This window comes from Rhinoderma darwinii, chromosome 1 (genome assembly GCF_050947455.1).
Source record: "Rhinoderma darwinii isolate aRhiDar2 chromosome 1, aRhiDar2.hap1, whole genome shotgun sequence".
Taxonomy (NCBI): domain Eukaryota; kingdom Metazoa; phylum Chordata; class Amphibia; order Anura; family Rhinodermatidae; genus Rhinoderma; species Rhinoderma darwinii.
The window spans coordinates 421,435,318-421,566,135 of NC_134687.1; the positions used below are offsets into that span (position 1 = coordinate 421,435,318).

A 130,818-nucleotide genomic window follows, 5' to 3' on the forward strand; every position below is an offset into this window, starting at 1 on the left:
GGGAAAGACAGTCAATTACCGGAGTCCTATAGACCGATATCCTTGCTGACGTCGGATGTTAAGATCTTGGCGAAGGTTCTAGCGCTGCGGCTAAATAAGGTGGTTCAGCAGGTGGTGCATGAAGACCAGTCGGGGGTCATGCCTTCCAAATCGACGGCTGTCAACCTCAGGCGGTTGTTTTTTAATCTTCAGGCGACACCGGACATTCGTGGGGGAAGGGCTGTGCTAACACTAGACGCCGCGAAAGCGTTCGATTGTGTAGAATGGGGGTACTTATGGCGGGTAATAGAAAAGATGGGATTCGGCCCTAATTTCGTGAAATGGGTATAGTTGCTGTACGTGGCCCCTACAGCTCGCATACGGGTGAATGGTGCATTGTCCGAAAAGTTTTCGCTGGCCAGGGGTACGCGCCAGGGGTGCCCACTGTCACCATTGCTGTTTGCTTTGGCGGTGGAACCACTGGCGTGTCTCATAAGACAGGAGGAGCGCATACGGGGCCTGCAATAAGGGGAAATGGAGGAAAAAATCTCGTTATATGCAGATGATATTTTAATATATATGGCAGACACTGAGAACACTCTGGAGGTAGTAATGGACACAATCACAAGGTTTGGGGTGTTTTCGGGATTAAATATTAACTGGACCAAGTCTGCTCTTATGCCACTTGACCCGGTTAATGTTGTGGACACTGGAGTGGGATCCTGGGTTCCGATAGTCTCTGAATTTACGTACCTAGGGGTTAAGGTGACGGCCAGGGTCCAAGACTATATGTCCTTGAATGTTTTACCACTGCTGCTCAAGGTTAAACATAAGGTGGACGCCTGGAACAGGCTCCCGCTCTCTGCTCTGGGGAGGACCAATCTAATCAAAATGATCCTTATGCCTCAAGTTTTGTATATTCTTCATAATTCCCCAGTATGGATACCTAAACATTGGTTCAGACGAATGCATAATCTCTTTCGGGATCTGGTCTGGAAAAAAAGGGGTTCCGAGGATAAAATTGGAGAAACTGCAATTGCCTAAAGATGAAGGGGGGGTTGCACTGCCAAACGCCTGGATATATTTCTTGGCCGCTCAGAGCCAACAGTTTAAAGGGTGGGAGGACACAGAGACATGGGGATCTAGCGCACGCTTATTGTCATACATGGGGGGGAGCACTCAACCCGCTAGAGGGCCTGGAAGTGCATACCTTTAAGAGACTGGCGAGTGCTAAACCTACATTGCTCCTGATACATAAAGTCTGGTGGCAATGCAAACAGATCTTGGGAGTGGGAATGTGTACCAAATATACTCCCTTATGGCACAATCCGGTCCTGTGGGAATTGTACGAATTAGAGGGCATGCAAAAATGGGAGCTGGCAGGGGTTGGGCGATTACAGCACTTGTATGATGATAACGTGCTGAGATCATTTCAGCAGCTGAAAGACCTATTTCAACTGGAGCACAGTATGTGTTATCAATATTTGCAGATCCGTCATGCCCTATAGGCGCAGGTGGTGGACCTGACGGTCTGTGCTCTGGGGGTCCTAGAATATGTGGGACGGGCAGACACGACCAAAGGCCTGATCTCGATGGCAGGATACAGGAGCTTGTTGTCCAAACACCTGGGGGACCCGAAGGCGATGGTAAAAGTAAAATGGGAACAGGATATTGGTCGATTGACCGAAGAGGAGTGGGTGGAGCTATTAGCGTCCACATGTCACTCAGTCTGGCGCAAAGGAGATCCCAACTCTTCTTGATACATAGTGTACCGCACCCCGTGGGTATTAAAACAGATGGGTATTAGAGCGGATGCTAAATGTCCTAGGTGCACGGAGAAGGCGGACAGATACCATATGTTTTGGGCATGTGAGGCCCTGAGGACCCTATGGGGGGGGAAATATTGGATCTGATAAAGCAGGTGTATGGTCTGGAACTGGCGGCAGACCCTAAAGTTATGTTGTTGCGAGCGGTGGGGGAATTGGAGAGTTGGGTCTGGCAATTGCAAAAAAATTTTATCAGACGAGGAAATGTATTGCTAAACACTGGCTGGATGCGGAGCCACCAGGGATGAGGGAAATTGTAGGAATGTTGAATCATAATATCCTGATGGAGTATAAGATATTTTCAAAAAGAGGCACGGGAAAAAAATTTGATAAACAATGGAGCGGATGGTTGGCTTGTCCTGAGGTGCTGTCACCTGACCTGAGTAGACTACGGGCACGGGTCATCTGAGGAATTGGCGGTGACCGAGGTTGGCGCAAAGGAGGGGTGGAGGGGAAACCTGTTAATAGAACGTATTCCTTTTCGGATTGGTATTGCAAACAATTGGTGGAGATATGGGTGGGGGCATGTTGGGGGTTTTCTCATATGATGTAATTATTGTATATGATGTTGAAATACTTGGAATATGAATGTAATTGTGTTATCTTTTCTGATGTTCGTATCAATAAAATTGGATTGATTTTAAAAAAAATCAGAGGATGTCAGTGAGAGAGGAGCCTGAAAGGATTAGCACAGAGAGACTGGAGAGCTGGATCAGGAGGTCTTCAGTAAAGAAAACCACAACAGGAGAGAAGTGCTCTTCCTCATGAACTCATGCCCTTCCTCATGATCTAGACCAGGGGTCTCAAACTCGCATATAGAAAAAATGGGAAGTTGACGGGCCGCATTACTTTCAAATTTGATATAATACAAAATTATTGTTAATCAATTTTTTATTTGAACTACTTTAACACTATATTACTATAATAATAGCGTTGGGTTTTAAATTTGAGATATTTCTCCACGTGCTTATTTCAACAATCCAGTTTTCCAGTTTAAGTGTCGCTAAACACAGTCCGGCGTCTCAGTTAGCAGCGTTTGGCAGACACACATCAAGATTGGGCAGCCCCTTTTTAGATAGTGCCGCAGTGCCCGCGGTGGATGCTGCCACAGAGTCCTCTGTAAATGCTGCCACAGTGCCCTCTGTAGATAATGCAATACACCCCTAGATAATGCCAGTGTCTTCTGTACATGCTGCCACAGTGACGTCAGGGGCTTGCCAAGAGCTAGAGTCCCGGAGCAGAGCCGCTTCTAGCATTCTGCCTGGGAATGCAGCTCTGGACAGAGATGTCAGGGGCAACCCCAGAGCTGGAATCCCAGGCAGAGCGCTAGTAGGCTCTTCCTGGGACTCCAGCTGTGCTCCTGACATCACTGGGACTCCTGCTCTGGGGAAGCCCCTGACATCATTGTTAATGTATGGACAGCGATGTCAGAGGCTTCCCCAGAGTCCCGGAGCAGAGCCTGTACTAGCACTCTGCACGGGACTCCGGCTCTGGGAAAGCCCCAGACATCGTGTGTCCAAACATGGACAGCAATGTCAGGGAATTCCAGAGTCTCGGAACAGAGCCTATACTAGCGGCTCTGTGTCCCGCAGAGGACAGCCCCAGGGGCCGCATGCTTGAGACCCCTGATCTAGATGGTCATGGTGAATTGCTGACTGATAGCAGAGCTAGAGGGGGATTGGTATTAACCTCCTATAAGGATAGCAGTGCATTGGGACGTTCCAGACCTATTATTGCCGTTCACTGGAGTCTTAAAACCATGTCCCTGTGGCGAACGGAAAAGTGACTATTTATTGTTGAAGGTAATATCCTGTATGAAGTGATTACTGTGAAAGAACCAAGAGACTGGGTCAGAAAGTCAATGCCTAAGTACAGTTGTTAAGTGACCGTTTGCTCTCCGAAACAAGAAGTCTTGTTGTATTGTTTGTGATCAAAGTAAAGCATGATCATAAGACCGGTTGTAGTATCCGTTATTCAATCAAGAACCCCCTACACATGTAGCCACTTACACAGACCCAGTTAGTCCCATGGCGCTATACAGAACACAGAGCAGCTGTATTTCTAACAGTAAATATACATTTTTATAAAATCTAATCTGACAGTTGAAGCAAAAAGACATTTTTAACAAAAAATAATCACTTTCAAAAGGTGTACATAATATTTTTTTTCTATATCAGTTTATAAACGTAAAAGTTGCACTGTGTTTGGTTGCTATGGGCAACAAAGCCAGTTATTGTATTATATGTTTTTGATAAATGAGGCCCTATACGTTCAATATGTAATCTGACTATTAGTTTATGTAAGATAGACATAGCGGAACTGAAGTCAGTGCAGAGCTGAGAAAAAAGATTGTAGGGAATGGAGTAATTAAAAAAATAAAATCTAGCTTGTAAAGATGGGTAACCAACAAAGTTAATCTCTTATTTTTACAGGCTTAGTTAGATCTCCGACAATGGCAGGATATGGCGTATTAAAAGTCCACGTAGTCTGTAAATACGTCTCTGATAGAAGCAAGTTATAAAAAGGTGCTTCCGAGGTGGTATATGGTCCCGCCCCGACCATCTCAGATGTATCCATCATCTGATTCCCCCTGCTTTCGACAACATTGTTGAGAAGGCAGATTATTTTATAAAATGGTGGGACTGTCCTACAGTAGCTAAGTTTTCACCATCTCACTCTCGGACACACTGGATGCACTACCTAAATGGACACTAGCTTTTCATAAAACTTGTGATAACCAAAAAAGTATACCTAGTAGCTAGCAACTTTGCAATTTACTTTCTTCCCAAAAAAAACAAAAGGATTTTTTGGACTACTCACTGTAAAATCCTTTTCTTATCCAGTTTATTGGGGACACATGCCGTGGGTATATGCTGTTGCCACTAGGAGGCTTGACATTACGATTATAAAAGTGACTCCTCCTACAGGCTATACCCTGCTGACAGACAGAGCTATTGAGTCTGTCTGCAAGCATTAGGAAAAGCAGATACAAGGTAAGATATGCATGTCAAGCACGAGAGTGGGATCCCTCAAACTGACAACTCAAAATGAAAAAAAACCTTGAAACAAATGGGTGGGAGCTGTGTCTTTTTCGTTAAATTGGTGGACACCGTCCGTGGCATGTGAAGGTATGCACCTGGTAGAACTTAACAAAAGGTGTGCAGAGAAGACCACATGGCTGCCTTGCACAATTTAAAGGCAGAGGCCTGATGTCGCACAGTCCAGGAAGCCCCAACCGATCTGGTACAGTGGGCCGTGACTCAAACAAAGGAACCGCTCTCCGTACGCGATAAGCCTCGACCAATCATTAGAATTCAAAAGACCAATGGTGGCCTTAGAGGCCGCCAAACCCTTGCTGGGACAGTCAGGGAGGATGAAGAGGGAGTCGGACCACCATTGGGAAGAAGTGATAGAATAATAAATCTGCTCGGCCCGGACAACATCCAGGTTGTGGAGGGGACGCTCCCTCGGATGACAGGAAGAAGGCCTAAAGAACTGCAAGACCATACCCTCATTCATGTGGAAGGCCAAAACCACTTTAGGCAAAACATAAGTCATCATGTCGAGCACCACCTTTTCTAGGTCAAGTCAGAAACGGAAAAACGACGAGAGACGTAAACTTAGAGGCCCTCTGGATGGAGGTCACCGAAACCAAAATGAAACACCTTCCAGGACAAATAATGGAGTCGATTGCCAGACATCGAAGACAAAATTCCCACGATGGAATCAGAGGACGATAAAAAGGGAACCAGATGAGCCATCCCCTGCTAAAAAGTTTTAATGTGAGCTTTAAACGCCGAGTGACCAATCCAGGGTCACCAGAATTGCAGGAATCCCCTCCACCTTGAGCTGTCGGAGGAGCAGATGGAGAGGCAAGATTTACAGGAGACAGAAGTCCGACCAGGACACCACGAGCTCGGGAGATGAAGCAGGGAACCCGGTGATTGAATCTGGAGGCCATCAAGTCCACGTCCAGACAACCACACCTGAGACATCTGGTCGAAGAGATCTTGGTGAAGAGACCACACTCCAGGATCCACAGTTTCGTGACTGAGTAAATCTTCGACCCAATTGTCGGAATGTGAACCTCTGTGAGCCGGAACATGAGCTTCCGCCCAGACCAGGAATCTGGAAGCCATGGTCATCACTGTGGTGAGGTGTGTGAAGTCTTGGTTATTTAGATAAGCCATGGCCGTGGCATTGTCCGTCTGAACCCTCAACTGGTGTCCGAACAGAGTCAGAGTCTAGTGCAGGAGAAGCAGAAAGATGGCTCTCAACTCCAGACTGTTGATGGGAAAGGAATAATCAGATGAAGACCAAAGCCCCTGAGCTGTGAGATTCCGACAGGGGTCCCCTATCCCTTGAGGCTGGCATCTGTGGAGAGGATCAGTCGGTTCCACGGAAGGTCGGAGCACCCCAGGGAACGGCCGGAGAAGTGATCCACAACCAAAGCGAGCGACAAACCGAGAGGGGAAGGAGGAATTTGATGCAGTAATTGCAAGGATATGTCTCGCAGGTTAAGGATTGCCCGCTGTAGAGTACGCATGTAAAACTGCGCAAATGAAATAATCTCGATAGAGGCCATCATGGTCCCGAGCACCCACACGCAGAGTGAAGTCAACACAGCCATCTGTAGGTAACTAATTCCGTGCTAAAGAATAACATAAGACACCCCCCGGGTGTGAAAGAGTGCCATCACAACAGAGAGAACCTTCTTGAACACTCAAGGGACCGTAGCCAGGCCAAAGTGGAGGTCCACAAATTGGTAACGATAAGACAGTACTACGAAACTCAGGCAGCGTTGGTGGGAAGTGCAGATAGGGATGTGAAGATATGCGTCCTAGATGTCCAAAAAAGAAAGAAATTTCCCCTGTTCCATGAAAGCAATGACAGATCGGAGAGTTTCCATCTGAAAATGATGGACCAGAACATGCGCGTTGAGGCACTTGATATTCAGTATGGGCCAAACCGCCTTTTTTTCAGGACTACAAGAATGTTGGAATAAACCCTTGGAACCTTTAGTTCAATGGCACCGGAATGATGACCCACTGAAGAAGCAGAGTGTCAATTGCTTGAAAAACAATTTGCTGCCCTGCATGGGGACTGTGGAACAGCAGACAAAGAAGCGCTCTGGAGGGTGGCTGGCAAATTCTATTTTGTATTCCAAAAAATGTACCACCTCCTGGACCCAGGCATCCGAAATGTGAGAGAGCCAGACGTCCTTAAAAGGGAAGAAGTGGCCTCGCCGGTTCCAACCTTGCAGGTGGAGGTCGGGGGCGCCAGGAGAGCCGGGTCTTGAAGGAAGGCTTAGCCTTCTGATCCTGGTGAGTCTGCGGCCGGGTGTTAGAGAAACCAGGAAAGGAGCAATGACATTTTTGGCTGGGTTAATGCGCTTAGGCCTATTCTGAGGAAGATGGGTCCTTTCACAACCTGTGGCTTCTGAGATAATCTCATCCAACCTAGGCCCAAAGAGACAATACCCTGAAAAGGGTAGAGCAGTCAGGGAGCGATTGGAGGCTGAATCAGGAGACCAAGCCTTGAGCCAGGTGGTCTTGCGAATAGCAATAGAGGAAGCGGAAGCCCTCACCACCTCAAGAGCAGCTTCACAGATATATTTGGACGCATTGGAGATCAGGTGAGGTAGATCAACTCATGCCTCTTGAGGACTCGTGAGCAGGCCAGGACTGATTTTGTGAGCCCATTCAGTGATGTATCTGCTAACCCACACCGATGCAAAAATTGGGCAAAGGGCATAGCCCGAGGCCTCTAAGGTAGTTCTAGCAAGAGTCCACGCAGAAAAGGTTCTAGCCTTCGATAGGCGAGAAACTGGTTGATCTGCTGCTGGAGTCTGCACCCACGCGGAAGTGCTTTATTGAAAGGGGTAGAAAACATCAAGACGGCTAGAATGGGAAAACTACTTGTCTGGGTGCTTCCATTCCTTAAAGACAATACCCTCTAGTTCCGAGCGGGCTGGAAAAAAAGCAACAGACCATTGGGGCTGAAGGAAAGAAATGGAGTCAGTGGAAGGTGCAGAATCGGTGACCAGAATTGTGTCACAGACAGCTCTAATTAGCACCTCCACCAAGGTGGAAAGAGGGGTAGAACCCCTACCAACTGAAGCCGAATCAGATAATTCACCACCAGACAAAACCCCTCTAGGAGAGGAGGCACCAGACCTGACTTCAGGGCCAGAAACACACTGCCCACATGGGGGAGGTGAAACAGAAGGAGGACAGGGAAAATGAAAACAAGCAAAAAGCTCTAGTTTGCGTGCGTGGTCTACCACAGGCGGAAGACATGGATCGGTAGTCCATAGGAGGACGGGAAGAACAAGAGTCCTGGGGGGGCAAGCAGACATGCCACCTAAGATGGACTGAGTAATGTTTGCCAGGTTATCAACTGTCCGGAAAAGGGAGTTAGCCCATTCCAGATCCACACCTATCCCACCAGTGGTGAGCAACACTGGGGGGGCGGCAGGGGTGCAGATGTCGGCATGCCTTTGGCATAATAATCTTTTTGCCTTTGGCGATATTGATGTGTTTTTGGATGTCGGCATGCATTATATACAAAAGTAGACTGAGCACAAGGAAATACAGTATTGCACTTAGAGCAGGCATAATAAATGGCAAAAAGTTAGTCTGGCATGAGAATTCCCGTTTAGGGCCAGACATGGCAGTAGAGAATGTTACTTAACTTCACACTGAAGTAGTGAAAAGGAATATGATCACTCAAACTGCGTAGCAAGCAATACTCCTAAATTAGGGTCTAATGGCTCATTCACCTAGCGCTGCTAGAGAAGTGTAACTGACTGAAAATTAGCAGTGTGAGAAAGGAGTATGTTTCCTTAGGAAAACTGACTCAGCACCTGTAGGCTAGGGCACTAGTAGGTGAATAGTGAAGCAAAGGCTGATCGTACCTGCTTTCAAGCTGTCAGAAGTCTTCCTCAGGAAAGAAGCAGCAGCTCTGTTCAGGAGGTCCTGTGTCCCAGCAGCGTCCACCTAAATTGAGGCTAGCAGAGGGGAATGCTGAAGCCCCGTCTGCAGGGCTCCGCAAGTCGCCGCTGGCCGTCATGTGAGGAGACCAGCCAATCAGGAAAGAAACAGGATTCCACATATAAAAAATGGAAAAAAGGCACGCTATTGGTGCACATTACAGTGAGGTCCTGCCCCCACATGTGCAGTGAAGCGCATACAGTAAAAAATAGCATTAACTGCCTAAAGTATTCAGGTAGCATAGGAAGACTAGGGAAAAATACCCAGGGAATAGGCTGGTCCAACAGACCGCTGCAGTGCACAAGCGGCGGTCCATTTGTGGGGTGGGATTTTTTTGTTTAGTAAGTACTCCAACAGATGTACTGACCAGCAGGCGCTCTAGGCGCTCTAGGCCCACTTCTTCATATGCAGGATGGACAACAGTGCCTAAGCATATGACATTGTGTGCCCGCCGAAAGGGGAATACAGGTGACCCTACTTCTTGATGATGAAAAGAATAAAATAAAAAATTATTGCTATCAGAAGTGTCTGCCTCCTACGACACTAAGCTAAGACAGAATAGCTCAGTGTTTTTGGACAGGGTATATCCCGTAGGAGTCACTTTTATTTCATAGTGTCAAGCCTCCTAGTGGCAACAGCATATATCCACGGTCTGTGTCCCCGAATGTAACGAACAAGAAACGCAAAAACCTCAAATAAACATACTTACCAAAAGTGTGAGTGCACAAAAAATATTTTTTTTTTTTTAACTAGAAAAGCTTTCTTACTTCTAGGAATCATGGACGATGAGCCTGTACCACCGATCACCTCCTGCCCTGTGTTTGTCAATAGAGGATATGTGGGTGTGCGGATCTTATCTTTTGCTTTGTGCTTATAAATTATCAAAAACATTGGACAATTACTTCAGAGGTTTTGCCTTGATCTGGATCAACACTAAATTTGTATACAAATTATAAAATGTCAAATTTTTTTTAGTCAACCTTACAAACTATGTAACCATATTACAACATTTATTACAAAGTTACAATTTATACAACGCAAACAAGAAGTTGGTCAAATGCTAATCCGGGCTCCGCTAACAGAGTGGGACCTTGTAAAGCCACAATACTCCATGAGTCACAAGGTCAGGTGAGAATTCTGTTGGACAAGCCAGTTGATTGTTTCCAAGAGATGGGGCATCTGGTAATGCTGAGCAATATTCCGGAAGGCATCTACTTGCTCTATGAGAGCCTGAAATTGAGAGATATAGTCAAGTCATCATGACGTATTCATAAGATTCGGTCAACTTTATTATACACTTGTAAGTATGTACCTTCACTGAAATAGTTAGGCTGAAGTCTCCTGCACAGTTGCAGTACACTGGCATGTTTGCTTCTTTCACACCCTTACACTTCAAGCACATCTGGAAATAAGACAAAATATAGGGACAACAAAAATAAATTACACAAATACTTGGTCATCTTATTACTTTAGTTGTTTGCTGTTGCAAGTCTCACCAAATCCTGAAGCATAAAAGCCATCATCTTCTTTTGCAGTGCTTCCACTAATGACATTTCTATGCTGTCAGTTTCATACTCAGCGTGGCAGTTTGAACAAACCCACTGTGGCAGCACAGACCCATCCTATAATGGTGATAAATGGTAAATAAGATAAAATACCTATAAATTATAAAAGGTATTTAAGTAAGGTGCAGATATATCAGAAGACAAACCTGACTGAGAGAAGGGTCCTTGCACAAGTCCAGGTCTCGGCAGAAATTACAGCTTCTGCAAATTATTTCAGGAAGTATATAGGAGCGACATGGATCCCGAAACTGTGCATCTTCTGAGAACTCCCCAACATCAATAAGGCGTAAAAGATCTCTCTTTAATTTGTTAACCTGGTTTGTTATGTTTGAATCCAGAGAGAGAACCTAAAAAAACAAAAATATAGTGAAGTCATTGAAAAATAACAAAAAAATAACAAAACAAAAACCACACACACCCAACAAATTCTTTTACATAAACATTGTTCCCATTTAACCATGCCAAATCTATAATACCAAGTACTTTCAAACCGTAAAAGGGGTTGCCTGGTATAGAAAACCTATTTTCAAAAACATTTTTACACTGAAATAGTGTGCTGCTCAGAGGCAGCTGAGGGCTGGGGGCGTCCCTGCTCTGCCGGGTTAGATCGATATTAGTATCGATCTCACCCGTTTAACCCCTCAGATGCGGTGCACAATAGCGTGCACCGCATCGGAGTGGTTTTGGAGAGAGGGAGCTCCCTCTCTCTCCCACCGACACCCGGCGATACGATTGCCGAGTGTCTGTGTCTCCAATGGCAGCCGGGGGCCTAATAAAGGCCCCCAGGTCTGCCTGGAGCGAATGCCTGCTAGATCATGCCGGAGGCATGACCTAGCAGATGCCTGTCCGTGTTAAACAGACAGGCAGTAATACACTGCAATACAAAAGTATTGCAGTGTATTATAAATGCGATCGCAGAATCGCATATTATAGTCCCCTAATGGGACTAGTAAAAAAGTGGAAAAAAAGTTGAATAAAGTTAATTTAAAAAAAAAATGTGAAAAAAAATGAAAAACCCAGCTTTTCCCCTTACAAAATGCTTTACTATTAAAAAAACAAAATAAAGTAAAAAAGTTACACATATTTGGTATCGCCGCGTCCGTAACGACCCCGACTATAAATCTATTACATTATTTAACCCGCACGGTGAACGCCGTAAAAAATGTAATAAAAAACGATGGAAAAATTGCTGTTTTCTGTGAATACGGACTTTAAAAAAATGTGACAAAAAGTGATCAAAAAGTCGCATCTACTCCAAAATGGTACCAATAAAAACTACAAGTTTCCCGCAAAAAAAAAGCCCTCCTACAATTGCATCGGCGAAAAAATAAAAACGTTACGGCTCCTCAAATATGGAGAGACAAAAACAAATAATGTTGAAAAAAAAAGCGTTTTTACTGTGTAAAAGTAGTAAAACATACAAAATCTATACAAATTTGGTATCGTTGCAATCGTAACAACCCGCTGAATAAAGTTATTGTGTTATTTATATCACACGGTAAACGGCGTAGATTTAAGACGCGAAAAAGAGTGGCAAAATTTCAGGTTTTTTTCTATTTCCCCCCAAATAAAAGTTAATCAATAAATAATATGTCCCCCAAAATGGTGCTATTAAAAAATACAACTTGTCCCGCAAAAAACAAGACCTTATACAGCTATGTCGACGCAAAAATAAAAAGGTTATAGCTCTTGGAATGAGACGATGGAAAAACTTAAAAAATGGCTTGGTCATTAAGGTTTAAAATAGGCTTGTCATTAAGGGGTTAAGCGGATGTTTACTGAATAATTATAGAAAGCAGAAGACGTCGATTTTTGAACTGCATTGCATCATTTACAGCTGTGGCACTAGATGTGCTACTCGCATCTCTTCATGATTCAATCTTAAAAGGGTTTGTCTAGTTGGAACTACCCCTTTAACCTCTTCCCAACATTTGTCGAAAGTATACGTCATGGAAAGCAAGTGCTTCGCGCAAAATGTCGTATACTTACGACAAATGGATGGCACGGTGCCATTATCCCAGGATGTCATCTGTATCTTACAGCTAACATCCTGCTGTAATGGCGGGGACCGAAGTTAGCTTCGATCCCCGCCAATAACCCCTTAAATGCAGGGAACAAAAGCGATCGCTGCATTTAAGGTGTTTGCAGCTCATTGGTACCCCAGCAATGAAATCGCCGGGGTGTCGGTGGCTGCAATGGCTACCAGAGGCCTAATAGTGGCCTCCCGGTCTGCCTAGTACGTAAAACTTCCAGCGCCTGCCCGGAGGCGGGGCCTAAAAGGCTTCCGTAGCCATAGTCAAGGCGGCGCTGGCTCAGGAGATGAGCCGGCGTCATCAGCGGTGGATGTCAGCTGTATGTTACAGCTGACATCCACCTGTAACGGCAGGAACCGGAGCCAGCTCTGATCCCTGCTATTAACCTTTTAGCTGCAGCAATCGAAAGCGATCGCTGCATCTTTGTGGTTGTCAGCAGATCGGCCTTCAATCAAAGCGCTGCAGACTGCTACTATGGCAACAGTAGACCTAACAATGGCCTCCTGCTCTGCGATTACAGAAGCAGATTAGGCCCCGTCCAGAGGAGAAGCCTAATTGGCTTGCGGTCATTAAATGACTGACTGATCTAATACATTGCATTACATAGGTAGTGCCATGTATTAGAAAAAAAAATCTGACTGTTGGACCTTCTAGTCCCCTTGTGGGACTAAAGAAAAGTGTAAAAAAAGTTGTAAAAAAATAAAAGTTTCAAGTAATAAAATATAACACAATCGCACTTTTCCCCTTATCAAGTCCTTTATTATGGAGTGATCAAAAAGTTGCATATACCCCAAAATGGTACCAATAACTACAGCTCGTCCCATAAAAAAAACAGCCCTCATACCACTGTGTCTATGAAAAAATTAAATTAGTTAAGGCTCCAATAAGTCAGGAAATAAAAATATGCGGTTGTGCAGGCCCGAGGGGAACATCTTCTGTTTCAAGAAGCGATTTATCGAGGCCCTAAAATTAGGGAACCAGAAAAGGAAGGGGAGGGCCCAAACATAACTGCTGGAAACAAGGGTGCCCACATTATACCAGGACAACACTTCGCAGCAAAATTCCCCAAACTGCAAAGGTGCTGAGTGTGGACCAAACAGGGGATAAGAAAGGATGCCATATATCAGTGCGACACCGGCCTGTGCAGAAATTCATTACGCTGTGAAGTAATCCTATCTATGGATTATTTTATTGTTTGCAACATCGAGTGCACGCTAATTTCTGCAAAACACCTGCGGGTTAAGATGCTCACTACACCCCTAGGTGAATACCTTGAGGGGGTGAAGTTTCCAAAATGGGGTCACTTCTGGGGGGTTTCCACTGTTTTGGTCCCACAGGGGCTTTGCAAATGCTAGATAGAGACCAGAAACCAATCCAGCAAAACCTGCACTCCAAAAGCGAAATGGCGCTCCTTCCCTTCTGAGCCCTACCGTGTGCCCAAAAAGCAGTTTATGACCACATATGGGGTATTGCCGTACTCGGGAGAACTTGCTTTACAAATTTTGGGGTGCTTTTTCTCATTTATTTTTTGAGAAAATGAAAAATTGAGCTAAAGCTACGTCTTATTGAAGAAAAAGGATTGTTTTTATTTTCACTGCCCAGTTCTAATGAAACCTATGAAACACCTGTGGGGTCAAAATGCTCACTACACCCCTAGATAATTTCCTCAAGATGTGTAGTTTCCAAAATGGGGCTGCTTGTGGGGGGTTTCCGTGGTTTTGACCCCTCAGGGACTTTGCAAATGCGACATGGCATCCGCAAACCATTCCTGCTGAATTTGAGCTCCAAAAGCCAAATGGCGCTCTTTCCCTTCTAAGCCCTGCCGTGTGTCCAAACAGCCGTTTATGACCACATGTGGGGTATTGTATTACTCGGGAGAAGTTGCTTTACAAATTTTGCAGTGCATTTTCTCCTTTAGTAACAAAAATTTATTATGAGCACCTATCATACCACCAGATATAAACTATCAGTAATCAAAGATCCAAAAATATATCTGATGCACAAATAATATCAAATAGACAGCAAAAATAACAAATATAAATCTTTATTATCCCAATAGGGAAAACATTACCCACAAAGTACAAACGTTTAAAACACAAAAAATTAAAAACACCCCGGATAGGAAATGTCCACCGTATCCCATACAAATAGCCATACAATGTTGTAATATTGAGAAATGTATATTCCTAGTAAAGTTCCACCTGAAGATCAGATATCTAGAATGATCAACTAGGTAGGTATATATACTTCACATAACCCATATGTGGGAATGCAGGATAAAATTCTGTATCTAAATAGGCTAATTATTTAGCCCAACGCGCGTTTTGCTTCCTTCGTCAGGAGGTGAAATATGTAGCATATTTCACCTCCTGACGAAGAAAGCGAAACGCGCGTCGAGGTGTTCCTCGGATCAGGTGTTTTTTCATCATGTCCACCCCAGGTAAATAATTAGCCTATTTAGATACAGAATTTTAAACGTTTGTACTTTGTGGGTAATGTTTTCCCTATTGGGATAATAAAGATTTATATTTGTTATTTTTGCTGTCTATTTGATATTATTTGTGCATCAGATATATTTTTGGATCTTTTCTTTTTCTCCTTTAGTCCTTAAGGAAATTAGAAAAAATTAGCTAAACCTACATTTTCTTTGAAAGAATGTAGATTTTCATTTTCACAGCCTACTTTCAATAATTTCTGCAATAAACCTGATAATTTCCTTGAGGGGTGTAGTTTCCCAAATGTGGTCACTTTTGGGGGATTTCCACTGTTTTGGCACCGAAAGAGCCCTTCAAACTGGACATGGTGCCTAAAATATATTCTAATAAATAGGAGGCCCAAAATCCACTAGGTACTTCTTTGCTCCTGAGGCCTGTGCTTCAGTCCATAAGCACACTAGGGCCACATGTGGGATATTTCTAAAAACTGCAGAATCTGGGCAATAAATATGGAGTTGCATTTCTCTGGTAAAACCTGTGTTACAAACCTATGTGCCAAAACAGTGGAAATCCCCCAAAAGAAAAATGAATTTCTGCCCAAAAATAATTTAAAAAATTAAAATGTGTAAATTTCACCTCTACTTTGCTTTAATTCCTGTGAAACGTCTAAAGGGTTAAAGAGAACCTTTCACCTCCGCATACATGTAATGGGGAGGGCTGCACAAACCCTGGGGCACTTAAAAAAAAAATAAAAAATATTCTACCTCACTCCGTTATTTAGATATCGGCGCCGTTATATTTGGCGCCCGATATTTAAATAACCCCCTGAACCTTCAACGGAGCGTGTACTGGCAAGGGGGCGTGTTACTATGGCTGTGACACTGACATGCTGCACATGTATGGGGAGGAGTGACTTTTTAAACTGGGGTGACTTATTGGGGGTTTCTAATATAGAAGGCCCTAAAAGCCACTTCACAACTGAAATGGTCCCTAAAAAAAAAGAGCCTTTTGAATTATTCTTGAAAATTTGAGAAATTGCTGCTAAAGTTTTAAGCCCTGTAACGTCCTATAAAAATAAAAGGATGTTCAAAAAACTATGCCAAAGTAGACATATGGGGGATGTTAATTAGCAACAATGTTGTGTGGTATAACTGCCTAACTCACAAGCAGATACATTTAAATTTCAAAAATTTAATTTCGTGCATCCAGTGTGGCACGAGAAAACAATCTCAGCATCGCTTGGATAGGTGAAAGCATTCCAAAGTTATTACCACATAAAGTCAAACATGTCAGATTTGAAACACGAGGCTCCGTCAGGAAGGTCAAAAGTGGCCAAAGCGGGAAGGGGTTAAGGGAAACAGAGAAGAAATTCATGAAGTGTCAATAGGAGGGAAAAAAAACAAAAACAAAAAGTTATCAAGAGAGATCCTTGGTGTTGCCTCCTGCATTTTACAGGGGAAACCGGCTGCAGGGTACTCATTGAGACATTAAAGATGTAGAGTTATTAACTATCAAACAGGCTGTTTACTACAGAGCATGAAAGCACATTCTTACTATAATAAGAGGCAAGACCAAGGATCTCTCAAGCACTTTTTGGTTTTGGTTTTTTTCCTCCTATTTATGGACACTGAGATTTACCTACATGAGCAAAGTAAACCGTCGTTAATTACGTTTACATGTACGTTTGTGAGCAAATGCATGCACCCAAAAACACGATAGGAAGGAGAGTAAACAATAACAGAACTACGGCTACTAGAAAACCATGCTCGGGCACTCCAGGACTTCTGCCCACGTCACAATCACAGTCCATATATGGACAGTGACGTCGGCAACAGTACTGGAGTCCCAGAGAATAGCATCAGCTGATGCTTTGCTCGGGGACTCCAGTAATGCTGCCGACAGCACTGTCCATATATGGACAGTGACAATAACGTGGGCAGAAGTTGTGGAGTCCCCAGGCAGAGCATCAGTTAGTGCTCTGCTCAGGGACTCCAGCGATAGGAAACTCCTGAATTGACCAAATATGGACGTCGGGAGCAGTGCTGGAGTCCCAAGCAAAGCGCTAGCTGATGCTCTGCTCGGGACTCAAGCAATAGGCAATGTGACAGCCCCTTGCGGTCACGTTCACGAAATGCACATGAAGAGCTCAGTCACGTGGGGCCGCGTCGGAGCGTCATCATTATTAGAAAAGCTCCAGCACTTCCTGAATAATTCATGAGATTTGAACTGTACCATTTAGTACAGATTATTTAATTAAAGTACATTAGTAAGTTACTTAGTGTCACATAAATATATTATTGCAATGCAATTTTTGCTCCCCGGATAACCCCTTAAACAGCAAATGTACATAATGGAAAAGGCATGATTTCTTGAGAAAAATATAATTGTTTTGCTCTATATCCAAACAGTTCAAATATAAAAGACACCTAATACAATACAAAAAAAAAACCCAGATAAACTAGCCTATAACTGATCACCAACACAATCGCACCTGACAAACGTATTTGATGAACTCCAAGGCCGGATTGTTGAGGGGTAGATGGGAACCAGGTAAAATGGGGAACATTTCAGATGGCTCTGTAACATGGCGTGCTCCAGTCACTTTTTTCTGTATCTTCTGTGTGATTGTGAAGAAGTTTTGTGTAAGCTCATTTGCTACATAATCCTGAGAAAAGGTGATGAGTCCTAGAGGAAGGAACAGAAATATAGACCAAAATAAGTCTCTCCTAAATTTTTTGCGAGAATTTTATGTTGAACCTACATACAGATGTAGCCGTCTTTATCTTGACTTTTAACACATTAAATACACACAGTGGCAAGATCCTTTATCTGGACTTTTTCATTGACTTTTCATTGCTTTTGGTGGGATATCACGCTGCAGCAAGTTATCAGTCAAGATAAGGAAGGCTGCATCCGTATATAATTTCTCCTTCTGTTATTAGTATTACTGGACACAATGCAGAAAAAAAAAAAAAAAAAAAAAAGATTAGGCCTCATTCAGACGAGCGTATTTAACGTCCGTGTGCTTTCCGTTGAAAGAGATCGCACACTGCCCAATGCAATTCAATTAGACTCTATTCACACGACGGGGTCTGAGAGTCGGCCGTTTTGGTCAGCTTTTCTCTGCCATTTTGCGAGTGTCCATTTTTAACGGCCGATTTTGACCTATTTTGCATCAGTTTTTCTCCTTGTCCGTTTTAAATACAGATTCATTTCAATGGTCAATCTGGTGCCCCACACAGCCCCCTGTAGATGGTGCCCTACACAGCCCCCTTGTACGTAGCCCGCCCCCCTTGGATGGCACCCCACTTTCCTGTATATCCCGCCAATGTAGGGGACCGCTGAAGGAGAAGTCTCTGACTTCTGTCCATATATGGACAGTGAAGCCAGGGACTTCTGGAGTGGAATCTCCGATCACAGCTTCGGCAACACTGTTGCCAGGGATTAGGGATTGCGCACCTACAGGGAGCAAAAAGATCTCCTCCTCCTCCTCACATGCACTTGGCACTATGAGAAGAGAGCGAGCACGCGGCAGAAAGCACGGCCGCCACTCGGATCACGTCCAAGTGACAGCCGTGCTTTACACGGCCCCATAGACTTCTATGGGAGCCGTACGGCCAAGGGAGAACATTCCAAAATCGGGCAAGTTCCAATTTTTGACGGCCCGGTTTAGGGAGCCGTCAAAAAAAACACGGCCGACTTTCCCTGTCATGTGAATGGGGCCTTCGGCTGTTCGCCCTTGTTTCATGCATCAGTTGCTAAAGAAATACAAAGGAGGAAAAAAAAAAAAAAAAAGTTAAACCAGGAAGTGCTTGCAGAGGAGAAAAAAAAAAAAAGAAAAAGGGATGCCACACAGAAACCACACTGACAATCATATGCATGAAAAACGGCCCGTTCTTGCAGATGCAAGTGTGAGTAAGGCGTTAGGGCATGTTCATATCACCGTTCGCTTTCCGTCTGAGGTTTCCGTCGGGTGAACCCCGCAACGGAAAGTGAAACCACAGCTTCCGTTTCAGTCACCATTGATATCAATGGTGGCGGAAACATCGCTAATGGTTTCCGTTCGTCACCATTCCGGCAGGTTTCCGTTTTAACGACGGGATCAATAGCGGAGTCGACTGCGGGGTTCACCCGACGGAAACCTCAGACGGAACCCCGGAACGGAAAGCGAACGCTGATTTGAACAGGCCCTTATAGTGTACAGATTATATCAAGATCATCATTTACCCACACAATCTTCAGGCTGTCATTACTTAGTCTGAACAATAGGTATCAATTATATGGTTGCCATCTAACCTCACATGTAGCCACTTATTCATGTTCACCTAAAAACAACAACCTCAATTATGTATTAACATGATTCTATTAAACTAGAACGTATCTGCATTTATTAAACAAAAAGTCTGTATATTCTTCAACAACGTTATTAAATGCACACGCTCCTAATGTAATTTTCTACTTTCTGACAAGCTGGAATTTGGGATTCACGAGATTAGATCTCAGATTTGTTTCTTACCAGGCATTGCCCCCGCTTCACCCACTGTCTCTTGTGATACTTGGCTGCTCTGCCTTCGTTTTATTGGGGTGCTGCCAGGAGCATTACGTCTCAACTCTTCTCGCATACTATGATAAACAGCCACAATGTATGCTGTAGGACGAGAATTATATGAAGTAAATGGAAAATGTCAAGTAGGATACAACATATCACATATGAGTGTCCCCAGATTTTAACACTTACCAGACACAATCATCAAGAAATAGCTCTGACATGATGCTGCCTGGGGTAAATACTGAACTATGTTCCAATTGTTCTCCAAGCTTTCCTCCACCTGATCTTCTGGCTTTTCACTGTCTGAGAGAGCACCTGTGTCATCTTCATCATCATCATCTTCACTTCCAGCCCCTTCACTGTCCTCAGATTTCTTCTTCTTACCACTCTGTCAAAAGAGAAGCCATATTCTTTATCGTGCACAACACAGCAATCAAGGAAGGAATACTTTGTTCTAAGTTCATGGAAACATACCTCTCCATAGTGCACACTAGACGGAAGTTTTCCCTTGATCCCTCCATAGTTTGCAGGGTCCATCCAGAGCAAAAATTCCCAACAGCGTGAAAAGGAGATCGTGAGAGAGTGAAATATCTCCTTGGTGTGAATACTACAAGAAGACATTATTGGAATGACTTCACCAGTATGCTGGACACAAACATGTTCAAGACAGAAGGCAGGTACCTACCTCTGGGTAATGTATTCCACATAAGCAATGGCATCTTCCACTCGCCGCTTCTTAGTGCAGAGGATGATGCGATTAAAGTTAGCATACACAACAGAGGAGCCAAGCCGTTTAAATTCAGCTACCAATCTATTAGAGAATAGAAAAGCATAATGTGATCTACCAATACATGTACTTCTTTAAAAGGGGAAAATATTCGGTCATACGTATTCTACATAGTAGAGTAGGCCAGAGTGAAATGTCTTGTGGTATAAAGAGAAATGCGCATGGTCAAAAATCAGAATGTGAGCAGTTTTGCAATGTTTTATAATTTCTACAAAACTACTGTAGTTTCTTCCTTTAAAAAATTCCTTACATTTTAGTGGTGTAAAATACAGGAAAATATAAATGTAAAATCAGGTAAATCTAATAATTAAATGTCTAATGAAATGGAAAGACTAAGAGAAAGAAACTGCTGAACAGATCCACAATACAACCAACAAAACTATATACAAAACACACATTACCAACTATTGGTAATAGGGGACAATACATCTAGCCACGCAAACACTCGCAACAGAATAAACCATCTTTTATATTTATAATTCATGTAAATTCTTATATACTATAACGTTCATGACACCAAACAAAATCCTAATAAGAAAAAAACCCAAAAAAAGACAATAGTCTCATGTACCATAAACCAACATTTTCAACACAAAGTTAATATAGAACCTTATTTTACGCACTGTAGAAACAACTTTTTCATCATATTGTGGAGGGTTCGATGGAGGGCAGGGTCATAGAGCAATGAGGACGGGCTTCGTAGCCATCGGTAGAAGTGCATAACTTGGTTATCTGCATAGACATTGTGGTACTGAGTAATTTCCTTCACCCAGCCTACCACCATACTCTTCAAAATCCTAAGAGTAGAGATAAAATCATGTGTCATACACAAATGACTGTAGATCTAAGTTTCAATTGACACTCATATTCTGCTTTCAATTCCTTGTGCATATTTATTTTTTATAGTAGGTTGTTCCCATTGTATCGATATAATAAATCAACTACATATTAAATACCGTACCTGAAGGTGTTAGAGCAAAGGGCAGTCTCATCATAACTGGCCACAGCACTGGCTTGATTCCCAGTAACCATGTCCTCGAGGGATGCTTGCTGTAGAACATCAAAACTGATGCCAATGCTACCAGCCCCTTCCAGGTCATTAATATGGTGCGATTGCAGGATACTGTTTACAGCCAGACTCTGAAGATCAAGCTCTACACACACTGCGGAAAACAAAAACAAAACATTTGTTAAAGGGGTTTGTCCAGTTTGGGAGCTATTTTTTTTTTATACTGATGACGTATCCACAGGATAGGTCATCAATATACGATCGGTGGGGGTCCAACAGCCACACCCCGCACCCACCAGCTGCTCCAGCTGCCTGAAGCTATGAAGGGTTTGGTGCCAGAAACAGAAGACTCCAACCACTGTATGGCTGTCATGCTGCAGCTCTGCTCCTATTCAAGAGAATAGGAGCAGAGCTGCAGTAACACAGGACGGCCACTATACAGCGGTAGGAGCCTTCTGCTTCCAGCACTGACCCCTGCATAGCTTCCAGAGGCAACCGGAACAGCAGATCGGCCTGAGGTCCAGGTGTCTAACCCCCTATAATCATATACTGATGACCTATCCTGTGGCTAGGTCATCAGTAAAAAAGAAGAAACAAATCCCCCAAACTGGACAACCCCTTTAAGTTTGATCACTTATTTCCAACAAATGCAATGACACACTAGCTTACAGACACATGAAAGTTTACATACATAAATCATTTTTGAATAACTTGCGTATTAGAATGAAGTGTCAACAAGTTAGAAAATTCACTAAAACCCAGACATTTGACTGTAGTTACCTGGCATTAGACAGTAGACACAAATTTCTGTTAAAGTAGTAACCATTGTAGACATTATATAGTGAACAGAGTTTTAAACACAAATATCTAAAACCCTGATGACAAGCAATTTTAGAGGGGTATTCCCATCTTCTACAGTAATGGCATATCGCTAGGATATGACGCCAGCTGCAATACTCGGCACAGCCGGAAGCACATCTGTGCATTTCTTAATGGGGAAAGAAAAAAAAAAAAGCTTTGCCATTTCAGATGGTTGCATAGCAGTTTAACTGCAATGCACATGCAACCGACTATTTACAGTGCATGGTCCTTAACAGGTTAATATGCATTGGTTACTTGCTATCTAGCAGTCATAAGAGTGAGAATTTACCAGTATTGTAACAACCAGGATTATTGATTTCCACAGATGCCCTCTCATCAAACTCCATAACTAATCGGTTATCATCTGCTTCTTTGCCTCCGAGGTCAGGCCGGGAGCTTGGAGAAAGCCAGAGGAGGTGATTATGTCGTCGAAGATGCCTTGAGAAGAACAGGTCTGACCCAAATGTGGATACATCATCTGGCAGGTTCCCCACAGGAAGGTGGTAATATCTTTGTTAAAAAAACAAACCACAAGAGATATAAATAGCCAAGCACAACCTTAACATGGAGAAATAATGCCATGAATTACCAGAATTAAACAACTTAAAGCAAAGGCGTCAGTTTTTCTGGGATTTGCCAAGACATTGAAACGGTCAGCATTAATTGCTAAAGTTTATTGCCAAGCAAAGTAAAAGTTTGCAGTCTGCTGCTAAGGACATAGTGAGTAGCAGTCAAAAAAAAGAATTTAAAAATGGCATGCAGCAAATCTCAACAAATCTGAATACATGCTTTCAATTCCTAATGAGGGGGAAAAAAAATAATTCACTATTCACGTGAAGCTCCAATTTTGAGCCACATTTTTATTAGTAATGCCCTAACAATTTTATTATTGGAATTTCTCGCTTTAAAGCAGCCGCCATCTCATAGTAACTCAATATTCAACTCTCATGATCACAATGTTTGTTGCCGATATAGGTCCAAAAACCACCTTTCAAAACGGAAATTGTACCTTTGATACCTCAAATCTAGAGCAAACAAACCCCTTTTCCAACTTTTGTGTAAAAATCAGAAAAAAATGGATGATGTGTGGTAGGGGCTAGTTAAAGAAACGATCACGGTATTTGCCGGTTATATCCAACTCTGATCTATAAACGGAGTGCATCTTTAATGAATCATGCCGCATAACTTTAAACGCTCAGTGCAGTATTCGATTTACCATTCTGATATAACAAGTTACCTGGCCATGTCGAATGCCTGAGAAAGACAGCTGTCCAAATTAAGATAGTGACGAATCATACGGCGGGCTCCATGGCGCTGCCAGTCCAGGACATTATAACTAATATCATCTGTAACACGTACAGGGACCAGAGGGAATTCTTCTAGAACAGGCATTCCACTTGTTAACCTCTTAGGGGATGAGTTGGACTGCAATGCAATCAGCGTTGGACCACGTCTCTCATCCTACGGAAAACATTGAATGAACTGGCATTATCCTCCAACTAGTTTTTTACCTGCTCAGTCAGCTCTTTTACTTGTATCTAACTTACCTTATAGCTCAGAAGTAGTCTTTGGATTGCCCGATACACTGTTTTTAAATCAGTCTCTGCTCGAACTTCAAAGACGTGTTTCTCAGGGGGCAAAAGCTCCGGGTCAACCCTTTCCTGGATTGCAGTGTGTTCACTTGTATACATACTGCTAAGGTTCGGCATCTGGTTACTGCGAACCTACACGACAGGATCAAAGTGAGGGACGTGATGAACTAAATCTTGAAGACGAAGGTGTTTACAACATACTTAACATAAAATGTTTTAACCTTTAAAAGAATAAATACAAACTTACTGTGTCAACCACAAATACCGCTGACTTTCTCTGTGATGGTATAAACAGACCAAAGAGAGCCTTGTTCCCCTGACAATTGTGGTACAAGTAAATGTGTCTGATACTACCTGTGGAAGAAAAAAACATACAAGAGTCAATTTGGACAGTCTACTGGAACTATAATTACACTGGGTAAAGCAAGAAATGGTTTTCTCAGGATAAATGAAAAAAACAGAAGTGCATTTATAGTACCTGGCTCCAAATAGCTGTACTGGGCTAAAGACTTCATTTCCAAATGGTCCAATTCAAAAGTGTCAGCTTCTCTGCCCGACAAGTGGCGAACCATTTGTTTATTTACCATACATACACAACCAAGCTGGACCACTGACCGCAGCAGAAGAGGGACCTAAGAAAAGGCAGTTTAAAATAGATTTGTATTTATTATTTATAACAAATTGTTGCTTAACTGGTTACCGACACAGGACGAGAATGCTAGTCCTGAGCGGCGAGTACATGGCGCATTAGGACGAGCATTCTCGTCCTGTGTGACAGCCGTCTGTGCGCGTGATTGAGAGCAAGGCAACGGCTGTAATATACAGCCACAGCCCCGATCTGACAGCGGAGAGAAGAGAAACCTTTTCTGTTTGCCGTTAACCCTTTGAATGCCGCGATGAAAGCTGATCGCGGCGTTCAAGGAGAGGGGACTGCACTTTGATCGCGTTACAGAAGATAACGGACGCGATCAAAGCCCATAACTCGTATGGCCAGACAGCCCAGGGTCCATTGAAGGGCCCCAGGTCTGTCTGAACATATTTACTGTTAGGGCATACTGAGGTATGTCCCAACAACTGCCTGTGTACAATCAGTACACAGGCTAATGTACTGGCATATAGATCTATGCCAGTACATTACAGTTACAAAATCAAAATCAAAATGATAAATCCCTTTATGTGGATTAAAAAATGTTAAAGAGGCTCTGTCACCAGATTTTGCAACCCCTATCTGCTATTGCAGCAGATCGGCGCTGCAATGTAGATTACAGTAACGTTTTTATTTTTTAAAAACGAGCATTTTTGGCCAAGTTATGACCATTTTTGTAGTTATGCAAATGAGGCTTGCAAAAGTCCAAGTGGGCGTGTTTAAAAGTAAAAGTACAACTGGGCGTGTATTATGTGCGTACATCGGGGCGTTTTTAATACTTTTTACTAGCTGGGCGTTCTGATGAGAAGTATCATCCACTTCTCTTCAGAACGCCCAGCTTCTGGCAGTGCAGATCTGTGACGTCACTCACAGGTCCTGCATCGTGTCATACGAGCGAGGACACATCGGCACCAGAGGCTACAGTTGATTCTGAAGCAGCATCAGCGTTTGCAGGTAAGTAGCTACATCGACTTACCTGCTAACGCCGATGCTGCTGCAGAATCAACTGAAGCCTCTGGTGCCGATGTGTCCTCGCTCATCTGACACGATGCAGGACCTGTGAGTGACGTCACAGATCTGCACTGCCAGAAGCTGGGCGTTCTGAAGAGAAGTGGATGATACTTCTCATCAGAACGCCCAGTTAGTAAAAGTAGTAAACACGCCCCGATGTACGCACATAATACACGCCCACTTGGACTTTTACTTTTAAAGACACCCACTTGGATTTTTGCAAGCCTCATTTGCATAACTACAAAAATGGTCATAACTTGGCCAAAAATGCTCGTTTTTTAAAAATAAAAACGTTACTGTAATCTACATTGCAGCGCCTATCTGCTGCAATAGCAGATAGGGGTTGCAAAATCTGGTGACAGAGCCTCTTTAAATGAATGTAATAAAAATGAAAAGATAAATAAAAAGAAAATACACAGAAACAATATTTTTTATAATAAATAAACTTTTTAAAATATAATTCCCAAAAGATGAAAGACATATTTGGTATCGCCACTACCGTAACAACCTGTACAACAAATGTATAATATTATTTGATGATGATCGGTGTATGGTGTAAAAAAAAATAAAAAATTAAAACTGCTGCGGAACTGCTTTTTTTCTGCATTTTCGCCAAAATAAAAATGTATAGCAATTAAACGATAATGTATTTGTACCAAAAAATGGTACCTACATAAAGTACAACTCGTCCTGCAAAAAACAAAGTCTCATACAACTACGTCGTACAAAAAATAAAAAAGAGTTATGAGCATCGGGATGCAAAGAGGGAAATATAAAATTGTTCTATCCTCAAGGCCAAAATTGGCCGTGTCCTTAAGGGTTTAAGGTAGTCTCATATTGGGCATATCCACAGGATATACCATAAATGTCAGATAGGTGAGGGTACCTGGAGGTGAGACCCGCACTTAACAGGAGAACAGAAGTCACGTATCCTGTGGACGACGCAAATGCTCAAGGTGGAAACACCTATTTAAAAAGGTACATTTGTATGCCCCTACATAAAATACAAGTGACCTTAGAAGTGGTATTTGTGACTTATTACCTGTGTTTCGTACACTCCCTCGATGTCTGGAGCAGACAGATCCGCATTAATCTCATTTATGTGCTCCTGGTACATGTCCTCTGGTACAGAATATTCATACAAATTAAACACTGGGTTAGAGCGAGGCAAGATTCTATTCACCTGTAGAAATAAGAGTGCATATGGTTTTTTGATAAGCGAAGGCCTTGTAACCGTTAATGCGGTCTCTTAGAACAAATCCACTCATGCAGACTGAAGCAATATTTATAGCATTTTATGCAGTTAATTTACAAGGGGAAAGTGGAAAACTTCTGTGTTCTCGGTTGACCACCACTATTGTTACACACAAAATGGCAGTTGCTGATTGTTCACGAGACAAAAAGTTGTAGACATTTGTGGCCTCAGCAGTATACCGGCAGGCATACATACATTACCAGCTCCAATATTTCAGGTTCCCCTGCGGAATGCATAACCAGCTGTGTCAGGGAGCCCACTAATCTTCTGAAATGAAAAGAAACCGGCACCATTGAACAATACATTTATGACAGCAGAAAAGCACCAACCTTTTTGTACACCACCGCTTCCTCTGTTTTGGCTACTCTTTGGTTGACATAGAAAAGACGAGGAATGTTAAGCTTGATGCAGTGCAAGTCGCTGCCAATCACTGCCCACAGGTGGAAGATACCTGGCTGACTGCTTTCCCCAATCTGAAAAAGTTAGAAGAATGTAATTAAAAGCTTATAGCTCTTGCTGCACAGATCACTTGCAGAAAAAAAAAAGTCAAAGTCTTAACCTGCACAATCTGCCAGGGTAGGTCAAGAATGCTACGAGCTGTTCGACGCAAGAAATTGCCTAACCCAGCTGTTTGGGCTTCACGGACTACACCTCCTGCTCCAGGGACTGCATCTCCATCCTCTAATCGTCGTTTCTTCTGTCGTTCTTTGCGCTGACGTGCCTGTATCTCCCACTTTTTCTTGTGATAACGCAACCAAACGAGTCTCTCTTCCTGTGAACGTTCAATTGAATAGAAATCAGGGGGGAAAAAAAAAACAAAACACTAACTTGGAACCTAACTGCAGCCAGTGATAACGTTATGAAAAACCATTCGATAAAAATGTCACTCACATTTGTGGTGCCCAGTGGAGGTGGTTGACCCAAGACCTCCCTCCAAGACTGTGTAAGTGCTAAATCTTGTGAGACACCTTGACTCTCCACTGCTGTCGTTACACGTTTTCGCTTTGTACTTATAGGAATAGTGGGCTGCAGACGTTTCCCCACTCCAAAGTCCTCAATATCTGCAGTTTGTGAGGAATCTGGCTGCTGCAGTTGTGCGGTAACCTAAAACATAACAATGTCATATGAACTGCAGCAACAGGTTTTTAAATAAAATACTTTTACGGGCTCCAAGCAACAACTTTTTCTTACGACTGATCCTGGCCATTTAACTACTTAGATGCTACTTACTAAGCCGTTGAGGGGGCAGCCCCCTCCGACAGCCTTTCCACCCCCCGACACAAACTAGTGGCGCTAATGGTAGTCATGGCAGCCCAGGGCCTAATGAAGGCCCTAGAGGTCTACCTTCTTTCTGCTCCTGTTAAGCCTTGCCTCTGGCAGGTCTTAACAAGAGCCGATAAAAATGACAATATACTGCAATACATTAGTATTGTAGAGTATTGTACCAGCGATCTAATGCTGGTTCAAATCTGCTAGGGGGGACTACTAAAAAAAAATGCAACAAAAATAGTTAACGTTTATAGTAGTGTACAAAGTATATTAAACAATTAAAAACAAAAAAACAGCTTTTCCTATGTAATGTAAAAAAAGATAGACAAAATTGGTATTGCCCGGTCATAAGTCTTTACAATATAAAACAATAACTAGGGTAAACGCCGGTCAAAGGAATATATATATTTTTTTTTTTAAACACTAGAATCTAAATGTAATAGAAACGAATCACAGTCGTATGTACCAAAAACTGCTACCAATAGAAACTACAGCTCGTACCGCCAAAAATAAGCCACCACACCGCTCAAATCGATGAAAAAAAAACTAGGAAAGTTATGGTTTTCAGAATATGGCAACAAATTTTTTTTAACAAAAATAGTTTGTCAAAGTAGTAAAATATTTAAAAAAAATAATATAATAATTTGGTATCACCGTAATCTTGTTGATCAACAGAATAAAGTTGAGCTGTCGTTTTTATGTTTAAAATCAATTTATTGAAATACAAAAGATGCATATCATAAAGAATCGTAGCAAATCTCATGCCTAATGGCATTGAGTTTTTCGTAGACTAAAATCGTATTCACGTTTTTTTTTACCGCTGTAATTGAAATTAAAGAGGGCCTCCAGTTTTGTGCTATATGGACGTCATAAGGAATTGTTTATAATTGGTTTATAGTCCCTAATAAGCAAATTTCCAGAGCGATCTCTATACATACATTCATCACAGAATTAGCGAATGCAATGATGGCTTTCCAAAAATGATGGACTCTACGACAGGTCCACCACGTGTGCTGATGAGTACCAGTATGATCAGGATTTATGGCACGTATTCTGGTTGGTACCATATATATTCTATGTAAAACTTTGAGAAGTCTCCATCAGAGTGACCTGCAGACTCCCCCCTGCTAGAATTAGCACAAATAAATCTCCATTGATCCCGGTCAAGTTGGTTCCCCAACTCCTTCTCCCACGTAAGAATAAATGGCAATTTGCCTCCAGCAGGCGGACTGGGTGACACTCGTGCGGGTACGTGAATAAGGAAAGTTAGTAATCCCGGTTGATTAGCCCTAGAGGCAAAGGGATTCCATAGGTGATAGCTCAAATTTTTGTTACTTGGAAGTTTATCGGCCCAAAAAGCTGAATACCTGTTGGGTCCAAGTTGTTAATTTTACAGCACAAACAAAGCCGTAAAAACGGAATCCAAAAGAGAAAAAAAAATTTAGTTTTTCCCAATTTCACCCCCAAAAAATTATTTTTCAGTTTCCCAGTACATCACATGGTACCTTAAATATTAGTAAAAGAAACTACAACTCCTCTCGCAAAAAATAAGCACTCACACTACTCCATTGATGGAAAAATAAGAAAGTTATTGCTCTTTCATGGTGGGGAGTGAAAAATAAAAAAAAATAAAACGAAAAATGGCTTGGACTTAAAGGAACAGTGTCATCACAAATTATTTTTTTATATGTTAAAGATGTTAGTGCTTTATTAAAAACGTTTATATTTATTTGTGTGTTTGTGTTTTACTTTTTCTTATTTTTACACTTTTTCTTCCCTATGGGGGCTGCCATTTTTTGTTCCATTTCTGTATGTGTCGATTAACGACACATACAGACATGGAATACGGCAGCCACAGTCCCATAGGGACTGCGAACGGCTCCCGTCCCATTCACTTGTGTGTACGGCGTCTGTGTGGGAACTGCGCATGCGCCGCTCCCACACAGTCCAATTTGAAATTGGCGCCGTCCCGCGCCATTTTCCTGTGGACCGGAAGTCGCGGCCGGACAGTAATATTACTACTTCCGGTCGCGGCTTCCGGACTTGTGCACTTGGACCAGCGGCAGCAGACGGAACGGACGGGCCGGAGGGAGCCGCGGCGGCAGGAGCAGGTAAGAGATTTATATGTATGTTCGTGTTTGTGTACGTTTACTACTGTATGTAAACCTACTACACTGTGTGTTAGCTCAAAAAATGGCGACACACAGTGTAGGAGGTTACACCGTTCAAACCCCTCGTTTATCCCGGCACTAGCCAGGATAAAGGAGGGGGGGGGATGCTGAGAGCTCACTAGAGCGAGGGCTTTTTATCCAATTTTGCAATGCTGCAATTTTGGGAATAGCTCCATCTAGTGACCAGAAATGGGTAATATTATAAATTAGAATTAATTTATAATATTTCCTGACTCGTGAAAAAAATAAAAAAAATTTGAACAATGTTTAATCACCCACACACTAAATGTTTAATTAAAAAAAAACAAAACAGGTTTTTCTGGCAACACATTCCCTTTAAAGGCTACAGTCACACGAAAAATGGCCAGCTGACAGACATTTTCACAACGACGCTGTAAGGGAGTATTCCCAAGTTTTTGTTTTTTTAACGGCCTGTGAATACTGGCTGTCAATAAATAGATCATGTTCTATTTTTGCCCATTTTCACAGCCCTCAGAAGTGAATGGATCAGTTAACTGCCGTTTTTTAGAACACAACGCCTTGTGACGGCCATTAAAATCTGATACCGGCCTCACAAAAAATCTCTCCGCGCACAGCGCTACTTTAAAGAGGCTCTGTCACCACATAAGTGCCCTATCTCCTACATAAGGAGATGGGCGTAATAATGTAGGTGACAGCAGTGCTGTTTATTTAGTATTCACTTCAGTATTGTTAATGTGTTAGTATAAGATCGCACATAAGGATCTAGTAGGATCCCTATGCGCTGAGTAAATTAATGGAGAGGAGTGAATGACGCTGATTGGTCAGCGTCATACACTCCCCTGTACAACGCCCACTTGGTCTAAAGTAAAAATACGCCCAATTGGGCATTAAGCAACTCATTAGCATAAATCTAAAATCGCTAATGAAGTGGTAAAAATAAATTGTTTAAAATAAAAAGCGCTGCTGTCACCTACATTATCGCGCCCATCTCCTTATGTAGGAGATAGGGCACTTATAATGTGGCGACATAGCCTCTTTAAGAGCCGAGCCCAAGAAAGCCCTTGATGTCAGGGCTTTCAGCTATGGTGTCCCCGGACAAAGCTCTGGCCGGGGGCTCCGGTCTAAGGAAAGCCCTTGACGTCACGGTCTATATATGGACAGTGACGTCATGGGCTGCCTTTAGGAGCGGAATTCCCAGCCAGAGCGTTGCCAAGATACCGGCATCTCAAAGCCTCTAGCGTCACTGTCCATATATGTGAGTGTGACGTCAGCGGCTCTCTCCAGAAGGTGAATCCCCAATAGCGCTATCTACAGGGTTGGATGTGTGGCGCTATGGTACCATCGACAGTGGCATTTTCTGGGGGTTGGGACAAAATATGGACATGCCAATTCAAAACGGCCATGAAAAACTGACAGTTATCAGTTTGTGACAATAGCCTAAGGGATTAAAAGACTGTCTGCTCTGGATAACTATTAAAAATCAAGAGCTTCCTATTCACAAACACTTTTTCTACAACTACTTACTATTCATTCTCCAGTCAAAGGCACTCCAGTAAAAATTAACATTTACTGTAACGTGTGGTTCCATGAGAAACAGCGGATCCATACTTTTGTTTTTGTACGGGCCACAAAAGGTTAATACAAAATGAATGTAAAGAACCACATTAGCAGAAATCTCATGACATAAAAGCACGGATGAATCCATGAGTATTCTAGAAACCTTGCTTAAATACCACAACCTGTAATTATCAACAATTAACAACAAAGCTAAAATAGGAATAAAGTAAGAGCACAGCTAGCAATGACTAATTATTAATGAACTAGATCCGGCCACACTGCTGATTATTAGTCAAGCTTTTACCACTTCCAAGTTTGGATTAGTTACACTTTCCATTAAAATATGCACCTTTTCAGTACAGAAGACCGTTTTTTTCTGCTTATTTAATTATTATTAACGGAGATGTAGCCACAATATTGATGCTTATGCAAAGGCATTAGGAAACACTCAAACAAAACAAACAGTGCCACCATCCGGACCTATGAGAAATCTTTCAAGTGTGAGCGGATACACTTCTCATAAAAGTAAATAGGAGTTCCTCAGTTGCTATATAAAGAACAGTTCTAGAACGAATATATTCAGTACCACAAACATAACACTCACTTGTCTCTTTCCTTCACTAGTGAAGAGTTCGTTAATTCTTTTTTGTTTATAGACATCATTTTTCTCAAGCAACTTCTTATGCAGCCAATCTGGGTGCCTTACACGGGGGACAGGATTCTTCACCTAAACACACACGAAATAGGTATACATCATTAGGTAAATCTAAAGACAAGGTTTTATCGTATCATAGTTAGTAAGGCTGAAAAAAAAGACAAAAACATGTCCATCCAGTTCAGCCTATTAAAAGGTTTGCTTTGTAGAAAACATATTTTATATATTCTAGAGAAATTTTTCCATAGCTCAAAAAAAAAATTTTTTGTACGATTAAGTTATTCAAAATCTGTAATATAGTTTGTTTTTCAATTCACTATTTTGAAAATCTGCCTGGAGCATTTTTGTTTACATCAGGGATGAAAAACCTGTACACAGCTAGTCCTGCTCTCAGCTGAGAAGTAGATATGTAGCTAGTCTAGGTAATCATCTGAGAGTTAAATGTTTCCAGGCCGATACATGTTACCTATACTGATACATTGTTACAAAATATTAACCCGTTAGTGACCGGCCCATCATGTTTCTACGTCGGTCACTAACGGGCCTTATTCCGATGCCATAGACTTTTTACGTCGCGGCATCGGAATAAGTAAACAGAGCAGGGAACTGTCAAATCTCCCTGCTCTCAGCTGCTAGAGGCAGCTGAGGGCTGGGAGCGTCCCTGCTCTGCCGTGTGAGATCGATATTAGTATCGCTCTCACACGTTTAACCCCTCAGATGCGGTGCTCAATAGCGAGCACCGCATCTGAGTGGTTTTGGAGGGAGGGAGGGAGCTCCCTCTCTCCCCCACCGATACGATCGCCGAGTGTCTGTGTCTCTAATGGCAGCCGGGGGTCTAATAAAGGCCCCCAGGTCTGCCTGTAATGAATGCCTGCTAGATCATGCCGCAGGCATGACCTAGCAGATGCCTGTCCGTGTTAAACGGCCAGGCAGTAATACACTGTAATACAAAAGTATTGCAGTGTATTATAAATGCGATCGCAGAATCGCATATTATAGTCCCCTAATGGGACTAGTAAAAAAGTGAAAAAAAAGTTTAATAAAGTTAATTTAAAAAAAAATGTGAAAAAAAATGAAAAACCCAGCTTTTCCCCTTACAAACTGCTTTACTATTAAAAAAACAAAATAAAGTTAAAAAGTTACACATATTTGGTATCGCCGCGTCCGTAACGACCCCGACTATAAATCTATTACATTTAACCCGCACGGTGAACGCCGTAAAAAATAAAAAACTATGGAAAAATTGCTGTTTTCTGTGAATACTGACTTTAAAAAAAATGTAATAAAAAGTGATCAAAAAGTCGCATCTACTCCAAAATGGTACCAATAAAAACTACAAGTCGCCCCGCAAAAAAAAAGCCCTCATACAACCGCATCGGCGAAAAAATAAAAAAACGTTACGGCTCTTCAAATATGGAGACACAAAAACAAATAATTTTGAAAAAAAAGCGTTTTTACTGTGTAAAAGTAGTAAAACATACAAAAACTATACAAATTTGGTATCGTTGCAATCGTAACAACCCGCTGAATAAAGTTATTGTGTTATTTATATCACACGGTAAACGGCGTAGATTTAGGACGCAAAAAAAAGAGTGGCGAAATGTCAGATTTTTTTCTATTCCCACCCCAAAAAAAAGTTAATAAAAGTTAATCAATAAATAATATGTACCTAAAAATGGGGCGATTAAAAAATACAACTTGTCCCGCAAAAAACAAGACCTTATACAGCCATGTAGACGCAAAAATAAGAAGGTTATAGCTCTTGGAATGCGACGATTGAAAAACGTAAAAAATAGCTTGGTCATTAAGGTCCGAAATAGGCTTGTCATTAAGGGGTTAACAGAGGTTTGTGCTGCTAATGTAGCTCACAGAGAATCACCACCTTACACTTAGTTCCACCCGGATCTTGGAGTGAATATGTTCAGGACATATTGCACTCTCCTTTTTATACATATTGTATGAGGCCATTTTCATACCTGCTGTAATGCTGCTGGAATTGTAATGATTTTTTGAATTGCACTGCCGAGACGCTCTATGTAGTAATCCCAGTCTAGAATCTGGAGGATTAAAACACAAACGCAATAAATAATTTATCATATAAGTAAATGCCAAAGAATCAAATAGAAGAAAATGACAGGAAGGTAACCAACCGAGCGTATGTCTAAATCGTGTAGAGATGGGGTTTTCAACCACTTTCGTAGATAATGTCTCTTCACTCCCAACTCTGCCTGAAAAATTGCCAGAGGAATAGCTCTGGAATTAAAGAAAAAAAAAAACACAGAATCAGGACCTACAATAAAAAAAAAAATAAAGATCCCAGTGGTATTCTAACATTTATCGGAAAAGCGTACCTCTAGGTTATAAAACAAAAAGGATTATATTGCAGGAGATGGGGCAGCTGCCCGGGGGCCCGAGGCTACCATGCCCGCCCCAAGCACAATGTGTTTTTTCTGCGAATCGCAGCAAAAAAACGCAACTAAACGGCATTGTGTATATCCTGTAAAGGACCTGCACACATAAAAGGTCACATGACCTTATGTCTGCAGTTCTTGTTACGGATTAGAGACCTGCTGGTCACATGACCACAGATCCTATAACAGCAGCAAGAGCAGACCATGAGGTGAGCTGCGAGGTAAGTATAAGGGGGTCTGTATTTAGGTGGCCTGGGGTCTGTTCTGTATTTAGGGGTCTATATTTAGGGTGTCTGGTCTGGGGTCTATTAATTTATGGGGTCTGTATTTAGGGGGACTGGTCTGGGGTCTATTAGTTTAGGGGGTCACGTCTGGTGTCTATTTAGGTGGTCAGGTTCGAGATCTATTTGGGGTGCTTGTTCTGGGGTGTGTATTTATTTAGGGTGCTTGTTCTGGGTCTGTATTTGTTTAGGGGGGTCTGGTCTGGGGACTGCAATAGTTTAGAAGGTTTGGGGTCTGTATGTATTCTAATTTATTAGTCTGAGTAAAAGGGGTTGTCCGGGCACATCGGTAGGTGACCAGTATGAAAAGTCGGTCCGTGCCCAGACTACCTCTAATGCATGGTTTTGGGCCCTGGTGTCTGAATTTTTGTGTTTCTATAGAAGCTGAAAATGGCTGCAGAAGCGAGGACCAAAGATGTCTCATCAGCAGACTTAGTCATACCAGTCTGTGTCAGATGTAGAAGAAAAGAGAACGAATCCTATCGAAGACGACGTCACTTGTGAGTCACTGGATTTATAGAGGATCTGTCCGCTCTCCCGACATGTCTGTTGTAGGAAATCCTTGTATTCCACATAAAGTCTTCGCGTACCCAGGACTAATAGACAAATGTGTGTTACCATCCCCATTGTCAAGTGGATGCGTCCCTACATAGAGCGATACAGTCAGCGATGGTTGGAGACTGTCAGTATGTAGGCAACCCTTTGACAAGAGGAATCTTAACACCCATTTGTCAATGCTCTCGCAGAAATGTGGTGTTAACTAGACACCGCAGAGCGGCAATGGGGAATGGGGGCCTCAAGTTTGTGAAATAGCTTAGGGCCTGTGTTCTACTTAAACCGCCACTGGTTACTCACAGTAAAAATCCTTTTCGGGTCACGTTCATTGATGGGACACAGATGATGACCTTGGGTATAGCTGCTGCCACTAGGATGTAGACATTAAAGGGGTTTTCTGAGATCCTCCCCCTCCCCCAAAGTAAAATACGATCAATGTGCTTTCCCTACTGTAATCAACCGGCTGACACTATAAGTCCACAAAAAAATCTATACTTAGCATTCCTAGCGTTCGTCGCGCGACAACTGCTTACATAGATTTCAGGGCGTGTTTGTTTTCATAGCCAAGAAGCATGCATTAGGCTCCTCCCCCTTGTTTAATGCGTGTAACAGAGAATAACAGGGAGCCGCGAATAAGTGCAAAGTTCCACCACCTGCAAAACCCAGTAGAACAGAAAAACTGCAGATAAGACCACCTAGCGGCCGTACACACCTGTAAAAGGTAAAGCTCTTTATTGAACCACCCACAAATACCCTAAGGATCGAGTAGAGCGGGCTGTGACCTGGAAGGGGGCTCTTTTCCCTTTGATTGGTTTGCCTCACCAATGGCTGACTGAATCCAACTGCCTTAGAGGCCCACAGACCTTGCCTGGAAGCCTCTGGGACCACAAAGATAATCTGATTGGCAGAAAGAAAAACTTTGACAAACTTAAATCCGTAACGTACAGACAATGACAAGATTGTGGAGGGACTTTCCCCTAGGATGGGAAGGCGAGGTAAAAAGCGAGAGGAGGACAATATCCTCAATGTAAAAAGCCTATACCACTTGGGTAGAAAAGGAGGCGACTAGGCAGAGTACCACCTTGTTTTGGCAAATCACCGGGAATGGAGACTTGCCAGATATGGTCGCTTGTTCAGAGAAATGCTCAATGGAGGTGATGGCCACCAGAAAGGCTACCTTCCAAGAAAGGAAGTGAAGGGGGTACTGTCCAGAGGCTCAAAAGGGTAAGACGGAGGAGAATCCAGTAACAAATTAAGCATCCATGGAGACGTGGATTGACAGTAGTAGGGCATAGCATGTGCCTTTGAAGATAAAGATGCAAAGCAGATTTAGCTGCCAAAGGGCGATGGGAGATAACTGATGAAGCTTAAAACGGACACTTGAGGGAGCAAAGGCCCAGGTCCATATCCAGACCTTCCTCAAGAAGGGAAAGTAAATGAGAGAGGGAAATGCCATTGGCTAGAAACAATGTTTTGCACACCAAAAGGAAAAAAGGACTTCACAGTGTTGTGGTAGATTCGGGAGGAAGAAGGTTTTCTGGTGTCAAGCATGGTCTGGATGACCTACTCAGAAAAACCACATGTTCTTAGTAAAGTAGCTTCAACAGCCATGCTGTTAAATGAAGAGCAGCTGAATTTGGGTGGGTGTAGTTCTCCCAGGAGGTAGAGACCCCAGGGAGCGTCGGCCAGTAGAGTGACCAGTCCAGAGAGTGCCAATCTGGAGTGATGAGAACCACTGGGATGCCTTCCACCTGGACTTTCCTGAGAATTCGGGAAAGGAGAGTAGGGAAGATATCGAAACACGAACTGTGTCCAAGGCATGATCAGTGCATCTGTCTCCAGAACTAGTGGATTTTGATCATGGGAGAAACACTGGCAGCCTGTGGTCGAGTCTGGATGCCATGAGGTTCACGTCTGAAAGACCCCATCTGGAGCAAAAATTATTTTTTTTTTTTTTTTAATATCCTAGGATGAAGGACCCACTCTTCTGGGTAAATCCGTTCTCAGCTGACATAATCGGCAATTAAATTGTCCACTCCGAGGATGTGAAATACAAAAAAAAATAGCAGTTGGAACGTATGTTCCTGCCCACCTTAGGATGCGGACAGTCTCTGGCATGGCTGCGAGACCCTGAAGGTTTAAGTAGGCAAAATCCATTGCATGTTCTGTCTGTACTTTTATGGAATGACCCACCAGAAGATGGGACCAGTGTTGGAGGGACAGTAGGATGGGCCAAAGTTCCTGGACATTGATCAGGAGTGAGGACTCCTGTAGTGATGACACACTCTAAACCTCCCCAGCCAAGTAGACTGTCGTCCGTTGTCAGACCAACCACTGGTAGAAAAGAGCAGCCCAGAGTCAGCTTGGGGGAGAGTAGCCAACATGGGAGAGTAGCCAACATGGGAGAGTAGCCAACATGGGAGAGTAGCCAACATGGGAGAGTAGCCAACATGGGAGAGTAGCCAACATTGGAGAGAGCAATGGACTGACAGGCAGGAGAATTGTGCGATCCAGAGAATTTGTGAACATGTTCCAATGGTCCAGCACAGCTCTATGAAGAGAGCAGGTGTAGATAAGGGCGCATTGAATTGCCTCCATGTAGGAGACTATTAGTACTAACACCCTCATGCAATGACAAATTAAGAGTGCGGTTTCTCTCTGATGGGAAAAGGATCCTGGCCTGAAACTATGTCTAGACACATATCCAGAAAAGTTAAGTGCCGAGACAAGGAAAGAGAAGACTTGGGAAAGTTGATTATCCAGCTGAAGCAGGTTAAAAGGTGTCCAGGGTGATCTGAAGGTTTTACAAATTGGCCGTCCTGGATGAGGCCTTTGTCATGGTTCCAGGGTGAATACCTCTGTGGCAGATGTGAGCATGTTGTTCACCTGGAAGCTCGCATTAGAGATCTGGAGGAGCAAAATGCAACACTGAGGGCGATGGACAATCTTGAGCGAAGCAGGCTGCTCACGGAGCATGTAGTTAGTGGGTTAGAACTGGAGGGTGAAGACATGGGTGAGCAGGATCAGGTAAGTAGCTGGGTTAATGTAGTTAGGGGCAGTAGAAAGGGGTCAAAGAAAAGGAAGGCCGATCCGGTTTCTGACATTCCAAGCAAAATTGCCAAGTTGGGTGATGATGCGAGGGTGTCAGTCTCAGAAATGGCAGCCCTAGTGGATACTGATCTCCCTAACAGCCGGGAGAACAGCTCAGCTAGTAGTCGGCGGGATGGTAATGCAGGTAAGCCAAGGCAATTGATAGTCGTAGGGGATTCTATAATCAGGAAGACAGATAGAATAATTTGTCGCCAAGACCACCTCAACCGAATGGTTTGCTGTCTCCCTGGTGCCAGGGTTCGGCATGTGGTGGAACGGGTGGACAAATTGCTGGGAGGGGCTGGTGATGATCCAGCTGTCGTGGTCCATGTCGGTACCAATGACAGAATAAATGGTAGGTGGAGGAGCCTTAAGAATAATTTTAAAGAACTAGGCTACAAGCTGAAGGGAAGGACCTCCAAGGTTGCATTCTCAGGAATACTGCCTGTGCCATGCGCATCACAGGAAAGACAGCGGGAGCTCAGGGAGTTAAATGCATGGCTTAAGTCTTGGTGTAGAGGAGAAGGATTTGGGTTCCTAGAGCACTGGGCTGACTTTTCATTGGGGTACAAACTGTATTCTGCAGATGATTTGCACCTAAACGGAAGGGGGTCCACTGTGCTGGGGGAGAGAATTCTAGCTGGGGTGGTGGAGTATTTAAACTAGGGCTGAGGAGGGAGGTCAATGTAGAAAAAAAAGGGGTAGCCAGTTTAGAGAGGGGTCAGACTATATTGGTGGGGGGAGAAACCGAATGTGGGGAGAGGACTAGACAACAGGATAAGGAGATCCTTTTGTTACAGAACAGCAGTGTAAGTAAAAATGCCCAAATAATGTCAAATCACATTTCTGATAATAAAAGTGAAAAACTGAAAGGCAAGTTAAAGTGTATGTTCACAAATGGCAGAAGTCTAGCAAGCAAAATGGGGGAGCTGGAGGCCTTGGTACTGGAAGAAAATATAGGTATAGTTGGTGTTGCTGAAACATGGCTGGACTCTTCACATGACTGGGCTGTAAATCTACAGGGTTTTACACTGTTTCGGAAAGACAGGACAAATAGGAAAGGGGGTGGTGTATGTCTGTATGTGAGAAATTATATGAAGGCAAGTGTGAAAGAGACAATAGTGGGTGAAGATTGTGAGGAGGTTGAAACCTTGTGGGTGGAATTACAAAGGGAGGTAAACACTGAAAAAATTACTTTTGGTGTAATCTATAGACCCCCCCCCAATATAACTGGGGAGATGGAGGGTCAGCTATATAAACAGATGGAGCAGGCTGCACAGGCGGGTACTGTAGTGATAATGGGAGATTTTAATTTCCGTGATATTAATTGGTGTCATGGTTCGGCTTCAACTGCAAAGGGGAGACATTTCCTCAACCTGTTGCAGGAAAATTTTATGGGCCAGTTTGTGGAAGACCCAACTAGAGGTGAAGCTCTGCTGGATCTGGTCATTTCTAATAATGCAGAGCTTGTTGGGAACGTCAATGTTCGTGAAAACCTCGGTAACAGTGATCACAATATAGTTACATTTTACCTATACTGTAAAAAACAAACGCAGGCTGGGAGGGCAAAAACACTTAATTTTAAGAAAGCCAATTTCCCCAGGATAAAGGCTGCAATTCAGGATATAGACTGGGAAGAACTAATGTCAAATAATGGTACAAATGATAAATGGGAGATTTTCAAATCTACTTTGGGTTATTATAGTGCAAAATTTATTCCTATAGGTAACAAGTATAAATGACTAAAATTAAATCCCACATGGCTTACACCTTCTGTGAAAGGGGCAATACATGACAAAAAAAGGGCATTTAAAAAATACAAATCTGAGGGTACATCTGCAGCCTTTGTAAAATATAAAGAGCTTAATAAAATCTGTAAAAATTTAATAAAATTAGCAAAAATACAAAATGAAAGGCAGGTGGCCAAGGATAGTAAAACAAATCCCCAAAAATTCTTCAAGTATATAAATGCTAAAAAGCCAAGGTCTGAACATGTAGGACCCCTAGATAATGGTAATGGGGAGTTGGTCACAGGGGATCAAGAGAAGGCAGTTACTAAATGGGTTCTTTAGCTCTGTATATACAACAGAAGAAAGAGCAGCCGATGTAGCCGGTGCCAGTGCTGTTAATACATCAGTTGATATAATGAATTGGATGAATGTAGATATGGTCCAAGCTAAATAAAATAAAATAAATGTGCACAAGGCCCCGACGACCAACGACTTATGGATTTTTGGAAGACAGTACAGTACAGGGACCACCGGATGCCGCACTGTCATAAATTCCAACAAGTCCCTATCAATGATGCCCGCATTATGGGCCTCATACCTCATATCAAAAGATAGAGGTGGGGATTTGGTGGTCATGGACACATCACGCTATTTGGCTGAATTAGCTAGACAATTAGCGGATGTAAATGTTTATGAGCCACTTCCCTGTGATCCAAAATTTAGAATCAAAAATATCATTGATACAATATTGGTCAATAAGAGATCTAAAGTGGAGGGGATTCCGAGATATGACCTTCTGAAAAATCGGAAACAATCGCCTTCCCATAGACTAACATTGGTGTCCACATACTCTCATAAGAGCAATGAAATCGCTAACATTATCAAAAAAGAATGGGGGATACTTAGGAGTTCCTTTGGTAAAATCCCGGAATTTGAGGCCCCACCGCGTATGGCTTATCGCAGGACCAAAAATGTAAGAGATTGTCTAGTACATGCAGATGTGGGCTCTATGACTAAGAATCATCAGTCCTTGTTAGCCCCCAAAAAATTTGGTTGTTTTCCCTGTTTAGGATGTAACAATTGCAAGAACATGGTCAAGGGCGAGGTATTTACCCATCCCACTAAAGGTTCTACCTATAAAATTAAACATCATCTCACATGTACATCGGACCATGTAATATATATTATTCAATGTCCTTGCAAATTATTGTATGTAGGTGAAACTACTTTGGATTGCAGAAAACGCATAAATAACCATAAGTCTACTATTCGCACTAAGAAAATTGACCTACCCTTACCTAAACATTTTGTTGAAAAAAAAACATGGGGAGAATGACTTTAAGCTATACATCGTGGACCATGTACCGCGCCATAGACGCGGTGTAGACAGGATCTCCAAATTGAAAAGGTTGGAGTTGGAATGGATTTTTAAACTAGACACCTTATCCCCTAGAGGTCTCAATATAGATTTCAAGATCTTTCCAAGTTTCTCTAGATAACCCAGTCTTATACTCTGATATGAACATCTGCCCGTGGATTTATCATTTTCCCCGTGTTCCTCCCCCTCCTCTGTGTGTTAGGAGACTAAAAAATAGTCTGACCATCTCTCTATTATAACAATATTTTATATGTCATTTACAATATTTAGGTCTGATATGTACTGTCAATGTCTTACAGATTATCTTATATTTTTCTCTTTTTTCTAGATATTACTCTCAAGGTTTGCCTCAAGGATCGGTTGAAGCTATATATATGTACCACTCTTATGTTTGACTATATACATCCTATTTTGAAAAGTTTTTCCATATATGTTTGTCCATGTCTTCCCTCTACAATATCTCTTTGGCGATATGTGAGTCTCTGTATCTATACATTTTGAGTCTTATATTTATTCTAATGTGTTTAAAATCCCCACCTCTATCTTTTGATATGAGGTATGGGGACTAAGGATCTGAGACATAATATCTACCCCTAGTTTTTGTTCACACTACAGAGGTATTACATGCAGCTTATATCGCCATGTATTTGGCCAATTAGATTTGAGAGTGGATAGGATGAACTTGTAATGTATGGAGTGTTATTGCCCTTCTCTAAAATGGCGCCGAGGACCCTTAGTGAGCATTGAGCAGACGCGAACTGACGATATATCCCGTGACTCAGTCGAAACAGACAGGATCTGACGCCATCCATGAGAAACATGTGAGGGTGTATGGCCCTCTCTCAATATGGCGATTTGCGCCTTTGGTGGGCCATGCGCATGCGTTCAATGACGCACCATGCGATGACTCATACCCACAGGTGATAGGATTGCGTAATGCTTAGATCTACGCAGTAAGAGAGTGTACAATGCTATCAGCCGATCCAGCGAGGGTAAGATGTTTTTAACTTTATTTTATACACCTGTTTTCTAACATTGTCACATGTTAGTATACACATGTAGCCCATCTGATTGATTGGCCTTATTATAGTAAATGCACTATTTACACTATATACATATAATGTTTTGAATCTATTTTTCTATGTATGTATCAGCATATTCATAGGGGATCTTATTGATATACAATTATGTATACTTGTCGTATCACTACCACACAATTTTATTATGTATATGTAATTGGCTTTGTGATTTTGTATTGCATATATATGCGTTTTGAGTGTCACATTATTATGCTTGAGAAAGGCTCGTATTGAGCTGAAACGTTGCACCGTGGAATAAAAGGATCTTCACTTTGAAAATTTGGTAGTGCTGTCTCCATTTCTTTTTTGCCTATATAAATAGATTAATGGCACATACAAAAAATATGGTGAAATCCTGTTCCATGTAAAACCCCCTCAAAAAACAAGGGGGCACTCCCTCCGTTTGGAAAAAAAAGGTTCAATCTGCAGAGGCGACAAGCCTTCTTTACTGTGAGAACTGTGAATCTATGGAATAGCCTACCGCAGGAGCTGGTCACAGCAGGGACAGTAGATGGCTTTAAAAAAGGCTTAGATCATTTCCTAGAACAAAAAAATATTCGCTCCTATGTGTAGAAATTTTTACTTCCCTTTTCCCGTCCCTTGGTTGAACTTGATGGACATGTGTCTTTTTTCAGCCGTACTAACTATGTAATGATGCTGTCCAAGTAGGGTATGGCTACAAGACCCAGAAAATGAAGGGCCATCAGCGAGACTTTGAGTTGGCAACAGACCCAAGGGTCTTCACAAAAGTCAAAGGGGAGAGCCACAAGTTGGCAGTGGCTCGATAGATTGCGAAGCAAAGGAACTGTTGGTGAGATTTGTAGATGGGGATGTGCTGGTATGTGCATCCTTTATGACTACAGACAGGAATTACATTGATGCAATGACCAACCTCAAACACTCCACCCAGAAACACCAGACCTTGACGTACCGGCTGAGATGCTTCAGATCTAAGACAGGGCGTACGGTTGCTTCCTTTTGGTAATATAAAGAAGTTTGAATAAAAATCACAGAAGCACTCCTGCAGAGGGATTGGTCCAATTATCCCTGGTAGAGAATAGACTTGATTTCCCAAAAAAAGGTGGAAGCCTTAAAAGAGCAGCTAGGTGGAACTGAGTGAAAATGCAGATCTAGGGGCATAAAAGCAAATTCTATCTTGTATTCTGTGAAGACTACCTCACGTACCCATGTATTCGGCACGTAGCATAACCAAACGTCGTGGAACAGAATGAGTCGCCCTGCAGCTGGGATGACTCGGGTGGGCACCTTTATGCAGTACTGGAATTGTTTGAGGTGGCCTTATGAGTCTGGGGAAAAGGGTGCCAGGAGGCACATGGTTTAAAGGAAGGTTTCTTCCTTTGATCCTGCGAGTTTTACTTCCAAGAAGAAGATTGCGTGCTAGAGAAACATCGAAATGAACGAAATTGAGCCCTGGGGGGCAAAGAAAGCAGACCTGCTTTAGGACTTAAGTCAGATCATCCTCCAAATCACCATAAAGCTGTGGAATGGGATAGTTATCTGGCCACGTCCAGGGAGGCTTTTACAGATATATTTACCTGCATGGGAGATTTGTAGGGCGAACTCTTAGTTGTTCAGGAGGGTCACTGGAAATTAAACCTTGACAGATGTTTTTCCCACAAGAGGAGACAAATATCAGTTGGCTTGAAGGAAGATTTGGCAAAGGATTTGCATTGATAATGAAATGAGGAAGCATCTGTCATGGGAAGGGTGGTATGCCTGGTCAGGCAAGAAACTGGAAGGGGGAGGGGTCTACTGTTGGGGAAAATTACAACTTTTTCAAAGTCATCTAGGAATGGCGTTCATGTGCTTTGGCTTTGTGAAGCACCTATCCAGGAATTCTGAATGAAAGGGGGAAAAACTTAGGAGAATGACAAGGCTGCCGAAAGTAAAACCCCTCGAGCGGAGGTCCGATTACTGAACCTAAACATGCAGAATGTGTCAGAGACCTGGCCCTCAGAGCGATCCTCGTCTTTGGAGGAAATGTCAGAGCACAGCTCCTGGGGTAAAGGGGAAGTGCATGAGGTTTAAGAAACTGAGGTTTGAGGGACCACCTGCCTAGCATGTCAACAATGGATTTGGATGCACTGGAGAGGCATTATACTGACATTGAGTGAGTGCACCCACTCCAGTTCGGGACCTAGTGAGGGTACTATGGGAAACCGTTCACTGGCAAGCCATCTCGGTTCCAGGCAATTAGAGCAGGAGGGGTTCTGATGGCCACAGTGAAATTTACTATTGCAGCGGAAGTAGGCAAAATGGGTAGTTATAGGATGACGATGACGACAATGAGGACTCCCACGGAATTTCCTCCAAATTCCTCCAGCCAATGAGCCCAGTAAAGGCGCGCGGTCGCTGGCTTGGTTGTACACAAAATGTCCCTCCCCAGAAGGCGTGGACAAGCTGAAGCGGGAAAAGGAAGTCCCACCTCTGAACATACGACCCAGCCTCCCTTGAGGCTTGGTACTAGATTTATTGAGCATCCCACCCCCCCCCACCCCCCAAGGCATGAGCGTCAAGGAGAGGTCACAACGGTGGTCGGAGATGGCCAAAAGCAGAGTGAGGGAGAAGGCCCACCGTTAGCCACCCTCTTGTTGGGGTATAAAGGAGATGTCAGCCCTACATTCCCAATCTAAAGGGGAGATAAGAAAAAAAAAAAAAAAAAAAAAAGAAGATGTACCTGCTAAAGGTAAGTCTACCTCCTACAGACAAAAAAGATAAAACAGCTTTAGCTTAGTGTCTGCAGGAGTAGTATAGCTGGTAGGAGGAGCTAACTCTTTACTTATTGTCTGCCTCCTAGTAGCAGCAGTTATACCCAAGGTCATCTGTGTCCTCCAATGACAGACTAGAAATTATTATATTGCAAACTCCTGCACTATAAAAGGTTTTTTTTCTTTTACAACTGGAGGTATGGTTTTAGATTGGAATCCCCATGAACACTAATTGCCTGTAATATTCATAGTACACATCAAAATACATCCAGCACTAAAACTATGATCAGGAAGGGGACAAAACAGGAAGTGGGATTTGCTGGTTACCACGCAATGTTTCAAAGCCTAAAACATTAAAGTATCTGCATTATGAAATGATGTTGAACAACATTTCAAATGATGTGATTAAGGCCCCATGCACATGGCCGTCCCTGTAATTATGGCCCGCGATTGCGGGCACGGCCAGTAAAACGCAAAAGATAGGACATGTTATATCTTTTGCGGTACAGTTCTACGGCACGGACATGTATCCGTGGCGATCCAGAAAAAAAAAAAAAAAGTGTCCACGGCCACTAGAACTGAATGGGTCCGTAATTGCGGACCATATTACGGAGATTTTTTACGGTCGTGTAGATGGGGCCTTAGGAAGGTTTTGCACAACTATTATTTATTTTCAAACATGTATTATGTTACAGACCGCTATAAAGTTATCGTTATCAATAGGTACATATGACAGGCAAGTAAAATAATGTACAGACTAACCGTTACAATTTTGTGAATGAGTATGTTCCCAACACTTTTCAATTACTTTGTCTTTTACTTGCTCTCACCTCTCAGTAACTGGGGACCCCTCAGGTTTGCGAGATATGACATATCGGCAACTAAGTCCAGCATCTTTAACCATCTGATCACCAAGAAACTCAGCTAGACGTTTGGCAGTACTAATAGACGTAGATTTTTGCTCCCCATAATCCTCCAGTCGTCTAGACATGGAACGATTTTCAGAGACCAGTTCAAACAGCTCAGAATCTGGCATGTTGGCAGCCTGAACAAAAAGACAAAACCAGAGAATGTAGAATAAAATATGCAGATATGAAATATATAAAAGATAATATTGAATTCGACAAATTGAGTTATTATCCACGATGCATATCTGATATATAAATACGTACAACCATTTATAAATTTAGCAATTTTCAAGATCTGCGATGTAATATACAACAGTTCAACATACATTTGGTGTGTCCAATCACCTTGCTGTAAAGCACATCCAGCCAATAATCTGCCACTTTGGCTACAGATGCATAGACATCCTCCAATGTACTGCCCTTCAGAAAAGCCTCAAACACAGAGGACTGGAATATTTTGATCAGCTGCAGCTCTCCTCTTCTCTTCACTTCAAAACCCTTAAGCTCAGCAAGCGAGCCATCCTCATTAAATACAGCATACCTAAGGAGGGAAGATCGCAAGCAGGTATTCACTAAACAAACAATGAAAGCACACCTAAAGTTCCTGACAATCTATGTAGAAATATAAAAAAAAAAAAAGAAAAAAGGATGGCCGCATTTTTATAGATGGTTAATAAAAAGTTCCATATGAATATTAAATTGGTGGATAATATTTTAATGAGGCCAGTGCATATGCGACAAAGTTTTCACTTTCTTTTTTTGCTACGATACGTCGGTCATCCTAAAAACACCCGACAAATTGCCCATTACAGCATTTTCTCCGCCGTTGATTTACACAACTATCAGCATAAAAGAATTCGTAAGAATGGGTTCACATATCTACTTTGTCCGACATGCTTTAGCTGGAAACAAATGACAGTTGTGCACCGACTGTCGTTTACAGCAGCAGCACCAATGGGGGTTTTATCCTCCTGAAATTAGGACAGACCGTATCAATAAGGCAAAACATGCACACATTATATATATATATATATATATATATATATATAAATAAATAAAATGATCTTAGCTAGCTAGCCAGAGTGTTTTTTTTTCCTAACATTTTCGTGTGGTTTCTGCCTCCCCATTTGCCAGGCTGATTAGCTTTATATTTTCTGGAAACGCATACATTTTTCAATATTGACTTTATATTTATGTCCCAGGATTTAGTATTTGATTCCTGGGTTCAATTTCCCCATTGAGAACCCATATTTTTTTCCTAGGGGAAAAATATTTTGTTTCTATATTTTTCATATGATGTCTCATCCCTCTCCACTTTTTTTTCTGTCCACAGATGTATAGTCCAAGCTTTGGGGATAGAGGTTCAGGTGTAAGAAATGCATATGCTAATCGCACACATTAAATTTGCAGAGCATGTGACATACCACTGCAAGATGGCAGTAAGTATTTTTTCTTTGCAGATTGCAGGACTAATGATTTTACCGCGTAGAGAACTGGTCCCCAATCAGTGGCTCGGGAGCAGAGGTCTCACTACGTATTTTCCAGCAGAGTAAAAATACTCATCTTAGCATTTGAGAGGAGGATTGTGAGCCGAGGAGTTTTGTGAGTCGAGGAGGATTGTGCAATTTACAGTAATTCAAATATGTAGGGATTCGTAGTGTTAAAAACTCAAAATGTATGCAGGAAAATACTAATACAGTCACAGTTAAAGGGGCTAAAGGTGTTTTTCTATAACCAATATTTATCCACAGAATAGGTGATAGATATATAAATCGGTGGGGGTCCAAGTCACCTCTATTCACATCCAGAGCTGCACATCACAATTAGCTGGAGTCTGTATTGGGGGATCAACAAGCGAGGAAAATGTTATCAGCTGCCCTTGCTGGTGTGGCACCACCACCCAGCCATGGAAGCTCTACCTCCCCTCACTGCCCAGAGTGGAGGCAAGGCTCCAGGACAGAAGGCCAGCATGTTGGAGTTAGCAGCTGTGTTATGAGGAGACACGAACAGCAGAGTCAGGTGATAACCACAAGACATACCGTATTTTTCAGACTATAAGACGCAGTTTTTAGCAAGAATAAATCTAGCTAAAAAGTCCCTGCGTCTTATAGTCGGCAGTCAAGGGACCCAGCAGCACCAGGACCCGACCGCTTCCTTACTTAACCCCGTTCCGACCCATGATGTGCCGGCACATACACTGCAGGTGTCAGCAGCGGACACGCTGCTCTAAAGGGCAGGAACAGCCAGGTACTGTTCCTGGCCGTTGAACTAGTTAAATGCCGCAATCAATAGCGACCGCTGCATTTATAGTGGTTTTCCCATGAAGGACATTTAGAACATATCCACAGGATATGCCATAAATGTCAGATAGATGCGGGTCCCACCTCTGGGACCCACATCTATCTCTAGAACGGGACCCCCTAAACCCCGTTCTATACAACTGAACAGTAGTTACGCAAATGCTACGCTGCTTCTGTAACTGCCATTCACTACTATGGGAGTTACGGAAACAGCGTAGCTCAGCTAGTTACGACGTTTCCTTAACTCATCCATGTATTGTACCAGCGATCTAATGATCGCTGGTTCAAGTCCCCTAGGGGAACTGATAAAATGTGTAAAAAAAAAAAAAAAAAAAAAAAAAAGGAGTTGGATTCATTTTCAGGAGTGTAAAAAATGTTTAAAGTTAAAAAAAAAAAACCTTTTCCCATTTCTTCCCAAGCACAATGTAAAAATAAAAAAAATTGGTATCACTGCATCCGTAAAAGTCTGAAACTATTACAATATAGTATTATTTGACTCAAACAGTAACCTGCGTAAAAAAAATAAAATTTAAAACCCCAGAATCGTTGTCTTTTGGTCACCATTGCGCTAAAAAGAATGAAATAAAAAGTGATAAAAAAAAAATCGTATGTACCAATAAAATGGCACTAATAAAAACTACAGCTCATCCCGCAAAAACTAAGCCCTCACACCGCTTAAACAATGGAAAAATATAAGTTATGGCTCTCAGAATGTGATGAAACTGAACAAATTATTTTTTTTAACCAATAGTTTTTTCTTTGTAAAAGTAGTAAAATATGAGATTCTTTCCTATTTTCGGTTGTCTAAAACCTGGGTGCGTCTTCTAGTCAGGTGTGTCTTATAGTCCGAAAAATACGGTAATGTTTTTCCCCTTGAGAAGGTCATATTTGTTCAAAGTGAGAAAAATCAGATGAACGCGTTTAAACTGGAATGGTGGGAGATGACAATCTTCCCAGAATAGCCAGAGCCTTAAAAGGTGGACAAAGTAATAATTTGATTCTCTTGCGGCGTGCAATATACACGGTGCTTAGCTGGCGAGGCCCAAAGTGTATTCCATGAACATAAGGATCTGTAAGTACTGCTATAATACAAAGTGGCTCAGTGCAAGTCGGATAATGATGATAAATATTTAATAAGCCTACTGTATCAGGATCTAGTTTGGTTGATACTTTAGAAAAAATCTGAAGTGTTAAAAAAGCAACTAAGGCCCTGTTCACAGGGTTTTTTTATTACACATTTGATGCGGAAACCGCGCCAAAAAACAGCCGAAAACGCCTCCCATTGATTTCAATGGGAGGCGGAGCAGTTTTTTCCTGCGAGTGGTGAAACCAGCTCGTGGGAAAAAGAAGTGACATGCCCTATCTTCGGGCGTTTATGTCTCCGACCTCCCATTGACATCAATGGGAGACAGAGAAAGCGGTTTTCGCTGTTTTTTGGCTGCAGGCGAAAAACGGTGCGAAAAATGCAGCAAACCGAGTGCAGCTAGATCAAAATCTGCAGACGGAATTTTGAGGTAGAATTTTCTGCCTGCAAAAAAACTCTGTGTGAACAGGTCCTAACTCAATTAATCACCGTATATTAATGAAATAAATACAGGTTCAAGTTGTTCGGCTGGTTAAATATATTGGGGACATTCAGCCTATTAATCCTTAGGGTAAAAATGAAATAATTACCCACAAATCTGCTTAAGTTTTAAATTATGTGCCCTTTAGCATTTTAGAGTACATTAAAGTAAATTTTTATACATTTACATTGCTTTTTCCCATTCTTTAACCCTTCCCAAATCAAATAGGATTCTCTTTGATGGTGTACACCCGATGTAAAAATTAACACTATATAACTCTTAAGTAATACAATAATACTGTGGACACATTAGTAAAGAATCAGATTACAAATAAATGGAAAACACCTGATAAAAGGTCCTGTTCTGAACAAACTGTTTAAAACCATGTTTGTCATCAAAGAAGAATAAGATAAGTAGTGGAGCAAACCCCCAAAATGGACGTAGCCATTGCAAGGCTCTATAAACGCATGGTAGTTCCGAGTGAAGACTGAATTAACGACCCCATGGATTGGCGCATTGATATTGCTTTCCGTAGAATGTATCTCACAGGTTCTGCCCAAGCCAAAGTGTCATTATCTTTGTCAGTTGTTGCAAAGAACTTGCGGTCATGGCTCCTCCAGATGGAAGAGAGTATCGACAACCTTCAGACGGGTTTCTTTAGCGGCCAACTTTTTATGTGATGCGGTGATCCAGCAGGCGAGGTTTACGTCCTGTGCCATGGCCCTCTCTTCTACAGGGAGGAGGGCCTTCTTGAATAAACCATGCAGAGCAGATGCTCACTCAAAATTCCCTAAGCCTAATAAGGTTTTTTGGGCCAGCGTTAGAATCCTTAATGGAGAACCTGTCCGACAAGAAGGGCAAGTCCCTCCCACAAACAGGTAAACGAAAGTGTAGGTCTAATTTGCATGGTTCATCAAAGAACCAATAGACAGGGAAGCGGAGGAGATTTATCTTATGGGGCCCAGTTAAAACCTCCTCCTTTTAGGTCGTGGCAAAGGCAAACCATACCCCAAGTAAACATACATATGGTGACAAGACCAAAAGGTATGCCATATACAGAGTTAATTCCATCCATGACCCTCCTCCACAAACGTGTACATTTTGGACATAAGTACATATGGAGCAGGTCCGCATGACATATACTACATAGATTACAGATAGGATAGTCTCAAGTGCCAATCTTCTACAAAAAAAGCTGCATGTTCTAGACTCTGCAGTAGGTAGGTGTGACAATCGATGTGCCTCACTGAGCGACAATCAAGTAGTATACCTCCATTGTTGTTCTTCTATAGGACCCATATCGCCCTTCCCCCACTTTTCTTTTGTAGTCAGTGAGTTTCTCCAGTTTCTTTACCAATAGCTATTGATATAGTCTAGACATGAGACCCACAGATCCCCCTACTGTCCCCACCATATCTACAATTGTGTTGCATGTCACTTGCAACACCTCAAGCCTATAGCCCGCTGTTTCCCTATAAACCACATGTCACAATTGAAGATCCTGATACTGAATGTTTGGGAGATCAAATTCAGACTGCAATATGAAAAATTGCTTGAATTCTCCACTCTAAAAAATAAGCGGAATGCACCGTATCCCTTATGTTTGAAGCTGCTAAACCCCCCCCCAGACTAGCGCGTTCTGAAAGCCATGATGCACTCCAAATTGGGGAAGATTTAGGAAAATTGGATATAGTTCGCATATCCATAGTCTTCCACCATACTTTAGGTATCATCCATATAGTGAGAGTATGCCTCAAATGCATCTTAAAGTTGTGCGCCTCCAGTGCTTCAAATAAAGCATCAGACCATACCAAGTGTTTGATCATCGCTCCACTAAGGCTATGATAGGTCAAGCCCCTTCTCCCTCAGATGTTGCAACTGGGAAGCCAAATAATATATGTTTGGGTTCGGAATAGCCAAGCCCCCTCACTCCTTACCACTCTGCAATGTTCTCAGTTTTATTCTAGAATGGCCTTTACGCCATATCAGATCTCTAAACATGCAATTAACCATGCGGAAGAATCTCTGGGGTATCCAGACATGGGAAATCTGTAGAGCGTATAATAATTGGGGCATTCATATTTTAGGAAGGTTGATACACCCAGCCACCAAGAGAAGGAGCTTAAATCAAATTTCCAGTTGTTTAAAATTTCTGCAATAACTAAACTAAATTAGGTTTCTCATATTCCAGTATGAACGTTGACACCCTTATCCCCGGATATTTAATCACTGCAGTGCAGTCTAGTGGCACCCGCTCTCTATCTAATTCAAGGATCTGACTATCCACTGGCAATAATTCGGATTTGCCCCAGTTGATGCACAATCCCGAAAATTGCCCAAACTATCCAATGCAATAAGACTTCTACATCACCTACGAAGAGCAGCATGTCATCGGCATAGAGAGCAATTTTTTCTCATATCTCCATGCCGAAAGTCCACTAACCCAGGATGAGCCCTAATGTATGCTGCCAACGATTCTATGAAAACCACGAAGAGCAGGGGAGACCGTGGGTAGTCCTGATGTGTGCCCCCGTCAGACGCAAACATCTCCATTATATTGTTATTTACGCTGATTTTAGCCATAGGTTTTCTAAATAGCAATCATACAGAGGAAATAAAACTAGCCCCAAAGCCCATTTAAGACAACACTGCCCATAGTAACCTCCACTCAATACTGTCGAAGGCCTTAGCCATGTAGAAAGAACACACAACTCTGTACTGGGTTATCCACTCGTGCAGGGGGGCACGAAGGTAGAAGTTATCTCTGTCTAAGTGTCATACTGTCAAAGTGTCCTGGCAGTTATACATGGCACAGATCTAACATCCATCTCTCTTCTCTTCATACAGGTATATAATCCATTTCATTCCTGCATGAACCTCATCCCTGCTGTAGCTGCATTTCAAAAAGCTGAAACTTTTATTTTATGGTACTCTGCTTTCCTGTCTTGCTATATAGTCTAATGTTATCTCAAAGTTTTGTCAAAGTGTTTGATCGTCGTTAAGTTTTATGATCATCCAGACCTGCTAGTTTGTTTGTTTATCTCTGCATAGCTTTTCACCTCATGTGTCTAGTTGATTTGATTAATAGCTGAACGAGCTTAATTAGGCCTAGATCTGAGCATCTACTCCCCTATAAATTTAGATGTAGCATATGGGGAAGGCACTCGTGCAGGGTGGCACAACGTCAGAAGTCATCTCTGTCTAAGTGTCATACTGTCAAAGTGTCCTGGTAGTTATACGTGGCAGTTGCACAGGGTCAGTGACAGGTAAGCTGCATTACCAAACCAGACAAACTAGCCCACGCTCTCAATATTAGATTTCTAACGATCTGTAAACAAACATGTTTGCCACCGCTCTCATCATTATAGCTGCTCTTGGTTTTCAATCCTATCGCCCATTTAAGACTTGCCCAAAAACAGTCCGCATCAGTCCTTCTCTCCTGGCCTCACCCATGTACAGCTCCCATTCACTATTCACTTTCCTCAGTCAACTTAACCCATCTCATTCCACTGCCCAACATAAAAAACGCTCTCATAAATCACAGAACCATCTGCTGTCTCTCTCCATTCTCCTGCTATTAGCTGCAGGGGACATCTCTCCCAACCCTGGGCCTCCCTTTTCTTCTGCCAAGCTCAACCACTTACCTGCCACACATAGAAACCCTGCAAATCTTTTGACCATTCCCTGTATGTCTTCTCCTGTCTCTTAACTGTGCTCTCTGGAATTCTCGGTCCATGTGCAACAAACTCACCTTTATTCATGATTTATTCCTTTCTAACTCTCTCAACCTTCTGGCTCTTACTGAAACATGGCTACACCTGTCTGACACGGCTTCCCCTGCAGCTCTATCTTATGGTGGTCTCCAGTTCTCTCATGCCCCCAGACCTGAGAACAGGCAGGGTGGAGGAGTAGGTATACTTATTTCCCCACACTGCACTTTTCAGGTCATTCCCCCGGTACCCTCGCTCACATTTCCCTCTTTTGAAGTCCACACCCTCAGACTCTTTCACCCTTTTCCCCTCCGAGTGGCAGTTGTCTACCGCCCCCCGGGCTCACCCCGCCAATTCCTGGATCATTTTGCTGCCTGGCTTCCACAATTTCTATCCTCTGAAACACCCACTCTCATCATGGGTGACTTCAACATCCCCATTGATAACCCAATCTCCACATCTGCCTCCCAGTTTCTATCTTTAACCTCGTCCCTCGGTCTGTCACAACTTACTAACTCTCCTACACATGAAGACGGGCATTCACTTGACCTGGTCTTCTTCCGGCTCTGCTCAGTTTCTGACTTTATTAACTCTCCTCTCCCGCTTTCTGACCACAATCTTCTCTGCTTTACTATCAAATATTCTCTGCCTCCTCAGGTCATCCCTACATATCAGACATACAGAAATCTACATGCCATTAACACTGTGAAACTCATAGACAGTCTACAGTCCTCATTGTCCCCTATCTCTTCCCTCTCCTGTCCCAATCTGGCTGCCAAACTTCATAATAACACTCAAAAATGCATTGGATGAAGCAGCCCCCCCTACACTCTGAACCACTCGACAAAGACGACGACAACCCTGGCACACGCCTCAATCCCGCTTTCTTCAGCGGTGCTTGAGATGTGCCAAACGACTGTGGAGAAAATCGCATTTGGATGCAGATTTCCTCCATTACAAATTTATGCTCAAAACTTACAACTCTGCCCTTCACCGCGCCAAACAAGTCTACTTCACTTCTCTCATCTCCACACTATCTAATAATCCAAAACGCCTCTTTGATACTTTTCACTCCCTCCTTAGTCCTAAAGTGCAGACGCCAATCACAGATCTCAGTGCTGAAGACCTGGCCAATTATTTTAAAGTTAAAATTGACAACATCCGGCATGATATTATCTCCCAGTCCCCTAGTAACATCGATCCCCTTCCCTCCCCCCCCCCCGCACTCCCTCTTCTTCACTCTCAGCATTTGACCCAATAACTGAAGAAGAAGTCTCGAGGCTCCTCTCTTCTTCTCGTCCTACTACCTGCCCTAGTGATCCTGTCCCCTCACACCTCCTCCAGTCCCTCTACCCAGCTGTCACTAGTCACCTCACTAAAATATTTAACCTCTCTCTTTCCTCTGGTATCTTTCCCTCCGCTTTTAAACATGCCATTATAAACCCATTATTGAAAAAACCAACACTTGACCCATCCAGCGCTGCCAACTACCGACCAGTCTCTAATCTGCCCTTCATCTCCAAACTCCTGGAACGCTTGGTCTACTCTCGCCTTATCCGCTATCTCTCTGCTAACTCCATTCTTGACCCCTTACAATCTGGTTTACGCACTCTACACTCCACAGAAACTGCCCTTACTAAAAAGTCTCAAATGATCTCTTGGCGGCTAAATCGGACGGTAAATCCTCTCTCCTGATTCTTTTGGATCTCTCTGCAGCCTTTGACACTGTAGACCACAAACTCCTACTTAACATGCTCCACTCTATTGGCCTCAAGGACGCGGCTCTCTTGGTTTTCCTCCTATCTCTCTGACCGCTCATTCAGTGTGTCATTTGCTGGTTCCACTTCTCCTCTTCCCCTTGATATCGGGGTTCCTCAGGGATCAGTCCTAGGTCCGCTCCTCTTTTCTCTCTACACAGCTCCTATTGGACAAACCATCAGCAGATTTGGCTTCCAGTACCATCTCTACGCTGATGACACCCAATTATATACCTCTTCCCGTGACATCACCCCTGCTCTAATACAGAACACCAGTGATTGTCTGTCCGCTGTCTCTAACATCATGTCCTCTCTCTATCTGAAACTGAATCTTTCTAAAACTGAGCTCCTTGTGTTCCCACCATCTACTAACCTCCCTAAACCTGAAGTCTCCATCTCTGTGTGTGGCACCATCATAACTCCTAAGCAGCACGCCCGTTGTCTCGGGGTTATTTTTGACTCAGATCTTTCCTTTACTCCTCACATTCAATCACTTTCACGCTCCTGTCATTTTCACCTCAAAAACATCTCCAGAATCCGCTCTTTTCTTACGGAGGAAACTGCCAAAACTCTCATTGTTGCTCTGATTCACTCTAGTCTTGACTACTGTAACTCATTACTAGTCGGTCTTCCCCCTCACTAAACTCTCCCCTCTATCCTCAATGCAGCAGCCAGGCTCATCTTTATGACCAACCGCTACACCAACGCCTCTAATCTGTGCCAGTCACTGCACTGGTTGCCCATCCCCTTCCGAATAAAATTCAAACTTATTACTCTCACCCACAAAGCTCTCCACAGTGCTGCACCTCCTCACATCTCCTCCCTCACCTCTGTCTTCCACCCTACTCGGGCTCTACGTTCTGCCAACGACCTTAGATTAAAATCCTCCATAATCCGAACCTCCCACTACCGTCTCCAGGATTTCTCTCGTGCTGCACCCGTCCTCTGGAATGTGCTACCCCAGACAATCAGATTAATTCCCAATATCCACAGTTTTAAACGTGCCCTGAAAACACATCTATTTAGACAGGCCTATAACATTCCCTAATCTGACTCCTTTCCATGGCCCTCCATTTAGATTAGTCATCAGAATAAGATTCCCTCACACTCCTTCTCTTCATGTCCGTCATACACGGATACTGGCTGGTGACCGGCTCATGCAGCTTTATGTTACCACCGCATGTGTATAAAAATGGCCGGACCATTGTACAGAACAAACACTATTACACTTTGTGTCTCCCTTATGTCCTCATAGATTGTAAGCTCTTGCGAGCAGTGTCCTCACTCCCCAGGTTTGAATTGTAAATGAACTTTGTCACTATGTAATGTCTGATATTGTTTGTTTCATGTTCCCTCTAAATTGTAAAGTGCTGCGTAATATGTTGGCGCTATATAAATAAAGATTATTATTATTATTATATTATTATTATCCATGGGCACTTGAGGATTGAGATATAATTTGCGCAAGTTAATAGCGGCAGATCTAGACTGCATAAACCCAGTCCGGTATGAATGTCTGAAAGTCGTTATTACCCTTGATTAACAAACGTTATTTTAATAAATGTATCCACAGAAAGAGCTTTCACATGGAGACAGTTCGGTCTGCCATGGCGCTTATGGACAAGAGACTTCCTTGCCACTATAGACTTGGACGCTTATCTGCACGTCCCCATATTTGTTTGAAGATTTCTATGGATTGCTGCGTTGATGAAGGGTGAGCTCCATCATCTTCAATTCACCTCGCTCCCATTCGGGATATCATCTGCTCCACACACCTTCAAAAAGATAGTTGTCGCAGTGGTAGCTGATCTAAGGGGAAGGGATCACAATTGTTCCTTACCTGGAGGACTGGTTAGTAAAAAAACAGATCTGCAGAACATCTGGAGGCACATTTGAACACCATATTTGCCTAGATCAGGTCTCTAGGTGGCTGAGAAATTGGGAGAAATCCGATGCACTTCCCTTGCAGACGAAGCATTGGTGATATCACTTCCTCCAGACAGGCTGAAAAAGATCGAGGGAGCTGCAAGTTCTCTCATTCAGCCCAGTCGTGTGTCTATCCGCCCTACGATAAAAGGTCATGGGTCTTATTACTGCAGCTAGCGCCGCAATAAATTGTGTGAAGTGGCACGTGCGTCCCTTGCAGCAGGAAACCCTGTGCATAGGAGATCGAGACCTATAATCTCTGGACAAACTGGTCACCACCAGAGATACAAGAAACTCCTTGAGGTGGTCACGCTCCATTAATAACAGTCCGCCCTTTGCTCCTCCGGAATGAGTTGATATTTCGGCCGGCGCATCCTTGACTGGTTGGGGTGCTCATATGCAAGGAGCAATGGCGAAAGGGTCCTGGTCTCCAAAAAAATCATTTTTGTCTTCGAATCTTGAGTTGATAGCAGTTCAGAAGGCCTTTATCTTGATTGTGTCCCCCTCGATGGCATGGTGGAAAGTCAGACAATGTCACAACAGCCTTTATAAACCGCCAAGGAGGAGCGCAATCCATAGCCTTCTTATGGAAGTGTAACCAATCACGACTTGGGCGGAGACCCATGAACAGCAGCTCTGAGTGGTTCACATCAGGGAGACCAGCAATAGAGCATACAGATTGAGTCACGACCTTCCCTTTCCAGGAAACTGTTCCCTATATCCAATGTTCTTCAAGAGAATCATAACGTGTTCGGGTCAGCCTCAGCTTGACCGAATAGTCACACAGCAGAACGTGAAGGTGACCGTTTTGTTCCTGCTCAGGAACGACAAACCGTGGACTCTAGATGCCCTCTCCATACCTTAGAGTTTTCACCATACTAATGTGTTTATGCCAGTCCCTGTGATCTCAAAGGTCTTACAGAAGATCAGACGGGAACAAGTCTCGATGATTGCCATCTGCCCCTACTGGCCAAAGCCTGGTTTTCTCCATTGATGACCATAAGCAAGAGGGTCTTCTGTAGACTACCCCTGATTCTGCACATGGCAAAACAGGAGGGCTCCTTTTTAAATCATTTTAGGTTATCCGAAGTAGTCATTTATACCCTTCTACATTCCAGAGATAGAAGAAGAAACAAAAGGATTAAGGATCAAGATTACTTTTGTCAGGTGGTGCAAAAACTAGCAGGTCTCTTGAGAACATCCTTTTATCAGGGACATCCTAGAGCCTTAAAGAGGCTCTGTCACCAGATTTTGCAACCCCTATCTGCTATTGCAGCAGATAGGCGCTGCAATGTAGATTACAGTAACGTTTTTATTTTTAAAAAACGAGCATTTTTGGCCAATTTATGACCATTTTTGTATTTATGCAAATGAGGCTTGCAAAAGTACAACTGGGCGTGTTGAAAAGTAAAAGTACAACTGGGCGTGTATTATGTGCGTACATCGGGGCGTGTTTACTACTTTTACTAGCTGGGCTTTCTGACGAGAAGTATCATCCACTTCTCTTCAGAACGCCCAGCTTCTGGCAGTGCAGACACAGCGTGTTCGAGAGATCAGGTTTTGACGTCACTTCCCCAGGTCCTGCATCGTGTCAGACGAGCGAGGACACATCGGCACCAGAGGCTACAGATGATTCTGCAGCAGCATCGGCGTTTGCAGGTAAATCGATGTAGCTACTTACCTGCTAACGCTGATGCTGCTGCAGAATCAACTGTAGCCTCTGGTGCCGATACGATGCAGGACCTGTGAGTGACGTCACATATCTGCACTGCCAGAAGCTGGGCGTTCTGAAGAGAAGTGGATGATACTTCTCGTCAGAAAGCCCAGCTAGTAAAAGTAGTAAACACGCCCCGATGTACGCACATAATACACGCCCAGTTGTACTTTTGCAAGCCTCATTTGCATAAATACAAAAATGGCCATAACTTGGCAAAAAATGCTCGTTTTTTTCAAAATAAAAACGTTACTGTAATCTACATTGCAGCGCCTATCTGCTGCAATAGCAGATAGGGGTTGCAAAATCTGGTGACAGAGCCTCTTTAAAGCCGTCCCCCCCTAAATACATCAATTATTTCAAAATTCCTGTGAAAAGATAACTTAACAAATAGAATGGTCAAGGTCTAACCTTTTCTTCAACTTCTTCCCCTCTTCCTTAGATGCTGGAAGGATCATAGCAAGATATGGCCCATCCACTTCAAAGAAGATACTATTTTCAGAGCGGGTAACGTATGTAAGTGTTGATGGGTCAACAAGCTCTTGGTACTGATGGTTTGTAAAGCCTTCCTGGAGAATTGCAACACAATAAATCAATCAACTGGATATTCTCTTATGTACTCTACCTGTTATACACTTGTACAGAAAGAATTAGTACGAGTACCTCGCAGGAAAGCTCTGCATTCTTCTATGCATCTGAATGGTCTATCTAAGCAATTTAGTACTCATGTAGTCTATTATATTAGGAGGTGTGTACCTGTGTTTTACCATATTCTGTACCTTAAAGTGTAACTAAACGTTCAAGCTTCTGACATGTCATAGTGACATGTCAGAAGTTTTGATTGATGGGGGTCTGAATACGGAGACCCCCACCAATCACTAAAACTAAGCGACAGAAGCGCTTGTGTGAGCGCGGAGCAGCTTAGTTTCTGTTCGGCTTTTTCCGGAATGCCGAAGTAGCGGTGTACGGGCTCAGACTTTCTATTGAGCCTGTACACCGCTACATTGATTTCTGGAAAAAGCCAAACAGAAAAGTAGCGATTGGTGGGGGTCTTCGTGCTCGGATCCCCACCAATCAAAACTTCTGACATGTCACTAGAACAGTTTGTTGAACGTTTAGTTACCGGTTAATAGTGTGACAGTAGATTTACAAACCAGCTAGACTTCCATACTGTCTTTAATGGAATACCATGACTATCCTATTTGAGACATGTAACTTAAAAATATATATATATTTTTTTTCAGTCACCCAAAGCCCACTGCAGAGGTCTAGTGTAGGGATGCTTATGCATCGAAACTTCGATATTGTTTTGATGCTGTGCACACTCAAACGGTTCAATACCGTTATTTAATGTATTTCGATACTAAGCCGTGCGTCCACACAGCTTAGCTTTGTATCACATGAATGTATGAGAGCGGGGCTGTGGCTGTGTACTACAGCCATTGCCACGCTCCCGATTCCTGACAAGTGCGCGCCGTCAGCATGAGGTGATACGACCAGCACTGCACTAATGAGCGACGACAGAACATGGCGGGCGCACTGCAAAACACCATGTTCGGTCTTCAGAGCCTGAACCGCCGCTCATTAGTGCAGCGCCGGCCACATCACCTCATGCTGACCGTGCACGCACTTGTTGTCAGGAGCGGAGCAATGGCTGTATTACATAGCCGCAGCCCGGCTCGAACTGCGGAGATGAGAAACCTCTCATCTCCACCGCTATTCCCTTGAACGCTGCGATCAAAGCTGACCACAGCGTTCATGGGGAAAATGAGAAGGGGGGATGCCCCTTGGACAGGGAATCCCTGTGACGCACATGCCCATATATGGGCAGGCAGCACAGGGTCCATTGAAGGACCCCAGAGCTGTCTTACCATATTTCCTGTCGTTAGGGCATACTTAACTGCCTGTATACTATCCGTACACAGGCTAATGTACTAGAATATACATATGCGCCAGTACATTAAAGTTTAAAAATACAAAAGTAAAAACAAAGTAATGTTAAATAAAAAGAATACACATACACATTTTTTACAATAAACATTCAAATAAGTCTTAATACATAAAATATACACATTTTCGGTATTGGCGCGGCCGTAGTAACCCGCACAACAATTTTTTTTGCGTCATTAATGATGTGTATGCTATAAAAAAAAACAACCTTTCACTTATTAATGTAAGGCACGAGGTGTGATGAATTTAACCTCCATGTGCCTCACATTAATAGTAATTAACACCATCATGTACCTAACACATTAACCCAGTGCTGTCAATTATGACTGACACACGATGGCGTTAATTACTATTAACCCCTTAATGACCGGGCCATTTTGCACGTTAATGACCAAGGATTATTTTTTGTTTTTCCACGGTCGCATTCCAAGAGTCGTAACTCTTTTTTTATTCCGTCGACATAGCCGTATAAGGGCTTGTTTTTTCCGGGACGAGTTGTATTTTGTAATTGTACCATTTTTAGATGCTTATAACATATTGATTAACTTTTATTAACTTTATTTTAGGAGAGAATTGAAAATAAGCAGCTATTCCAGCATTAATTTTCACGTTATAAATTTACGCCGTTTACTATGCAGCGTAAATAACATGTTAACTTTATTCTATGGGTCGGCACGATTACAGGGATACCAAATGTGTAAAGGTTTTATATGTTTTTTATACGTTTGCACAATAAAAACCCTTTTAGAAAAAAATTACTTGTTTTTGCATCGCCGCGTTCTAAGAGGCGTAATTTTTTTATTTTTCCGTCGATGTGGCCGTACGTGGGATTGATTTTTGCGGGACAATGTGTAGTTTTCATTAGTACTATTTTGGGGTACATAGGACTTATAGATGAACTTTTATTTTATTTTTTATGGGGGGAATGGGAGAAAAGAGAGAATTTTGCCGTTGTTTTTTGCGTTTTCTTTGGACGCCGTTCATCCGGCGGTTTAATTAATGTGTTCATTTTATTGGTCAAGTTGTTACGATCGCGGGGATACCATATATGTGTATGTGTGATTTGTTTTGACCGTTTTATTAAATAAAACCACTTTTTGGGGCAAAAAAGTAGTTTTATTTGACTTTGACTGTAATTTTTTTTATTTTTTTTTTCACAAACTTTATTTAACGGTTTTACTTTTTTTTTTTTAGTCCCACCAGGGGACTTCACTATGCGATATGCCGATCGCATATATAATGCTTTGGTATACTTCGTATACCAAAGCATTATTGCCTGTCAGTGTAAAACTGACAGGCAACCTGTTAGGTCATGCCTCTGGCATCGCCTAACAGGCAGATGCTGAAGACAGACCTGGGGGTCTTTGTTAGACCCCCGGCTGTCATGGAAACCCGACGGCGACCCGCGATTTGTTTGCGGGGGCGCCGATCGGGAGACAGAGGGAGTTCCCCCCTCTGTCAAACACATTAAATGCCGCTGTCACTGTTGACAGCGGCATTTAATGGGTTAAACTGCCGGAATCGGCGCGTGCTTCGATTCCGGCAGTTGCAGCAGGAGCCAGGCTGTGTATAACAGCCGTGCTCCTGCCGCTGATCGCGTGGATAAACTGTCAGTACCCGCGCGATCACAGGACGGATATATCCGTCCTCCTGCGCGAACTAGCAGCTGCTGAGGACGGATATATCCGTCCTTCGGCGTTAAGGGGTTAATGTGAGGCACATCAGAAAATGGAAGAACTTTTTTTTTATTACTGTTGGCAAAGTATCGTTTTGGTATCGAAAATCACAATACTACACAAAGTATCGGTATCGAAGTCCAAATTCTGGTATCGTGACATCCCTAGTCTAGTGTGAACAATTAACACATCACTGTTCCATAGAAACCATAATCTCCTACCTTCACCAAGATATTGAGCATTGCACCTGGATAGGATATGGTTACTTTAGGTTTTTTTGCATTATTGGATTTGATTACGAAGTTCTCAGGGAAACTATTTGGGAGAACACACCATATTCCATCTGTGTCTAATTCCAGAGGCCTCCTGGGGAAAAAAAAAAAGAAGATTTTATACCATACATAAAAAAAAAAAAAAAACTTACCCTTGAAAGTGATGAGGCTGATTGATACACTTGGATTTTAAGTTACCTCCTGGCATTAAACTTAAAATCCATTTACACTGGCCCATTTTGACAGCTCGTTGAGCGGTGCTCGTTTGCTCCTTTCACAAGGAACTATGTATGGGGGGACGAGCGCTCGTCATAAAATAATGACTAAAAACACACAGATATGATATAGCCATGACAATAAGATTTTACCAGTTCAATAACCTCTTCAATATTAACTTGTCTTACGGTTTTCAATCACGCTAAACAACCAAATATGTGTGCAAAATTAAAGTATTTATTTCAGATTTGCACAAGAGCATGGCGGAGGTAGGGGCAGATTAACACGTTGCCATTACTCACCCTATCTGTTCAATCAGCTCCCGTGCCTGAGTGATAATGTTGGCTCCTGTATAACAGACAATTCCAGCCATCTCCATTGAATACCAGCGAGCTCTGGGAGCAAAATAAAGAAATACAATTGTTCTACAACACAAATAACAAACAGGACACAAAGCAAACGCAGTCACTATTTCTCCATGTATAGGGAATAAATTAGAAGTCCCCTTTAACTGCAGGTTTTTCATACAGATTTTGGGCCTATTTCAGAAGGCTATAATAAGACTGCATTATAGGATCCATAATACAGCCAAAACCCAATGCGGTTCTATTCAATTGAATTTAAGATAATCACAGAACCCTACGGTTATCGCATAGGGCCTGGGTGTTGCGGCCATAATACAACAAAGAAATAGGGGTTGTAATAGGCCATCTGAATTAGGTCTTAGAGTCAAGATTAAGTGGGAAAAAAAAGTGACCGTGTACAAAATTATGGATGCATATGTTGGCTGACTGGACAACAAGTTAGTCTTTTCAATTTATTGTACATATATTTGGCAAACATTCTAAATGTAAAAAAATGCATTAATACTCAATTGGAACAGCATATTCTACAACCTTCTCCCTTCCCCTTTTCCCTTCCCTTGGTTGATCTCGATGGACATATATGTCTTTTTTCAACCGTACTAACTACGTAACCTAGGTTCAGCCGGTGGTATGTGTACAGCTAAAGGACAGGGTCATGTCTTGGCATGTGTACCCCCTGAAGTACTTTTAATAGGTGCAGCGTGTATGCACTTAGTCTCGGGTTTCTTTGATGGCATTTCTTTCGGTAGGGTGTACTTGGCTTAGAAACATCGAGGTACATTGTTCTAAAACATACAGTTCCACTGTTACTCAAGCAATTTTCCTTACACCCTTTTGAGGGATTTCATGGCCGGCAACAGAAAAACAAGAGCTGTCATTTTTACAGTAAAGTTAGCGAACTGATTGAGGCAACTCAAAGGCTGAGAATTATAAAATACTTTGCACCCTCATTCCTACACCTTTTTAGCGGCTTCCCATTAAATAGAACAATTGTTTGACAAGAGGAGAACTTTCTTTTTTATGTTAATTTTGGACATACCCCTTACGCATTACATATCCATAGAAGGAGTTCAGGATGCACTTGTGAGCTAGCTGCAGGGATTCATACAAAATCTCCATGTTCTTGCATCTCTTAAGCTCAGCAGCATCTCCACTTTCACAAGCTGCAGTCAATTTTTTCTTCCAAACCTGGGACAGATTAGAAACAGGTTCCATTAAAGCTAGACAAATACATAATAGATTTAGAACACAGTAACATGGCGTTCAAATCACAGAAGAAAAAAAAAAAGGAGGGGCAACTAAACATGCAAAGGGGCGAAAAAAAATATAGAATTAAATCAATAATGAATCCTTCTAATAAGTTCTTGCATAGAAAAAAAACTTTGCTACCGATCATGGGCAAAAGAGAAGAGTATTCATCTAATAATTGTCATTTACATGTTACAGCTTTTAGTCATCTTTGGTTTATGTGAACTTTAATTTGTGAACTGCGGTAGTATTTATTGTTTTATTATATAAATGCTATTTCTCTGATCTTTTTTGCTTTTATAGTTGCCCCTCTTTTCTTCCGTGGTTTAAGCTTAACGTGCTATAAATTCAGATTTTTTTGCAGATCGTTCAAACCCAGGTTGCTTACCTTGTTTTCCAACCAACATACCTTTTATTCTACATAACAGATTTATGTTAATAAACAGCAATGATAATGATTCTTTTTTGTTCAGTTTCTCTACTCCTGCATAGTACATTGTAATACATTGTACTAGGCAACGGTTGTGTCTGAAATCTTTTGAAGCAGTCAGTAGTAGTCTCATTGACAATCCAACTGCTCACATCCTTTTACTGGTGTGCAGCTACAACAAGATAGCCTTTAGCTTTTATGCTATGCACAATATGTAGTCTCATCCCTATATAGCAGTATTTAAAAAAATAAATAGCTTTGACAAGATATTAAACACCAATTTGTCAATTTTTGACTGGCAAGAAATCAATTCATACCTTGTGCATCCCTTTGAAATCATATCTACGATCTCTGAAAGCTCGAACAGTATCTACATAGAAAGAATTCTCCCGCTGGCATATGGTAGTAACACGGTCTTCCAGCCTGGTGACATGAATCTTCTTGTAAGCTTTTCTGCAATAATCTGGGGTAGGGAAGTTGTGGACAGTCCATTTTTAACTCTTATTTCTGAAGGGTCACTATATAAAGATAAACAGGTATTAAGCTTCACCCACCTGCCAGTCGCTTCTTTTCATACTTGGCCTGCTCCTCCCGTGTCAGTTCATGAAATGCTCTTGGGCGCTGTCCAGGGAAGAGTGAGGGAAATTTCTCAGATTCTAGCTGTTGCTGTATACGATGATACTCACTGCGGCTGGCTGGCACTGCACACAAAAGGAACAAATGCATTTCATTAAAACAATTTTAAAAGGGGTTATCCGGTGAAACAAAATTGACGGTCTTTCCTCAGTAAAGGCCATCAATATCTGATCGATGGGTGTACGACACTTGCCACCCCCTCTGATCTGCAGTTTGGAGAAGTCCCGGTGCTAGTGCGAGCGCTGCTTCCCCTTCATCTCTTTCACATCTCAGAACTCATGCGTTTGCCCAATTCTAGAACTATACTGACCTATGGGATGGGGTCCACTCTAGCAGGGTATGTTACGGAGTAATTATTTGTATAAATCTTTTGACTGTCTCATGGCCGTATTTACACTACGTCTTAAGACATGTTTTGGCCATGAACCTTTCAAACCCTATATGCAGATCTTACCTCTAAAGTTGGCATTCTAAGCTTTGATACTGACCCCTTTTCCTATCCACCAAGGAACAAGGCAGGGGTGTCCTCTATCTCTTGCGCTATTTGCGTTGTGGATTGAACAGCTAGCTAACCCGCTTCGTAAAAACCATAATGTTTGAGGAATAGTTAGTTGTACAGAAACATAAAAGCACATTCCTTGAAGACAACGTTTTATTGTTCATCAGTTCCCCCACTCCCTTCCCTCCCTAATATTTTCCAGGTATTTGCTATCTTCTGGCCTCCAGGTAAACGGCAATAAACCTGAAGCACCAAAAAATCCCCACCTCAAGTTACTTGCATACATACTCTATAGATGCAGCTTACAGGATCAATTGCCCACCGTTGATAAAGAGGCTACTTGAGACTATTCACCTATGGAATTCACATCAGAAGTCTTGGCTGGGCAGAATATATGCCATAAAGCTTAAATAATTGTAACCCCCATATTTTGTATCTCTTTCCTATGCTTTCTATTGCAATCCCTAGATGATATCTAGCAATGTTAGGGTATGTGCACACACAAAATCAAAAAACGGCTGAAAATACAGAGCTGTTTAAGGGATTTTAAGAAGTTTTTTTTATTTAAAAACGCGTTTTTCACTGCATTTTTTACTATAGAGTCAATGTAAAACAGCTCCAAAAAAAGTCTCTAGAAGTAACATGCACTTCTTTTTGGTTGGCCGTTTTTTAAAACTGCCGTGTAAAAAAAAAAACTGCCCGTCGGAGCAGAACACCATTTTTCCCCTTGAAATTCTGCTTCCGATTTTCCAGCAGTTTTTCGTGGCGTAAATGCCCCGAAATACGCCCGAAAACACTACGTGTGCACATACCCTTACAGTCACAACTACTTCGATTTATTTTGCAAGGCAAGCAAAAGGAGAAACCTCAATCTACCCTATTTGCCCCCAGGCCTTCTGGTGGCTTGGGATTACCACATCTCCTTAAACACTTATACAGCCTAGCTGCGTTAACTTTGTGCTACTCATTCGCTTCCACAATAGGTCTCTAGGGAGGTCACAGCTGCTCCAGGTTCTAATTTTAAAATGCTTCTTTTGTCCAACACCACTTCTCAACCTATCATTTTATGCTATTAGCTTTTTCACTCTCTGGCACAATGGGACGCCTATCGAAACACCACCTTCGCTCTCCTCATACCTCCTCTTGCTTCACTTTTGAATAACCCGGACCTACCTGTGGTGGACAAATAAGTCTTAGACAAAATCCCCAGTTTGTAGATCGCACAGTCAGTCATCAAATGACGGGCTTACGTCTTCTTGATACACTTTGCCACCACCCCCTCCGAATCCCTCAGATTTCAACAAATCCAACCCTTTCAGCATTCTTTAAAACAAAAACTCATGGAATCCTAGTTTCCAAGTCACCTCTAAGTTCTAGTAGACCAGGAAGATTAGGTAATATATCCACATTATTATTTTTTTTTTGAAAGCCTGAGCCGTGCTTTCTATCACCCAAGTGCATAAAAAGTGCAGAGGTGCCACACAAAAAGTGCACAAGGATGCGGTCTATTGTAGCCCTTCTCTTAAAAGAGAGAGGCCCCGCATAACCATTCCCCAACCCTCCAAACCATAGGCCTAGAGGATCAATCATCCCCCCCCCCCCTCGCCGAAGCTTAGGGAGACCCAAACACACTCCTAGGCTTCTATCTGGGCCGCCACCCGTGTCCACCTAGGAGCCTGCGTCAAGGTCGCATCTCCTCTCCGAAGAAGGGAGGCCGGGTTGCAGGGTAAAAAACGAAACCAGATGGCAACACATTTTCCCACTAGACCTCAGGAGGGTGCCAAAGGGGCACCGCATCCCAAAATCCTTGTGACAAAATGTGACAAACACACAGTGAAAAAACGAAATTAAATAAGTGGATGTGCGCTGTGATACAGCCTGGACATCCGCCAGGTATAAAAAAAAAAACCTCATCTCCCAGCCGGGAGAATAAAGGTGTGTGCTCATATAGTTTGAAAGAGAGTGCGTGCAAATGTGCCTTTACATACAAAGGGAGGACCCTTATAGTTGGTGGGCATGTATTTAAATTGAGAGATTTGGTTTGCTTACCGGTCGGGGGGGCTTCCACTTTCATTTTAAATACTAGTCTTGCTGACTTCTAGAATCTAATTGTGAGCTGGGTGCAACGTGCTGCAGCCGTTGGCTCTAAGCTCCTCATACTCTGCACTGTGCTGATTGCAAGTCAGCAATGGACCTTGTTTTTAGGTATATGTAGTTTGTCTGTGTTGCAAAACTTAATAAATACTTTATTTTCTATTCTGATAGTTGGGAAACAGTGCTTTCTTGCCGGTAGGCAAACCAAATCTGCAAATGTGCCTTCACTCAGTGGGATCCCTCCCACAGGGAGTTAGGGCACCCCAGGGTCAGCAGCCCTGGGGCACAAAGCAACTCGGGCTTCCAAACTACCCGACCTCCTGACCTCGATCCGGCGGTTGCCTGGTCACCTACAAATGGTACCTTTAAACCAAGTGCGTACACCAGAGCGATGACCGTTGTGGTTCCCTGCCCTCACCTCGGCGTTCTGTCATCCCTCTACGATGGCCCATCAACCACCGGCAGAGATGATTACTAACCTCAGCTTGAGCAGGTACTACACTTGATCATAGCCAAAAGGCCGAGAAGTGATAATATATCCACATTATACAACACATTTGTTTCCCCTCAGGATAAACTTTCTTATATGAGACTATGGGAGGAGGATCTAGGGGACTCAGTCTTAGAGACTGGCAACTAAATCTATTGCTAACCACTCTACTAACACAGCCTTGACAGAATCCAACTACAAGCTGCTTATGCGATAGTATTTAACAATTCAGTAATTAGCACGGATGTTCCATTCATTGTTTCAGGGGTTGTTTTAAAAGGTACACCATTTCTGGATACGCTTTTATTATTATTATTATTTGCAGTCTGAGACACATTTTTCTCTGTAAATTCACTTGGGAAGCATTCCTGAACAAACTCATCCCAGATATCCCTAAACACATACAAATGCGAATATCATTTATGTTTCTAGCTGCTAGAATTGCAATATCTGGGGCAAGAAAGACCTCCACGATTAATCTAGATCGAGTGAAATTTAAATTGTCCAGGATTATGGTTAACGAGAAACTTTCTAGCATTCTTCAAAATAAAGGGTAACTAAAAACTGTTAAAAAACTTGACATGTCATAGTGAAATGTCAAAAGTTGTGATCGGTGGGGGTGCGAACACAGATGCCCACCAATCGATAAAACAAATAGTCAGAAGTGCTCAGGTGAAAGTCTATGAGTTCGTACACCGCTGGCTTGGCTTTCCGATCAGAAATGAAGTGACAAAGCGCTCACTCGAGCGCTTCTGCAGCTTAGTTTTGGTCAAGATCAAAACTTCTGACATGTCACTATAACTTGGTCAAAAATGACAGTTTTTCAAAATAAAAAACACTGTACATTACAGCGCCGATCAGATTATGTAAGAAAAAGGGCACTTATAATCTGGTGACAGAGCCTCTAACTTTATTACATCTTGGGAGATTTCCCCTTATGCTTGAAATACAAAAAAGGGCAGATTGATGGGAGAATTTTCCACTCTTCTTTACCTTCATCTTTTTCCCCCTTTAGCCCTCCATTTTTTTATTTTATGAGTTTACAAATCTCTTTGATTCCAAAGTTCTTACAAGAAAGCTCTGAAATCTAATGTGATAATCTGCTGAAATTCAAGTCTCTAATGGCCAGTTTATTTGAGTCGGTTACATCTCCTGCCTGCAAACGCCAATAATTGCTTCAGTTAAAGAAGGCAATAAAAATCTAAAAACTTAATCATTATTAACAGAAGATCTTCTTGGCAGTTACAAAAGAAGAAATAATTTAGTAATTTCATTACTTACAGAGTTAAACATCTGTGTTAGTATATTATATAGTTAATACGTTAAGTGCATAGAACATTTGGCTATTCCAACCGTTGTAATTCTATGTATAATTCCAACTATTTTTACATATTACAGAGAACAAATCACAAAAAGCACTGGACTAGAGCCTTGTTGCTTCTCATTTTATTCATGGAATTTTATTTAGCACTAAAAGGCTTCACTTATGTCGGTGTGAATTTTATGCAGAAACAGAAAAGGAAAGTTTTTCCTGTGCTCCTCAGATGCGATCAAATCCCCCTTTTCAGCATACAACATACGGCATTTATATGAACGGTTCAAAAGAAAACAAGAATTTACAATAAGGTTCCCTGATTAAAGCTCACTAATAAGAAATCCCTAAAAAACTTATTATTTCTATGAAAACGGTCTTGCGAAGCACAGTCCAAATATATGGAGATTGGATACAAATTGTAGTGTACTGTACGGTTTCTTTAACCCCTTAACGACACCCAGCGCAATAGTACGTTGATGTCGTTAAGGACTTAATGCAACACAACGTACAGATACGTTGTGTTGCGGATGCGGGCTCAGACGCTACTGGAGCTGATTAACCCCTTAGATGCGGCACTCAAAAGAGAGCGCTGTATCTATGGTGTTACCTAGCAGATCGGAACCCCGCAATGCCAATTGTGGGGTTCCGATGGCTGTCCTGGCAGACCGGAGGCCTAACAATGGCTTCCTGTCTGGCAAGTATGGAAGCCTGCTAGGTCCTGCCCGAAGGCGGGGCCTAAACGGCTTCTGGCCGCAGAAGAAAGATGGCGCAGGCTCAGAAGCTGAGCCTGCGACATCAGCCGCCGGTGTCAGCTTTATGTTACAGCTGACATCCTGCTATAATGGCAGGGAACGGAGCTAGCTCCGAGCCCTGCCATTAACCCCTTAGATGTCGTGATCAAAAGCGATAGCATCTTAGTGGTTTGTAGCGAACGGCATCGACACAAAGTAATCGTGAAGTGGACGATCCAAACTTTGGCAACCGGAGGCATAACAATTGCCTCGGGTCAGCCACGTACGATACCCCGCCCAGAGACAGGACCTATTACTCTTGCTGTCAGTGAATGACTGAGAAATCTAATGCATTGCACTACGTGGATAGTGCAATGTATTAGAGTAAAGATCGGAGGTGCAGGCCCTCAAGTCCCCTAGTGGGACAAAAAAAAAAATATACTATAAAAAAAAAAAAAAAAAAAGTGTAAAAAAAGTTTCAACTTAATTAAAACAAACACTGCCTTTTTTCCTATAATAAGCCTTTTATTACAGGAGAAAAATGAAGACTTAAAAAAAAAAAAAGTACACATAGTTGGTATCGCAGCGTCCATAACGACCCAAACTGCAAAACAATGTTATTTGTCCCGCATGATGAACGCAAAAAAAAAAGCCAGAATCGCTATTTTATTTTTATTTTTTTTCTAATCACCACCCCTTCCAAAACATGGAACAATAAATCATCAGGAAGTCGCACGTACCCCAAACCAGTACCAATAAAAACCACAAAAACCACAAAAAAACCACAAAAACACAGCTTTTTTTCACTGAAAAAAAATATATATATATATATATATATATATATATATATATATATATATATAAAAAAAAAAAAGTTATGGCCCTCATAATATGGGGACACGAAAAAGAAATAAAATTATTTAAAAAAAAAAAAAAATGATTTTATTGTGCAAACTCAGCAAAACTTACAAAAACCTACACACATTTGGTATAACCGTAATGGTATCGACCCGCAGAGTAAAGTAAAATTGTGAACGCCGTAAAAAAACAAAAAAACAACATTGTCAGAATTGCTGCTTTTTGGTCACCTTGCTTGCCAAAAAAAATGGAATAAAAAGTGATCAAAAATCGCGTGTACCCCAAAATGGTACCAATGAAAACTACAGATTGTCTCGCAACAAATAAGCCCTCACAAAGTTCTGGCTCTCAGAATACGACAACACAAAATGTGCAGATCTTTCCAAAAGCGGATAAGATCAGGCACCATTAATCAGTGAGAAACTGGCCACACATCTACAAATTCTTATTTACCGCATTATTATACCCTCATGTACTCCACACAGCTTATATATGCCCCCATATTATAAACAAACACCAGTAAAACCCCAAGCAGAACTATTACGAAGCTAAATCTGCGCTCCAAAAGCCAGCCGCTCCTTCCCTTCTGAACCCTACAATGTGCCCAAACAGCCGTTTACGTCCACAACTATGGCATCGCCATACCCGGGAGAACCCGCTTAATTTTATGAGGTATTTGTCTTCGATGGCACAAACTGGGCACAACATACTGTGCACTAAAATTGCAATTTTTACTTTGTACCATCTGCTGCACATTAATTTCCAATGAAAAAACACATGTGGGGTCAAAATGCTCCCTACACCCCTTAAGATGCCTTAACAGGTGTAGTTTCCAAAATGGGGGTCATTACCTGTGTGTTTGTTTTACTATTTGACCTCAGAGCGCTGCAATTGTGGACCAATGGCGTGAAAAAATCACCAAAATAGGCCTCAAATGCGCATGGTGCTCTTCACTTCTGAGCCCGGTCATATGTCCAGGCAAATGATAAATGCCTTGAGGGGTGTAGTTTCTAAAATGGGGTCACTTCATGGGGGCTACCACTGTACTCTGGTACCTCAGGTTTTGCAAATGCAACATAGCGCCCAAAAACCAGGTCAGCAAAACCTGAATGCCAAATAGCGCTCCTGCCTTGCGTCCAAACAGCAGTTTATGACCACATGTGGAGCTTTGCCGTAATCGGGAGAAATGGCTTTTCAAATTTTGGGCGGCTTTTTCTCCTTTATGCCTTGTAAAAATTGAAAATTTCCACGTTGTGTCAGAACAAAACGTAATTTCAATTTCACAGCATAATTCCACTAAATTCAGCAAAAAGCCTGTGGGGTTAAAATGCTCACTATACCCCTTGATAAATTCCTTCAGGGGTGTGGTTTCCTAACTGGGGTCAATCTTGGGGGGTTTCCACTGATTTGGTCCGGCAGGGCTTTTGCAAATGCGACATGGCAGCCAAAAACCATTCCAGCAAAATCTGCATGCCAAGTACCACTCCTGCCTTTCTGAGCCCTGCCGTGTATCCAAAAAGCAGTTTATGACATGTGGGATATTGCAGTACTCGGAAGAAATTGCTTTACAAATGTTGGGCGGCATTTTCATGACCTAATTCTACTAAATTTCACAAAAAAAACTGTAGGGCCTAAATGTTCACTATACCCTTCGATAAACTCCTTCAGGAGTGTAGTTTCCCAAATGGGGTCACTTTTGGGTGGTTTTTCACCGATTTGGTCCCGCAGGGGCATTGCAAATGTTACATGGCATCTGAAAGCCATTCCAGCAAAACTTGAGCGGCAAAAGCCAAATGGCGCTTCTTCCCTTCTGAGCCCTGCCGTGGGGCCAAACAGCAGTTTATAAACCACATGGTGTATTGCTGTAAAATCGGGAGAAATTGTTTTTAAACGTTTGGGGCTTGTTCTTTATGCCTTGTAAATATTGAAGATGTCTACATTTTATTGGGAAAAATTTAGATTTTCATTTTTACATCCGAATTCCACTAAATTCAGCAAAAAACCTGTTGGGTTAAAATGCTCACTATACCCCTTGATAAATTCCTTGAGGGGTGTAGTTTGCCAAATGGTGTCTTTTGAAAGGGGGGTTCAACTGTTTTGGCACCACAAGACCTCTTCAAACCAGACATGGTGCCTAAAATATATTCTAATAAAATGGAGGCCCCAAAATGCACTAGGTGCCCCTTTGCTTCTGAGGCCTGTGCTTCAGTCCATTAGCACACTAGGGCCACATGTGGGATATTTCTAAAAACTGCAGAATCTGGGCAATAAATATGGAGTTGCATTTCTCAGGTTTGTAACATAGGGTTTACCAATGTGCCAAAACAGTGGAAATCCCCCAAAAGTGACTCAGTTTGTAAAAAGGAAATTATCTAGGGGTATAGTGAGCATTTTGACCCTACAGGTTTATTGCAGATACTATTGAAAGTAGGCCGTGAAAATGAAAGTCTACATTCTTTCAAGGAAAATGTAGGTCTGGGTAAATTTCTTCTAATTTCCACAAGGACTAAAGGAGAAAAAGCACAGCAACATTTGTAAAGCAATTTCTCCCGACTAAAACAATACCCCACATGTGGTCATAAACAGCTGTTTGGACACACAGAAGGGGTTAGCCTTCTTTGATGATGATACGACTACGTCTTGTGACCGGCCCTGCTGTACTCTACGAACAAGCAGTATCAGTAGTACAGTGATTACATAGAGTACAGCAGGGTCGGTCACATGTCTGTGTGCATGGCTATTTTTCTCTGATCTCTCCACCTGCTCCCCCTCCCCTTTACATAGACTTCAATGGGTAGCGTTTGTGTCTTTTTGCTCCTGCTCCCCCGCCTTATATGTGTCTCTGCTCACCACCCACTTCTATAGGCAGGCTGTGAAGAAACACCTTTCCCCGCAGTCCGTCTCCTCTGTAACTAGAGATGGCTTTTGCTTGCCTTTGGGGGTGGGGCAAAAGATTGAAAATAAAGGAAGACAATTGGACCCTTGGTAACTGGTGTGTACAAATCTATATATTTGTGTTAAAGGTTGAAAATAAAGAACTCCATAAGATCAAGAGAAGCTACTACACTGAATGTACAGCACAGTAGTATGCAGCCGTTCCATCCAAAACGTAAAGAGGATCATAGATTAGTAAAATCGAATCCAATTAAAGCCCCACACGCACACAAACGTATTTTTGCAGCCGCAATTCACCCGCAATGGGCCCATGCACACGACCGTGGTTTCCACGGTCCGTGCATTGCCCAGGAGCCTGGATCGCAAAAAGAACGGACGTGTCTTATTAAGGCTGCATCTTGCGGTCCAGGCTCGTTGAAATTAATGCACACAGCCCGTGATTTGCGGACGGCCGCAGGTGACACTCCCGCGGCAGTCTGAGCTGCAAGTCACGGGCCGTGCACATCACTACGGTCGTGTGCACGAGGCCTAAGGCTTCGTTCACATCTGCGCCAGGGTCCCGTTCCAACATTCCGTCTGAGTTTTCCATCGGAACTGTACACCGACTGAAACGGAAACCGGAGGTTTCCGTTTCCATCACCATTGATTTCAGTGGTGACGGATGCAGTGACAATGGTTTCCGTTCGTCTACGTTGTGCAAGCGTTCCGTCGTTTTGAACATTGAAATTAATGGTGATTGACGCAGATGGAAACCATAGGTTTCCGTTTCAGTCAGGGCTCTGTTCTGACGGAAAGCTCAGACCTAACATAGCAGACACAGATGTGAATGAAGGCTACGGGCAGCATTTACATGGAGTTTGCATGTTCAGCTAAATGGCCTATGAAAATCGGCCCTAGTGTGTATGTTTGTTCTTCTTAGAGATATCGGTATTTTTCTTTTTCGTTGCATCTGCCATTCTCGTCAAAGTGACAAGAAAGAAGTTTAGCCAAAACGATTTACTCTAAAATTTCTCAGCACGTCAGTTTTACCATCAGTTGCTGAGAAGCCAAATCAAAAGTGACATCCAATTTGGCTTATTGTTGTCACTTTGGCCACCTCAAATAGATCTGGAAGTAAAATAGACCTAATTACCAATGTTTGACTACTGCTCTAACTTGTAACTAAATTATATCATATTTTCGGTGACGTAAAGCCCAAAACCACTTACTGAGCTCTCCCCTCCATTGCCAAGTCATCTTGCGCTGGCAAGTGGCTCCTGGCTTGTTGAAGTCACAGGCTGCACAAGTCACTTCATCAACCATCGCGGAAGGCTATGGGGAACAAGAAAGGTAGGGGTGGGTGTCTTATAAACAAAATAGTTTACAATTTTAAAAAAACCATTAGGACTTTTTACTTACTTGCAAACGATTTGTAAGAATGATATTGGGATACATGGCACCCACATCCAGATGGTAAATGAGTGGACACTCAATTCTATTTGGCACTTCTTTCAGAGAATTCAACTTCCTTTTAATCTCATCACAGACCTAAGAAGGACAAAGGTTAAACTGCTTTTTCAAATCTGGTAATATAAACAAAATGCGTGTGACATTTTGTAGAGGAAATATGCACCTCTTGGAAGTTGGTGACTTGCTCTAACGGGACTTTCTCCTCCTCTTCTATAGCATGACGTAGTGTCATTTCAACACGCTGCAGAAGGAAGTCAAAGGCAGCAGGGTTCTGAAAGGTAGGATACAAATTGGATTTTTGCCCATCATCTCCGCACAATGATCAGCTTGGCACACTTGCAAGACGAACAATTCAAGAACTGATTTGAAGGACAAACTTAATTGTGTAAGCATAACAAAATGTTATCTTATCAGTTACATTATGTATGTTCGATTATACTCTGGAATGATGTTCCCACGTAATACAGAATACATTCGTAACATCTAATATTAGAAACTCACCATTTTAAAGCGGCAAGGGATGTCACTACGGAAGACACCAGACTCCAAAGCTTCGACATGGCCACCCACATATGTCTCAGAGTCCAGCACATGGCCATCATTAGTTAGCTTATTGAACACGGTTTCTTGCTTGTTAGGAAAGATTATATTTGCATGGTAAGCCTGGACCATCAGCAATGCCTCACAAAGAGTTCCAGAGCCTTTCCTCAATACCTAAGTGCCAAAATATCAGCAGCATTAATCAGGAGTAAAATAAAATGCAACAATACAGCAAGACAATATTAAGTAGTACAGTACACAATGTAAATATTTTACCTCGTCTGGCTCCATAGGGATTATGGTGCAGAGAGCAAAGATAAATGGATGAACATACTTCATGTACATGTAATAAGTTGCAACAGCATCAGATACAGAGTATGTGGCCAGCACCTACAAAGTAAACACAACATAAAACGAGAATGGATTAATAACAGAAGGCTTTTTAACCATGTGCAGTTATATGATCAGACCACGGTCTCAAAATAGCAGTTTCACCAAGCCCCTATTCAGCTCTACTAAACATTTATAAAAAAGGTGGGACGTGATCGTATCCTTAAACTACAATCGTATTTCACCTCTAAACACCCATATAAAACTGTATGCTAAATGAGTTAAAGCAATGTATTTTTTTATTAAAAGGCTTTATATTCAAACTTTTGTTGTACAAAACACGTACAACATACCAATGAAGACATTCAGAAATGCATTAGTACAGTGAATAAGAATCAATCCAAAGCAGATAAATTGAATATACAGGACATAGAACACCATCAGTTAAGGCCTAACTGAGATACCTAACATTCACTCACAATCATCCTAGTGCTCGGACCTTCCCACCCCCCCAACTACTGTTATTCAATAAGTAACAATTAGACCGCCGTTTCCAGAGTCTCCAACCAAGCAATGCAATTCTACACGAGTGCCAAAACCCTAAGTGCGGTGTCTAGCCGGACAGGAAGCTTAGGATTCCTGGGGAGTAGGTCTGGCAGGCCCCGAGGATGGCGCAGACCCCAGCAATGGCACAGACTAAAGAGAACCCCCTGGCTGAAAGCCTGCGCTAATAGACTGCCCAGGGCAAAGCCTGAACTGAATCTACTGGAGAATGCCAGAACCCACACCCTCAGCAACCAGCACAGCAGTCGCTAAGGTAGAGAGAGGCACAGGAAACCATAGACCAAATTGGTGAGGGGGGGGGGGGGGGGTTAGCAGATATGTTTAGGACTATGGTTTTCCTTTAAGTAGTTGTTTTGTTTGTATAGAATTCCAAAACTGCACTCAGTTCTCTGAAACTTGAGAAACAGACTCTTATTTCTGCAGGCCAAACCCCCTGAAAGGTGCGATTGAGGATTTGGGCTTTCGAACCTCTGATTCTAGCATCTGTGGAGACAATCATCCTGGGTGACGGATGCCACTCTAGCCCTCTCTAAATACTTCTTTGGTGCAACCGCCAGCAAAGGGACCATGTGACAGATTTATAGGAGTAATTTTTGATTCTAGGTAGTGTAGATTTTTGTTCCAGCGTGGAAGAATTAGACACAGAAGGGGTCTTGAGTGAGTCGGATTCCATGGAACCGTTGGGATGCAAGCGGTCATGGTACCCAACACAGATATAGTTACACTTGCTGTACAGGTTATCCTTTTTGAAAGACAAAATCTTTCCAGTATATCGTGTCTTTTTCCTGGAAAGACATATGTTTGAGGGTCCAGAAGGATTCCCAGAGAGATTTTGTGTTTTGTCGGAGCGAGGGCAGATTTTTGTCTATTGCAGATTCATCCCAAACGCTCTAAAAGACGACGATACACATTCTGTTAAGATGGACCGACAGAAGGGAGAAATTGCAATGATCAGTAGGATGTCCAGGTACAAGACAATGTTTATTTCCGGTTAAAGGAGGAAAGCTATTACCTCAGTTATTAATTTGGTAAACGTTTGCAAATGAAATCTCAAAAGGGAAGTGCTTTGAACTGAAAATAAAGAAGATTCTGGTTTATGACTAAGGCAAATCTAAGTTTTGTTTTTTTTAAATAATTTGCGTGATTGCGTGACATGCTAATACACATCTTGTAAATCGATATTTTGCATTAAGAGGTGCTGTGGAACAGATGGATTCCATCATGTTCGTGCCTTTCCCACCGTTAGGCTAGCTCTATTTACCAGTCTTCCCTTTTCCCCTGAAACTTTTTTTGGGGTCTGAGGTGTATGAAAGGAATCCGCCCTCTAGAAGAGTTTTCTTTTCTGAAATTTCTTCCAGAATTTTCTCTAGTGCTAGTCCAAATACAGAATTTCCCTCAAATGGGATGCTGCAGAGCTTGGATTTGGAAACGTCTCCTGATCTATATTTTAGGCTCTTCTAGCGGAGTTTGTTAATGCAGCTGACTTGGCTGCTACCCGGACTGATTCAGAAGATGCATCTGCCATAAACCCTGTCACCATCTTTAATAGGGAAATTAAAGATAGTATGTCGTTTTTCCCTCCACATGGCTTTCTAGTTGGTCAATGCAAATGCACATAGATTTAGTCACACACGAAGAATTAGTTTCAGTAAGGCTGCTGAAATCTCCCATGACCTTTTTAGAAGGCTTTCGGCCTTCCTATACATGATATCCTTGAGTTGTGAGGAATACTCAAAGAGGACCTGTCACCAGGTCCTACAAAGTGAGTTAGCAGTCTCACCTAATAGCCGTTGTGTCTAAGAGTCAAGTGGTGTCACTGGGCCAGGGGTTGCGACGGTCTCCTCAGACTCCGAGCATAAGGCCCATTTTGTCTCAGGCATATTGAAGACCAACAACACTGAGTGAGAAAGAATAAGGATAGTGTATTACCCTTAAATAGTAGACCTTCGATACAGGGCGACCACACGGATGCCGGCCCAAGAGCACAACTTCCTATTCCACCCTAAGGCCTCATGCACACATAGTATTCTGGTCAGTATTTTGAGTGAGTATTTGGAAGGCAAAACCAGGAGTGGGTCCAAATCATGTAAGAGGTGCAAATCTTTCCATTATAGGTTCACTGTTTATGTTCCACTACTGGTTTTGGCTTCCAAATACTGAAGCAAAATACTGACCAGAATACTGACGTGTGCATGAGGCCTAAGTGGCATGCCTCTGCAGTGTCGCCCCACATCAGATGTTCTGCTAACCGGAATGGGAGCACATGCAAGAGGAAAGACTGGGAATTCCTGAATGAGACCGGAGTAAGGGTATGTTCACACGGCCTATTTACGGACGTAATTCGGGCGTTTTTGCCCCGAATTACGTCCGAAATTAGCGCCTCAATAGCGCTGACAAACATCTGCCCATTGAAAGCAATGGGCTGACGTTTGTCTGTTCACACGAGGCGTAATTTACGCGCCGCTGTCAAAAGACGGCGCGTAAATAGACGCCCGCGCCAAAGAAGTGACCTGTCACTTCTTTGGCCGTAATTGGAGCCGTTATTCATTGACTCCAATGAATAGCAGCGCCCATTACGCCCGTAATGGACGCGGCGTTCATGCGCCTGCACATGCCGTTACGGCTGATATTACGGGGATGTTTTCAGGCTGAAACATCCCCGTAATTTCAGCCGTAACGGACGCCCTCGTGTGAACATACCCTAATAGGCACAGCATTCCCAGCTTCCACTCTGGGAGAGTGCAGGAGAATAGCTTGAAAAAGACCAGATCCAGGAAACGGGTCACGTGTCAGAATACAAAGTAGGAGGTGGGAGTGCCTGATCGACCAACTGTCCCGGCAGTAGATGCACCGGTTCTAATCACCCATATGGATTCACTCATGTTTGCCCCTAGTAGGGACAGAAAAACTGATGAAGGTGAGACGGGCTTTTAACCTCTGATGTATTCCTGTCCAACGGCCAACTCCTGTGGTGCGGTCATAGAAGTGAGGGAAGAAAATAGCAAATTTTTTATTTCTGTACCATATCTCTTAGGCCTCATGCACACGACCGTAAAATACTGATCCATTAAACTTCTATCGGCCATAAACATCTTCCCGAATATTTACGGGGGTGTGTCCGGGCCGTAGAAATGACCCGCAAAAAATAGGACGTCCTATTTTTTGCATTTACGGACTGTGCTCCTATACTTCAAGTGAGCACAGACCGCAAATGCAGGTAACAGTCCGTGGCCCACCCGTGCAGTATTCACGCATGGTAAATACTGCACTGCCGTGTGCATAAGGACTTCGTTATAAAATGTATTTGTTTTTCTTTTACTCTCCTACTTATCTTTTTTGTTTGCAAATCAAAAACATTGATATTTTTTTTATTATTATTTTTTTAATAGTATCGTTTTTACCTGTGGTTCTTCTGTTGCCATACGACACATCTCTTCTGGGTCCAGCTCTACTGGGTCATAGCCCAACTTAGCCTTTGCAGCTGCTTTCAAGTTATGGCTTCCAACAGGAAGGTAACTATCTCTCCTTACCCACCTACAGTAAAAAAAATAAAAAATAATAAATACTTGACTCCCCATACAGCTGACAAAATTTACTTTGGCCAAAGCAGACAAATCTACCACAGTATGAAACAGGAGTTTCATCTCACTGGTAAAAATCATTGAGAAATTAAGAGGTCTTAAGAGTAACGTTATGTACCTGAGACAATCCATATGAATACAAGGAGGAGACTTGTACTCCCCTTGACTATCTTTTTGAAAGCCAATCTCTTGGAACATGCTCATCCCATGAACTGTGGCACGGGTTTCCACAAAAGGCCTGTAACAGATGAAAGGTCAGTCCCCATACAAGATTTACAATTCCTGATTCAAGCATAAAATAAGAATGCAGAAGAAATGTACCAGTCGAAGAAGTCTCCATTGTATGTTACAATTATACTTGGCTTTGTTTCTTGAAGGTGTTCAAACCAACGTTGAATTAGATGTGCCTAAAAACAGGAAGAGCATATGAATACATTTTATTTCGTTAAATATCGCTGTGCCACTATGTTTCAGAAGGGCTCTGAATTGCATTAATTTCTCACAAATTTTAAGGTTATACAGCGTTTACAACAAGGGGAAACAAGTATCAAAAAATTTACATATCTGGAGAGGAAAGTGTACACATCAGCTCATATGATATGAACACAGTGGAAGACAAAAAAAATATAAATCTGAAATATTGCAAAGAAAGAACAATCTAGCCTTTACAATTCGCCATTATCCATCCTAATTTATTCTTAACTAAGGCTACATTCACACGAGCGTATCAGATTCACGTGCGTGAAAACCGCGCGTTAATCTGGTCGGTGTGTGTTGCGTTATTGCACGTTATTCACGCACTCGCAAAGCACATTTTATTTTTTTTATTATTTTCCATTGAATTGATGCGTAAATCACGCACACCTCACGGTTGTGCATCTGTGTGCTGTGCGTGATTTTCACGCACCCGTTGACTTCAATGGGCGATAGGTGCGTTAAAAACGTACCAATATAGGACATGCAGTGGAGTTTTACGCAACGGACACACGCTGCGTGAAAACTCCTGCATGTGTGAAAGGCCCCATTGAAATCAATGGGTCCGTGTGCTGCGCGTGATTTCCCTGCGCAGCACACGGACGTTATTCACGTTCGTCTGAATGAGCCCTTAGTCTAAGAGCACCGAAGAGGGGTTTTCCAGCTCCTAGCTATGGCCAATTTAGCTGCCAGAAATATAAAGTGAACCAATTTCTTGGTGACCTCAAATATAACCAGGATGGGGGCTTTAAATAAAGCTTGTTCAGGATATTTAGTAAGATTGACTCCAATGACCAAAAGTACAAGGTGGTGTATGCGGAATTAAAAAAAAAAAAAAAGAAGAAGAAGGTCTGCAAATATTCATGCATTCCCATCAAACGAAGTACATAGTCCCTCTTTTCCCACACCTCTTTAAAGCACATTGGAGAGGCTGAACATATGTGATAATCTAATGGGAACCAGGTACCATCCAAATAGGACATTCCAGCTGACCGTGAAGGTCTTTTGCTTGGTACTGGGTTATTATGGCAGTGATGTATTAATGGATATTTTTTACCCATTTGTGCCCAGTACGGAACATTTAGTTTTCTACAAGTGTATGCCTTCCATTTACATATGTAAAGTAACTTGCCTGGGGATGGGGATAGACCAGTATATAAGATATTTTTCCCTTACCGCTAAGAGATCTAATGCATATGGATTAGAATGAAGTTCTCACTGTAATGTTGATATTGTCGTGTTTGAGACTCTTCATAAAATTTGAAATTTTTTGAGAAGGAAAGTCCAGTAATTTATGAATAGCGCAAAAAAGTGTGTGCGTGTTAACATCAAATCTATCAACAAAATCATGAATTCTCAGGAACCCCTGATTCGTGAGGGAAACACGCCAGGATTGAAGTCCAGGTTCGGGAACCGCAAAGCCATTGGCTTATAGGCAGACTCTAATGTACAGCTAGAGAATGGGAGAGGGTGGGTCATATGATGGCTGGCAGACCAAGGAAGGTGGTCCAGTTGGATATTAGGTACTGGTATTCCTGAGTGTACTTTGAGAGATGGGCCAATCTGGCTGCCTGATCGTATTTTATAATTTGGGGCATTGCCAAGTCTCCCTGATGATGCGGAGCATACAATGTTGTATGGCCCCTACACTACTCACCGACAAGCCTCACACAAAATATAGCATCCTTTTGAATCAACCTCATAGTGGCAAGGAGTACATAAGCAGGTAATAGTAGATAAGGCATAAAGTAAATAGAGCCAAAACATTCACTATAATGGAGGCGATACTAAATAAACCATTAATCTGGAAGACTAGACCACCTCTGCAGGTCCCCAAGGATCGTCCTCAGTAGTGGGGGGATAATTAGCGCCATAAAGGGAGTACATAGAGGGGGTTAATACTATCCCCCAAGTAAGATAACATCCTGATTTCATTTCAAATCAGGTACTTGATACACTTTCTGCTATTTCTAATACATGCCAGTAAACCGCGTTGGAATCCGTGGCAAAAGACTGCCGAAACCACCTCCCATTGATTTCAATGGGAGACGAAGGCTTGTTTTTCCAAAGCGGTTTTTAGCAGCTCACGGTAAAAAAAAAAACGACATGATCATTTTTTGCCGCGGTTCTGCCTCTGACCTCCCATTGAAATCAATGGTAGGCAGAGAAAGCCTGAAGAAACGGTGGCAGATTTTTCTGCCTGCAAAAAAACAAAAAAAAAAACAACTGAACAGGGCCTTAGAGAACCTTTCACCTGCCCATACGTGTGCAGCTGAGTGCAGAATGTAATAGACCGTGTTTGTGAAACCCTGCCTAACTTTAATTTTTTTTTCTTATCTTCCGTTATTTACATATCTGTGCCGTTATATTTGGCGCCCGATGTGTAAATAAGCCCCTGAACTGTCAATGGGGCGTTTCTATCTAACTAAATGGCAAGGGGGCGTTATGTCTTCGCTCTGACACTGTCCAATCCGCTACGGACAGTGTCAGGGTGGCTTGCGCGGTGTTCCCTCCCGCGAGAACACACACAGACTGGTGGTTCTGTAGGCGCAAGCCGCCTTGACAGTCCGTAGCTGATTGGACAGTCTCAGAGCGAAGAGATCACACCCCCTTGCCATTGAGTTAGATAGAAACGCCCCAGTGTCGGTTTAGGGGCTTATTTACATATTGGTCGCCAAATATAACGGCACAGATATGTAAATAACGGAGGAAGATAGAAAAAAAAAATGTAAAGCGAGACAGTGTTCGTGAAGCGCCGCCCATTACATGCTGCACATGTATGGGCAGGTGAAAGGTTCTCTTTAAGGGTATGTTCACACAAACACAAAAACGTCTGAAAATACGGAGATGTTTTCAAGGGAATACAGCTCCTGATTTTCAGAAGTTTTTTAAGCCACTCGCGATTTTCGTGGCATTTTTCACGGCCGTTTTTGGAGCCGTTTTCTATAGAGTCTATGAAAAACGGCTCCAAAAACGTGATCTGCACTTCTATTTCGAGGCCGTTTTTCCCATTGAAAATGGGCAGATGTTTGGAGGCGTTCTGCTTCTGATTTTTCGGCCGTTTGGGGTAGGAAAAATGGCCGAAAATAGGCCGTGTGAACATACCCTAGGGCATGCTGTGTTTCAAGCAGCAGCATGGCCCGTTTCATTATGTTGCATATTCCAATTGACTTCAATAAACAAAAGATAAAGCATAACAATTGCATGTTAAGAATGCAAATATGATACCATAAACAAACGCCCTCCCCATCATTATAGTCATTGACATTTCCGTTACAATAAAAAAATATTCAATATAATAAAACCGAAGTAATCTATATGCATCAGTCCACAGATTCTTAACGATAAAGACTTCCAATATATTTTCCAAAAATTTTATATATGGTATACACGGAAAAGAACATATTTACCTCGTCTGGCTCATTAAAAATACAAAAAGGACCTTCATATTCTGGTTTTGGGGTGAACTCAAAATCTTCAATGTCTTCAGATACAATCTCCCGGTTTGTGATTAAATAACCCTAAAATAAGGTACAAGTAATGATATATGGCATAATTAATAGGGGAAGAAACCGTAAGACTGGGATCTCACGCGCTTACCACAACATTGTGTCAAAACGCTGATTTTTGCAAAACTGCAAAACCCAGCCTGAGTTGACCAACTATGGACTTGCTTTAAGCTTTGGATTGCAGCTGTAGCACGACAATTCAAATCTATTATATGCGCCACAAGGAGTCTGTGAAGCCCAGGCCACCATTCTTCATATTAAGGGCCCATTCACACGAGCAAAGAACTCATCCTTGTGCTGTGCATGGAAATCACGCGCAGCACACAGACCCATTGATTTCAATGGGGTCGCTCACACATGCAGGAGATTTCACGCAGCGAGTGCGCTGCGTGAAACTCACTGCATGTCCTATATTGATGTGTTTTCACGCACCTACGCACCCACTACGCGCTCGTGTGAATGTAGCCTAAGAAGGTGTTTGCGTGCAAGTATGTAGGGGATTCAGAACTTTGCTTTAAAGAAACAGATGCCTGACCCCTATAAGGCTGTCAAAATGCTTCTTTTTTTTTTAACCGCAATGTGTGAACCCAGTCTACGTGTATATCCGTAAAATGAACTAGCACACAAGCCGCTACATTTATGCTATTAAAAGTGAAATGACAATGACACTTACATACAAAAAAGAACCACAGAACTCTTAACAAGTGAAAATTATTTAAAACTAAAGTGCCTAAACTATTCCATGCTATGCCATTAGTCACATTTCAAGAATAAATCCTAACACATTGCACAGGTCTTATCTTTATTATTGATGCCAACACTTAAAGCAAATCTCATTGAGAATCTCGAATAGTCAGAATAATGTTATAATATCACCACATTTATAAGCGACCACTATAAAATTTCTAATGAAAATGAGTGTGCTTACATCAGTCTGTTACTTAAGGGTGTATTCAGATGTTGCAGTTAAAACTGCATTGAAAAACTGCATGCGTTTTTTTGGTACAAACCATAAGCCCATCAAATAACGATAAAAATGCATGCGGTTTTAACCGCACCTCAACGTCTGAATACACCCCAATTCTCATGTTATTAAAGTTAACAAGTTTGACTAATGGAGCAGCGATCAAACACAACCCTGCCTGGCTATAAACTATTATTGAAAGGATACTCCACTAAGTATACAGTAGCAACAGTGGGGGCATGGCTTTGGCAGCCAGACATTTTACAAGAATGCTGGAGTGCAAAAAGAACTGTAATTTATTACAAAATTAGACTAACCTGTCCATCAATCATGTAAGAGATCATCATAATCTGGTCAGATTCCGCATCTGGAAACTTGAGTGGCAGCTTTGTGGTTTCAATGTCAAAAGCCAAGACTACTGGATCCTAATAAGACATGAAAGATCAATACTTTCCTAAAGTAACAATTAATTTAGAAAAAAAAAAACATTTGAAATACTGTATCCTGCATGGAAATGGTGTGTAAAAACAATACAAGGAACCACAGACACTTACTGGTCTTTCCACAAGGTCATCACGTCTTGCGATTTCTGGGGGTGAAGTGATTCCACGATATCTAATGTTGTACCAGTGAGCCTGACGGCAGAAAGTCTTTATTACAAAGGGTTCACAGGTGAACGTGTCCAAAATGTAAATTAAGAATAGGATTTTAATAATACTAGGCTGACCAACTGAGCGACAGCTGGAAACCAAAGAATGCCATGGGGGCCTAATAAAAAAAGTGTAATTATCACATGCAAAGTATCATGATACGGCTATTAAAGCACTATATTAAGCCCGGATTCACACAAGAATGTTCGGTCCGTGATATACAGACCGTATGTAGGCAGTATGTACAGGACCAAACACACTGCAGGGAGCCGGGCTCCTAGCATCATACTTATTTATGACGCTAGGAGTCCCTGCCTCGCTGCAGGACAACTGTCCTGTACTGAAAACACGATTACAGTACGGGACAGTTTTCCCGCAGCGAGGCAGGTTCTCCTAGCATAATAGTTAACTTTAATGCTAGGAGACAAGCTCCCTGCACTGTGTTCGGTCCGGGAAATACCTGTGACATACAGTCCGTATATAGCGGACCGAACATGCTCATGTGAACCCGGCCTTAACATACTGCTGTAATAGCAGTATCATGATACTTTGCATGTGAGAATTACAATTTTTATTAGGCCTCCATGGCACACTTCCTCTGTTTCATTAATGGAGTTTTTTGGAGCCAACAGGTCATTACAGCCTGCAAGTTTAATGACAGCCCTGGCCCCAACACCGCTTAAAATGCTTATCCAAAAGTATCGGCTCAAGCGTTGCACATACCACATGTATTTTAAGATCAATAGACAGCCGCACATGGTAGGGGACATCGTATTCTCGTATATCAATTATGTTCTCCATCTGATCAGATATCTTCTTAGAGGGACCTTCCTCCTCAGGAGCAAAGTTGTTTCCAGTCAAAGCACTGCAAAATCCCAATACATTGTGTAAGTGAAAATGTGAGGAGACTAAATCGAAACACCCTGACCTTCCTAAACCCTATTTGTATTCTATTCACCATCTAGATGATATAGGATTAACAAGGTTTTGCGGAACATCAAAGACGACCATGCATGTAGAAAATAAATGCTCACTGGTCCACCCAGTATGTTAGTACCCACATATGCTGGCCCCGCAGTTAGATGTCCTGAGGAGCAGGGCTGAGACACTTTGAAAACCTCAATGTAGTAGATGTGTAAGGCCTTATTCACACGAACGTGTTATACGTCCGAGCTAGAGTGATTTTCATGGACCTATGTTAATGAATGGGGCTGTTCAGGCTGTCAGTGATTTGCACACAGCGTATGTCCGCTGCGTAAAACTCACGAAATGTCCTATATTTGGCAGTGTTTCGTGCAGCACGCACCCATTGAAGTCAATGGGTGCGTGCAAATCGCGCTCGGCACACAGAAGCACTTCCGGGTGCCGAGCGCGATGCGCGCTACAGTAGTAAAATAAATGAATGAAAACAGAAAAGAACCACGTGCTTTTCTGTTTGTAAACATAAAACCAGAGTGTCATAATGATGCCGGCTGCGCGAAAATCACGCAGCCACGCACCATATGCTGATGCCACATGGACGCAGCGTTTTTTGCGCGCGCAAAAGGTCCATGTCCGTGTGAATAAGGCCTAATTTGCAGACACAAAAATCCAAACCTGCTTACATGTCAACAGTAGGAAGTTTGGGTGTAGGAATACTACAGGATCATACCTGGAAAGCATGGCAGTGTACGTATCGTTGGCATGATCCCGCTCCTTGTTCTTCCGCACAGCTGGGGAGATCTCTTTCCTAACTTTTATTAGATCATCCACAGAATGAAAATATAATTTGATGTAGTTTCTTTTCAGTCCAACCAGATGGTTTGGCTGCATAATACAAAAAAAAAAAAAAAAATGTAAAAAAAAATAATTGAAAACTCTATAAGCTCTCTGCCACTTACGGATTATTAAATATTGTTAAATGTAAGAAACATAAAAAACAAAAACACATGTGTATAATCACCCCTTATCATGAAGAACATCATCTTTGTAAAATCCTGTTGGACAGATATGACTTATGAAATGAAAAGCTTACCACAATCCGTCCTCCATTTAGTTATGTGGCAGCCTTCTCAGTCAGTCAAGCAGCAACAAGGCTAGTGTATCAGTTCTATGCTTCCATTATTCCAGCGTAGCCAAATGGCTCATAGATCAGAGAAAACCAAGCATGTATGTCCACTAGCATGTGTACCATGCCATCCTATACTTGAGTTGGACTCAACGGTGGCAATTCTCACTTAGGATATTAGAGTACATCTATGCGGAACATGTGTTAAAGCAGAATATCAGACCCCAACTTTTACTAAGGGTGGCTTTAAAGGTAGCACTGATGAGTGCCAATGTGAGTCTAAAGGTACTATTACACGGCCTGACATGGGCCGTGTAAACGTGTGCCCATCAATGAAACAGCTCGTTGATCGGTGCTCCCATCACACTGAGCAATGATTGGATATGTATAGGGACGAGCGCTCTTTCCTATACATTTTCGTCATGTCGGCAGCACATCTCCCTGATTACACAAAGATGTGTTGCCGACAACAAGGATTATTAATTCTGCATAAAAGAGCAGATCAGTCCTTATTACACAGGGCAATGAGCGGGAACAAGCGTTCATATGAACGCTCATTTGCCCGATCATTGGCCCGTGTAATACGGCCTATAAATTGACCATACAGATTAGTGAGCTGCTGCGAAGGGAAGAAGGAATAGCAGAACAAGCACACAGACATATGTTATACATGACAAAATAGCAATTACTGACCAAATCCAGATCTTCCTTGGGTATAGTTTCTAATTTTGCCATTTTTCCCTGGAACTTCTTGGAAAGAAAAGAGGAGACTTCCCTCTCACATCCCTGGTAAAATAGCAGAACAAAGTCAACTGATAACATGACCGGAGAACAGAAGCTTATCTAGAAGGCATAATAGTACAAACCAACGGGTTACCTTTTTTGTAGCCACATAGAAATATGGTTTATATGGTAGCGCAACCTGCAAGAAAGAAATTTTGGAGATGTTTTTGATGCAATGTATTTATGTCAAATTTGTTGTAAAAACATAAAAAGGGCTCCAAAAGGAATTACAGGACTATGAAAGCTCTAGCTGAAGTACACAAGTGTTAAGGCTGCATTCATACTATGCTTGTACTCACTAGTTTAACCCATTAGTGACCGGCCCATAGTCTTTACGTCGGTCACTAACGGGCCTTATTCCGATGCCATAGACTTTACGAATAAGTAAACAGAGCAGGGAGCTGTCAAATCTCCCTGCTCTCAGCTGCCAGAGGCAGCTGAGGGCTGAGAGCATCCCTGCTCGACCGTGTGAGATATTAGTATCGATCTCACCCGTTTAACCCCTCAGCGAGCACCGCATCTGAGTGGTTTTGGAGAGAGGGAGGGAGCTCCCTCTCATCCCACCGACACCCGGCGATACGATCGCCGAGTGTCTGTATCTCCGATGGCAGCCGGGAGCCTAATAAAGGCCTGTAGCGAATGCCTGCTAGATCATGCCGCAGGCATGACCTAGCAGATGCCTGTCCGTTTTAAACGGACAGGCAGTAATACACTGCAATACAGAAGTCTGAACTAAATGCCGTTTTCACATTGAATTCAATGGGCAGATGTTTGCAGGCTTCCAAAATACGCCTAAAAACTCTGCGTGTGAACATACCCTTACAGGAACAGTGTTTTTGGTTTGGTTCTCTGTTCACTTTTTTTTGCATTTTGAAAGCCATACATTTTTAAGTTCAATTTTTCTTCAATGTAGCCGTATGAGGCTTGTTTTCTGCAGGACAAGTTATTGTTTGTTAGTTGTTGGTTTTTTGTTTTTTTTTAAATGATCACCACCATTTTGGGGTACATATAATGTATTGTCTAACGTTTATTTAAAAAAAAATGAAAAAAATGAAAAAAAAACATTAGTATTGCAGTGTATTGTACCCCTAGGGGAACTATTAAAAAGTGTGAAAAAGTGTGAAAAAAAACAATGTAACAAAAAGTGGTATGTACCCAAAAATATGTATGTACCAATAAAAACTACATCTCGTCCTGCAAAAAATAAGCCCCCACGGAGTTCAATCGCCAGAATAAAAAAAAGTTATGGCTCTCAGAATGTGGTGAAACAAAATAAATTTTTATTTTTTTTAAACAACGTTTTTTTTCTTTGTAAAAGCAGTAAAATAGAAAAAAAAAAATTGGTATCACTTATCGTATTGATCTGCAGAATAAAGACATAATATGAAAGCCCTCACACCACAAAATAAAAAAAGTTATGGCTTTTGGAAGGCAGAAAGTAAAAAAAATTACGACCAGTTCACACCAAGTTTTTTGACACGGAAACCGCGCCAAAAATGCCTCCCGTTGATTTCACTGGAAGGCGGAGGCGTTTTTTCTCGTGGGAAAAAGAAGCGACATGCCCTATCTTCAGGCGTTTACGTCTCTGACCTCCCATTGACGTCAATAGGAGGCAGAGAAAGCGTGCGTCGCTGCGTTTTTTCACCCACGGCGCTCAATGGCTGTGGGCGAAAACCGCTGCGTAAAACGCGGTAAATGGCGTGCAGGCAGATCAAAATCTGCCTCAATATTCCAGAAGGAATTTTGAGGCAGAATTTTCTTCCGGCAAAAAATTCCGTGTGAACATACCCTTAAAAAGCAAGAACATGACTTTGCTACCACTCTGGGGTACATAAACTTTTTGATCACTGCCCCCCCCCCCCCTCATTTTATTGGGAGGCAGGATGGACAAAAAAATAATTAAAAAAAACAGCAATTCTGGCACGGTTTTGTTTAACACGCAATTAAATAATGTGGTCATTTTATAGTTTGGGTCGTTACAGCTTTGATGCCAGTCAACATTGACCGCAGCATATAAGGGGCAGAATGGGGTGACTTCTTAATACAGCCGACACCAGCATTTGATGGCGTGGGCACTGCACAAGGGCACATCACACACAGTATGTAATAGTATGTCATTGGGCAGGAAAGTGTTAAGCACGTCAACATGTTCAAACGTGATGTGAACAAAGGCTTAATCACAGCAGGTACTTTGAAAGTCAGACATGTAAAAGGGGTTGATGCGTTATATAAAGTGAAGCACCACTTTGGAGCAACTTTAAAGCGGTTTTACCATCTTGGACATTTATGGCATATCCACAGGATATGCTATAAATGTCCGATAGATACAGTCCCAGCTCTCGGACCTGCACCTATCTCTAGAACTGGCCCCTTAAACCCCATTCCGAACTACGCTGTTTATATAGCTCCCGAGTTCCAGAAACGGCGTAGCTGTTTCTGGAACTCCCATTCACTTCTAGCGGAATTACGGAACCAGCATAGCTTAGCAAGATCAGCCGTTTCCGTAACACCCGACTACCTAATCAGGAAGCGGCCGAGAAGCAGTGGGAGCTGAGCAAGGTAAAACGGGGTATGGGGGTCCTCGTTCTAGAGACAGGTGCGGGTCACAGAGGTAGGAGTCGCATTTATTAGACATTTATAACATATCCTGTGGATATGGGATAAATCTTCGAGATGGGAAAACCCTTTTGATATACGAGATAAACGCACTTCACTTACTGGATAACTCTTTTTACAGAGAGGAGTAAGGCCTCATGCACACAGCCATGCCCGTAATCACAGGCCACGATTGCAGGCACGGCCAGCCGCGGGCAGCCACCCGCATTTTCGGCCCGTGCTCCCATACAAAGTATGGGAGCACGGATTGTAAAAAAGCAAAAGATAGGACTCGTCCTATCTTTTGCGGTACACTTCTACGGCCCGGACACGTTCCCATAAATAAACGGGAAGGTGTCTGCGGACAATAGACGTGAATGGGTCCGTAATTGGACCATAATTGCGGTTCGCAATCACAGATGATTTCTACGTTCGTGTGCATGGGGCCTAATCCAGGCAATAAATGATGGCTCCAAGAGAACTACCGGCATCCACTATAACCCAACATTTTATCTGAATCTGGTCGTAAACCACTCATAATACTATTTTTTAAACAGCTCGGGTGCTTCATTTTACGTAACGGCTTCATTGTGCACCTTAAATCTGCTCCCATCTTCCTGTATGAAGTAATAATCGACTGCGCTTACAAGACGTTTGTCCTCATCCAGAATTTCAGTCTAAAAAAAATAAATGAAGATTGAACATTAAGAACCATTGTACATCACTTCGCTGGTGGATGTCACACTATATACTACACATCTGATTAAACAGTCATGCAAAGTTTGGTCTTTATCAAATTTGCTATTAGGGTATGTTCACACGGCCTATTTACGGACGTAAATCGGGCATTTTTTCCCCGAATTACGCCCGAAAATAGCGCTGACAAACATCTGCCCATTGAAAGCAATGGGCAGACGTTTGTCTGTTCACACAGGCGTATATTTACGCGCCGCTGTCAAATGACGGCGCGTAAATAGACGCCCGCGTAGAAGAAGTGACCTGTCACTTCTTTGGCCGTAATTGGAGCCGCTATTCATTGACTCCAATGAATAGCAGCGCTAATTACGGCCGTAATTGACGCGGCCTTCAAGCGCCTGCACATGCCGGTACGGCTGAAATTACGGGGATGTTTTCAGGCTGAAAAATCCCCGTAATTTCAGCCGTTACGGACCCCCGCCGTGTGAACATACCCTTAACGTATTAATACACCGTTGCCCCAAACCACCAACGAACCGTCCTCTGAGCCAAACAGGAAGTCATTGGCCCACATTTATTAATAATGGCGTAACATGCATCAATACTCGGCACAGTTGGCGACTAATGCGCTTATTAATTAAAAGGCGCACACTTGCATTTGCCACACTAAATTGCTGCTTTTCTAACCTTAGCCTTTAATAAATAAAGATAAAAGTATGTTTACAGCTTGAATACGCTGCCTTTCTGCCGGTTTATTTTTTGGAGTGAGAAAATAATATTATGCAAATGATTGCGGGCACGGCCGGCCGCTGGCAGCCACCCGCATTTTTGGCCCGTGCTCCCATACAAAGTATGGGAACACGGTCCGTAAAAAGCAAAAGTTAGGACATGTCTTCTCTTTTGCGGAGGCTTTCTATGGCCTGGACAACTTCCCGTAAATATACGCGAAAGTGTCCTTGGTCAATAGAAATTAATGGGTCCGTAATTGCGGACTGCAATTACGTACGACTTCTGCGGTCGTGTGCATGGGGCAGTTATGCAGCTGTTTCTAATGCTGCAGCCATTCTCCGTAATACGGGGTTTTAAGGGGATTGGGCCGCACTTACCGGGTGCATGTTCAGCAGCCATCCTGTTTTTTCTCCAGGCTCCTTAATCCTCTCAAAACCGTACTGAGTATCAATCTTATCAGTCCACTGGCTGCGTTCCAGTCTCTTAGCAGCCGAACTGGATGAAGAATCATCTCTAAAAGGAGAATTAAAACAGATATCATCGCTCTTCAGGGATCAAGATTGCCTCGAATGCCGATGAAAAAAAACAAAAAACTTCTGTCCATATCATACCCACCAAGTCAGAGCAATAAACCATTTAATGAGGAGACCAACTAGAAAACGACACTTACTGGAAATCTAATTGTGTAAGACCATGACAGAATTGTGGGCGATCACCTCCTCCTAGGGCAGGAAAGCGGAAGAATCTCTGGGAACTAGAGGACTGCTGATATATTTACAAGTCTAGTAGCACAGGGCACCGGCAGCGGAGACGTAACTAAACGGACATGGGCATTTTAGTAAATGTACGGTCAGCACTGATTGGACAGTGTCAAACTGTATGGAAACGCTGGACTGACAACAGGAATTGAACACCCAGTTCAGTTGTCAATTTATTTATATATTTCCAGGAGGAATAACAATGCAGGTGAAGTGACTCCTGTGGGTGCTAAGGGAAGTGTCATACGCAAATGCTTAACGTTTCCTCCACAGCTGACATTTCAGGTTGAGTTCTCCTTTATGGTTGTTTTACACTAGATGAAACGGAGTACGGACCGTTATTACATGCGTGTAAACATACCCTTAGGCCTTATTCACACAAACGTATTTCTCGTCAGTGTGACATCTGTTTTAACAACTCACAGCATGCACGTTTCTATTTAATTTTTTTGTGGGCCAAACTCGTCCATTAAAGGGGTTTTTCTATCAGACATTTATGACATATCCACAAGATGTCATAAATGCCAGATAGATGCAGGTCCCCCCTATCTCTAGAACGGGACCCCCTAAACCCTGTTCTACTGCTCCGAATAACGAGTGTGATTCCCGACCATGAAGAAGGAAACATCATAACTCGCTGAGCTACGCTGTTTCCGTAAGTCCCATAGAACTGAATAGTAGTTACAGAAATGGTGTAACTCGCATGCTACGCGGCTTCCGTAACTGCCATTCATTACTATGGGAGTTACAGAAGCAGCGTAGCTCAGTGGGCTACGCCGTTTCCATTATTCATGGTTGGAAACCACACGCTTCAGCCACAACACAGTGCGGTAGTACTGGGTTTAGGGGGGCACCCGTTCCAGAGATAGGTGCGGGCATCTACCTTACATTTCTGACAGGTCCCGTGGATATGTCAAATGTCTCTGTTGGGAAAACCCATCGGGTATGTTCAGTTTTTTGCAGGCAGAAAAACCTGCCTCAAAACTCCTTCAGGAATTTTGACCTGCCTGCACGCTCTGCCGCGTTACTTGGTCGCGGCCATTGAGCGCCGCGGGCAAAACACACAATGAAAACAGTTTCTTTGCCTCCCCTTGACATCAATGGGAGGTCAGAGACGGAAACACCTGAAGAAAGAATATATCAGGGTTTTGTTTTTTTCAGACAAAAACAGTGCTAAAAAAAACAGTGTGTGAACTAGACCTGGTCTAAGGGTGAAGGAAAAAAAAAAAAATGGAAAGCACATGGACGACATTGGTGCGCGGGCAGTTTTTCACAGATCAGTTGCTAAAGAAACGTAGAAAAGAAAAAACAGAATAGTGGACGTGCTTGCAGAGGAGAAAAACAGATGCCACACGGACATTCACGAGGACTAAAAATTGTCAGTTTATTTGCAGATGGAAGTTGGACACGCTGGTGTGAATAAGGCCTAAAGAAGTAGATGTAAAACTATCCACCAAGCGCAGACCTTTGTGTGGTCACTACTATCCAATATAAGAAGGTGCTCTACGCATGGTCTATGAGACTCAGCCAAGAGGTAGATGGTCTGTTCTAGTTTCTATACAGGGCGTTCCTTATTTTGGCAATGTCATATTTTTTTAAGAGAAAACATTTGGCTATGGATACACAGGGAAAAGTTTGTTTCATTTTGAATTTATGTCACTTCAATATGAGTGTTCGGCTACATAACCGTGATAGGACGGCGACTTTTGGGGTACGATGCCAGGCACGACTCGAGAATCATGCCGCCACGCCAGTAGCAATACCTTCCCTTCCCCCATTATGTATCAGACATCATCTCTACCACGAAGATCAGGTGTCTTCTATTTATCCGCTGTGACACATCCAGATTTCAGCAAAGGTTCCATCCTGATGATGCCATTTGCAGGAGCCGCACTGGACAATTTCATCCTAAGGCCTCATGCACACGACCGTATTTTTTCCCACCCGTAAATACTGGCGTAAATACAGGTCCGGTGTCACACGTATTCCACCCGTTTTGCACCAGTATTTACGAACCCGTGCCCGTAAATATGGGTCCGGTGTCACCCGTATTCCACCCGTATTTACGGGCACGTTTTTGGCGGCAAAATAGCACTGCACTAATCGGCAGCCCCTTCTCTCTATCAGTGCAGGATAGAGAGAAGGGACAGCCTTTTCTGTAATAAAAGTTAAAGAAATTCATACTTACCCGGCCGTTGTCTTGGTGACGCGTCCCTCTCTTCACATCCAGCCCGACATCCCTGGATGACGCGGCAGTCCATGTGACCGCTGCAGCCTGTGATTGACCTGTGATTGGCTGCAGCGGTCACATAGCCTGAAACGTCATCCAAGACGTCGGGTCGGATGTCGAGAGGGACGCGTCACCAAGGCAACGGGCGGGAGACCGGACTGGAGGAAGCAGGAAGTGGTCGGTAAGTATGAACGTCTTTTATTTTTATTTTTTACAGGTTACTGATCGGTAGTCACTGTCCAGGGTGCTGAAAGAGTTACTGCCGATCAGTTAACTCTTTCAGCTCCCTGGACAGTGCCTATTTACTGACGTCGCTTAGCAACGCTGCCGTAATGACGGGTGCACACATGTAGCCACCCGTTATTACGAGAGCTCCATAGACTTCTATGGACTGTCCGTGCCGTTATTACGGCCAGAAATAGGACATGTTCTATCTTTTTCAACGGCACGGGCACCTTCCCGTGAGAAAACGGGAAGGCACCCGTCGCCAATAGAAGTCTATGAGCCCGTTATTACGGGTCGTAATTACGACCCGTAATAACGGGAGTTTTTACGGTCGTGTGCATGAGGCCTAAGAAAGTGCATGTCCTGCGTGGTAATTCTGCCAACAGGGATGGCAAACCCATAGCCATGCCACCAGACTATCATTCAGCTAAAAACATTACATCATGTACCATGGGTATAGCAGGCAAGTGTAGATTGCCAGCACCGTCCCTGGAAGCCGCACTTCTGCCCAGCAGAAACGACCAATGCCAGCTGTTATCACTGACCCCGTAAAGCTGCCCTGAATAATTAGGCCCACCCTCCCTGTATGAAAGGTTTATCCAATAACAGAATAAAAAGGCTTTATTTGAGAGGGGGCAGCACCATGCTTGTCCATCCTATCGCAGCTCAGCCCTATTGTAGTGAGTTGCAATACCAGGGACAGCACATGGGCGGTTGTGGCGCTGTTTCTAGAAAAGAAGCAGACCCTTTATTCTAGTCCCGTACAACCACAAGATGGGCCAGTGCTATGCCAGGCTGGTGCCAACTCTGCAAATGCCTGAACACCTGTCCTGCTCATGTTCAACTTGGGCATGATCAGGACAGGCTTTCAGCCTTCGGAGAATGTTTCCATTCACTGACAGCAAGACAGAGAACTTGAACCCGGTAAACAACACCCCAAGTTACTCACTGCTGGCCGAACCCGTCACCCCGAGTTTCGGGTCTAAACTTCCCGTTGTTCTGCAGCACCATCCCGGCACAATACCACAATTCCCGCGCTAACTATCTCCCGCCAGCACTAGTATACAGCTCCGCCCAGCGCCCCAATTCGGGGCGGCCACTATCCAATCCCTTAACCTGGCACAGCCAATCAGAAGAAAGCTCGTTCTGCCTCCAACTAATCACCGTGAGATACTGTCTTTAGCCAATCAGCACTGAGTTACTTTAGTAAGAGCCAATCATTGCAGTCTTTTGTTAGGGGCTGACACTAAGTTGACACATTGGAACAAACCCAAAATCATATAGAACGCATATGTCACGTGTTGTCATTGCTCCATACTAATCGCTTCAGTTCCCACCTAATGCCGCGCACCTTTAATGTATGTTCACATACGGTGACCGGAGTAGCGATAGTACAGGCAGCTGCCATAGCTACGCGGCCTATGTGGGCGGAGTCGGGATCTTCCTCATCCCCACCTACATGACAGCAGGAGCAGGTGGTTAGTGCAGTTATGCCGCTAGCCTCCAAGCCGGTCCCAGAGCCTGACAATGGTCCCCTACACACAGTCCTACTGCGGACCTACTTACAGCTCCTTCACAGCCGTCCTATACTTACCAAGGCGCTGACCAGGTAATTTGTAGCTTGCCAGCTGTTGTGGGCGACAGCGCAGATGTGCCAGGACATGCTGGTAAATGGAGTTCTACCTTTTTATTATGTTCCCCTAGTAGTGGTCAGCCACATTACTAGCGACCCCTTTTCTGGCAGTTTTGCAGATCGTATTTCTAAATCCGGGCCCATCAAGAACAAAATCTAACATTGCAGCAAAGGTTGAAATGTGGTGTTCTGCATGAGAAGTTCTAGTTACTAAGGCCTCATTCACACGGCAGGGTTTCCCGTCCGGGTGCCGGCCGTTCATAAATCGGCCGGCACCCGGCTGCATTAGAAATGATAGACCCCTAATGGGGCTATTCACACGACCGATTTTTTGACGGCCGGAAAATCCGGCCGTCAAAAAATAGGACATGCTCTATCTTTGCCCGGGCACCCGGCCGCCCGGCTCCCATAGAAGTCTATGGGGCCGGGTATTACACGGCCATCACCGGAATGTGTTCCGAGTGATGGCCGGGTTTCCCGTGGCTTGCGCTCTATCTCCTCCTCCTCACAGCGCAGAGTGCATGTGAGGAGGAGGAGTTGATGCCATTCTGACGAATGGCATCGCTGCACACTGTGTTGCAGGGCCGGGGTGTACAGCAGGTGGAGGGAGCGCTGCGCTGGCTCCCTTCCCCTGCTTGTTAAAAGCACCCTGGCTCGGCGACACCTTAGATGGCGCCGCTAGTAGCAGCAGCTGCTGCGGCTGCTACTACTGCAGCGACGCCACTATAGCAGAGCAGGGAGGTATCTCCCCGCTCTGCTATGTGCTAGCCACACTTTAGCTCCTTGAAGGAGCGGAATCCCCGTGTTTTCGGGGATTCCGCTCCTGGACAGAGCGCTTGATGTCTCTGTCCATATCTGGGCAGTGACATCAGGGGAAACTCCTGAAGCGGAATCCCCGAACACATGGGGATTCCCCTTCAGGAGCTGCCGCTGATGTCACTGTCCGGATCTGCCCGGCCCGGCACGGATGCATAACTTTATGCAAACCGGCCGGGCAGAATGGCCGATTTTACCGGCCGGCACTCGGGCTCGGACCCGACCCGGTCGTGTGAATCCCGCCTAAGATTGTGACAAATCGTTTTTTTCTTACTGATGGAACAGATTTTCTTCTCATTAAGGCCAGGGCTCCACTGCTATTAAATGGCCATGATCGTCACACTAAGCCCAGGATCACACACAGTTTTGATGCTGTTTTTGGATGGGTTTTTTTGTTTTGTTTTTTTAGCCAAATCCTGAAGTGGATCCAAAGGTCAGGAATGTATAAATAAAGTACTTCTAACTTTTAGAGCCACTCTTGTGTTTGACAAAAATAAACGGAGTCAAAAACTACATTAAAACTGCGTGTGTGATCATGGCCCGAGGCTGGAATCGCACATGTTGTGGCTGTTATTTGAGCCAAACAGAGGAGGAGATCCAAAAGGAAGGAAAAGTATCAGTCTAAACGTTTGACAAACTTCTGACATGTCATAGTGACACGTCAGAGAAGTTTGGATTGGTGGGGGTCCGAGCACTGAGACCCCCACCGAAAGTCTATGAGCCCGTACTCCGATACATCGGCTTTCCGGAAAAAGCTGAACAGACACGAAGCGGCTGAGCGCTCACACGTTGGCTTCAGCTGCTTCATTCTAGTGATTAGTGGGGGTCTCAGTACTCGGACCCCCACCAATCCAAACTTCTGACATGTCACTATGATATGTCAGAAGTTTGTCAAACGTTTAGGGTATGTTCACATGCAGTGTTTTCAGGCGTAATTCGGGCGTTTTACACCTCGAATTACGCCTGAAAAAACGTCTCCATTACGCCTACAAACACCTGCCCATTGCTTTCAATGGGTATTACGGTGTTCTGTTCCCACGAGGTGTTATTTTACGTGTCGCTGTCAAAAGACGGAGCGTAAAAAGACGCCCGCGTCAAAGAAGTGCATGCCACTTCTTTGGACATTTTTTGAACCGTTTTTCATTGACTCCATTGAAAAACAGCTCCAATAATGTCCGTAAAATATGCAGCGAAAAACGTCTGAAAATCAGGAGCTGTTTTCAGGCGAAAACTGCTCCGTAATTTCAGAAGTATTTTGCGAAGCGTGAGAACATACCCTTAGCTACACTTTAAGGCGGGATTCACACGACCGGGTCGTTCCCGAGCTCGAGTGTCGGCCGGTAAAATCGGCCATTTTGCCCGGCCGGTTTGCATAAAGTTATGCATCCGTGCCGGGCCGGGCAGATCCGGACAGTGACATCAGCGGCAGCTCCTGAAGGGGAATCCCCATGTGTTCGGGGATTCCGCTTCAGGAGTTTCCCCTGATGTCACTGCCCAGATATGGACAGAGACATCAAGCGCTCTGTCCAGGAGCGGAATCCCCGAAAACACGGGGATTCCGCTCCTTCAAGGAGCTAAAGTGCGGCTAGCACATAGCAGAGCGGGGAGATACCTCCCTGCTCTGCTATAGTGGCGTCGCTACAGTAGTAGCAGCCGCAGCAGCTGCTGCTACTAGCGGTGCCATCGAAGGTGTCGCCGAGCCAGGGTGCTTTTAACAAGCAGGGGAAGGGAGCCAGCGCAGCGCTCCCTCCACCTGCTGTACACCCCGGCCCTGCAACACAGTGTACAGCGATGCCATTCGTCAGAATGGCATCAACTCCTCCTCCTCACATGCACTCTGCGCTGTGAGGAGGAGGAGATAGAGCGCAAGCGCCGGGAAACCCGGCCATCACTCGGAACACATTCCGGTGATGGCCGTGTAATACCCGGCCCCATAGACTTGTATGGGAGCCGGGCGGCCGGGTGCCCGGGCAAAGATAGAGCATGTCCTATTTTTTGACGGCCGGATTTTCCGGCCATCAAAAAATCGGTCGTGTGAATAGCCCCATTAGGGGTCTATCATTCCTAATGCAGCCGGGTGACGGCCGATTTATGAACGGCCGGCACCCGGACGGGAAACCCTGCCGTGTGAATGAGGCCTAAGGCTGGATTCACACGAGCATTTTCGGTCCGTAATGGACGGAACGTATTTCGGCCGCAAGTCCCGGACCGAACACACTGCAGGGAGCCGGGCTCCTAGCATCATAGTGATGTGCGACGCTAGGAGTCCCTGCCTCGCTGCAGGACAACTGTCCCGTACTGAAAACATGATTACTGTACGGGACAGTTGTCCGGCAGCGAGGCAGGGACTCCTAGCATCGTACATAACTATGATGCTAGGAGCCCGGCTCCCTGCAGTGTGTTCAGTCCGGGACTTACGGCCGAAATACGTTCCGTCCTTTACAGACCGAACATGCTCGTGTGAATCCAGCCTAATACTTCTTATTGGATCCATTCCTGGCTTTAGCACAAAAAACTATCTAAAACAATCACGATAACTGAATGTGTGATTACAGACTAAGGGTATGTGCACACACACTAATTACGTCTGTAATTGACGGACGTATTTCGGCCGCAAGTACCGGACCGAACACAGTGCAGGGAGCCGGGCTCCTAGCATCATAGTTATGTTCGATGCTAGGAGTCCCTGCCTCTCTGCAGGACAACTGTCCCGTACTGTAATCATGTTTTCAGTACGGGACAGTAGTTCCACGGAGAGGCAGGGACTCCTAGCATCGTACATATGTATGATGCTAGGAGCCCGGCTCCCTGCACTGTGTTCGGTCCGGGACTTGCGGCCGAAATACGTCCGTCAATTACGGACGTAATTAGTGTGTGTGCACATACCCTTAGGGTATATTCACATAGTGCTGTTTTTGAAGCTGTGGCTTTAATAACGGCACTGTGTAAATATACCCTTATTTAGGCTGGATTACATGTTGTTTTTTTAAGCCAAATCCAGAAGTGGATACAAAAGAGAGGAGACCTATTACTCTTTCATTTTTCTTGCCTTCTGTATCAACTTCTGACTTTAGCTAAAAAAAAACTGCATTAAAACTATACGTCTGAATCCAGCCTTAGGGTGACTTTACACATTTCGATAATGCGTACATTTCAGCGAATCGACGGCCTGTTTGACTTTAACTCCTGATCGTGAAGTAAGCGTACAACCCGACACTGCATGTGGCGATTATTTGATATAGCGATGACATCATCGTCACATGTTTAAGATGCCTTGAGAAATGTCAGCATGGTACACGACAACAGCCATTTATTTTTGATTGCCATGGAGACGTTGCATTTACACATAGTGATCTGCTGATCTTACAATTTAACTTTTCTAGCAGTAGTGACTACAAAACCGTAATTCTACTATAAGTTTTTACATTTCACAAGCAATATGGTTCTATACACAACACCAGAACCCAAGCTCAGCACATTTATACAGCCCCAGAACAAATACAGCTCGATTTAGTGCAACCCCTGCCGTATAAGTTTGTACGGTGTAAAACTACAGCTCCCAGCATGGCCCAAACAATGGTGAGGATATGCTGGGAGATGCCGTTTCACAAAAAATAAATCCTATCATAATCATACCACCCATCATCTCGCTGCAGATCATACAGTGACTACAGTGCAGATTAGAGGCAGAATAAACATTTACATTAAAGGGAACCTGTCACCAGCATTTCACCTATTGAACTTTACTTCTCCCTCACTAGCTGCTGCTATAAAAAGTTCATTGCCGTTATCCCCGCTCCTAAACTCCTCTTCCGACTGTAAATATCGGTCTGCAAACGTTTTTTCGCCTTTTATCGTAATTATGCGGTGTCCCTTTGTGCGCACACACCAAAAGAGGACAATGCACAAGCGCGGGATTTTGTGTGCTGGGGGAAGGCGAGGAGCTGTCAATCAAACTTAAGGAGGCGAAGTAAACTTGGAAAGACTTGAGGAATGAAGATCTGACTCTTTCCAAACGAAGATTTGACTCTTTTCAAATGAAGATCTGACTCTTTTCAAATGAAGATCTGACTCTTTTCTTCTCATTAGCATACGGTGTGGGAACACTAAAAAGCTAAATACTAAAGCCACAGAGCCGACTAAGAAGACAATTATAGGTTATATAGAAATGATTTTTCACCCACTACCACCAGGTATAGTCGGTTTAATAGGTGAAATGCTGGTGACAGGTTCCCTTTAAGTGACTCACTGGTGACGTCTCAGATTCTAGTTCTTTTTCTCCATTTGGTCCAGACCTCTATGATGACTTCTCCCGGTCCATTTCTGCAGTTTGCTGCTCACATGTCTTCAGCTTCTCACTTTTCCAACATTTCTGCACCTATAAATAAATATAAAGTTATCATTATACCACACACTACGCCCCTAAATATAATAGCGCCATACACTGCACCTCTAATTATAATAGCACCATACACCGTGTCACACACACACACACTGTGCCCCCTGTAGATAGTGCCTGCCATAGAGCCCCCTGTAGATAGTGCCTGCCATAGAGCCCCTGTAGATAGTGCCCCCATATAGACCACCCCTGTATATAGTGTCCCACAAATAACTCCCCCTATAGTGCTCTACAGATAGCCCACCCCTGTATATAGCCCCCTGTAGATATAGCCCACCCCTGTATATAGAGCTCTACAGATAGCCCAACCATGTATGTAGCCCCCCTGTAGATATAGCCCACCCCTGTATATAGTGCTCCACATATAGTCCACCCCTGTATATAGTGTTTCACAGATAGCCCACCCCTGTATATAGCCCCCCTTGTACATATAGTCCACCCCTGTATATAGTGCTCCACTAGATAGTCCACCCCTGTATATAGTGCTCCACAGATAGCCCACCCTTGTATATAGTATATACAGGGGTGGGCTATCTGTGGAGCACTATATACAGGGGTGGACTATCTAGTGGAGCACTATATACAGGGGTGGACTATATGTACAAGGGGGCTATATACAGGGGTGGGCTTTCTGTGGAGCACTATAGGGGGAGCTATTTGTGAGATACTATATACAGGGGTGGGTTATATCTACAGGGGGGGACTATCTACAGGGGTGGGCTATCTACAGGGGTGGGCTATCTACAGGGGGACCATATCTACAGGGGGACCATATCTACAGGGCTGGGCTATACACAGGGCTGGGCTATACACAGGGCTGGGATTTACACAGGGGGGCTATATCTACAGAGGGGGGCTATACACAGGGGGGCTATATCTACAGGGGTGGGCTATACATAGGGGGGCTATATCTACAGGGGTGGGCTATATACAGGGGGTATATATCTACAGGGGGCTATATCTACAGGGCTGGGCTATATACAGGGGGACTATATCTACAGGGGGGGCTATATACTGGGGTGGGCTATCTTTGGAGCACCATATACAGGGGTGGGCTATATCTACAGGGGGCTATGTACTATATAGCCCACCCCTGTATATGGTGCTCTATAGACAGCCCACTCCAGTATATAGCCCCCCTGTAGATATAGCCCCCCTGTATATAGCCCCCCTGTATATAGCCCCCCTGTAGATATAGTCCCCCTGTATGTAGCCCAGCAGATATAGTCCCCCTAGATATAGCCCCCCTGTATATAGCCCCCCTGTAGATATAGTCCCCCTGTATATAGCCCAGCCCTGTAGATATAGTCCCCCTGTAGATATAGCCCCCCTGTAGATATAGCCCCCCTGTAGATATAGCCCCCCTGTAGATATAGTCCCCCTGTATATAGCCCAGCAGATATAGTCCCCCTGTATATAGCCCAGCCCTGTAGATATAGCCCCCCTGTATATAGCCCCCCTGTAGATATAGTCCCCCTGTATATAGCCCCCCTGTAGATATAGTCCCCCTGTATATAGCCCAGCCCTGTAGATATAGTCCCCCTGTAGATATAGCCCCCCTGTAGATATAGCCCCCCTGTAGATATAGCCCCCCTGTAGATATAGCCCCCCTGTAGATATAGTCCCCCTGTAGATATAGTCCCCCTGTATATAGCCCCCCTGTAGATATAGTCCCCCTGTATATAGCCCAGCCCTGTAGATATAGTCCCCCTGTATATAGCCCAGCCCTGTAGATATAGTCCCCCTGTATATAGCCCAGCCCTGTAGATATAGTCCCCCTGTATATAGCCCAGCCCTGTAGATATAGTCCCCCTGTAGATATAGTCCCCCTGTATATAGCCCAGCCCTGTAGATATAGTCCCCCTGTATATAGCCCAGCCCTGTAGATATAGTCCCCCTGTATATAGCCCAGCCCTGTAGATATAGTCCCCCTGTATATAGCCCAGCCCCGTAGATAAAGTCCCCCCCGCAGATACAGCCACACTTCTATTACAATTTAAAAAAATATATATTTCAAACTCACCTTATTCCCGCTCCCACGCCGTCCGGCAGCCATGGAGACCTGCTCTCTTCTGCGCAGGTCTCCAGGGGGTTGAACACAGCGTCTATGAAAGGCGCTGATTGGCTGGGCAGGGTGACTTTCCCTGTCAGTCAGCGCCTTTCATCGACGGAAGCGTCACTGGTACAAAAGGTACCAGTCACTTCTTTCGTGGAAAGGCGCTGAATGGCCGGGCACGGAACGTGCCCGGTCATTCATTGCTTCTAATTGTACCTGTGTCCTTGCGACACAGGTACAATTATAGTGCAGGAGGAGGTGGCGCTGGCGCCCCCCTCTGAACTGCGCCCGGGGCACATGCCCCGCTTGCCCCCCCCTAGCTACGCCCCTGACAAATGTATATATTTTTTTTATGTTTTATGGCGTTTACACAATAAAATATTTTTTTTTAAAAATCATTTACTTTTTGTCTTGCAATATTCCTTGACTTTTTGATCTCTTTTTATTACATTTTTTGTGCGATGAAGTGACCAAAAAATAGCGATTCTGGTATGGTTTATTATTATTTTATGGCCTTCTCCACGCAGTATAAATAACAAAATACTTTTAGGCCTTATATACACAAGCGTGGTTAGGTTATGTTCACACGATTAACAAAATACGTCTGGAAATACGGAGCTGTTTTCAAGGGGAAACAGCACCTGATTTTCAGACAATTTTTGAGCATCTCGCGTTTTTCGCTTCGTTTTCGCTGCGTTTTTTACAGCCGTTTTTGGAGCTGTTTTCAATAGAGTCTATGAAAAAACGGCTCCAAAATTGTCCAAAGAAGTGTCCTGCATTTCTTTTAACGAGCCGTCATTTTACGCGCCGTATTTTGACAGCGATAATAAAATAAAGGCTCGTGGGAACAGAACATCGTAAAACCCATTGCAGGCAATGGGCAGATGTTTGCAGGCGTATTGGAGCCATCTTTTCAGGGGTAATTCGAGGCGTAAAACGCCTCCATCACGTCTGAAAATAGGTCGTGTGAAAATACCCTAAACGTCCGTGTGATGGCCGTTAAAACAATTGAACGGCCCAATTAAATGTGGCCATTCACACAGCCGTTGTTTCAACGGACCTCGGCGAGCGGAGGAGCTCCCTCTGCTCCTCCGCTCTGAACTAATTCTGAAGCAGGGAGCTGATGGTTCCCCACTTCAGTACTGGGTTCAACTGTATCCGCATCTTGAGAACGCAGATACAGTTGACAGCGGGACATACCCTTGGCTGCCCGGGATAGCAGGACACCGCCCGGAATCCAGGACTGTCCCGCTGAATCTGGGACGGTTGGGAGGTATGATAACTGGGCTGTGTAGGATTGGCCACATCAAGCACTTCTGGTGTAAATATTCAAGTGTTTCAGTTGCGTCTTACATAACCTATAGTCAAAATGAAGAATGGACACCTCTATGGTATGGCACTGCACCTAGAGGCTACATGCACACATGGCGTATTTTGCTGTGGAAAATATGCATAAAAATCGCAGGAAATGCGCAGGTAAAAACGCACGCTTTTCAATGCGTTTTTAGGTGTGGTTTTTACATTTTGATGTGTAAATCGGTACGTTTACATGCTGTTTTTGGTTAGTTTTTCCTTAGAACGAGGCAGATACAAATCGCAAGCAGAAACGCAAGATAAATTGACATGCTGCCAATTTTAAAGAGGCTCTGTCACCACATTATAAGTGGCCTATATTGTACATGATGTGATCGGCGCTGTAATGTAGATTACAGCAGTGGTTTTTATTTCGAAAAACGATCATTTTTGACGGAGTTATGACCTATATTAGCTTTATGCTAATGACTTTCTTAATGGACAACTGGGCGTGTTTTACTTTTTGGCCAAGTGGGCGTTGTACAGAGGAGTGTATGACGCTGACCAATCAGCGACCAATCAGTGTCATACACTTCTCTCCATTCATTTACACAGCACATAGTGTTCTTACTAGATCACTATGTGTAGCCACATACACACATTAACGTTACTCAAGTGTCCTGACAATGAATATACATTACCTCCAGCCAGGACGTGATGTGTATTCAGAATCCTGACACTGATATGCACCACAGGTCAATTTACGTGCCGAAGAAAACCGCAGCGTGTTGAGGAGTTCCTGAAACCTCATTTACTTTGCTGTTGCACACTTAGGGTATATTCACACGTGCACGTCCGTTATGGCTGAAATTACGGAGCTGTTTTCAGGCGAAAACAGCTCCTGATTTTCAGACGTAATGGCATGTGCAGGCGTTTTTCGCAGCGTCCATTCCGGATGTAATTGGAGCTGTTTTTCTATGGAGTCAATGCAAAACTGCTCCAATTACGTCCCAAGAAGTGACATGCACTTCTTTGATGCGGGCGTCTTTTTTTACGCGCCGTCTTCTGACAGTGGTGCGTAAAAAAAATTACCGTCTGCACAGTACATCGTAAAACCCATTCAAATGAATGGGCAGATGTTTGCCGACGCTTTCAAGCAGTATTTTCGGCCATAATTCCAGGCGTAAAACGCCTGAATTACGTCCGTAAATAGTGCGTGTGAACATACCCTTACGCTGCAGATTTTCCGAACGCAAATACGCGTGGCAAAACCGCACGTAATATGCATCGTGTGCATTGAGCCTAATGCTCTTCATGTATGTGCAGTTCCTCAAATACTTGTGAAAGTACTAACATAAAAAAATTGTTTTTGTTCACAGCGCAATTCTGTCTGCATTGGGGAATCTTTTATCGCAGAATATAGAGAGGAGGCGCCAATGTAAATCGTCAGTAAAAAAAGTTGACCTGGTTGCACCGCTTCGATTTGCTGCATATGGGTAAGCTTGTCAATTGTGTTCTTCTGCTGAAACACACTAGAAGGTTTGATATATTGCACCCATATGCTAAATAAAAAGAAAAGAAACGTTAAAGGCTATGGAAACCTTTGAAGACTTTGTTTTACTTTAAAAAAAAAAAATGTATGTGTTTTGTGCAACTTGTTTTTATTTAAAAAAATATATATATATTTTTGAGATACAACTTCTATGTCTCCTGGATACATAGAAGCTGTATCCTGGGCTGAAACCTGAATCTTGAAACCCGAATCCATCAGGTCCACAGTGATTTTCTTCAGTGTGCTATCCGTTTTTTTGGGTTTTTTTTTACGGATAGCACACTGACCCATTCATTTTCTATGGGGCCATGCACGCTTCTGTTATTTTCACAGATCCGTGTTCCCATTCCGCAAATTATAGAACAGGTCCTATTCCTGTCCGTTTTTTGCGGATCAGTCTCGGCAATTTTATACATTGGTCAGTTAAAACTATGGAGCGCACGGAAGCCATCCATGTGCAGTCCGTGTTTTGCGGATCCTTGATTTGTGGCCGTATAAAGGGCCACGGATGTCTGGCAGCGGCCTGATGTTACATTCTGTTGAAAGGTATTTTGAAAAATCCTGTTTACACAATTGGTAAAATTTTACAGTAAGTTCACACAGAGTTGTTATTTTGTCAGGCAGAATAAAATCTTACTCAAAATTTGTTCAGGTCTTTTGAGGCAGATTTTGAAATGCCATGGTTTTTTGTTTTGTTTTTAATGAGGCAAATGCAAAACACGCAAGTCGTTTTTGATCAACAAACCCTTCAAAAGAGCAGTGCGTTGTTTTTTTCTGCTTAAGGCTATGTTCACACGGAGTATTTTGGGGGAGGAATATCTGCCTCAAAATTCCGTTTGGAACTTTGAGGCAGATATTCCTCTCCCTGCACGCCGATTATCGCGCCGTTTTTCGCCCGCGGCCATTGAGCGCCGCGGGCATAAAACAGCGAGAAATACGCTTTCTCCTGCCTCCCATTGAAGTCAATGGGAGGTCAGAGGCGTAAACGCCCGAAGATAGGGCATGTCGCTTCTTTTTCCCGCAAGGCAGTTTTACTGCTCGCGGGAAAAAGACGCCGACGCCTCCCATTGAAATCAATGGGAGGCGTTCTCGGGCCGTTTTTGCCGAGTTTTGCGACGCGGTTTCCGCGTCAAAAAACTCGGCAAAATACCCCGTGTGAACATAGCCTAACATTGATTTCAGTGGAGGTTCAGAGGCAGAAACTGCTTCAAGATGGGGCATGCCCCTTAGTAAATAGCAAACCTGCCCGTATCTGGAAGAAGATCAAAGTAGATTTTTCTCTAGTTAAGCAAGAAACGAATTTGGATTATGATGAATGAAAACCTCTCAAGTATCCTGCTGGATAGACCGGAATGATTCAGGTCCCCTAATAAAAAATAAAAAAAATCCTTTCCCTTACACTTTTTTCTTTTTATATATATATATATTTATTTATTTATTTATTTATTTTTTGTTACCCCTGTTCTTATGCCTGAAAACTAGTAAAAACTATTGAAATGCAAAGGAAAAACTTTTGTCCAAGCATGCTTTTCAATTGTTAATACATTCAGCTGCCCAGCAAATTGTGGATAAGTCACGTGTGCCCAGTTGACCTTTTTCAGGCTGATGATTATAGTTTGCTTGTATTTCTAGGTCGGAGGTTTCACATAGCCATCATACCTCTAGTTTACATACTTTGGCTTAATTTTAAACAGCTGTCTCCTCACTAGTGATCCTTCTTGTTCCCAACTGGCTTTAAAGCGGCTCCATCAGGTCCTCCATGCTACCCCATCTAAGGTCAGCATATGATAGAGGGGGAGATGCTAAGCCCGGGCTTTTCTATGATTCAGTATTTTCATGTAAAAAGTTATTTTAAATGCTGTATGTAACCATGGTCTGCATAGAAGCTGTATATACGAAACGGTAGGCGATATGTAATAAAAACTGCACATTTTTTTTTAATTTTTAATTTTAAATGCATTGGGGGGGGGAAGATGGTTGCAAAAGTACATTTAGCTTTGAATGTTCCACCCTGATTTATTGCTATTGTACAGTTACTGTTCAATCCAAATTTGTTTTTGCAAAAATAAAGTTCACATTTTCTCATTATGCCAACTGTTTCAATAATCCCTTACTATAAAGTCTCTCCGCTCCCATAGACTGTTCTTCACCGGGCCCCTGTCTCATTACTTCTACCTGTTTTTGGAGCGGTGGGTCCCTTCCTCTTTGCCACTGGCTGGACTACGTCGCCTCATCCTTGACCGATTAATTATTGCTCCGGCTTTCCTGCTTCTCTTCTTTATTGTGATGAATTTTCTTGAAGTGAGTATTTTTTGCTCCCTTTTTTCCTGTCTAATGCTCGGTACTTATTAAAACCAGTGCAGGAACAGTCCCTCACATGGCCCCGTTCCGAATTGCATTTTCCTGTCAGGATGCAAATTGACCAAAAATGAAACGCATGTTCCGCATTCATTGCCTCCATTTATAGAATGGCAGGAAGATGTCCACCTCAACACCTAATGTTTAACTTTATGAAATTAATGAAAAGAAACCCCAGAATTCACTATGATATTCCTGAAGAATGGAGCCACCATGAATAGAAATAATTTGTATGAACTCTGCAATAATTTGGCCCATTCTGGACCTCGTGACTTATGCCAAACTTTGGAGGGACTTAACATTTGGCATATTGTCAGTGCGGGTTGAAGTAAGATACCTTTCTCACCATAGTATAATGTTGGGTAATATAATTGTATGCTTTATATTCACTATGTTTTGGTCTTGTTTTTGGTTTTTTTTTGTCCATCAGGGCAAAAACTTGAAGTCACTGAATCGGACACTGAAGGATAGCTACTGGTCAGCGCTCAAGATGAATTGGAAAGTTTGGACGCCATTTCAGTTCATCAATGTAAACTATGTTCCAGTGCAGGTAAGAACAATGTGTTAGTGTGTCACAAGTGAAATATAAAAACTTCTCAGTGCTTAGATAGTTGTGTACAGCACATTTGCCATTCCCTTTTTAAAGCTCAGCTGTTTGTGCTGCAGACCTCTCCTTTTTTCCTAATTTATGACAGAATGTTGTTATCATATACAAATATGGGAGAGTACAGATCCTGTAACCCATAATAAGGGTTAAGTCTACCCAGGTTAGGCTAAGTTCACACTACCGTTAGTATACATTTACCTGTCTTCCGTCAGAGGAAGAGAAGATCGAAAGATTAAACGGAAAGCAATGGTTCCGTTAGAATTACCATTGATTTCAAAGGTAATTCTTTTGTTTCAGTTGCTTTCCGTTTGTCTCCGTTCCCTAGGTTTCCGTTTAGTTTTTTTTTACGGACGCAAAAAAGCAGTCTGCTGAACTTATGTTTCCGTAAAAAAAACAAAAACGGAAACCTAGCAAACAGACAATCGGAAAGCAACTGAAAAAAAAGAATTGCCATTGAAGTCGATGGTAATTCTAACGGAACCGTTGCTTTCCGTTTAATCTTTCTATCTTCTCTTCCTCTGATGGAAGACAGGTAAACGTATACTAACGTTAGTGTGAAAGAAGCCTAATGAAGTGCTCATTTACACTGGCCAATTATCGGGCAAACAAGCGTTCAAAGAACGCTCGTTCCTGATAATTGCCCTGTGTAAACAGGAAGACGTGCTGCCGACACGATAGAAATGTATGGGGACAAACGATTAGAGTAAAGGAGCAAACAAGCGCCGATCAACGAGCTGTCTGTCAAGTGAGCTGCCTCATTTAAAAGGAACTTTAGATCTCCACTAAAGAGCAATGTGAAAAGTTGTAGGGGCTTCTACTACCTAGAGGATCTCTACAATCCCCAGTGCGTATTTCAAAGGAAAACCAGTGGTGATAGTAATGGATATTCACGACTGCCATATGGCTATATGCGTTCCAACTACCGATGCCCTGTGCAGTTGCCAGGTATATAAATGTCGGCAGCCTTGAACAGGGTTTAATGAGTGCAGTGCTGCACGCTCATGTCTGCCGGGGCTTTAAGAGCCCTGGACTACACCAACCCCCCCCCCCCCCACACACCCCCACACACCCCCACACACCCCCACACACACACACACACACACACACACACACACACACACACACACACACACACACACACACACACACACTGTAGATGGTGCCACACACAACCCCCTGTAGATAGCGCAAAACCCCCTGCAGATAGCGCTACCTACGCTCTCTCTAGGAGCGGAATCCCCGGCCAGCTCTCTTGGCTTGAAAATGCCTTCATTGAGAAGGTGAAACGTTGCAGACCATGTCTGGTGAATAAATCTCTTTATTTTTGAGTGCTGCTTCGCTGCTATTTTTGTGATTTCATATCGTATGAGCAGAGGTCAATCCTTTTCAGAAGCTTCGCATCGCCTGATTCTGGCCATTTTCACTGTGCTGCTCCACCACCTGTTCTTGAGTCATAAGTCTTGTAAAAAACAAAGTAAAATAGTTATGATATTCAAAGTGGTTGCAAAGATATTATCGATTTAAAGAAGTGCATATCTGAAATGGAAAATTTGACCTGGACACAGGGGCATCAATGACCCTTGGCCATGAAAGGGTTAAATAATGCTCCATAGATGAATACCTATACAACTATAGACCATTGGCATACGCCCAAAAAAAAATAATGCGTCCACACAGATCGCAAAACAGATCTCAATACCTATAGAAGACTGTGAAGACAGCTAGTATATCCAAAAAATAAGCGACACAGCACAAATTACGTACCATGACAATAAAAAATAAACTTTATTATATTGCACATAACAGCATATTGGCCATCACAAAGATAAAAACAATAATACACCCAATTAAAAAGGAGAGTGTGGAGAGACAGCATAAATAGTCCCATTTATATGCGAACACAATATGAACATCATGTGATGTGGTATAGTACAGAAATCTCGATCCAAAAGGATATATCATAAGCCAAATAATAAAACTAAAGAACAAAAAAAGGTTCTAGATATATTATACAGCTGGCCAGAAAACACAAAATTGTGCCCACCTATGCACAGATAGACCAAAAAATGGCCCTATATAATGGGCTAAGAGAACTGCACAAACCCGTGGATTGCATGATGGACCACAAACGAGATATCTCCACACAGACCGCCCCCAACGCGCGTTTCGCCGTCAGCTTTCTCAAGGGGTACTCAAGAGCCTATTATACTATATGTATTGCAAAAATAAGAAAGAATGGCCAAGAATGTATTTGTTAAATAAAACAAGTTGAGTTGTGTTTTTGTACTTTTTCTATCTTTTCAGTTCCGAGTGTTATTTGCAAACGTGGTAGCATTCTTCTGGTATTCATACTTGGCTTCCGCAAGGAAATGACCGAGACAGCCAACTTCAGTGCCAATGATGGACCATTCTGAGGAAACCACGATTGCAGCAGTAGCTGATAACATACATTTTGTTTTCAGCAATAATTTGCTAAAACTAAAATTTCACTGTAACATTTATTGTGATTATGTCAAAGGAGCTGTTATAAGACTGTGTACAACATTAGAAAGAATTCTTTCAGTGACCTGCATTGGGGGGTTGTCGAGCAAGAACTAGGCTTTATGATGTGGGGGCTGCACAAAATGGTTAAAGGGGTATTCCAGTCTCAAGAAGTTATCAACTATCCACTAGATAGATGAAAACTGTTAGATCGGTGGTGGTCTGACCCGTTTCCCCCAGCCACAAGCCCGCTGCCTTAGACTTTGAATGGGGCGACAGGACGTATGCCCAACTTGCGCCTTCTTCAACCCCTCCTGCCAGCGGGCTTGCGTCTTGGGGGACATGGGACCCCCAGTGGATAGGTGATAACTTCTTGAGACCGCAATACCCCTTTAAGATTGAATCTGTCATAGTAGGCATGCAGCTTGACTGGTTGGTCTAAAGTGGAGATGTCATGGAGTTGAAAAAAAAAACCATTTATTCACAAAGTTATGATCATTTTTAGATTTATGCAAATTTTTTCTTAATGACCAACTGGGCGTTTTTGTTTTTTTCGTTTTACCATGTGGGCGTTGTATAGAAAAGTGTATGACGCTGACCAATCAGCGTCATACACTTCTCTGTTGTTCAGCCCAGCTTCATTCACAGCCCAGAGTGATCTCAGCTAGAATCCCGAGATCACGCTGTGACGTCACTTACTCCCGCAGGTCCTTCACCGGAGGGACGGAAGACGGACCAGACATCACCTCCAGCCGTGCCAAGACGATTATCCTCCTCAGCAGCGTTTTTCGCACTCAATGGCCACAGGCGAAAAACGCCATGAAAACCGTGGCCAGAAAGTGCAGGCAGGTCAAAATTCCTTCAGGAATTTTGAGGCAGATTTTTTCTGCCTGCAAAAAAGCTTTGTGAACAGGGCCTAACAAGCAGTATTTCCTGACTCCTCCATTAGGGTATGTGCACACGTAGTGACCAAAAACGTCTGAAAATACAGAGCTGTTTTCAAGGGAAAACAGCCCCTGCTTTTCAGACGTTTTTTGAGCAACTCGCATTTTTCGCTGCATTTTTCGCGGCGTTTTTTACGTCCAAAAACGTCCAAAGAAGTGTCCTGCACTTCTTTTGACGAGGCTGTATTTTTACGCGTCGTCGTTTGACAGCTGTCAAACGACGACACGTAAATGACAGGTCGTCTGCACAGTACGTCGGCAAACCCATTCAAATGAATGGGCAGATGTTTGCCGACGTATTGTAGCCTTATTTTCAGACGTAAAACGAGGCATAATACGCCTCGTTTACGTCTGAAAATAGGTCGTGTGAACCCAGCCTTAAGCATGAATATTCAGATTGACAACCATGCTTGTTGCAGTAATTGAAGATAAGAGGTGGAAACAAAGGATCAGACATGTTAAAATCCAACTGACCATTATCGGTCACAATCCGTGACAATTGTCTAAAGTGTATGGTCATCTTAAACGAAGCGTGTATTCACGTGGTGAATCCTGCAGGATTGTCACTGATCTAGATGCTTTTCCCCTTCTTTGCTGTCAGGTCACAGTTGAGCCATGGCACTCCTACCTCAGGCTGTGGTATTATTCAGATTTTGCTATAAATTCATTTAGTAAGAAGACTTCATTAGACAAATTTGCTTCTTTTCTGTTGTTAACTTACCTGTTTTATGTTAATGAATGACTGAAGGCGACCATTCACATTACATAAGTCGTCCAAGCCTGCTGATTTAACCGTTTCAGCCAACTATAATGTGTATGGGGACCTCCCTACACTCTTGGATTTCAACATGCCTGATCCTTTGTTCTTTTGGGAGATCAGCTGCTGCCTGACGGGTCCTATTTACCTCTCCTCATTGAATAAACATGCATGCTTAACCAAGCAGGCATGTTTATGCTGGAGTTGGGAGGGGGGGGATATGCGGGAAGAATTGCGTCTCAACTGCAAACCCTTATGCTTTTCTGCATAACTTGAAGCTATAGCCATGTCCGCAGTGATCCGGAGAAAACCCTGCTGGTTTAGAAAATACTTCTTATTGCAGTGACACAAATAAAGGGTGCCAAATGGTCAAGCGGTTATAACCACTTACCGATTCACCTGCAGGATGCCTTTTATATGTGGTAAGGGCTGTCTCATGTAACATTGTTTTAATGGTTAATGCACATATTCTGTGATTATTTTAATTTTAATAAACCAACTGTATTATAATAAAATGTGACACGATAATTACTGCTACTTTATGCTTTCTGCATGGGTTTTGGTTTGGAGCATTGGAGAGTTTAGCCCTTTTAATACTAATAACTTCTCATACACATCGACCGGATTCTCTCCCTTTATATTCCTATCTCCTGTTTACCAAGTGCCAGTTTTTGTTGTGTACATGTTCTCTTAACTTTAAGAGTTTAAGTTTAAAAAAAAATTGTACACCTAGTTAACCTTTGCAACCTAAACTCTTGCTAGTTTATTTGCTATGGAAAAACATGCTGACGTGCAGCTTCAAGGCTGTATTCACACTTGTGTTTTCTGCTGCTGTTTCAGACTTCTACGTCGGGAGAATTCTAGGCATACAGTGGCATATGTCGCCAGTAGGAAAAAAAAAAGAATATATATAGCAATGTATAAGTTTTATTCTACTGTATGCCTACGTATAGAATAGAGTAGTTAACTATGCTATACTATACAGCGAAAAAAAAAAAAAGGTATGCTGATGCGTACTGTCCCGGCATAATCCTACAGACTTCTGGCATATACTGGGTGAATGGGTGAAAATAAACTGTTAACACAGCATCAGCATGGGTTTATGAGGGATTGGTCTTGTCAAACTATTCTGATTAAATTATATGAGGAGATAAATTGTAGACTGGACCTGCGCAGGGCTGTGGAAGCGGTGTATCTAGGCGGTTAAAATTGTGCCGCACAAAAGGTTGGTATATAACATGAGAATGCTGGATCTAGAGTAAAATGTGGGTAAGAAACTTGCTCAGAAATAGAAAATAGAGGGTGGTTATAAATGGTACATACTCTGATTGGGTCACCATTACTAGTAATGTACCACAGGGGTCAGTATTAGGCCCTATTTTCTTTAATATATTTATTAACCCTTTCAGGCCCAGATTAATTGTCATTTTTATGCTTTTGTTTTTTCTTCTCCGCCTTCAACAAGTCATAGCTTTTTATTTTTTTCGTTGACAAAAAGCCAGTGTCTTTTTGTACAGGGGAAGATGTTGTTTTTATCGATACCTTTTAGGGGAATGTCTGTCATTTTGGTCACTTTTTATTCAATTTTTTGCGGGGTTGAAGTGGCAAAAAAACTGATTTGGCCATTTTTATGTTTTTTCCCGCTACGGCGTTCATCCTATTGGAAAAATATTTTTATAGTTCAGGGTTTTTTGGACATGGGGATACCTAATGTGTTTATGTTTATTTTTATGTGTGATCTAGAGAAAGGGGAGTTATTTTTTTCGCAGATGATACTAAACTGTAATGTAATTCACAGAAAGGAGGACAGTATTCTATTACAAATGGTTCTGGAGAAGTTGGAGGCTTGAACAGAGAAGTTGCAAACACTGCACGTATGAAACGCCAGTCTTAGTAAATCTTCCCCATTGTGTACAGTTTGGGGCACTAGTGCACAATAAATAGGTGGGCAACTAAAGAAATAAATGGAATGGACCAGAAAGATTATGAAAATTAGGGTTATTCATTTTAGAAGAAAGACGGCTCAGGCTCTGTTCACACCTCCATTAGTTCAGTTGCTTTTTCACAGCTAGAATAGCGTAGCATGCTGTCTTATTGTATCCAACCCAAAAACAAAACAAAATGTATAGAAGAAAGAAGGCTCAGGCTCTGTTCACACCTCCATTAGTTGAGTTGCCTTTTCACAGTTAGAACAGCGTAGCATGCTGTCTTAGGCTAGATTCACACGAGCATGTTCGGTCCGTAAAAGATGGAACGTATTTCGGCCGCAAGTCCCGGACCGAACCCACTGCAGGGAGCCGGGCTCCTAGCATCATAGTTATGTACGATGCTAGGAGTCCCTGCCTCTCCGTGGAACTACTGTCCCGTACTTAAAACATGATTACATCTCTGTCGTAGCGAGGAGGTAGTGGCAGCGAGAATCGGTACCGATACTGACAGGAGGTGTAGTAGTAGGAACAGGTGCCGTGATGGCTGCAGGTTGCACATCCAGTTGCTGTGCAATGGAGTTTACTGCCAGGAGGATTTGGTCTTGTTGTGACCGAAGGTCTCGTATGTCTGCCTGCATGGCTTGTGACGTCATCATGGTCTTGGGTTGACCAGCGGGGTCCATGGCCTGAGTGTACTGTCACGAACCGTGGGTATGTGGACCCACTAGGCCGCACCGCCGTAGCGGAGTAGCAGATGGCCAAACAGCAGTCCTAGTACAAAAGTACCTTTAATAGTCCAGACAGTAATGGAGGCTCAGCACAGATGAACTTGTAGACACCTGACATGGTGTATATCAGCAGGCGTGACCGGTGTCGCAACACGACTCCAACAGATTAAGGCACAGGAACAAATATAGCACGGGATACAGGATACACGTAGAAGGGCACGTGAACAACGGGAACTGGATAACACGAAGGGACCACTTGCTAAGACTAACCTGGGTAAACACAACAACGCTCAGGCAATGAATGAAAGGGCAGAGCCCTTTTTATAGTCCAGGGTGATCATGGGCTAATTACAGATTTTCCTCATGTGTGTGCACTGGCCCTTTAAGGCCAGGCGCGAGCACCCTACGGGAACTAGTGCAGCGATGTGGAAGTAAGTGCTGACGTCTCTCAGGAGGGAGATGCCGTCCGGCCCTCACTTGTCCATGGCCGCGACCGTCGGGGGCAGGTAAGCACGGCGGCCTGTGGCTGTGGACGTTACAGATACATTGTGGGATCTCCACAGTGTCCTCTGTTTCAAACGACCTGGACAGGGCATCGGCCCTCGCATTTTTGTCAGCAGGACGGTAGTGGAGCACAAACTTAAAACGGGTGAAGAACAGCGACCACCTAGCTTGACCAGGGGTTTAGCCGTTGAGCCGACTGGAGATAATTATGATTCTTGTGGTGGGTGTATATCAGGATGGGGTGAGCAGCGCCCTCTAGCAGGTGTCTCCACTCCTTTAGTGCCAACTTGATGGCCAGTAACTCCCGATCCCCAATAGAGTAATTGCGCTCTGCAGGAGAGAAAATCTAGAATAATAGCCACACACTACAGTCTTTCTTTTAAAGCTTCTCTGGAAAAGAAGTGCACCTGCACCAACAGAGGAACTTTTAGCTCCAACGAGGACTGTTGAAACATGTCAGGATGATGGAGGATCGAGGCTGAGATGAATGCAGTCTTGAGGCTATTAAATGCTGATTCTGCCTCTGGAGTCCACACTTTGGCATTTATACCTTTCTTGGTAAGGGTAGAGATGGGAGCTGTCAGAGATGAGAAATTTGGGATAAACTGCCGGTAGAAGTTCGCGAATCCCAGAAAACGCTGTATGGACCGCAGGCCCTGAGGACGTGGACATTCCAGGACAGACTTGACTTTCTTAGGATCCATCTTGAGGCCCTAGTCCGAGATGATGTTGCCCAGGAAGGTCAGAGAATTCTTTTAAAAAATGCACTTCTCCAATTTGGCATACTGGCGATTCTCTCTTAGTCGCAACTGTAATGTCGGGGTAGGGAAACAGACAAGTGAGCCCTAATCTACCCGCCACTCAGTCCCTGCCTACTTGCAACGACCCGCCCTAGGCGACGGGGTACAACTGGGTGACGGTCCCTACACTCAATAGGTGCACGACAGACAAACAGACAAGGGTACAAAGAAGCCAGGGAAATGGGGAAGTTGCCCACGGGAACACCGTGAGCAACAAGCGAGGTGAACGAGCCGAGTAAAACCAGGAGATGAGCGAGGTACAAAAACGCGGAGCAGAAGAGTGGTCAGAAAAGCCAAGGGCAATCACAAGCAGAGGATCAGTAGTTCAAGAAGCTGCAGCAGGGCCAGGAAACAGAGAAGAATCACAAGCAAAGGAGGAACAGGAAAGGCAGGTATAAATAGACAGAGGGCGGGAGCTAGCTCCGTCTGGCCAGGCTGTGATAGGTTCTCCCACTCCTAAGCCTGCCATCCTGGGTGGTGGAAGATGGAGTCAGTCTCAGACATAGAAGCAGGTGCAGACTGATTACCTATGGGCGTCGACACAGAAGTTGTGTCTGGCAGATCCTTTACAGCAACAGAACCTGACGGACATGTCTCCGATGTGTTGTTGGATCTGGGGAGAAGATCAAAATGTAATTGAGATAGACAACCACACAGACATAGAGGAGATCTCGGGAAAATATATAATTCACAAATTCTTGGGAGACTACGGGAGCATTACACAGGCCGAAGGGCATCACCAGGTATTTATAGTGCCCGTCTCGAGTGTTAAATGCCGTCTTCCACTCGCCACCTTGATGGATTCGGATTAAGTTGTAGGCCCCAAGCAAGTCTAGTTTAGAGAAGATCCTGGCCCCTCGTAAACGATAAAATAATTCACAGATCCATGGCAAAGGGTATTTATTTTTTACCGTGATCTGGTTGAGACCACGATAGTCAGTGCAGGGTCGAAGATATCCGTATTTTTTCTTTACAAAGAAAATACTGGCCCCAGTCAGGGAGGAGGATATTCGTATGAAACCCCTCTCCAGACTCTCCTTGATATAGGCAGATATGGACTGAGTCTCTAGCAAGGAGAGAAGGGTATACCCGTCCACGGGGAGGTGAAGAATTAGGAACCAGTTCAATTAGACAGTCGTACGCCCGGTGTGGGAGAAACATCTCAGTCTCCTTCATTCTGAAGACGTCTGCAAACCGCACAACGAGTGGGTTCTCTCGTTAACGACTGAGACATAGGAGCAGTGGCGTAGCTATAGGGGTCGCAGTTGCGACCGGGCCTCTAAGCCTGGGGGGCCCACGGGCCCCAGTTGCCATACAGCAAGCTTCCTAAATAAATCTTCTGTGCCGTGAAGCCGGCACTTCCTGGTTACTACGGTCACATGGTACACTTAGTGTACCATGTGACCGTGTTCTCACGTGACACATCTTCCAGACAGTGGAGTGGAAGAGTCGGTGCGGAGGACTCCAGGTAAGCTGCAGTCTGTAATGTATTGTGTGGTGTTGTAATGTAATGTGTTGTAATGTAATTGTTAAGGATCTGCCAGGCACAGCTTCTGTATCCACGCCCATAGGTAATCAGTCTGCACCTGCTTCTATGTCTGTGAGACTGACTCCATCTTCCACCACTCAGGATGGCAGGCTTAGGAGTGGGAGAGCCTATCACAGCCTGGCCAGACGGAGCTAGCTCCTGCCCTCTGTCTATTTATACCTGCCTTTCCTGTTCCTCCTTGCTTGTGATTCTTCTCGTTTTGTTTCCTGGCCCTGCTGCAGCTTCTTGCACCATTTGATCCTGCTTCATATTGACCCTGGCTTACTGACTACTCTCCTGCTCTGCGTTTGGTACCTCGTACTCTCCTGGTTTGACTCTGCTTGTTCACTACTCTCCTGCTCTGCGTTTGGTACCTCGTACACTCCTGGTTTGACTCGGCTCGTTCACCACTCTTGTTGCTCACGGTATTGCCGTGGGCAACTGCCCCTTTTCCCTTGCTTCTGTGTACCCTTGTCTGTTTGTCTGTCGTGCACTTATTGAGCGTAGGGACCGTCGCCCAGTTGTACCCCGTCGCCTAGGCGGGTCGTTGCAAGTAGGCAGGGACTGAGTGGCGGGTAGATTAGGGCTCACTTGTCTGTTTCCTTACCCCCATCATTACAGTAATGTAATGTGTTGTAATGTAATGTGTTGTAATGTAATGTGTTGTGATGCCTTGTAATGTATTGTGTTGTATTGTGCTGTTTGCGGTGGAGAGGGGGGGGCGATAAATCACAGCCCCCCCCTCCTCTCTCCACCGCAAACTGCACAATCCAACACAATACAGTATAGTACACATGAGTGTATGAGAGCGGGGCTGCGGCTGTGTAAGACAGTCACTGCCCCGCTCCTGAGTCCTGACATGTGCGCGCCGTCAGGATGATGCGGTGCGGCCGGCGCTGCACTGAAGACAGAACATGGCGGGCGCACTACAAAACACCCCCATGTTTTGTCCTCAATGCCTGAACCGCCGCTCATTAGTGCAGCGCCGGCCGCATCACCTCATGCTGACCGCGCGTGCACTTCCTGTCAGGAGCGGGGCAATGGCTGTATTACACAACCGCAGCCCCGCTCTATAACAGCGGAGATCAGAGAAACCTCTCATCTCCGCCGCTATTCTCCTGAATGCTGCGATCAAAGCGGACTGCAGCATTCAGGGGAAAATGAGAAGGGGGACGCCCCTTGGATCGCGTCACAGGGAATTCCTGTGACGCGATTGAGGGACATACCATATATGGGCTGACAGCCGAGGGTCCATTGAAGGACCCCAGTGCTGTCTGACCATATTTCCTGTTGTTAGGGCATACTTAGGTATGTCCTAACAACTGCCTGTGTACTATCTGTACACAGGCTAATGTACTGGGATATATCCGATATATGCCAGTACATTAAAGTTTAAGGGTATGTGCACACGAGAAGTGCCTTTTACGTCTGAAAAGACAGACTGTTTTCAGGAGAAAACAGCTGCCTCGTTTCAGCCGTAAAAGCTCCTCGCATTATGCGAGGCGTCTTTGACGCTCGTAAATCTTGAGCTGCTCTTCATTGACTTCAATGAAGAACGGCTCAAATTACGTTGCAAAGAAGTGTCCTGCACTTCTTTGCCGAGGCAGTCATTTTACGCGTCGTCGCTTGACAGCTGTCAAACGACGACGTGTAAATGACAGGTCGTCTGCACAGTACGTCGGCAAACCCATTCAAATGAATGGGCAGATGTTTGCCGAAGTATTGTAGCCCCATTTTCAGACGTAAAACGAGGCATAATACGCCTTTTTTACAATAAACATTAAAATAAGTCTCAATACATAAAATATACACATAATCGGTATTGGCGCGGCCGTAATAACCTACACAACAATTTTTTTGCATCATTTATGATGTGTGCGCTGTAAAAAATAAAATAAAAACTGCTTTCTATCACTTATTGTGGGGCACGAGGTGCAATGATAAATTTAACCTCCATGTGCCTCACATTAAGGGCTCATTTACACGAGCGTGTGCGTTTTGCGCACGCAAAAACCGCTGCGTTTTGCGTGCGCAAAAGGCACTTAACAGCTCCGTGTGTCAGCCCTGTATGATGCGTGGCTGCGTGCTTTTCGCATGATGACACTCCGTTTGGATGTTTGTAGCACGTGGTGCTTTTCTGTTTACATTCAGAGTTTGACAGCTGTTGCGCGAATCACGCAGTTCGCACGGAAGTGCTTCCGTGTGGCATGCGTGTTTTTCACGCACCCATTGACTTCAATGGGTGCGTGATGCGCGAACAGCGCCCAAATATAGGACTCACGCTGAGCAAAACTCACGGACTGTCTGCACGGCCCCATAGACTAACATAGGTCCGTACGACATGCGTGAAAAGCACGCGCGTTGCACGCACATATATCACACTCGTGTAAACGAGCCCTAACAGTAATTAACCCCATGGTGTACCTTACACATGAACCCATTATGACTGAGAAACATGATGGGGTTAATTACTATTAATGTGAGGCACATTCAAAATTCATCATCACACCTCGCGCCTCACATCAGAAAACGAAAGAACTTTTTTTTTTTTTATTACTGTTGGCAAAGTAAACGAAGTATCGGTATCGTAGTGCAAATTTTGGTATCGTGACATCCCTACACTGTGGGTCGCGTCCCCCTTGGGGGTTCGTGTGAAGACCTCCGGGGGGTCGCGAATCACTCACCGAGGTCCCGGTTCCATTCAATGCTGGAGCAAGGAGCTGACATCTCCTTGATCCAGCATTCACTGTGCCCTGAGCGGCTCGACGCAGGCAGGCGGGATGTAGCGACATCATCGCACCTGTCTGCGCCGAGTCACTCATAGTACACACCGGAGGAGGCGAAGGATCCTCCACCCGACGTGGGAACGGGGATAGGTAAGTAATGATGTTGTTTTTCTATTATGCACATATGGGGGCATTATACTGCATGGGGGCTGATAAGATGGGGGGCATTATACTGTATGGGGAGCATTATACGGTATGGGGCTGTTATGGGGGGGCATTATACTGTATGGGGGCTGATATTGCGGGGGGGGGGTCATTATACTGCATGGGGGCTGATATGGGGGAATCACTGTATGGGGGGCTGATATGGGGAGCATTATACGGTATGGGGCTGTTATGGGGGGGCATTATACATTATGGGGCATTATACTGTGTGGGGGCATTATACTATGGGGGGCTGTTGGGCAAGGCGTCTGGGCACAGGCGCGCGCAGGGGTCTGATGATGATGGTGGTGTTCGGGAGTGGTAGGGGGGCCCAAGCTGAATTCTTGCACCCGGGCCCATGAGCCTTTAGCTACTCCCCTGCATAGGAGGCAGTACAGGATGGATCTGTAACAGGCAGCAGTGGGGACATTTGGAGCACCATTGGAGAACTTCTCCAGAATTCCAGTCCAGCACTGGAGCATGAAGCCGCTGCCAAGGCAGACCCAGCAACAGGATTGACGGCTTTGGGCAAGATGAGGAATACAATTTGCTCAGTGTGAAGAGCTCCAACTTGGAGCCTTAGTGGCAAGGTCTCAGACACAATAGGATCGGGCAAAGGAAGTCCATTCACCGAGGCAACAGGGGTGTCTCCAAGGGAACCGTCAGCAACTGGAGCTGATTCACTAGGTCCTGTTGAATAAAGTTTGACGTGGACTCTGGGCGACAGTCCCTACGCTCGATAAGTGCACGACAGACAAACAGACAAGGGTACACAGAAGCAAGGGAAAAGGGGCCGTTGCCCACGGCAACACCGAGAGCAACAAGAGTGGTGAACGAGCCGAGTCAAACCAGTGACAGCACATCATGATCTAGCAAGATCACTATGTGCTGAATAGATGAATAGAGAGAAGTGTATGACGCTGATTGGTCACTGATTTGTCAGCGTCATACACTCCTCTTTACAACGCCCACTTAGTCAAAAGCTAAAAAAAACACCCAGTTGGGCATTAAGAAAGTCATTAGCATAAATGTAAAATAGGTCATAACTCTCTGTCAAAATTGATAGTTTTTCTAAATAAAAAACAAAACTGCTGTAATCTACATTACAGCGCCGATTACATTATGTACAAGATAGGGCACTTATAATGTGGTGACAGAGCCTCTATAAGATGGCTTTCCATTGGGCTCACCAAAACAATCATAGATCTGTCACAAGTGGCTGGCAAATTCATTTTAAGAGATGCTACGGCAGTCTCCCAGGTCTTCTTAAAAATATTTTCTGCTATTCTCTTCATTGGTTCTCTGAGCGGAGTAGAGTCTTTGAAGGGTAACACCATCTTTTTGCCACTTTTGCTACTTGAACATTTACTTCGGGTACCTCTTTCCAGGTTTTAACATCTTCAGCAAACGGAATAAAGTAGTACTAGTAGACGGGGTTGAATTTACCATACAAGTTTGAATTTCCTGTCTGATGGATATAATATCTTACATTAGACTGTTTTTTTTTTTTTTATATCTGCTGCACAATATTGGAACAATGGTTTCTTATCTGGTGGTAACATCGTCTAGTCCAGGGGTCTCAAGCACGCGGCCCGTGGGCCGCATGTGGCCCCTAGGGCTGTCATCTACGGCCGGTGGGACACAGCCGCTAGACTCTGGAATTCCCTGACATCGCTGTCCACATATGAACAGCGATGTCTGGGGCTTCCCCAGAGCCGGAGTCCCGGGCAGAGCGCTAGTATAGGATCTGCTCCGGGACTCTGTGGAATTCCCTGACATCGCTGTCCATATATGGACAGTGTGTCAGGGTCTTCCCCAGAGCAGAGACCCGGGCAGAGCGCTAGTATTGGCTCTGCTCCGGGACTCTGTGGAATTCCCCAGAGCAGGAATCCCAGTGATGTCAGGACCACAGCTGGAGTCCCAGGAAGAGCCTACTAGCGCTCTGCCCGGGACTCCAGCTCAGGGGTTGCCCCTGACATCTATGTCCATATATGGACAGTGATGTCAGGAGCAGAGCTGGAATCCCAGGCAGAGTGCTAGAAGCGGCTCTGCTCTGGGACTCCAGCTCGGGGCAAGACCCTGACATCACTGTGGCAGCATCCGCGGAGGGCACTGCGGCAGCATCCGCGGAGGGCACTGCGGCAGCATCCGCGGAGGGCACTGCGGCAGCATCCGCGGAGGGCACTGCGGCAGCATCCGCGGAGGGCACTGCGGCAGCATCCGCGGAGGGCACTGCGGCAGCATCCGCGGAGGGCACTGCGGCAGCATCCGCGGAGGGCACTGCGGCAGCATCCGCGGAGGGCACTGCGGCAGCATCCGCGGAGGGCACTGCGGCAGCATCCACAGAGGGCACTGCGGCAGCATCCACAGAGGGCACTGCGGCAGCATCCACAGAGGGCACTGCGGCAGCATCCACAGAGGGCACTGCGGCAGCATCCACAGAGGGCACTGCGGCAGCATCCACAGCGCAGTGGCCAATCAAGCGCAGTGATACTGTGGTTATTAAACCAGGTATTGGTACTTTTGGCAGTGTGGGCAGGTGCCAAGTCCTGCTGGAAAATGAAATCAGCATCTCCATAAAGCTTGTCAGCAGAGGGAAGCATGAAGTGCTCGAAAATGTCCTGGTAGACAGGTGTGTTGACCAACACTGTTGCTCAGTTGTCCAAAGTCCTGTTTTCAGATGAAAGTAAATTTTGCATTTAAAGGACCAGTGTCACGAAAAAAATATTTTTTAGATCAATTTGATTTTAGTGTTTTATTAAAACATTTTTTATTTATTTGTGTTTTATTTTTTCACTTTTTCTTCCCTATGGGGGCTGCCATTTTTTTTTCCATCTCTGTGTGTGTCGATTAACGACACATACAGACATGGAATACGGCACATACAGTCCCATAGTGAATGCGAACGGGGCCCGTTCCATCCACTATGCTGTACGCCATCTGTGTGGGAACGGCGCATGCGCCACTCCCACAGTCCAAATTGAACTGTGCGACGTCCGGCGCCATTTTCTTGTGGACCGTAAGTCGCGGCCGGACAGTAAGATTACTACTTCCGGTCGCGGCTTCCGGACTTGTGCACTTGGAGCGGAGGTAGCAGACGGACCGGCGGCAGGAGCAGGTAAGTTAGGTCTGTGTATGTACGTGTTTTACTGTGTGTTTACTACTGTATGTTAACCTACTACACTGTGTGTTAGCTCAAAAAATGGCAACACAGTGTAGGAGGTTTGACCGTTCAATCCCCTAGTTTCTCCCGGCACTAGCCAGGATAAAGGGGGGGGGGGGGAGGAGTCTGAGAGCTCACTAGCGAGTGAGTTCTCAAATTTTGCAGCATAAAGCAATGTGGTTGCTTTACCACATGCAATGCTGCAATTTTGGGAATTGCTCCATCTAGTGACCAGCGCTGGGAAATATTATAAATTAGAATCTAATTTATAATATTTCCTGACTCGTGAAAAAAAATTAAAAAAATTTGAACAATGTTTAATCACCTATATATACACTGTTTAACTAAAAAAATAAAAATAAAATTCTAGCGACACATTACCTTTAATTTGGAAATCAAGGTCCCAGAGTCTGGCAGAAGAGTGGAGAGGCATCAATCCAAGTTACTTGTGGTCCAGTGTGAAGTTTCCAGTCAGTGTTGGTTTGGACAGCCATGTTATCTGCTGGTGTTTGTCCACTGTGTTATATCAAGTCCAGAGTCAGCGCAGCCGTCTATTAGGAAATTTTTGAGCACTTCATGCTTCCCTCTGACGACAAGCTTTATGGAGATGCGGATTTCATTTTCCAGCAGGACTTGGCACCTGCCCACACTGCCAAAAGTACCAATACCTGGTTTAATAACCACAGTATCACTGCGCTTGATTGGCCAGCAAACTCACCTGACCTAAACCCCATAGAGAATCTACAGTATGGGGTATTGTCAAGAGGAAGATGAGAGACCAGACCCAACAATGCAGACGAGCTGAAGGCCGCTATCAAAGCAATCTGGGCTTCTCTTACACCTCAGCAGTGCCACAGGCTGATCGCCTCCATGCCACGCCGCATTGATGCAGTAATTCATGCAGAGTCAGAGCCCCGACCAAGTATTGAGGGCATCTACTGTACATACTTCTCAGTAGGCCAACATTTCGAAATTGGACTTATATAATATTATAATTTTTTTAAACACTAAATTTTGGGTTTTCATTAACTGCTAGCCATAATCTTCAACATAAGAAAAAAATGCTGGAAATGGATCATTCTGTGTGTAACGAATCTATATAATATTTGACTTATTGAATTACTGAAATAAATTAACATTTTGATGACATTCTAATGCATTGAGGAGGACTAGTATATTCCCCTCCCTTCTTGTTTTCAGCTGAAATATGTAAAAGCAGAAACAAACAATTTGATTGCAGGATTTTCGGGTATAGTAATTTAGAAGACACGAATGATGGAGGGGAGGTCTTTTAACCGCTCTATGCTTCCTGTACCTATTAGGGCCAATGGACAATTTCTCCTATGGTGTGAAGGAAGCATGACTAGGACAAAAAAAAGTCTTAATTAGGCTAGAAATATCCCTAAAGGGTATGTTCCCTTAGGTCACATTCGCTGCATAAAAAGAAACACAGCATATCTGACCTAGATCCCGCAGGGTGCAGATTTTTGGGCGGAATTTGTAAGAGAAAAAAAAATAAAAAGTCTATACTTCCTCCCTGGGCATTGCCATAGCAAAGCGTTCCTCTGTTCTCCGTGCAGCACGGCCTCTTGAGATGACGCTGCAGCCCATGTCACATGAGATAAAACATCATCCCAGAAGTCTGGGCTGCACCGGGAACAGCTGGGAAGAAAAGGAGCCGTCACTACAACACCAGGGAGGTAAGTATAGCCATTTTTTATTTAAAGGCAAAAAACGCACCGCTGGTTAATTTATGAACGTCTTCGTAGCACATTTTTGTTTCCGCAGCACGTGGACGAGGTTTGTTCAAATCGCTTCCACTTTTACACTACTGTAAATGCTGCAGAATTTCCGAACAGAATTCCGTTGTGGAAAATCCGCAGCATTTACGCTACCTGGGAACCCAGCCTAAAGGCTCTTTTACATGGACCAATCATCGGGTGAACGAGCAGTAATAGGAATGCTTGTTCCCAATCAGTGCCCTGTATGAACAGGGCAAAGACCAGCCAATAAATAAGCAGAAGCTCGTTCATCGGCTGATCGCATCTTTTATGTAACCAAACACGTTGCAAATGCATAGGGACGACTGATCGTACTAACGATCCCTTGTTGACATACGAAGTGATCCTTGCTCCGTTTAAAGGCAACAAACAAGCACCGATCTACCAGCTTTGTTTATTGGCGCGCATTTGAAAAAAAACTTAGCAAACATCGGGGAGATCATATTTTTTCAAAGGTTTAGTCACATAAAAAAATACAAAAAAACATCACAAATGTAAGAAATGTTCAGAGTAAAACCTGATTTATGTAATACGTCATTTTCTGATTTATTCCTACATTACAGGAGTGGTCTATAGAGCATGCTGATTAATGTACAACCTAATATCCAAAAGCATTCTTTGGATATTGTGGGTAACCATGAGAAATAAAATGAACTCGCTCATGTTCCCACGAAAGCAAATACTACTTTATTTAAATATAAAACATACATGTAGAAGTGCCATTTCCTGAGAAAGTTACAAAATTGTGATAATTCAACATTCTAAAATATTTACCTTCATGTAGGTCAAATTCACACACTAAAAGCAGCTTTAAAGAGTAAAGGTCGGATTCACACGAGCGGGTTTGGTCCATGATATACAGTCCGTATTTCGGCCACAAGTCCCGGACCGAACACACTGCAGGGAGCCGGGCTCCTGGCATCATAGTTATGTATGACGCTAGGAGTCCCTGCCTCTCCGTGGAACTACTGTCCCGTACTGAAAACATAATTACAGTACGGGACAGTTGTCCCGCAGCGAGGGACACCTAGCGTCATAGATCTAAGACGCTAGGAGCCCGGCTCCCTGGAGTGTGTTCGGTCCGGGAAATGCGGCCGACATACGGACTGTATATCACGGACCAAACACGCTTGTGTGAATCCGGCCTAATTGAACTTAACTGCACTTTCTGGATCGGTGAGTGTCCGGGTGCTGAAATCACTCGTTAGGCTGAAGAAGGCTCACTTATAACATCCATTGGAGCAGTCTGCAAATTGACAGGGATCGTCGATCACAGCCGAAGGTGCAGGGCGCTCAGCGGAGCGTTTCCACACCTCAGCACCCAGACGCCCACCAATCGAAACTTTTGATATGTCGCTATGAGATAACAAAAGTTTGCAGAAAGTGCAGTAACTCTTTAAAGTGTAACGATCATTTTATTTTTGCATACATCAGTAGTAAATGTAAATACATGA

General features: G+C 43.5%; 2 protein-coding genes across 2 annotated transcripts; one reads left to right on the plus strand and one right to left on the minus strand.

Moving 5' to 3' along the window:
* Window positions 1-9,790: 9,790 nt before the first annotated feature.
* Window positions 9,791-98,182, minus strand: POLE (DNA polymerase epsilon, catalytic subunit). The gene is made up of 49 exons (XM_075829430.1): window positions 98,056-98,182; window positions 94,271-94,406; window positions 93,065-93,145; window positions 89,968-90,012; window positions 89,784-89,876; window positions 88,695-88,849; window positions 87,767-87,908; window positions 86,948-87,028; window positions 86,711-86,818; window positions 85,331-85,441; window positions 81,768-81,853; window positions 81,565-81,684; window positions 81,267-81,399; window positions 77,248-77,361; window positions 76,933-77,145; window positions 76,595-76,702; window positions 76,381-76,509; window positions 76,191-76,293; window positions 66,019-66,165; window positions 65,782-65,927; window positions 64,826-64,974; window positions 63,724-63,816; window positions 63,155-63,299; window positions 59,719-59,876; window positions 46,681-46,876; window positions 46,258-46,472; window positions 34,325-34,427; window positions 34,151-34,231; window positions 32,124-32,246; window positions 27,432-27,644; window positions 27,100-27,312; window positions 26,870-27,013; window positions 26,328-26,468; window positions 24,107-24,260; window positions 23,876-23,982; window positions 23,584-23,760; window positions 23,274-23,497; window positions 22,326-22,546; window positions 21,128-21,329; window positions 20,790-20,963; window positions 20,065-20,190; window positions 19,854-19,986; window positions 19,569-19,767; window positions 19,347-19,478; window positions 17,322-17,515; window positions 10,509-10,709; window positions 10,294-10,419; window positions 10,110-10,199; window positions 9,791-10,027 (listed from the first exon to the last, which is right to left on the minus strand). The coding sequence occupies exons 1-49, from the start codon at window positions 98,115-98,117 to the stop codon at window positions 9,914-9,916; spliced, it is 6,861 nt and encodes a 2,286-aa protein (XP_075685545.1). The 5' UTR covers window positions 98,118-98,182; the 3' UTR covers window positions 9,791-9,913.
* A 200-nt stretch (window positions 98,183-98,382) lies between these two features.
* Window positions 98,383-114,374, plus strand: PXMP2 (peroxisomal membrane protein 2). Its single transcript, XM_075853352.1, has 5 exons — window positions 98,383-98,715; window positions 108,683-108,799; window positions 110,994-111,156; window positions 111,644-111,763; window positions 114,125-114,374. The coding sequence occupies exons 1-5, from the start codon at window positions 98,597-98,599 to the stop codon at window positions 114,191-114,193; spliced, it is 588 nt and encodes a 195-aa protein (XP_075709467.1). The 5' UTR covers window positions 98,383-98,596; the 3' UTR covers window positions 114,194-114,374.
* Window positions 114,375-130,818: the final 16,444 nt, after the last annotated feature.

Coding starts and splice junctions, on each gene's coding strand:
- POLE (XM_075829430.1), bottom strand. CDS start 98,117: ATGGTGCTGCAGAACAACGGGAAGTTTAGACCCGAAACTCGGGGTGAC. Junction 34,428..46,257: donor GGGTCCCCAGTTACTGAGAG/GTGAGAGCAAGT, acceptor CTTTAATTCCAG/AGCTATTCCTCTGGCAATTT. Junction 17,516..19,346: donor TGAAGCGGGGGCAATGCCTG/GTAAGAAACAAA, acceptor TCCTTCCTCTAG/GACTCATCACCTTTTCTCAG.
- PXMP2 (XM_075853352.1), top strand. CDS start 98,597: ATGCCGCTAGCCTCCAAGCCGGTCCCAGAGCCTGACAATGGTCCCCTA. Junction 108,800..110,993: donor CTTCGATTTGCTGCATATGG/GTAAGCTTGTCA, acceptor CCGCTCCCATAG/ACTGTTCTTCACCGGGCCCC. Junction 111,157..111,643: donor TTGTGATGAATTTTCTTGAA/GTGAGTATTTTT, acceptor TTTGTCCATCAG/GGCAAAAACTTGAAGTCACT.